This window comes from Mustela nivalis (genome assembly GCF_964662115.1).
Source record: "Mustela nivalis genome assembly, chromosome: 16".
In the NCBI taxonomy this organism is placed as follows: domain Eukaryota; kingdom Metazoa; phylum Chordata; class Mammalia; order Carnivora; family Mustelidae; genus Mustela; species Mustela nivalis.
Window position 1 is genome coordinate 26,899,067 of NC_139035.1, and position 143,112 is coordinate 27,042,178.

The following is a 143,112-nucleotide window of genomic DNA, read 5'->3' on the forward strand; positions in this document are numbered from 1 at the left end:
AACCTTGGAGACACTGAACAATCTCCCTGCCAAGGGTCCAGATGCTCCAAACTGGACCCACAGAAATCAGAATAAAAAGCGAATGGAGGGCGGCTGAGGAGAACGCGAAGGACCTCTGAGAACTTTCTGCAAGCAGTTTCCCCCTTGGTCTCTGCTCAGACAGTTCAGGTGGTACAGGGTTATCCTTTTTTTTCCTTAAGATTTTTATTTATTTATTTGACAGAGATCACAAGTAGGCAGAGAGGCAGGCAGAGAGAGGAAGGGAAGCAGGCTCCCTGCTGAGCAGAGAGCCCATGCGGGGCTCAATCCCAGCACCCGGGGATCATGACCTGAGCTGAAGGCAGACGCTTTAACCCACTGAGCCACCCAGGCGCAGGGTTATCCTTACCGCCTTCAGGGAGCAGCACCAAGGCTGTGTGCACACACACACACACACACACACACACCCCGCACCCAGCGGTTGACTGAGGCAGCTGGGTGTTTTCGTTCCTCCAGATAGGGCTTGGGAGCCGGCACTGAGCTGGCGCCCAGTCTGTCTCAGGGCCTCCCTCCCACATGCCTTCCACTCCCCCTGCCCAGAAGGCCGCTAAGACAACACTGGGTTGTCTTCCCCTAAGCAGAGTTGCCCCGGAATTGTCCCAGGTCCCTGGGAACTTGGTGCGTCTGTGAAATGGACTGAGGACAGGCGCCGCGGGCGAGGAGAGCGCGGGTCCCGCAGGAGGCGTGCTCCGGCGCTGGTGGGGCACCGGCCCGCGGTGGCTGGGCGGGGACGGAGGGGCGGGGGGGGGGGGGGAAGGGCGGCGGGGCGGCGGGAGTCCCGGAGGAGGGCGCGGCGGGGCGGGGGCGCCGAGTCCAAGGGCACCGGCGGTCTGTGGGCCCGGGAGGGGAGCTGGGGCCCAGCCCAGGCGGCGGGAGAGAGGGCGAGTCAGATTCAGGAAGTTGTGTCTCTGACATCAGGGGCAGGACGGAGTTGGAGTGAAACCTCAAAAAATGCGAGGCGTGGCCCGCGGGAGGGCAGAGAACGCCGAGGGTGCCGGGCCCCCGCTGACCCCTCCTCTCGGCACCTGGCTCCGCGCGGGGGGCGGCCTTCCTCACCCCGACCTTGACCTCACCCGGGACCCCGCCGCTGTCAGACGGGCCGCGCGCGCGGGAGACGGAGACCCCCTTCCTCCCGGGCGCCTGCAGGAAGCCCTCGGGTGGACTGAAAGGTGAGTCTCCAGACTGTGTGTGTGTTAACATAGCTCAGACTGTGTGCGCGAATACATTTTAACCTGCGTGTGTGTGTTTGACTACACTTTTAGCCTTGTGTGTTAATATAGCTTGAGCTTGTGTGCCTGTGTGTGGGTGTGGGTGTGTGTGGTTTAAGTTGCTCTCTGTTTGGAAGGGAACTTTCAGCTCACTTTCGTTCTTTATAAGGATTGACCAGCCCCAGAGGTAAGTGAGATCTAAGGAACGTTTCTAAATAGCCTCTTGGCCCTTCACGACTCTGGTTCTAGTTTGTTTCGCTTCTTTTCGAGGGTTCTCTGCAGGCTGACATCTGCTTCTGGACTGAGTCCACAGGGCTCGGGGGTGGAGGAGTTGGGGTGGGGTTCCCTTAGTCCAGTTGACAATATGGCCTGTAGGTGCTTTGGGACAGCGGGACATTCTATTTGCTACTGAAAAAGTCAAGGCCTGAGACCCACTAAAAAGCATCTCAGTCCTAGATGTTTCTAAATTATTCTAAGAGAAGCCAAATTTTCAACCCGGCTAAGAAACCAGCCGAAACGAAAATATGGCCTGGAGCCAGAGGTGGAATGGGAACCTGCCTACTAGCCTCTGAGCCTCTGGGGGATTTACTATGACACAGATTGCTTCCTAATTTCTTTGAATCTCTAGATGGTCCCACTCCCAGCACCCTGCCCCCCAGCTCAGGGGGGCCCAGACTGGCTTGTCTGAGAGTAGAATTGAGGACACAAAAAGACCTGTTTCCCTAGTATTTTTAAGAGCTTCACAGAATACATTGTGTAATAATCGAGTTAAATAAGCTATATACGTTAGCTAGCAGGAACACGTGTCCTGCCTGACTGAAAGGGAAACCAACCCCGAGGTGCACTGTCCTAATTTCACGGAGAGGAGACTGTGGGCAGCCCACATGCTAGCTACCTGGCAGGACTTCTCCACCGAGTCTGTTCAATGAGGAAGGGGGAAAGAGTGCACTTGAGAAGATCACTCTTTCCTCAGAAACCCCCTCCTTCAAAGCAGTTGCATTCCATTCACTCAACTAAAGTTTGTAAGAATCTGAAGCTAATTTTAAGGAACCCTCATCTGAAAGTCTGGATGAATGATGGGAGAGCCTCGCGCTATAAGGAACAGGTCTGAAAAAAACCACTGACGTGTCATTTGTCAAGTTAGCAAGGGTCTTACCATCATCCTCCTACTCTGATGTGCCTTCCTTTTGTCCAGTGCTGGGCTAGCCGGGCAACTGTGCAGGGAAATCTGATTGAATCCTTCATTTCCTCTGAAATTCTGGCTCCCCATTCCCACCCAAGATACAATCTAGGAAAGAAATACAGGACAAAACAAATGTTTCTCTGGCCTCTGTACTTGGTCAATATTTAGCCTGTAGAATAAAGAAAGAATGACTTCTGCCCTTTTCTATGAAAACTAAACTCTAGAGAATAATAAACACTCAATAAGTTAAGTCACTGACTTCATCCATTCATACAATAGTTACTATACCTACTGTGTGCTGGGCAGCATGCCAGGTCCTTGGACTCCAAAGATAATGAGATCATTTCTGCTTTTGAGGACCCACAATCTGATAAATGACACAAGATACAGAAACAGACTATAGTTCAGAATAATACACATTATAGTTGGAGCGCCTGGATGGCTCAGTGCATTAAGTGGCTGGCTCTTGATTTTGGCTCTGGTCATGATCTCAGGGTCCGGGGATCAATCTCCACGTTGGGCTCCATGCTCAGCATGGAGTCTGCTTCAGGATTCTCTCTCTCCCTCTGCCCCTCCCCTATTCTCTCTCTCTCTCTCTCTCTCTCTAAAATAAAGAAATAAATCTTTAAAAAAAAAAAAACACACAGAATACACATTATAGTTGCAGTAGTTATGGGACACTGAAGTGATCCAAAGGAGCGAGTGATAAACTCCCCCAGGAATTATCCGGAAGTCAACACTGCAGGAATGATGGATGAGTGAGATGTTGGAAATGATTAGGGAAAGGGCATTTCAGGCAGAGGAAAGAGTATATGCAAAGTCAAGGATACGGTGGGAGAACTGCAAGAAATTGTGGTCATAGTACTATACTAAGGAAATCATTTTGGGTGTTCAAGCAGAGAAATGGTGTGGTCAGGTTTGTGTTTAGAGAGAGAACTAATGGCCAGGATGGCAGCTGTCTTGGAGATATGAAAAGCAGAGATAAGGAGGACCTCAACTAAGATCATGACAGTGGGAATGAAGGAAAGGGAATAGATGTTAGTGGAGTTTAGGAAGTAGAGTCAAAGTACGCCTCATGACCAAGTCAACGTGGTTAGGGGGGAGTGAGCGGAACAGAGGATGATTATAAGGTGTGGAGCTGAGGGGGGGGGGGGGCGTGCACTGTGATGTCCAGAACGCAGATCGTATGAACTAAGGGAGCAGTGGCCTTGGGAAGTGGATTGTGGGCAAAGGCATCGATTAACACTTTACACACATTTAGGTTAGATGTGACCAGGAGAGGCCCAGGCGTAGACACATGGTAGGTGGTGGTCTACAGATACAGGTCTGGAGTTCAGGGAGAATGGAGGGGCCTCCCATTTAACTGCCCCAAATGATATGCATAAAAGCAGTGTGGAAGGTGGCCAAAGAGCCTGTTAATAACATTGCCAGTGAGACCATGTTAACACTGAAGAGGCTTGGATTTGGCCAATACTGATTGGCCTAGAGATATTATTTTCATAATATCTATATTTCATAATAATGAAAATAATTTTATTATTTTCATAATACCATAATATCAAGGCATTCCCAGGATGCCTTGAGGGTGATACGTAAAATGTTGGCAAGTGTCCTGCGTTAATGGCACTCAGGCAGTACGGATGCCTTTAACCAAACAAGTGAATCTCCAGGAATCACTTCACCCTATGAGAAATACATCCTTTAGTTCAACTTCAAGAGCTGCCAAGACCTCCCAGAACTCATACCCCAAGCCTAGTAATTGTATCTGTATAGGAGAGTCCTACCATCACAGGAACAAGAAGGATGACTTTCTCAGACGGATTCTAAACCCTCATAGAATAGTACTTAAGGCGTAGCTGCCATGACCCAGATCAGGAAATCATGTGACCCAGTGTGGAAGGGGGAAAAACCCTCAAACTGGGAACTAGACACGCATGGGTTACATTGGGGGCACCTGGGTGGCTCCGTCGGCTAAACATCTGCCTTGGGCTCAGGTCAAAATCTCAGGAGTCAAGCCTTGGGCTCCCTGCTCAGTGGTGAGCCTACTTCTCCCTCTTCCCCACCCTCCTGCTCATGCTCTCTCTAGATCTCTTTCTCCCAAATAAGTAAATAAAAATCCTTCTTTAAAAAATGGCGGTAATTGTTACTTTCCAGAGCAATAGTTAGAATCAGAACCAAACTGAAAAAGAAAGATACATGTAATGTATCTGCAAGTTTCTAAAAAATGTAAGTTGTTTTGTTATTATTACTAATCTTTCCTCTTGAAGCTGCCAGCTAGACGGACTGTGTACGTGTAGGATCTGGGGAGTATCATAGGCCCAGACGTGCAGCTTTTTAACTATATCGTAAAAGTCTCCTTCCGTCGTATCGATGACATGCATCTCTTCTGGCCGCTTCCTTTATTCCTGATCTCCAGTAGTCAGAGCCCAAGGACGTAACTGCTCTGTTTGTGCAGCTCTAGCACAGCACGAGGACTCCTGGGAGCTCGTGGTTGAAAGCAGCCAGGATTGCACCTGTCAGCCCGGGGACCCAACCGCAGTTGCACTGAGTGACCTCTCAGAGGGGGATGCTGTTTTCCTAATCATCAGCAAGGTGCCGGGTAAACCAGCACTGGCCCTGAATCTGAGCATGGGCTGATGACTTGAGTGGAGCTGTGGTCCTCTTCTGTCCCAACCAAGGAAGCCTGACCTAGTCCAACCCCCATGAAGCTCAAATTTGACGACGACACCCAAACTTTCGATACAGCCGACTTCTGATGAGGGCTGGCTGCTGATGAGCAAAAGGAAATAACCACAGGCTCAAAGACTTCAAGTGGAAAAACACTTAGAAATGAGCCAGCCCCGCCCCTCACTTCACAGATGAGCAAACTCAGGTTTGAGAGCTGAAGTGTGTCCCTGGCTCCGCAGCTGATGAAGGGGGGCAGGGCAGGGACCACAACCCAAGCTCCGTCTCTCTCCGCTCAGGAATAGCAGACACTCTCTAGGGTTTCTATCACCTGGACCTTGTGTACCTCATTCACGAGGACACACACTCAGACAGCTGGCAGAGATGCAACATGAAAAGACTCCACTTGAGGGCTGAGCTTTCCCCGAGTGGCCTCCAGGTAAAACCAGGAGCGGATCTTCCCGAGAAAGGGGCAGATCTCCTCTTTAAGGTAGTCTCCATACCACACAGATCCCTTCTGTTTCCTTAACTTCTGTCCTTAAACTTCTCAAAAATTTCCAAATACCGGGGCCCCCAGGTGGCTCAGTAGGTTAAACGTCTGACTCGGTTTCATTTCAGGTCCCAATCTCAGGGTCATGCGATCAAGCCCCAGAACCAGGCTCCGCGCTCAGCGTGGCATCTGCTAGACAGTCTCTCCCTTTCCGTCTCCCTCCTCCTCTGCCCCCTTCCTTCTCTCTCTCAAATCAATAGATAAAATCCTAAAAAAATAAAAATGCCCAAATACCCCTGAAAAAAGGAGATAGCACTGGGTGCCTTGATTAACCAAAACCCCTTTAATGTTTTATTAAACTTGTCAGGAAGAGGGTTTTGAGACGAGTGGACAGGTCATCATTAAATATCAAATCCTGACTCACACGTCCCCATTCCATGAGAAAGGCTCCAAGAGAGTCACAGGAGTTCAGGGATTCATCCCAGGCGCTGTAAGAGAGAGAAAACAGTGGCAGATAGACTTTTTTCCCCTCTCCAGGCAGCAAGAGGAAAATCAACAGCCAGTTCTTTGAAGGGCGATCCCCAGGGCCACAGACCAGCTCAGGTTTCTGACTTTTCCACCCGCACTGGCCTGAGCCATCTGAGCCGAACACCACCTGGGAACGTGAGCGGACCTCAACGTAGCTGAGTTCCAAAACGAACCTCACACAAACATAACATTTCTTTCTCGGGGCAACTCCCAAGAGGCCATGGCAGTGTCCAAACCAAATCCTGGCCCCTGGCAAGAGACTTACTCCAATGATCGTAAGCGAGCTGCCCCGTGGAGCTTGTTGCTAAGAAATGAAAGAAACCCTAATCATTGCTGTATTTCTTGGTCAAATGGTAGATTGTTTCTAAGCCATCGCAGGCTTGCCTTTGCTCTTAACCCTCTACAATGTCTTCCTCCTAGGATGTTTTTCAGTTGACTTTTATTCTCCTTAAACACACTCCTGATTTCAAAGCTGGTTAGGCTTAAGAAAAGTCCATCAGGAGCTTCTTTAGTTTTCCAAGCAAGTCTTAAAAGAAAATTGGCAGGAGAGAGGGAAAAAATGTAACAGCAATAAGGATGGTTGTGTGTTATAATACTTTCAGTCTTCAAATTGTCCTGAGAACACAGGACACGGGTTTCGAGGTCAGTGCAGAGGCTGTGGGTTAAAGTCAGTGGAAGAAGCCATGGAAACTGCGAAGTTTCATTAGCTGTCGTGTTATGGGCACAGGAGACACACAGTGGACATGCTGTATCTTAACCCGCATGACTTGTGACTCTGGCTGTCGTAAACAGAGAAGAGAATGGTTTAGTACAAGTCAGGAGCTTGCTTTTCTCTCCCCAACCCAAGTGAGGTCCTGAGTCTCTATCCTTCTGGTCCTGGTTTCCTAATTCTGGCACCTTCTGTAGCTCCACCAGGGGGACAAAATATGGTCTTTCAGAAGCCCTTCTGCTCGAAAAGCCCTGGCCATAGCCTGGAGGCTCCATCAGGCCACTCATGCACAGTGGCCTAAAATCCCCCAGGCACTCACAGTGGGCAAAGTCCCGTTGCCAGTGACGTGGGACTGGGAGAGAGAAAATATACAGGGAACCATTTGTTGGTTCCCTTACACTTTTCGTGTGCATGCTAGGCTCTCGAGAGCCGTTCGTTGAACAGTGGAGCTAAGAATTTGAGGCATGCAATCTGACAGCCCCCTCCCAACCAGGTTGCTTTATGAGCACGTCAAAATTGTTTATTCAACATTATGGGACAGAAAAGTGGCAAAGCTGAAAGGAAACCCACCACTTTGAAGGCCAGCCCTGCAGACTTACCCCATCTGTCAAGCCCATTTCTTGTAAATGACTGAGGTTTACACCCTCCCCTCTCTCTCTCTGCCTTCCACTCGAGACCTCAAACCTTCCCTCCCGCCCAAGGCCCGCCATCTGCTCGGCAGCGATGACCAGCACTGCACAGCAGAGCTCTACAGTATAAGCTCCAGCCTCATTGCCAGGATGACCCACACTATCCCATCACGAAACAGCCTCTGGGAAAGGGCAGCCCATTTGCACCCCACACCATCCAGACATGACCTGCTTCGAGCTCTCCTGGTTTCTGAAGGAGAAACTCGGTTCCTGTCCTGCGGGGATGTTTGCCCCAACACCTTCTCTGATTCAGAAAAGAGGCCACGATGTGCTGAGTGCCTCAGGATACTTGGTGATCTCCAACTATCATGCTCTTGGTAGATTAAAACGGGAATATTCTTGACATCTCTGAGGAAGAGCTGCTTTTTACTGCACTTGCACAGATTTTCACAGCTGGCCACGGAAAGACTATCTCACTTCCAGACGGAAACACTGCATTCCCCCCCTCCCCACTCTGTCTGGGATGAGGGAAAAGGACACAGTCACAGAGCACGTGCCGCATGGGGAAGGAGGTCTGATGTCCCTGACAGACATTTTCCAGGAATAAGTTTTCAGTGGTTTAAAAAATACAATTGCTTCAATAACAAATACTTAAATCATTGAGATATGTGGTCATTCAACATTTGGTATTGTAGTGAATGAATAAATACACACTAGAAAGAATCCATGCCCTTTTATACTTCTTAATTACTAATAAGAATACCACCATTTTTTCCCATTTATCGACTATTAGCTTTCAAGAAATTTTACATGATCTCTTCCCACAATTTTTTTTGGAAGGTGAAGTTCACATTACATAAACTTAACTTTCTTTTCTTTCTTTCTTTCTTTTTTTTCTCTTGAGAGCAAGAGAGCATGCACGGGAGGGCAGGGGCAGAGAGAGAGGGAGAATCTTAAGCAGACCCCACACTGGGAGCGTGGAGCCCGACGCTGGGGTCCATCTCAAGACCCTGAGATCATGACCTGAGCCGAAATCAAGAATCAGACACTTAACCTACTGAGCCACCCAGGTGCCCCAAACTTAACCATTTTAAAGTGAACAATTCAATGGCACTTAGTACACTCGCGATGTTATGTAACCACTGCCTCTGTCTAGTTCCAGAACATTCCCATCATTTCAAAATAAACCGCTGTCCCCATTCGACAGTTACTCCCCATGGCTCCCTCTTTCCAGTCCCTGGCAACCATGGGATTGCGGGATCTGAATCCCGTCTCTCTACAGCTATCGATTCTAGTTATTTCATATAAGTGAAATCCTACAGTATGTGGCCTTTTGCGTCTGGCTTCTTTCACTTAGCGTGTTTTCCAGATTCAGCCACACTGTAGCCTGTGTTGGTGTTCCATGCTTTTTCATGGATGAATAATATTCTATCGTGTGTACCCATCAGTTTGTCTAATCACCTGTTGAGAGACACTCAGCCGTTGTGAGCAAGCCCGGACGAGGATTTGTTTGAGCACCTGTTTTCGGTTGTTCGGGGTAACCTACCCGGGAGTGGAATTGGATCCTATGGTTTTTTTATGTTTAACGTTCTGAGGAACTTCCAAACTCTTTTTCCTCTTCCCGCATTTTTATCATCATCCTTCCTTGATGGCAACAAGCATCTTAAGTAAGCATACTTTCCCATCCTGAGCCTCTTAATTTGTGTCTTTTGATGTTGTGCTTCAGTGAGGGATTGCAAACCCTGCTCCTTGTTGTCCTAGAGATGGAGTTATTTGGAGCTTGAGAAAGAAAATATTTGGATAAACTATAAACTCTTCTTGGTGTGACTGAGGAGGAAGCGGAGCTGACAACCACACCGTCCCCGCAGCACGGTCTGTGGCATGGTGGGCATTGCAGTAGGACTCAGCCAACTTCCTCTCACTCAGTGCTCAGGACGGCTCCACTGTTAGGCCCATTTTGCAGATGAGAAAACTGAGTTGTCTCCCAAGAGCTAAGTGCTTTTCCTGTGGCTCCAGAGGATTATCCATTAGCCTCTCCTACAAAGAAACTCCACAGGTTTCCTGCCAGTAGTGAATCAGGAGCTCATGGTCTATCGTGACGGATGGATAAAGAGGCAATTAGAATACAGTGTAATAGATGCCGTGAGAGGTGTCACAATAGGGACTCCGGGACCAAAGGAGGATCATTCAGCCCAGCTCCGGGTGACAGACTTCCCAGAGGAGATAAAATCGAAGCGTATTACTTTATGTGGAAACATTTCTGACACTTGGTAAGGTTTGGATCTCCCCCATCTCCCTTCAGTGCCAGCATCTGGTGATTATGTTCCCAGGGCACAGGGCCTGGCACATGGTAGCTGCTCATTAAACACAGGCTAACAGACTCGAGTGCTTCTGCAGGAAGAGCTTCTAACCCCTGTCACACTGTTATGTGACTCCTATACCTTGGGCCTACATTTTGTCTCACAGGCTTTCTCAATTCAATATGGCCCGGGGATCAGGGGAAGAAGACAAAGAAAGGCCTAGAATGGCTTTTGTGGTTCTCTCTGCATCTGCACAGGCTCCGTGTCCACGCACGAGAAGACAGGAGAAGCGGGGGAAGAAGGCTGGGGAGAGGGGCAGGAGGTCGTGCAAAGGGCATCATGAAGAGATCCTGGCGTGCCCCGCTCAGGAGACTCCAGGGTTGTGTGGAATTCTGAGGAAGAAACTAAATGAACTGGTAAACCACTTCCTAAAAGTGTAATTTCTCTGTCCACCTCAAGATGGTATGGGTTGCTTCAGTGCCTCTTAGGTGATGGCTGTGTGGGGTCTGGGGGTTCACCTCAGGCAGCAGACACAAGAAGCAGCAGCTTCATGGGAAGGTCTGTCTCCCAGCGGGTAATTCTTGCCTGTCTGTACCAGAGATCATCCGTGCAATCTGGCCTGCCTTCGGTCAGTCACCTCCGGCTCCTGTTTGCAAAAGGAGAATTGTAAAAATTCTTAGGAGGCCTGGAGGCCTCGCTCTAGAAGGCAGAAGCTGCCCCAACGTGACTCCGGCTGCCTTTCCATACACATTTCTTAAAAACTTCATGTGTGCCTGGCATGACGCTAGACACCACGGGGAATTTAAAAACGAAACTAGAGAGCAGCTGGCACAGATCCCACCTTCCACCTGGGAGGCTGTACGCACCTGGGAGCGAAGCCGGGCCCTCGCATGCGTGGTTCTGAGCAACAGCCTCTTCCCCGGGGTGAGAGTCTTCTGGGATCTCAGCTCACAAGGGCCACCACCCAGATTTGGGACTGTGCCACTCTCAACATCCCCGATGCCTGTGTCCTCGGGCCGGCGGCCTCTCCAGGCTCTGACCCACTGGCCCAACCATAAACTGTTCCTCTGGGCTCCACCCCAAGTATGGAAGCGCGACCCACAGCAAGACCTTCTGCCCAGGGGTCCCGGATGCCTCCACCTGCTGCTGTAGCCTGACCTGTTACACCACCTGTGACCTGGCCTGGTAGAGGCCTCTAGAAAGCACATGTGAGATAGGCAGGCTCAGGGTTGAGCATTTACAATGTGTCAACAAGAAGCAAGGAAGATTCCTGGAGGAGAAGCTCTCCGGTAGCTTCCAGGCAAGTGGGACAGTAGGCGTGGCACAGCTTCTGTGCCTGACCTCCCTGGTAATCTCTCCCTCATTGGGGAGGGGAGGCAGGAGAGGGGGAATGAAATTTTCAGCTCTGGTAATCTCTCTATAAACCATGATTCCAGAGAAAGCCCCTAGGCCACCAAATCCTCCTCCTCTCACTCCCAGCCACCAAGGTCTGCACAAGGTCCATCCTTGCTGGGGTTCCACAAGCCAGAGCACTACTCAGCGGATGCCCCGGAGGCCTGGTGGACCTAACATTTATTGAACATCTACTTAGTGCCAGGCACGGTTTTGCCGCATTATACAGATTATTTAGCTCCTCTGATTTCCACAGCAGTCCTGTGATGCTAGGGCTCTCCTTACCCTCATTTTACCATTGGAGAAACAATTTCTGAGGTGAGGCAGCCATTGAATGGAGGAGGGGCCGGCTTCGACCCCCACTGGTGTCCCTAAAATAGTACTGCAGGAAGCGTGGGGGTATGGAGAGGATATGCTGTGGAACCAGAGAGCCACAGATCGAACACAATCTGGCCACTGGTCACCAGTCACGTCTACCTCATGGGTGTTCAGTTCTCAGCCTCTGATGTAGGTCTTGCCTCTCTTGGGTGGACATCTTGTTTGGTTTCCACAGACCTTGTGCTAAACGTTAGCAGTATTTTTCCATGGGTGGGCTAGCTACTGAGGGTGTGTGTGTGTGTGTGTGTGTGTTTGTGTGTCTGTGTGTGCACAGAGAGAGAGAAAGATGCCTTTGAACTTGTGCCAACTGGAAGCAGCTTTAGTTACACTTGTGACCCCAGATTTGAAATCGGGATTAGTACCACATTTAAGAATACAGAGAGGAATACAGTGTGGCTGGAGCCGGGAGAGAAGGGGGCCGAAACTCACTAGCCTCCTCAAGTTTCCTCACACAATAATCTGCCTTCAAGGTTGGCCACGGAAAACACCGTCTGAAGGGCCTTGGGCCCCATGCATCACCAACCACTCTCAGTCCTGACCTTGGGCCTTCAAGTCAGAAGAGGTGAGGTGGCCTGGGACAGGAGAGAAAGTTTCCCTGTAGCAGCCCTCCTTCTCGAGCCACAACCCGGAGGAACCTTGCCCTGTAGCCCTGGGCCCGGCCGCTCACTGGATTGGCAGCGCTAGAGTCGGGGGCTTGGAGACAGGCTAAGGGCGTGCCCGGCTGGAGTGAGGTGTTTGTGTGTTGCCATGGTAACAGTAGGAGGTTGGAAGGCACCGGATCTGGGCCACCTTGATTGGATTCTTTGTCTGAGCCAGCTGTGCTTTCTCGAGCTGCTGGAATGCCTTTATTCCCAGGCTCACTACATTTAATCATCCTACTCTCCGGGCAGATGCCAAGCCCAATCACACCTTCCTTGGAGCCTTGCCGGGATCTCTCATGGAATTGACAGCTTCCTCCTTGCTGCTGCTTCCATAACCACTTGTTTGCCTTTCCCTGCGGATCTTAACTCATCCTGCTTCGTGGTTCTTCTTCTATGCTCCTCTGTTTCCCCAACAAGAAGTAAATTCCTGAAGTCCATGGTCTACATCTTTAGTTCAGCTTGGAATTCCTTACCCAGGTAGTTAGCAGGTTTCTGCTTCTTAGGAGGCAGCATTGTCTGGAAAAGCCTAAAAAGGAGAGAAGGTCCTCGTGCACAGGGTAGCTACTGGACGTACGTGCGGTGAATTCAATTTGCTGCTCTACTCTGGAGAGTGGAGATGGCAGGTCTTGGCCCCTTCAGCCCCAATTGGGTCAACAATGCAGGCTCGGGGAAGGAAGGAAAGAGCTAGCAAGGGGAGTTGCTCCCTCTAGGAAGAAGCAGGGGGTGCCTTTTGCAGTAATCACAGAGATGTACATTAAGAGTGCTACACACAAGCATCCTCTCTCCTCCGTCGGCCTGGCAACCAGAAATTGCCAGATGAAATGTACAAGTCATGTACATCAAAGTGTGTCAGAAAGACATCTAACCAGGGCTTTTCAAGAACCTGGTGGTAGGTCGTAACATTCAATATGGTGAGGTCAAGTGCAATCTCCATTTGGGCCCACCGATCACTGCTGTCATCTTGTTTCTTGGTACTGATAGCCCAGCTGGATATTCAGAAATAGCCAGTCACCCAAAGAGGCCTGCAGAGCCTGCCGATACTCTAGAATGTCCAGAGCATCTGGCATGTAAGCATTCTGAGCTCCCATTGAAACCCTGTCCTAGACCCAGATTATCGAAGATCCAGTTGGTGGATTTTCTTCCGAGTATCTTCTTCCTTCTGACCACAGTGCTGTGTGTGAACTCAGAAACCAGCATGGCAGAGAGGAATGCGCACTGGATATTTGGGGGAAGAAGAATGACCACATCATCCTTGATCATCTATGACACCTTGAGTGTTTAATCCAGTGAGTCTGTTTTCTCACCTATAAAAATGTCCATTCATTAATTCAGCAAATATTTTCCAAGAGCAAACATGTCCTAGATGCCACAATAGAAATAGATTCTGTCTAGAAAGGAAGACAGATGATTAAATCTACTATTAGCCCAAAAGCAGGTATGGGCTATGGTTAGCAGTATGAGGACAGTTAGGGGTGCTGGGCAGGGGGCTCTCACCTGCATGAGGTCATGGAAGGCTTCCAAGGGTAACCCTATTTCTCTGAGACTCCAGTGAATAGAAGCCCGGAGATTTGGTGGTAATGGCTGGAGTGGGATTGGGGGAAGCTGGGGGTTCTAGAGGGAGAAGCTTTTTGAGGTCCCAAAGCTCAGGGAGTCAGAAAGTAAACTGAAAAGATGACACGTCATCATCGTTTGCCTCGCTCTCATGGCTTCGTGGGACTTAGTGCAGTGCAGACAACGTCACCCTGGGAAACCAGAAGACTGCAACCCTGTCTGCCCTTGGCCGCTAACCAGCTTTGCAATTTTCAACAAATTTTGAACAAATTTCTGCTCCTTGGTTCATTCATCTGTGAAATAGGGCAAGAAATTCCTCCTCTCCTTACATTACTGTAGGTTGAGTAAAGAAATGTTTGCAGAAGCCCTTAAGAAATTAAAACGAGTTCTAAGTGCAAGGTCTTTGACAGGACTTCCCCCAGTCATAAATAAACACAAGCCCATTGGGGCATCAGTTCTCAGACTCGAGAAGCGAGCCCATTGGGGTTTTATCCCCACCACCTGCATTCCCAAGGGATCACGAGATAAATTGTAGTTTCTTTCCGATGGGTTTGGTGATATTTCATTTCAGTTCATAATCAGATTTTGTGCAAGAAGGAAAGTAGGCTATTAATAAAACTTTGTTTTTAATTGTAATGTTAGTGATCACTGAGCCTGGCTGGAAAGGGCAGACTGCCCGTGAGCCCAGGAGTGGGGGCTGGCTCCTGCACTGTCCCCGACTCTGGCCACCGCACACTTCGGATGACCAGAGGGTTTGGGTTAAGAGTCCATGGCCTCTGAAACCCTAATTCTGCCGTGTCTCCCCAACTTTCAGGGCCTCCCTGGCACCCGTGACAGCGAAATTGGGTTCAGCTTCAAAGCCCTCTGCAGTTCCCCCAACCCTGCCTGAACCACCTCGTTCCCTCTCTTCCTCAGGGGGTTTCTGTGTGTGCGGGCCTCTCACCTGTACCCTTGCTCCCCCTCCCAGCCAGCTCACCCCAACTTCCCTTTCCCCACCCAATGGACCGACCTCCCTGTGACGAGGAGATCCCGTCCACACAGGAGTCAGAACAGCCTCCCACCCCAGGATGCAGGGGACCTCCCGCTTTCGACCCAAGCCAGCATTGATCCCTCTCCCTCCTAATGGTGTGTACACTTTGGCATTTTCTGATATTTACTTTAGTCTCTAACTGCCTTTATTATATTTGAGAATTAAAACTTGGAAGAGCATTTTCAGTTTATAAAAGAACTATGCATATTATTGTTTGACTTTCAGAGCGAGGCTGAGGGGGCAGGAGGTCAGTGTGATTATTACCTTCCCAACTGCAAAGAGGGTGCTCACGGTTGGGGGGGGGTGTGTGCAGGGACCTGCATGGTCTCTGTTTCCTGACCTCTCCCAGGGTCGGGACCTCCATACACCTCTGGGCTCCTCCAGCCCTGAGTGGATCACATAATAGTTTCTTAACTAATGTTTCTTGAAATGAAATCCACATGCAACTTCAGGAAGAGTAATTCAAATGGCAGATTTTATTGATGGAAATAGTTGCTGTAAGTTCTGCCGGCGTCTTCAGATACAAAGAACAAGACGCCTGCAACATTGCTGGTCTTATGGTGATCCCGTCAACAACCCAAAGGAGACTCGCACACATTCCATCCAAACCTCCCCCCACCCCACCCCGGGGTCAATCCAAGGGCAGGCACAGATGCAGGGAGCATTCCCTCTGCTCCCACCAAGCAGCCGGGGCCCCAAGGCCTCCTGGCAAAGGATGGAATGTGCTTGTCAGAACTTGCTTAGCAGGGAGCACATGCTCGGCTAGCCCTTGAAAACCAGGGGCCATTTGGGCAAAAAGAAGATCCAGGCTGCCCAGCACCTCTGCACAGCCAAGTGGGGTAGGGGTGAGGGTGGGGTCCGTCCATCCAAACTAGGGTGGAGACAGGAAGACCTCCCAGCATGAGAGCCAATGTTCCAAGAATTTCAGGCCTCTTTGGCAACCTGGAAAAATTGAGGTGTGGCCTTTTTTTGCCGTGTCCTAGCATCTGCCTGGAATGATACCGATTATGGCTCTGGGTATCTGTATAGTTCCTAACAGCCTGGGAGTGAGCTCACGTACACTGTCCACTTTGACCCAAGGACTCTGTGAGGCAGCTCACTATGACTTATTTGTTTCCCCAGGAGGTATGTCCGTGTGATGGGACCTTCAGAATCACACCAAAGGAATGAGACAAAGGCACTCACCCAGTCCTGTCCCCAGTATCCTTCCATTCAGACAAAACGTCTTAGCACTTTCTTATTTGTCCAAATTTTCCCCCATTTGAGATGGAGAAATTGAGGCCCAAAGCAACTAAATGACCTTCCCAAGGATGCACACTAAGTCATAAGTGAGAGTTTGAGCTGACTTCTCCCGCAGTCTCTGAGCTTCCCCTCCACTCATGGCTCTCAGTCTGTCTTTCAGCCAAGAATTCAGCTCTGATGAAAACCTACAGGAGCATAAACAAAGAAAACCAGACTAAAGCCAGAGTTGGAGCCCTAGAACCTCTCTCCTGACTGGCAGAACTGCCTCTCCTATAAGAACCCTACAAGGACGCCCCCTCCCTCTGTGGCTGCTGTAAGCTAGCCCCCAACACTGGGACACCGGCCCCTCCTTCTAACAGCAGAGGCACGGCCACACCTTCAGACCCTTTGCTCTATCAAACTGTTTCCATACAATGTCCTACTTCAAGACCCTGATACTGAGTTGGTCTGAGTTTTAAAAATAAATAAATAAATAATTCTTCTGGGCTGCTTATGGGAGATAAAACCAAAAAGCTGGTGTGGAGCCTGCCAACAGGCCAGCCCTGGGGCCACCCATGGAGAGCTGGAGCCAAGGTCTGAGTTCCCCAGCCCCGCCCACCCTCCCTGCACTCCCAGACGTCCCTTGTGCTTTCTAGAGGGTCTTCCATAAAGCTCTGAGGTCTCCAGGCAAGGATGGAGCAGAGGTGGTGGAGGAGGAGGAGTAGGGGCTGAGGGAAGGGTGTGTGTGTGTGTGTGTGTGTGTGTATGTGCACACTTGTGTAGTGCTATCTACCCACACCCCACCTTCCCAGGACAATCCCCAGCCTAAGCAGTTTCTTACACCCTCACTCCCAAATCACGTATTTGCAATACCTATAAGGCTCCTTTGAGAAGGGCATTTCAGGAGCCAAGAGGAACACACTCGGGGGCGCGGGGCAGAGGATTAGGGGTGGGGGCGAAGCCAAGGTCAATTCCACAATTTCTCTTAAACAGGAGTTTAGGAGGAGCAAGCTCTTTGCAGGAAGGCCCCTAAGCCTCGTTTGATGAGACTAAGACTGAGACAGTGTATCAAAGGAACAGGGCGCTGTCCCTAGACGGACTTGTATGTCCTCCACATTCACCATTATTTACCAAAACTGTTAAAAAAAAAAAAAAAGAAAGAAAGAAAGAAAAGAAAAGAAAAGAAAAGAAAAGAAAAGAAAAGAAAAGAAAAGAGGGGCGCCTGGGTGACTCAGTGGGTTAAGCCTCTGCTTTCGGCTCAGGTCATGATCTCAGGGTCCTGGGATCGAGTCCCGCATCAGGCTTTCTGCTCCGCCAGGAGCCTGCTTCCTCCTCTCTCTCTCTCTGCCTGCCTCTCTGCCTACTTATGAACTCTGTCTGTCAAATAAATAAATAAAATCTTTAAAAAAAAAAAAGAAAGAAAGAAAAAAGAAAAAATAAAGAAAAACCACAAAACTGTCCATATGACATTAGGGATGCAGATGGAAACCCATGCAGACAGGAAGTGAGAGGGTCCGTGGTCCTGGAGCTCGCAGTCCTCCTCACACGCACCCCTGCCCCCCAAACCGGCTGGAGCCTGGGGCCCAAAGCCTGGCGAGTCAGAGATATCCCACACCGTGCATTCCACAGGGGTGAGTTATGCCTGGAATGAGAGTATTTCTGCTTCCTCCCTCTACGATTTGGCCTTTATGTTTTCAGCCTTAATCTTATGGCAAGGTAGCTTTTCGCCTGTCATTGCCCTGAAATTTAGTGAACATCAAAGGAAAGGAGGAGATGGAAAAGAAGGGAAAATTGCATCGGTATTGCTTTGCAGTGGCATAATTGTATATCTGTGCCACCCCATTGGTTTTCAACTATTTCAGTCTGTAAACTTCTCTTCCACCACCACTGAGAAAAATCAATCAGTCAGTCACTGGGCCGTGGCTGCGAAATGTGAGAACGCGCAGTTCTCTAATATTAAGGAGAATTGCGCGACTTCCAGTTTAAGGCCTATTTTTTAATGACCCACCCGTGTGGGAGACCCTGAGTCACACAAGCGCTTGATTGTCTTCTTGCTTTTCCAGAAAACGCTCTTTCCCTCCGAGAAGAGGTGACGTTTGCGGACTTAAGTGTGCGTCCTGCGGGGTTAGCCACAGAACGCTCCCTTTATTTGGGGAACAGGGAAGGCACCGCCCGTCCCCACCGCCTCCCTACTTAAAGATGACCTCAGACCCCAAGCTCACACTTTCCAAAAATAAAGCGGCACCCAGGCGCTTCACCACACCCACAAAAACTGGCTCCGAAATGTTTGACCAATAGGTTGGAAAAGGGAAAATGAGAGCTGTTGTAAGCCAGGTAATTCACGGTAACCATGGCTACGGGGTTTATTAGCACTAATACCAGGATGTGGTCAGATCAGATATAGACGGCAGCAAACACGAATGTGAGTGCTGTCAGTGTGTGCGCTCAGAAATTCTCCAAACTGGAAACTGAGCCCCTAATGACTGTGATTCATAGAGGATAGGGTGGGGGATTTGGGGGTTCGGAGGGTGGAGGGCCCCATCCGTTCAAGAAGCTCGGGGTTCTAATTTTAGCTTTAATTCAGCTTTCCAGCGCAATCCTCTAACTCTACTACCTTGCATTTCGATCACAATTTTCCCTTCTGGGTGATCTTTCCTGTTGTTCCTTCACAACAATCTTGAGAGATATCTGGGGCAGCGAATGGCCTCTTTTCTCAGACCAGGAGAGGGTTCAGCCAGCTTGCCCGGTTTGCCCAAGGTCAGAGGGTTGGAGGACAACCAAGCAGGGACTGGAACTGGATCCTCTGACTCTAAATTCCATATTCTCTGTGCTGCACCCCTCTGCCAGCTTTTTGTATTGTACTCGGGACATTTTGATCCTCATTCATCTGTCTTGCAGACATCCCAGATCCTTACTATGTGTCTGATCAGCCAAAGATCAAGATTCTGGAGGTGGCTGGCGAGTTCGACTTGCCTTTTGATTTTTGTCCTCATTTCTCCTTTTCAAGCCCCTCAGAAGGAGGGCCTTGCTCTCCCCAACATACATTACAGCACAAAGAATAGGGAACGCAGTCCCGTACTGTCCATGGGCTGCGGGCTCTCAGTGTCTCCAGGTACCAGGTAGGGGACGAGACCGGGTGAGCCTGGCAGGGTGGGGACAGGGCGTGGGATGAGGGTTGAGGAGGGAATGCAGGCCCTCCTAAAGCCCCAGCAGACTGCAGGTTGGTGGCCAAATTTGGGGGCTAGCTAAAAATTAATAATTTTACATGAAGTTAGAGGAGGGGAAAAAATAACATAGTAAAATAAAATAAATAAAAGTGCCTATGGGTTGGAAATAGCTCTTGGACTGTCTGTGGGCACTCACAGGGACTTTCTGGGATTTCTGGGATTTTTTGGGATCTGTGACCTCTAGGATTTTCTGCCTCTGGGTTCCTGACACCTGCTGTCATATGTGATACTGTATTTCTTTTCTAACATTTGTGACCCTATTAAAACATCAGCTCCTTGAGGTCACAGAAGACACCTTCATCAGTCAAGAGGGTATCCTTAGGATGTGACTTTCAGATGTTTGGTGGGTGACGGATGCGGTCAACACCCACATCGTCTGAGAAGAGAGGGTCTGGAGATGGAGCACAGTTTCCTGAGCATGGCCGCTGGGTAACAAGCGTAGGGGTCACAGCAGAATCCTCCAACTCAGATCAGACGGCAGTCAAACCTCTTCTGACGTTAGTAGCTCTGCAGCGTCGGGCAAATTACTTAAATCTCCAATGGACTCAGTTTCCTCCTCTGTGTAGCGGGGATAAAAAAGACCCACCTCCTGAGCTGTTGAACCAGGCCACGTCTGTGAAGCCTTGACGCCACGCACAGAGCTGGGGCACTTAGAATGCAACAGATGGTGACTTTTTGATTCGGCAGATTATTCCCTGTGTCTGTGAAAGGTGATAAGACATTTTGCCAACCTTCTGTTTTGAGGCTTTGCCTCCTGAAGTATCTGTGTCAAAAGAGGCCAGTCAAAGAAAACAAGTGAGCATTCTAGCTGAATGGGGAGGAGAAAGGGGATCGTAGCAGACAAAACAAGGTACCCCTGAGAAACTAGATCCTGGAGGTCAGAAGGGCTGAAAGAGGGAGACACAGCTAGAAAGGAACAGAAATTAAGTTAGCAAGAAAGCAGGAGGAAGGCAAACGCGTTTGCCCTGATTCCTCAGGAGTTGGCTAACTAACTCACTTCTTAAACCAGTTCAGGGAAAAACTGATCAAAATCTGATTAAAACATGGATACCTGAGTGGCTCGGTCGATTAAGGGTCTGCCTTTGGCACAAGTCATGATCTCAGGGCCCTGGGATCGAGCCCTGAGTTGGGCTCTTTGCCCAGTGGGGAGTCTGGTTCTCCCTCTGCCTCTGCCCTTCCCCCTTCTCATGCTCTTTCTCTCCCTCTCTCTTGCTCTCTCAAATAAATAAAATCTTTAAGGTCCCCGCTGTGTGAAATACACGTAGGTCAGATGCTTGGCACACATTATTTCTTTTTGCTCCTAGCGATGCATTCATTCGCCCCTCCATCCACCCCACAAGTACTTCCTGTCGACCCGCCTTAGACAGGACACTGTACCAGGTACTGAGGAGAAAACAATGAGGTACAGTGGATAAAGACGCCTAACCCTCTGAGAAATGTGCTACTATCTCTGTTTACAGGAGAAAAATTCTAAACTCAGAATGTTTACGTGAACATTGCCCAGACTCCCCACCAGTGTGAGCAGAAGAGGCAGAGTTCTTCACTGGACGTTTTCTAGGTTAGGGGTAGGAACATCAGGAAATTTCCATGTGATCTCAAGGACGTGAACAGGAGGAATTTGTTCACCTGCTAACAGGTTGCAGGGGGGATATTCAGAGCACTGCTGGAATTTTCAGAGAATCAGAGAGACAGCATGTCTTATTCTAAAAGGTGACTGAGAAGGTTAATCATGAGTGTACAGCATGGAGCCTTTGGAGACAGTGTAATTAGGGATGAGACGAGACCAAAAGAGGGACGAGAAGGAGCAAAGGGGAAGGAAGGGGATAGCGATCCCAGGCGTCCCTCACAGAAAGCCAGAGAAAGCCCAAATGGAAACCTTTTTAAACTCTTTTCTTTGTTCTTAAATTATTTTCTAATTATTTCCCTGGGATCATCTTCGAGTAGAGCGAAGATGTCTTCCACCTCCCCTGTATTTCCTGGCATAGCTTAATTAATACTTGATTGATTGAAAGATTGACTCACTTGAACCTGGAGTGAAATGGAGCTTTTTAATTTTCTTTTCTGCTGAACCTGAAATAGAGCATATAGTAATTAGGAAAAGATCCCTTGTTATCAGAAAGTCCCAGCTACAATGGGCTCTTTATAACTGAGCAAAAGGAAGGTAGGTGATAATGTGGGCGTTGATAAAGCACACCCCCCACCCCCTACTGCTTTCAATGATATGGAATTTTCTTGATCATTATTTCCACCTGAAATGAGTGAGTTGGCTGGAGGACGTGGCTGGATCGTGGGCTAAATGACAGGTCATTGTCATCAAAGTCCGGCCACAGATGTGACTGATGGTCACGTTTTTGTGCTCTTCCTGGCCCCAGCTCTCTCTCCCTAATGACCTTGGCTGACTGATGCACATTTTTTCGAGATCTCTTCTCCTTCAGGACCCTCGGGTTAGGTGGCATGGCTTCCTTCATTGATCCAACTACAATGCAGACTCTGGACATCCAAATGGAATGAGACAGGTCAGGGCGGTGTTCTCCTGGAGCTCAGCTCCCATGCAGGAAGACAGTCAATACATGTGCAAACTGAAGTTACCAGAATATTCTGTTCGAGTGGGAAATGTAAGGGTGGAAAACACTACAAAGGTTAAGACAGGATGATGTGGGAGAGGTGGACTGGAGGCTGGGCTTCTCAGTTAAAAATGCTTCCTGGTAAGGTTCCATTTAGGTGGAAATGCATCTGAGCTGAGCCCTGACTGTTATGAAGTGGTCAGTCATGTAAAGACCTGAGAGTCAGCATATCAAAGAGGCACAGAAGGTCCCGAGGGGGTGGGCAGTCCTGAAGTCAGATGCATCCAGGACACAGAGAGTAAGAAAGGGGAGCAAGATGAGATTAGATGAAGGAGACACTTGTGGGATCTGGGAAGGGTTTTGACTTCACTCTACAGGTCTCAGGAAGCCATGGGGTAGTGGTGGGGCGTGGAGGGGTAGGGGTGGGGACAACATTGCCTAGCTTGTGCCGGGAGAACAGCCCATGGAGAGGGAAACAGAGAAGCAGATACTGGTTGGGAAGGTGTCTTGGTAATCCTAGCCTTGGAATGGAGAGGCATAGATTGGGGGTTTATTTTGGAGACAGAGTTTATAGAACCCACTGATGGGGTGGGGATGGGGGTGAAGCAAAAGGGATCTCCTAATTTCCTGGGGCTGCCATAGCCAAACACAAGCTCGGTGGCCTGAAGAGCCAAAATGGATCTGTCTCCCATTTTTCTGGAGGCTAGGAATCTGAAATCAAGGTCAGGTGCTTCTGAAGGCCATGAAGGAAGGATCTGTTCCAGGCCTCTCTCCTTGGCTTATAAAAGGCCATCCTCTCCTTCTGTCTCTTTCCATGGTCTTCCCTCTGTGCATGTCTATCTCAACGACCAAACCTCCCTTTCTATGAAAGACATTGGTCATACTAGATTACGGGCCCTCTTCACTCCAGCACGACCTCATCTGAACTAATCACATCTGCAACAACACTGTGTCCAAGTAAGGTCACATTCTGAGGTACTGGGGACTAGGACTTCAACATAAAAATGTGGGGGGAAGTGAGACCATTCCACCCTTAACTGGGGGAACCGAGGGTACAGTCAGTCTTCTGCTTGTTCTGAGACTGAAAGAAACCATCCCTTCATCAGCTATGAATTAGCACCTACTGGGGGACAGGCATTGAATGAAGGTGTCACATTGAACAGAAGAGTAGGAATCACTGGCATGTAGGATCTTGCAGCTGAGGGCAAGAGAAACAAGTCAGCAAGTCCTGTGTATATTAGTGTATGGAGAGAAAATATTCATGTAGATGACTTTTTGTACTTTTCTGTATTCTTATCATCTTTCAGAGAAAACACATCATTGTAATACAGTAAGATAAGGACTGTGGAAGGTTAGTGGCTCCGTGAGGTCTCCGAAGAGAAAGAAAACAATGTGGGGAAGCTTGGGTGTAGGGGGCGCTGAGAGTCCCAGAAGACCTCCCAGAGGAGGATGAGGGCCATGGTTCTCCGGTACATGGGCCGAGGGAAGAAGGCGAGAAGACATTCCAGGCAGATGGAACGGTGTGTGTCACCGCATGACAAAGGAAGAGAGCAGGAACGTTCTGGAGAATTCTGGAAGATGGGGTCATAAGGATGGTGGTGGGAGATGAGGCTGGGATGATAGGAGGGACCGGCTCATGAGGGATTTGTCCTCCTTGCTAAGGAGCTGTGATTATCAGGTAAGAGAGGAAGAGCTGAAGAGAGGCTGAGCCGGGACACGTGACCACTTGCAGACTTCAGAAAGGCGAATTGTAGGAAGGAGGAACCAGGAGCCAGTCTGAGAGTTTGGACAAATATGATCGCAATGGGGACAAAGAAAAGGGCCTCTGTACTTCCCAGACCCCTTTCTTTGCCTCTCCGACCACTCTCTGCCCTCTGTACTCACAGCCAGAGCTGCCCAGCTTAAACCACGCTTCACCTTGGACTCCTGGACCCGGGCTCACAGGCTCCCAGGCCCTGGCCACCTCCTCTCCTAGGGTCGGCATAGCTCCTTCCCCCTTCAGAGACTTTCCTTGATGTCCTGACCCCTGGAAGGCCCTCTGCAGACAGCTGGATCCCCGCCTTTCCTCGGACCTCCGTTCAAAGTCATGTCCACACGGGCCAACCAGTTCATTCCTTTAAGCACTAACAACACAGCTCGGTTTATTTGTTTGTGCCCTTGTTTGTTATCTACCTTCGCCCCGTAAGTAGTTTGACCACATCTATGTCATGCCTGACTGGGACTGTAGTGTCTAGGACAAGAACAATGCATGCTAGGAGCTCCCCAGTCCACTGGCAGAAGGAAAGAAAGAGTGAGGAGAAGCAGGATGGTGTAGTGTGGGGGGAGGAAGGAGGTCGCGCCCTGCTCTGCCCAGAGGACGGAGGGCAAAGAGACTGTATCCAAGTCCTCATAATGCTGCTTCTGATGGACCCCTGTATGTATTTTAATTCTGAAATGGTTGCTTTGAAAAAGAACGATAAGTGGAACAATTTAGAAGGAATCTTCTTACTATAAGAAAACTAGAGAAGGGGGGGTGGAGAAAATGCTTTTTAAAGGAGACCCATAGAGTCAAAGTCATGACTTCAGAACCATCCCAGTTCCAAAAAGACAAACAAAATCATTATGAGCTCAGGAGCTGAGGGATGCTCCTTCGGAACAGCCTGTTTGTTTGGAGTCAGATAATAAGGGCTCACAGGAAGGGCCAGGCTCAGCTCCAAGAAGCTCTACGTCTACTGTCTACTGACTCAGTTTTCACAACCGCCAACTATTATCAAGTCCACTCAACAGATGAGAAAACTGAGACCCAGGGAGCGAGGGGAAGTGACCTGCCCCGTGTGATACAATCAGTGAGTAGCAGAGTCGGGATTCCAACACAGGACATTTGGTCCCAGAGCCAGCACTTGGAAGCACTTGGCTAAACCCCTTTCAGGTCAGAGCTGCAAACTCTAGGAGAGTTGTTGGCCTCATTGCATGTGTGTGTTAATCTCTACCAACACTACCTCTTTGCTGCTTGTGTAAGTCAAGGATGGGCTAACTGCTTTAGCAAATAATCCTCGGAATCGGTGGCTTTACCCACCAAAGGCTTATTTCTCACTCACTCCTGTTCACTGTGGTCCAAAGGGGCGCCCTGCTGGCAGTCATTCACAAACACCTTCTTCTCGGCCCATCCCGGGGGCCTTGAAGTTCTCTGCCGGGTCCTCAGCGTCTGGCCAGCCAGGGAGGGTGGACGAACCTAGAGGATCTTGGGACAGATTTCAAGAGCCAGACCCACGTTCCTGTGGCCAGTACTCGGTCACGTGGCCCTACAAAGATTTAAGGGAACTGACGAGGACAGTCTAGCCTATGCCCATGATGAGGTTAAGGTGGGCATCTTGCCAAGAGCTGCCTCAGTGTTTTATTTTTAAAGACTTTCATAAGGGAGACCTCGGCAGGATGAGGTGCTGGGAGCCAGAAGACATTGGTTCTGGCCCTGACCCCACCAATGGTCAGCTGTGTGACCTCCAGCAAATCACAGCCTCTTTTGGTCCCAGATTCCTTATCAATAAAGTGAGGGTACCCACCGAAAGGACCCCTATCTGATTCTTCCCATTCAGAACGTCCATATGATAAAGCATGGTTTTCTTATTCTTAATAATCACGGTGCCTTAGTCATTTTTATATTGATGACCTCTGTGTGCCTTTGTTCAAAATTGCAACCATAATTATAACATTGATTCAGAGGGGTAAACCTATCTATTTTCCTCTAATCCTCAATATCTAGTTGCACACCATAAATGTATACACCGGAGGGGGAGAGAGCTTCCAACTTTGCATTGGAACTAGTTACTTGAAACAATTAATTACACCAGGGAAAATACAGGTATCTATTTCCTCATGCCTGGAACCACATTGAAGTTGTAAACACAGTTCTCCACAAGCAGATTATTGCTGTGATCTGACCATTTTTGTACAAAACAGTACTTACATCTATTAGAGGCATCTGAGCATGGCAGGTTAGCAAGCTGAGAACCGTCAAGAAAATATATATCCAGAATGGCAGAGTTAATGACTGCTGAATGAGAGTCCTCTCTGTGCCCCCACTTCCAGAGCGCCCTGGTTTCTGAAGTACCTGACATTATTGTCACCGCTGGGATTTTCCAAGGACCGCAGGGGCAGGGTTTGGGCAGACGGGGTTGGAGAAGCCTGGGGCTGAACAAGATATTCCAAACCTCCAGGAGAAATGGCAGGAAGTCAGGTAGAGGCTGATGAGATTCTTATCCTAGGAAAAATAAAATATGCCAGACTTGGAGACCTGACCAGGGACCAGGGTTGGAGGAAGAAGAGGGGAGCACAGCCAGGGACATGTCCTCACGGCCCTCTGCCCCAGAGCTCGCCCACCACACCTGCTGGAGAACCCGAGTCAGGCCACTTGTCCCACCCTCCATGCCCACCCTCATCCCTGCTGGCATTTTCCATTTTCCATGAATAACTGCAAGCCCACCTCCCACTCTCAGCCCCACCAACCTGACCTCCCTCACCTCCATGACACTCTTCTTTACAGAACACGGATCCATTCTGTCCCCTCGTTGCTGAAGCCCTATGGCTCCTACAGGACACACCAGCCACTAACATGGCTTACAAGCCCTGTGGGGGTGGGGCCACCTGCCCCGGGGGCCTCACGTCACCCCCGTCACCCCCATTCCCTGCCGCTGCGTTCAGCCACACTGTCCTCCACATCCTTTTCAGAAGCAGCAGTGGGTCCCACCGTTCATCTGAGAAAAGGCACAAAACACTTATTTCCCTGTGTTTCTAGAATTTGGGGGGACACTTCATAACGTATTAACCACTGAACGCATTGTTTCTGCTTTAGAGGCAATTCACTGAAAAGGTGAGCACTGAAGAAAAACCTAGCATACCTAGCATGTTGCCTGAAAATGCTTTAGATATGTTTATTCTGTGTTTTGAGACTTCTCAGACACCCTGAGCATGTCTTTGTCTCTGTACTGACCACGTTTTTGTAATTCAGATCTCAGTGAGGCCGTCCCCACTCACAGCCTGCCCATACCGCCGTGGTGGGCATTACTCCATCACTCAGTAACATCACGGGCTTCTCTTCTGGTCACGCTTTCCATATTATACTTTAGCACGTGTCTGTGGGATTCTCTGATGAGTCTTCTTCCCACACTAGACTTGAAGCACCAAAAAGGACTGGGACCCTGTCTGCTTGTTCCTGGATACCCAGGACCTGGCATGGTTCCCAGCCTCTCAGAGGTGCCCCATAAGGAGTCACTGAAGGAAGGACTGACCAGACACCTGTCCTGATTAGAATTTCCTTTTCATTTCTTCCCTGTGACTCTGCTCCAGGCCAAACTGCTTACTCATTCCCCTGGGCTGTTCTCATGTCCCTTCACGCAGAGTCTAGAATTACAGCCACAGACCCTCAGACCAGCCATAAGCAGCAAGGTTACCCGTGAAGTTCTTTTCATTTAAGTGGGCTGGGGGCCCATGATTCTTTGGTGGTGAGGACTGGCCTTGGAGGTAAGGGAGGGGAAAAGAAAGCTCAAGGCTAGAATTAGTCCATTGTCATCTGGAGATAACCCACTGTTTCTTCGATTGTTTTATAGTATTTTACACTTTACAAAATGCATTAACTATATTGAGCTCTTTTAATCCTCACAGCATCATTAAGAGGAACTCATTAACTTCATTTCGGAGCTGAGGTTCAGTAACTCACCAAGGTTACACAGATCGGCTCAAGGCTCAAACCCAGGTCTTCTGGCTCTGGGATCATTATGACCAATCAACACCTTACACACAGACAGACTGAAGCCTCTTGGAAGAAAGAAAGAATGAATGACTTTCTTCCCAGAGAGATACTACAGAGGATGTAAAGATAAGTCATTTCTGGTTATACAGAAAATGAACGTAATGTTCCTCCTCCCCTCTCTCCTCCCACCTGCCCCCCATAACAACGACGAACCAATCAATTTGGTTGGCTCCTATTTTTGGTTTTGGAGGAAGAGACTAATTATCTTTCAAACAGTGTCAGCAATACTTGAGATCCAGCAAAGCGATGGGGTCTCCCAAAGAGCATTCCCAAGACCCAAAGTATGGCTCCTTTTGCAAAACAGTCTGTGGAAGTTCTAACTTTTAATGCATACCACCAAGGAGATATTTGATTGTTTCCTGGAAATGCTCACAATGTGAGACTCATAAATACTAATGAAACGGTATAGATTAGCAGAGCTCAGCGAGTAACCTGGGGGGCCTGAAAGAGAATTCTTAGATTAAAAAAATGTAAAGAATACCTTCCTAATTGAATTTTCCCCAGACTGGGCTCCCAGATGTTAATGAATGCTCTCCTTGGCTATATGGAGAGTAGACTCAGATGAGTACCTTCAGGAATCCAAAAGTGAATTATCGACTTAGCTTTCGCTTGAAAAGAAATCTATTTACTCAAAGGCTATTTTGGGGTGCCATGGGATAGACGAGTTTGAGACAAAGGTTGGGAGGGGTAGGAGGGCCTGGGACACTGAGTTAAACACATATTTCAAATGCATGCTTCTATTTCGGCCAACTAAGCAACCGGAGTTGAAATTTGCTTAGTATATTTGGCTTTTACAGAATGATCCCTCAATAGTAATAACTCTCCTGGAAGAGGCTCTATGTCCTCATCCCTCATCACTGAATCCTAACAACTGACACAGGGCGTGGCACATGTTAGGTGCTTAATAACTGTTAGTTAATGCATGAAGAGCTCTCTTACTACATTTTCCAGAGCTGTTCTCATCCCTGGTCTCTCTTCTTGAAGGGCATCCTCCTATTACAAAGCCCCCAGATAAACACACATCCTATGGAGGCCCTCTCTACCCTGGCCACAGCCTACAGTCCTCCTCTTTCCTACCCTGAGCCCCAGGCTCACAAGGCATCCTGCTCTCCTGCCATGTTCTAGAAGTTTCTCTGCCTAGAATCTGTGCCCATTCTTTTACCCATGTTTCTCTGCCAAGGTTCTGCTGCTCTTTCCAGGTCCTCTTCAGATGGCTTTGCCTTCATGAAAACTGCCTTGATATTCTCCAAGGGCTCAAAACCTTTCCTCTCTCTCCCTGGCCAGACCCAAAAGTGGGCCCCTGATACGTGTCTTCTCCCTGCGGGGACCGGTGTGGTATCTGGCAAGAAGAGTTTGTCCATGAATGTGGTGGTGGTAGTGTCTAATTGGAGTCATAGAAATGCAGTCCAAGGAGACTTTGGTCCTGGGAACGTATACGTGCAGATCAAATTAGGGAGAAGTATCCAGAGCATTCCCTCAACAGGGCAGGACCATCCCTCCAGATGGGCCAGAAAACTCTGGGGCCAAACGAGGACTGGAGTAAAAGCTAAGGTGATGGCAAAGCAAGAAGGAAAAGCCAGAGAGACGAGTGGGTGGGAAAGAGCAAGGCAGCGGAGTGGTCTTGATGGCGGGTTTGAGGATGTCCAAGGGTGTTTTCTCAACAAAGAGGCTGTGGGCTTGAAGGTGTGTGGGCAGATCCGTGGCCTGTGATGTTCCCAGGGCCTTCAAGGAGCTCGGCAGAGCCTTGGGCAAGGGGATGTGACTTCTCAGAACGCTCTTCTTTGTCGCATGTTGAGTTTAAGTTCAAGCAATCAGAGGCTTCCTATAAACCTCCACTTGAGCAGGCCTGGATGTTTATTGTGTGTCTCTTCGTGCCTTTGTGAAGTAGGTAACAATGCAAGTAAATCACTCTGCGGCCTTTTTCCACAATGCACTGGGATAAACATCGAAGTCAATCCAGGGCCACACATCGTAAGAGTCTCTAAATCCTGGGCTACTTGCCAAAACGGGTTAATTCCACACAAAGGAGTAGGCGGCTCAGAGCAACTCCTGTGAGAGGCTCACCCCTCGGGGACCTGGAATCAAGTTTTCCGGAATCTGTAAGGTCAGCTCTGCCAGGCACTCGCCGTGTGACCTGTGCCTTGCGGGCTCACCTATAAGATGAGGGAAATAACCGTACCTGCTTCATTAGGTTGTGATGAAATGAACGGAGTCAGTTGGTAAGAAGTGCCTAGAACGGTGACAGGCATCTCAGGGCCGTCCCATGGCGCTACTTCTTTTTCACGGACCAGATGGCACGGGAGTAGGTGCCAATGTATACAACTGAATAATTTGTATGAATAACGTCTTAAGGGTGTGAGTCCACATGCCAGCAGAGTAGGACTGAGTTCAGATGGACTTTGGAAGAACAGACGGGTACATGGGACACATATAGAGTGCTATCCAAGGAATCAGACGTCTGAGGACAACCCCCAAGGATAACCCCGTACCCAAGAGGGGCTACTCATCTGTGTCCCAGTGCAACACAACAGAAGGAAGCCTGGACTTCATGCTGACTGTGAACCCAGGTCCCCCAGCCCTTTTCTCCATAGACAATGCACCATCCTGTTGCGCTCTTTAAAAATATAAATCATATGGAAATGATTGGAAAAGTATCAATTAAAATACAAATATAAAGTAATATCATCGTCCCGAACTCTGGGTGTTCATTGCATCTCTCTGTGGCCTCAGACATGTCGTCTCCCCCACACTGGGCCTCAGATTCTTAATCTTTAAGTGAGAGTTTTGGTTGGGATGATCCGTACGGTCTCCAGCCTGAAAATTGATGAATCTTTGATCTTTGGGTGCCAGGCCATGTCTGTACCGGAAGGTGTCATGGATTTCCTTGAAACATGCTGCCCTCCCAAGTCTTTAGACGTGGGAACCTGTGGATTCCAGAAGCAAAGGAGCCTTTAAGACCTCATACTCAAGAGCTGAGGCCTGAGATAGATCTAGAGAGGTGACAGGGGTACCAGTAGAAGAAGGGTCCCTCTGTACAAGCAACCAGAACAGCTGTAAGTTGAGCTCAGGAGGGCAGCTGGGACCCCATCCCAGTTTCCAAACACCATAGCTGAGCAGCCCATAAAACTCCCTATCCACTGCAAAGAACAGGACCAGGCAGAGAAGGAGACTGGGGAATGTTTGGTTGAGGGCCAGAAAGCAGACATGAGTGTGATGAGAGAGAAGAAGATAGAAACAGAGAGAACCAGCGAAGGGTCTCCCACTGCAAAGCTCAGCGAGTCCTCCTTGGGCACAGGAGTGGGATGTAAGGAGGGAGGAGACGGAGCAGAGAAGAGAGCATGAAGGCAGGGGTGAGACAGGACAAGGGCCACTGGCCTCTTGGCCTGGGGGAGGTCCAAGCCCCTTATGACAGGCAGCAAGATTTAGACATTTCCCCTTGTGCTTAAGCTTTAGTAACTATTGAAAACGGCAAGTTGTATTCAGAGGAAGTCACACGCAGCTGTGAGGAGTGTGTGTTCAGCACCTAGCCGGTGAGCTGCAGGGAGAGGAGGTGAGAACTGCTCTGGGAGAGGCACTGACCCCTGCCCAGAACACGGACTCTGCACGTGGTTCATTTATCCAACAAATGCTGAGCACCCACCATGTGCCAGGCCTGGTAAACTACTAGTTCTTGTACACGAAGTCCTGTATAGTGTGTATATGAATTAGTTAGTAGTTAAATGCATGCATTTATTTTGTTTATTGGGTTTCAACACCACTTCCGTGAACTCTGGAAATCTCCAAGTCCCTCCCTTCTCCTATGCCTAAAAAATATGATGTTGTTAAAAATCATAGACCATTCCCGCTGCATTTCTCCTGAATTATGTGTTTTGCTCTCTTCAGCTGCTGATGTTGGTATGCCCAAACCCAAAGCTGGAAGAGGAATAAGTGACAAGTGGACAAGGCTGTCTCCTCTTGAGCCCAGGACTTGCTAGGGAGCTGAGAGCTTCTGCTGGCCCCAGTCTAGCCAAGCACCATGGAGAAAATCAGCTCCTTCTTCAACATCATTTGGGACACCATTTTGACCAAACACCAAGAGGGCCTCTTCAACACCATCTGCCTGGGCATCCTTCTGGGGCTGCCACTGCTAGTGGTCATCACATTCCTCTTCATCTGTTGTCATTGCTGCTGGAGCCGGTCAGGCAAGAATGGCCTACAGCCAGACCGAAACAAGGGGAAAAAGAGGAAGAAGAAGAAGAAGAAGGCTGAAGAAGACCTCTGGATCTCTGCACAGCCCAAGCTTCTCCAGATGGAAAAGAGGCCATCACTGCCTGTCTAGTTAGGCAGGAAGCAGAGGCGTCCCCCTCGGGAACCAAGCCACCTGCTAACTACTACAGGCTAGAGAGCCCTGATGTGAGGCGCTCATGTCCACAGAGGAACTAACCAAGGGACAAAGCTGAGGCTGAGTGCCCTCACGGAGGACAGCCCGGAAAGAACTCCAGACAATCCTTGTGTACTGTCAAGGCAGCTACGCATCTAATAGTAATGCTCATTGCCACCGACTCAGGCATGCCTTCCACCTGTCTCCAGCAAGCTCCAGATGCTAAAGCACAAAGAATGTCCAGACATTTTGACGTGTCTCTGAAATGCGCACACATGCACACACATACACACATGCACGCACATTCCGGCAACGGGTACCTGGGCTAATGTATTCTGTTCATCAAATGGTCATTGAATATCTACTTGGTGCAAGTACATTATCTTCTCTCCCGGAAATGTCTCATGGGAAGGCCCAGCCAGATTCTAGCACACGTGCACAATTATATAACCAGGAAGGTACCTCTGCACTGCCTACCCATCTACCACTCAGGTCAAAGCTCTGTGCTTTCCTGTTTTTGTCCCTACATAACCTTTTACTGGAAATCCCTATCTTCGGACATTCCAGCAACCTGGTACAGCTCCCATCCCTGTATATTGATACAGACACACCCAGTTCCCATGTTTCCCATCTGGGAGGCAAAGTTCAAAGTGAGAAGGATCTAAATTCATTGAAAGCTCCATCTTGCAACCCATGACAAGGTTCCCATTTCCTTGTTGGGCATCTGATGTTGTCTAAGACCTCTCTTTGAGATGCTACCCCCAGAACCACTCAGCAAGCTACCCTTCTCCAAGCACCAACAAACAGCTCTTGGTAGTGACTTCTAGAATGCTCTGGAAACCAGGCATACTCCATCCACTTCAGTGAACTCCAGCGGTGGACCGGGGCAGTGTCTTTTTTACAGATGGGGAAGGAATGCTCCACCTGAGTTAGGGATCTCCTGTGTAACCAAAGCAGGGAAGAAATTAAGACAATTTCTGGTGCAGTCTCCCAGAAGGCACACTGCAATCATGTTTGTAAGGTTGTAATGGATGCGTGGTGTGCTGCCGAAGGGATACGGAAGTTACAGAGTGTCACTGAAGGTAGAATGAAGCTGTGTAAAGGTTTATGCTTATTTATCTCGAAGCTCAGGCACGTGCCTTGCACACAGTAGGTACTTAGAACTGTCTGTGGTTGCTGTTGGATATGCAATGATGTTAAGGGTAAACGCATAATGCCTTACCAATTCCCCCAAGTGACCTTCTTTTCTGAGCCCACTAATTGCTGCAAAAAACAGGAGGTGGGCATTGAATGCTCCCCAGAGGCCGCCTACAGAACCAACGGCCAGGTTGACGTGGGTGCCCTGAGCCCCATGATGACAGGTAGACGAGGTCCACAGGGAGTAGCAGGCTGAGGTTGGGAGGCCGAGTTAATTCACTCATAGGACAAACTGGTTGGTATTTTGATTGTACTGTGACCATATTACAAAGACAGAGACTTCCCAAATTGGGAGCAGGTTGTGCTCTGAAAGGTCACTTGCAAATCTGCTGGGTAGCTCTCTTGAAATATTTCCCCATGAAGGCTGTTCTGGGTGACAGTAAAATTGCAATTTAATGAACAATGTTAGCTAAACTTCGATAGCTGTTCTGCAAGATTGGGTTCGTGGACAAATGTGTGCTCTTGGCTCCCTGGGGCTCCCCGGTGCTCACGTGCCCTCCAGATAGACTTCAGGCCAGAAGAGGGCAGGTGTCTGGTGGTGACCGTTGCACCAAGGTCTTCTAACAAGCGACCCTGTGAGTCATAATTCTGGCCCTCATGTGTTTTAGAACCAGTCACATCCACCTTCCAGCACCAAGGGGTCCCAAATGCCCTGACTTCTTAACCCCTTTGAGCAGAGAAAGAAGCACTCTCTACTTCTCTGTCCCCTTGTACATGGGCATCCTGTCAGGGAGCATCTAGCTGTCCCCTTCCCATCATCCCTCACCAAATGTCTGTACCTCCCCATGCCGGCCACTGCTCACTGGGAGCAGCTGCCCTTCCTGCCTCCAACTCTCAAGCCCCATAAGATGGATGAGTTGGGGGAGATGCAGCACTGATGGCCAAGGCTGTGTGTCAGATGTGATCTAGGAGAGAGGATCGCTCCGATGGGAGGACCACACAAGGAACATGGTTGCCATGGCAACTAGCTGCTAGTTTGAATTAAGACGGCAGTCGGTTGTCATTGCCATGACAAGGCCTCTGTCTCCAGGTGCAGTGCCCTGCTGTTTCCTAATCAAATGGATTTGAACTACCTCCAGGCGCGAAACACCCAGAAACCGTCCTCTGTTGCTTCCATAGCCTCGGACTCAGGAGACCCAGATGCTGCTGAACGAGGCTTAGGTTTTCTCCTCCCCAGCCTCTCCTGACAACCTCCACCAGGGACCCTCCAACAATGCCGGGGTACCCTAGGCCCCCAAACTTCTTTTGAATGCATGGGTCCATGCAAGGAACCGAAGGCAGTCATCGGAGCCATTCCCCATTCTTCCCGCCCATCTTCGTCTTTCTCTCCTGTGTTTTCTTCTTCTCTCATTCCTGCTTCTCCCAGCACCCCCATCCCAGGTCCAGCCCTTTCTTTATTCCTCCTCACATTTACTCCTTCTCCCCAGCCTCTTCCCCAGAGCTGCCACTGGCAGCCAGGGGCACCTTGGGACCAGAGCCTGCTTGGCCCATCTCGGAGACTTTAAGCTAATGGAGGCAAAAAGCATGATAAAGAAGAGGCTTCCTAAACCACCACGGGCTCGGGGATCGGAACAGCTCCAGTGAAACTTGGCCACCACCATCAGAGGTGGTCTTCTCCCCCACTGCTCAATGTATTTGCTTTTTTATTTCTTGGGGGGAAGGGATGGGGGGAGGGGAAAATGTAGGAAAAGGGTAGTCACCTTTTCAAGAAGAGTATAAATGGTCCAAGCTGTATAGTATTTGTCAGTATTTTTTTTTCTGGAAAATTCAAACACATGCAAAAGAAAAATTTATTTAAATAAAAGACTTTGAAAATAAAAAGCTATGCCTGGCATCCTTACCGTTGGCATCAGTTACTTTCTTGACATCAGATACTGCCCTCTCCCAGACATCACTCCGAAATGACAGAGGCAGCGACTCCCACTAGGACACAGAAGACCCTGCTGTCCCAGGATTCCTGACAAAGGACAAAGGACCAGGACTAGGCTCTCACCCCACTGCCTGCAGGGCAGACAATTGGAGACCAGGCACCTGAGAGGTGCCAACTGTGGGAAAAACACTGATGCTGCCTGGCAACTCTTAGCATTCCCTTCAATGAGGTCAATTAATGTCTTCTTAAAAGAGAGAGAGGAAAATAGCAAAAACTAAGTAAAAAATCAACCTCTAAGTTAAACCCAGTGTTGGGAAGGGGAGAGCTCCAAAGTGTCTATTGTAGCTGCTGAGGAGATAGTACATGCTGAAGTAGACACACAGATAGAGACATAGATACATACACACACACACACACACACACACACACACACACACGTAGCTAGCCAACCAGCCAGGAAGACACACACACACCTATGTATAAACACCCATTTCATTTTCAAGTAGACCACTCCTTTGCACTGGTGGTGAAACGGAATGCTCCAGAGTCCTCCCTCGATGATACCAAGCCAGCCATTAAGCAGAAGCCCTCCAGACCAGTGCTGTCCAGTAGAAGTAGAGAAGATGGGAATGTCCTCTATCTACACTGTCCAATATGGTAGCATTTGCCACTGTCCAATACGGTAGTTATTTAAATTAATTAAAATTAAATTAAATTAACCGTCTAGTAGGTGAGTTATAACCACCACAGTTCAAGCGCTCAATGGCTATGTGCGGCTGCCATCTGCTGATTGCTTGGTGGGGACGAGGGTGGCAGAGTCAAGCAGGCTGGTAAAACTCTGTTTACTGCATTTCAACGAAGGGTCTAGGAAGATGGGCCTACGGCACCGGCTCCCCCTTGCTTTCTTTCCCCCTGGGCAGGCTGACATTTCCGTAGAGGTAGTTGATTCCTGGGCTCCCTTCCTCATTGCCACACACCCACGGCAGCCCAAGGAGAGTCTTCATCCAGCCCTCTGTTCTTTCCTCCAGGACTTCCAAACTTTCCAGTACAGAGCAGAGACCGTTGTCCAGAAACCAGCAGGAAGCAGCTGCTACACACCTGAGGGGACACCAGGGCTAAAGGCCACCAGCCCCACCCGCCCAGGCTTAGCCCTGCCCACAGCGTTGGGCGTGTGGATCTGGACAAGGCTTTGAGCATTCTCAACTCACCAGAACCTCTGCGCTGGCCCCTTGTCCTTTGATTTTAGTATTTCTCCCCAAATTCAAAGTCACAGGATTACATTGACTAAGGAAAAAGAGTTCCTTCAATATAGCTGTCTGTCCCCATCATGGGTTCAAAGGGATGTTTTCAGAAACCTGTGATCCTTCACTGGGGAATGGCCATGCGTGCGTGTATCTAACTCCCTCTTTGAGATGACTTACTCTGTTAGCATTTTGGGTTCTTTAGCAGATGCCAGCAACACAGAGTGTTTCTGGAGAGGCTCACAGCCCAGGTGGGGAGACAGACAAGCTAATAGACCATTACAGCCCAATGTGGTCACTGCTTCCACATTAGGCTAGGACTCAGGACTAAGGGTGTCCTGAATCTGATGCTGACTCCACCGTCCCCTGGTTATGGAATTTAGGCCATGACTTAATCTCTGTAAATTCAGAGTTAATGATAGTCCTCTCTCAAAGGGACAGGGACAAAGCAGCAAATAAGATAAAGCGTATAAAGCGTTCGACATAGAGCTCTGTAAACGTCAGCGGTTGTAATTAAGGGTAGAAGGAAGATAATGAGAGAGTTGTATCCTTGAAGCCAAAGGAGAAGAAACTTTTAAGAAAAAAGGGAGTCCCTAGAGTCAAATGATACAGACAGATCAAAGGAGATAGGGGCGTTTTTCTACTCCTCTTGGAGTGATAGGGTCCCTAATTTCACCACACATTGCACAGTGTACAGTAATACAGAGACTCCCAGTTTGCAATATGTCATGGGTAGAGTACCCACTCACCCTGGTCTCGGCCCCTTCTGCCAGCAACCAAGCCACCCTGTGTGACAGTGCCCCCTGTGGCCAGATTGAGAAATACTTCGGGTCAACATTTTCCACTTCCTGTGGCGTTTCCCTTAGAACATCCTTCCAGCTCCACCACTGGGCTTCAAACTAAATGGGCTAAAGACTTCTGGGTTTTATGGGATGCTCACAGATCCATCAGGATCAAGACTGCCATGCTCCCCTGACAGATGAGGGATTTTCATAACCCTGAGTCTTAATTGTCCTTACATATTTTTAGTGAGGTATTTCTAGTGTTCATCATTGCCTCCAGGAAAATGTCCCTAACCATGCAAGTCTTCTGGATGGCAAAACCAGACCATGCTAGGCTCCGTGTGTTCCTGTCCCTCCGTGCTCGCCTCCCAGCCCATCCTCATTAGAAGCAGCCTTTGTGAGGCCTGAAAAGTAACTCTCTTACTCACCGCCTTATTTCCAATGACTAGAACGGAGCTTCGTGCATACCATATGCTAAATAATGTATTGATGGGGGGGGGAGAGAAGAGTAAAGGGATCACTGGGGTGTTTCTTACATGTGCAGATTCTGCATCCCTCTGCCCTTTGGATAGATTTACTAAGTCTATAGTGGGTCCAGACCACCTGCTCTTCTTAAAGTTTTTTTTTTTTTTTTTTAAGATTTTATTTATTTGTCAGAGAGAGAGCGCGAGCGAAAGTGAGCACAGGCAGACAGAGTGGAAGGCAGAGTCAGAGGGAGAAGCAGGCTCCCTGCGGAGCAAGGAGCCCGATGTGGGACTCAATCCCAGGACGCTGGGATCATGACCTGAGCCGAAGGCAGCTGCTTAACCAACTGAGCCACCCAGGCGTCCCAGACCACCTGCTCTTCTAACAAGCACTCTGGGTAATTGCCAGTGATCCCTGAGCCACACCTTGAGAAATATTATCTACTCATAAAACAATAGCAAAAAAAAAAAAAATCTTATGGTCAAATACATTTACAAAATACTACATAACTACATGACTTCCCCTCTTCACCCCATGGGATCTGTGGGTGCCTCATATGATCTGTCATGCCTCATACCAAATGTTCTAATGGGTACTATAGTAAAGAAACTAGCATAACTCTTTTTAACTCAGAGTTTTCCCAGCTTTTTTGGCCATGAAAACTCTTTTTGTAGCAGACCTGGATGGGGCAAGGGTCCCGAGGAACACTATTGGGGACACGCTGCCATGGAGAGCTCCTGTACTGCTCAATTCGTATCATCTCCCAGGAACCCGTGCCTGATTCTTTCTCACCCTGCCTTTTCTCTTCCTTCCATCTGTGATCTGTGAAGATCCCATTGTGGGCTATCCGTGGCACAGACATCTTAGAGCTGGCTAGAGGTACACCGTTATCAAAGAAGAGAGAAGATCCAAACGTTTTGATTGCAGTTACAAGCACTAAAATCGAAGCCCTCTTACCATTCCAGGGTGCTATGTGTTACATAAGAGTGTTTTCAGGATCTTATTTGATTCTTACAGGGAGAACATCAGGGACTGAGGTCATTCCTGTTTTATAAATGAAGAACATGAGGTCTAGAGAAGATGGCAACTCGCCCAGACCTGGAATGGGAACCCAAGTCTCCAGGATCCCATCCTAGTGCCCCTTCCATACACGCCAGGCACCGTGACCCAGGCTTGTCTGCGGATTTGGGCGCCTCAAAGACCCGTTGGCTTGCCGTACCTCCTTTGAGTTGGAAAACTTTGGAATCACTCAAGGGCTCGGTCCATAGGCCTTCAGAGTACTCAGATGTCTCCTTCAGGTGGTCCATAGCAAGCCTCACCCGCCTCCTTCTCTGGTCTAATTAAATGTAATTTTCTTCACTTACCCAAGTAAAGAACCATTGCCACCCCATTTTGCTTTCTTCCTTTATTTAAATTACAATACTGCGATACCATCGTTTTGTTTCTGTCATTAAACGTGCACTGCAATTTATCGGCATTATAGAATAAACAAGCATGTTTGGCTCAGGTCATGATCCCAGGGTCCTGGGATCGAGCCCCACATAGGGCTCTCTGCTCAGCGAGGAGCCTGCTCCCCATTCCCCCTACTGCCTCTTTGCCTGCTTGTCATCTCTGTCTGTCAAATAAATTTTTAAAAAAAAAGAATAAACAGGCATGTATGGGCTAACCTGGGAACCTAACTTTCTTATAGAACATTGGAAGTGGGATTCTACCCATTCCCCATTTTCCCCATAGAAACAACCAACAGAAAAAAAAAAAAAAAAAAAAAAGAAAAGAAACAACCAACAGAAGGACTTTGGGAAGTGGATACATTTATACATTAGGAGCTGCCTAAAATCTCTTCCGAGGGTGCCCCTTTCACCTCTCATCAGGCCAGGGGACCCATCTCCTGTCTCAGCACCAGCCCAGGAGTTCTGCTCGCGGATTAGAGTCCAGATTTCACTAGCCAATCTCTTCAAGGTATTTCCCAGTTTCCTGATGTGTGCATTAGTCCAGCAGCAACGCTACCTGCACCATCACCAAGAATGGGCTGGACGCTGGGCCGTCACCCCTAAGCTGATTCTCCAGACCATGTTACTCAGGAAGGAAGAAAAGTGAGGACCCCCAGAACGCCTCTTAATAGAGGATTGGAAAGTGGCCTTGAAGGGAGATGCTCCTAATGGGACAACACTGCCATCTCCTGGCCTGTGTGGATACAGCATGTCTACTTCGGGGGTGTGCCCTTTGTGAGCAGAAACTCCTTCCTGTTCCTCTTCACTGCCCTGGTGGACAGCTTAAGGGAATGATTTGGAAATTTTGGAAAATTTTGGAATGATTTGGACTTGCTCCAGCAAACGACTATGTTTTGCCAAGAGCTTTTCATTGCTTGTGCCTGTTTTCCCTCCTGCCTGGCTGTAGGTCCGTTCGCATGTCTCCCCCTCCGTGTCTCCTCTCTTCCCACACCACACCTGGTGCTTGTGCTTCCTGACCTCCCCGTGCTCACCATCCCTTGAGTCCTTCTTAGTGTTTCTCCCTGGCTCATTCGGCGTATTCTGGCTTTAATGATCCTCGAATCCCTACGAATTCTCAGTTGAAAAGCTCAGAGCTTGTGATGTCATGAGATAAACATAAACTCGGGGGCCGATTCCCAGAGGACCTGCTGTCAGAAACCACCAGCTCTACACCGCGCCGTGAAAGGAGCGCTCCCTTTACCACCCAGGCCCCTCAGCTCCTGCTGATCCCTCCTCCTCAAAATCTCTTTAATCAGTGCCTTCTCCCCTTTCCCACCATTTCTGCCACAGACCCAAGAGCCATGGTCTACCACAAGAGCCCTTAACCTGCTTGGGCATCCCCACCCTCTCCCCAAAACTCCCCTGAGCAGCTTCAATCATTCTCCATCCTGCCACCAGACGGAGATTTCCAAAAAGCAATCCTGACCACCAGCACGACTGCAGCATTCAACACCCATGAATGCCCTCTGCTGCCCAGCTCGTTCGTCCCAGCAGAGGTCCTCAGGGCCTGTGGCATGATGGTTTTGGAAACCCTGGAGGCACAGGGCTCAGCTGAGACCCCTTGAGAAGAGTCTCTGGAGGAGAAGCAGGTTCCATATACCAAAGCCGAGCCGATTCGGATGCACGGTGCGAGCAGAGAGCGGCCCCTGCCCACCTCTCCGGCATGGCTTCCCACTGAGCACTCCTCATCCCACCAAGAAACCACGTTCCTCCCTCCTGCACACCACCCTCCACGCTTTCCCATCCCTGCCATCACGTTCCCTTCCCCCGAGGTGCCCTGCCTCCCAGACAAAAGCAGACTCTTCTTCCAGACCTAATGCTGACCATCATGTCCATGATACTTGCTCGCAGGGTCAGTCCACACGCCTGCTGACTCTATCCCCCCGACGTACTCCTGCTGCCGTGGTTTGTGCCCTCAGCTGTCCGTCCACGCCGCATCCGAGGCTACTAGAAGCAGGGCCTGGGCTCTGTCTGTGATGGCCAGACCAGCCAGTATCTTGCGTGGAACAGAGAATGGCTCAGAAACTCCAGCAGTTGCTTGTAATGATTCTGACCTTGCTCTGCCCCCTGCCTGACTCGCAGCCCATCCTTCTGGGACAGCTGTTGTTCTCTCCAGTCTGTCCTCACAGGGACGGATTGCCCCTGCACCTTCAAACCCCTGGGGGCTCATAATCGGACTCTGAGGTGCCCCTTTGAAAAGCAGGTTTGTCCAGACTCCCAGCCCAAGGACCTCCACTCTGTGTGTGACCCCAGCATGGGGCTGCTAGAGCTGGTCCCCTTACAGTGAATCCGGCACAGATATTTAGGACTGGAATGTTCTCCTCAGTCAGATAAATACCCTTTAAAAATGAACTTCTCTCGACTTCCTTCTCTGCCCCGTGATGGAGAAGCTTCCAGAGCAGCTGTTTTCTCTGCCAGTCCCTTCAGTCAGCAGGACTCCTGCTGGCAAAAGGAAACAAGACTCTACTCGTTTCCACCAGTTCTTATATTGGCTCCCGGTGGAAAAACACTGTGGCAGGTGAATGCAGGGGTGGGCGGCTGGCCTCACAGGCAGCTCCGAAACAGAGACGAGCTCCTCCAGGAGCGCCCTCCAACAGGGCAGAACCCCAGCTCAGACCTACCAAGGCCCAAGGCCTAACGAAGGGACCCCATGATCTTTGCTTGACCCAGCACGGTTAGCAAGCATGTCAGGAGTCAGAAAGCATGTCTACCGCATGGACATGTCCACCGGCCCTGAGTCATTCTGGGCCTTGATCCACTTTGCAAAGAAGCCCTTCTTTTCTAAAAAGCCTGCCTTTGCCAGGCCGAGCGCCAAGCTCCCGACCCATCACGGTGAGGACCTTCCTGGGCCTACAGGGGACACGAGGACTCGGAACCGGGAAGCCGGGCCGAGGGACCTTCAAGAGGACAAGGAAATCAGTTCCGCCCCAGCCCCGACAAAGCTGGATCGGGACCCCAGTAATGTGGCAGGTCTCGGCAAACGTCTCCTCCTTGGAGAGACCTGCGCTGTCCCCCGCTCCAAGGCCAAACTCCACCTCCTAATCTGAGCTTATTTTTCTGCCAGAGCTAGGCTCTCTGGACTGGTACATTTATGTGTTGGTTTCTCTGTCTCCACCGACAGAACTGAAGCACAAGGACAGGAATGGCACACTGTCTGCAGTTCTTTAGCACTGGGACTCGGAGAGGGCCCCGGCCCCTCATAGGGCCCCATCAGCATTTGCTGGAATGAGTAGTGACTGAAGGCTTGAATGGCAGGACCCACTCTGTTCGGCTCGCTCGCCTCTGCGATGGCACCTCTATCCCCTCCTCTGCGATGGCACCTCTATCCCCCCCCCCCCCCCCCCCCAGGGCAGGGCACGCTGCCTGGGACAAAACAGGCAGACACAAACTCCTCTTGACCTCTTGTTTGGACCATCCTCACCAGACCCAGCAGTTACTGTGGTACAGGCCGCAGAAGGGTGCTGAAAACTCACCGCCGCGACGTGAGCCGTTTCGAGAGTATGGCTTGGCCTTCAGCCAGAGGTTAAAGCCTAGAGAAGCCCAGGCAGGAAAGGATTCCTGGTCCTGGAACGGTGCTGTGGGCTTTAGGGCACGTGCCTCTCTTCCCACTTCCTCACCTCTCCTGGTTCCAAACCCCACTGTTTGCTGTCATCCAAGTGTGCAACCACAGGCCGACCAAATTCCTCCGTAATGCACAAACTGTACCTCTGCGTGCACTTAGGTTAAATTTAGAATTTGAGTGCACACATGTGAGTTCAATAACACAGGCACATTTTTTAAAAATCAGGTGGTTTATTATTCTTTCTTTCTTTCTTAAGTAGGAATTTAAGTTACTTTAATAATGATCATGGACTTCGCTACAGAAGAACCTTCCAGAGTCACAGGAAAATAAGCCCAAAGGATCCAACTGGCCAAGTGCCCGTTCAAACAGTACGCCTCTGTCTCAGAGAAGCTGCAGAGCACCTAAGGGTCTGACCATGTGGGGGGCCAGGGAAAGGAGGGGAGGCTGAGGACCGGAGGACATGAAAGGGAGTCACAGAAGAGTCTTTGGGAGGAATCAATCATCAAAAGAATCCAATTATTTAAAGTTGAAATGAGTGAGAATTTATTCACAACATATGCAGATCTATGCAAGTGATTATGCAAATAGGTGGGAAGGGGGCCTTCGAGAAGAGCAGTAACACAGAAGCTTGGTTTCCAGCATGCTGGACGCTGGTCACAACTTAGCTGGATAGGAATCCATGTTGGTCCTTGTGGTCCCTTTTTTCTTCCTCCTAACATCTTTTAAATGGGGAAAGATTTACAGCTTTTTTCTCAAAACCCAGTGACGATGGGAGGTAACAAGCATCAGGCCACTTTAGCCCCTTGGCCATCAAAAAGAACCCCTCCTTGGTGCTTCTTTCCAAGAAAAGGGCTTCTAGTAGCGGAATATATATATATACCAATTTCCAGAGATTTCCAATTGGTGAAGTGCAAGTTGATTTTTTGTTTCCTTTTCCCCACTAATCCCATATATTTGTTCCTGAATATAGACTGAAAAACCTTGCAGTCTGGTGTTGTCTTTCTCATATGTTACCACTGGTTGACCTTCAGGCCCCCAGTATAGAAGGGCAAAATGCAGGTGACAGGGAAGTGACTTGTATGGTCTGAAGCTTGGTCACGTGCTTTGTTCTGAAGGTTATCCAGCCATCTGAGAAACCAGAGTCCAGGAGCATCCCCCGAACGTCCATGAACCAGTCACTTCTACCCACCCTGCCCCAAGCCTACACAGCCCCAATCCCAGGCCAGTCTTGCCTCGTGCGATGACGGCTCCCATAGGCCATCAGAACGTTCTCGAATTTTCTCCTAGTGTCCGCTTCTTTCTGCCCAGGACTTGCTCCCCACTGTAGCCATGAGGGCGGATTTTCAACTCAACATAAGGAATGGAGAATTCATGTCCTTTCCATGGCTCCCAGTTTACCCCCTACAAAAAAAAAAAAAAAAGCCAGCATCAAGAAGAGGCAACTTGGGAGGAAGGAGGGGTGGGTTATGCTGGAAGGAATGCCTCTTTCCCGGGAAAACCCTCCGTCCCTGCTTAGGGGAGAGAAAAAGCGAGACAAGTGGTCACTGGGGTCCTTGTAGAAGTAGGGCTGAAACTAGAGACATGCGCCCTCTGCTGGGCAGCTGAGGTCTGACAGGCTGATGACTTGGAAGGCCCCAACCCCGCCCCAACCCCACCCCACCCCAGTAGTTGGAAGGATGGGGTGTGAGCCCAGGGCAATGGGGGAGACCACGGCAGCAGCAAAGCCAATACATGGTCAACCTGGACAGCAACACGCCCATTATCTTTGCCTCACACTTTTCCTTCCAAAAAATTAAAGGCAAAAATAAACATATTAATTGGTCAATCGTGTAAAATAATTTTCAATTTAGACTGTTTAGATACTAGCTCTGGGGTAACAAATAGCCTGCTGGAAACTAAATTTCATTTTATGTCTTTTGACTGGTGAGCACAATAATATTTAATTCACTTAATAACCTTGCAACCTGGCCAATAAAGAGCCCAAGTGACCAATTTTATGTATTTTAATTTGTGAGGTAAATAATAAACAAGAAGCTTAAATGCCTTGCAGACTGTGAAAAGCACATTAACCAGATGAATGTCTTTTATTAGCAAATGCAGGAATGGTTTAGGGCATGCTGGCTGCTCATTTCAAATATTTGATCTCTGATCACAGGCTTCCCTGGGTCAGCCCACATGCTGCCACCATGATTCATGGGCCCACCCTCCTCAGCCTTCCTGGGGGAATATCTCTTCTTCCCTTTGAAGAATCTTCGCACAAGGATTGGGAGTCCCTGCTGCCTGGTCGGGGCCAAAGTAATCAAACTGTACCCGGACTTGAGATGCACTAATACTTACGGTAATACCAGTCACAAGGTGACTTCTGGGGAAAGCTGATTCCTAAAAGCTAGAATGGACCCAGGGTGGGAAATCAGAAACCCAAGCTGGGGAGGGGCTCGGGGAGGGGATGGATTCATGAGGAGCGGGAACAAGGATGCCATTTTCAAGGAGCAGACAGGAGCTGTCCGACAGCTGGCAAGGAGTCAAGAGGATGCCCACAGCTCACAGAGGTCTGAGAAATCAATGGGAGGAACTTTTCAGAGCAAGGAAGGGGAGAGAAGCCGTGGAGAACGCTCAGATGGAGTTTAGCATAACACTCTCAGTAGACTCTGAGTGGCTTTGGAGGAAGTGGATCCAGAGGTGAGTCTACTCAAAAGTGGAAAAGACTTTATTTTCCTGGTGATCAAAGAATTTGAGAAAAATAGCTCAGGTTTCACTGGGAAAACAACTAGAAAGAATTACGAAGTGTCTGTTATGAACGGAATGCTTGTGTCCCGCCCCCAATGCCCCAATGCCCAATGCATATGTTGAAGTTAGATGAGTTGAGTTAGTTATGTTGAGTTAGATGAACTCAGGGAGGTGGTGCCCCAAGATGGGATTAGTGCCCTTTTTTTTTTTTTTTTTTAGATTTTATTTATGTATTTACTGAGAAAGAGAGAGAATGAACAGGAGGAAGAGCATGGGGGTGGGGGGGAGAGAACATCAAGCAGATTCCATGCTGAGTGCACACGGGGCTCAATCTCACAACTCTGAGATACAACCCGTGCTGAAACCAAGAATCAGACGCCCAACCAACTGAGCCACGAAGGTGCCCTGGGCTTAATACCATTATAAGAAAAGGAAGAAAGACCAGAGCTCTCTCTCCACTATATGAAGACACAGTGAAAAGGCCGTCATCCTTAAGACAGAGAGCTTTCCCCAGGAACTGAATCTACTGATAACGTGATCTTGGACTTCCTAGCCTCCAAAACTCTGAGAAATAAATGTATGTTGTTCAAGTCACCCAGCCTACCGTATTTTGTTACTAAAACAGTGTCCATGTGTGAACCAGTACATAGAGACGTGCATAATCCACGTTATCTGTCTTTGTCCAGCAGCGGACAGCCTGAGTTCCCACCCACCTATACTAAGTAAGCATGCAGCCCCGGTGGGAATGCGGTGGGGTGGGGGAAGAGCTTCTGCAGATGGGCAGGGAAGGCCTTGACCTCAAGGCCATGAAGCCTGGAGAAGAAGCCCTCCTGTCCTGAGTGGAGGCATCAGAAGGAGAGGACCAAACCAGCCTGGAGAGTGTCCCTGGGAACGGAAAGCTTTGAGCAGAGCATGGGACAAAAAAGTTCCTCTGTCACTTACCTCACTGTGTTTGGTCTCCCCGTATCTGCCATTGGGGTTGGCCAAGTGGCAGTTCTTGTACCACCAGCCACCATGATGGGTCAGGGCACAGTTGCTGAGGGCGATATCATTGTCTCTGTCGAAAGTTGTAAACTTCCATCCATTGTGGTAAGTCAGAGCATCCCCTGCGGGAGAGGACACATGAGAGGTGAGCGTTGAAGTTTGGCCACTGAGATGATGATCGTGCTCTGGACTCAGCAGGACAATCTTTGGGCACGAAAATGCCAGGGATCCAGCCAGTACGTCACAGGGAGTCACTCCTCTCTCAAAACAGCCGAGAGGAGAACATGATACAAACAGATTCTCCTAACTGGCCTGTCTCTCCAAAAGCCTGAAAAACATTCTCACTTGGAGGCCCCGCAGTCATGTGAAGTAACCAAACATCCAAAACCAAACCCATCGGCTCTCCTCACAGCACCTGATACCCCTTCCGCAAGGTGACCCTCGCCTGTCTTCCATGTTGTTGCTCAACCAGCCTCCCAGGCACCCGAACTTGAACCCCCAACCACATCGGACAAAACCCCTTTGTCAAGGCCTTCCTCCTGCAGATCACTCACAGATGCCCTCACCCCAGCCTCCTCAGGATGCACTTACCTCAACCCAACAGCCTCCCCAGCCTTCCCTGAAGCCCACACACCCACTTTCAGACCCTCAGACTTAATGTCCCCTTTCCCACCACCTGGAGGGAGCTGCTCCTTCCCCCCTGGCTCTGCAGGCCTGGAACTCAGCTGCAGCTTCCCAGTCTGGGAGCCCGCTGTCCCCATGGGCACGCGCCCCTTGAGCAGTCCATGGATCTGCCCCCATGCTTCTGCCCCCAGCCTCCCTCTGCCCTCCTCGGTCCACATCCTAACCATTCCTCAGAGGCCAGCTGGACCCCACACCCGAGGAAGCACCAGCCTCCTTAACAATCCTCGCACACCCGCTGCTCACACACCAGCTCCTCGCACATGCACTCCTCGCACACACACCTGAGTTTCCGGAGACTTCTTGGCGCATAGGCTCGGTTTAGAGCTTCATGACATCTGTCTGGAAATTCACTCACATCATCTGACTTGTATCTCTTACTATTTCCCCACCATCCTTGTCATCTTCTCATCAGTCTGCTTTTTAATTCAGCTCATAAGAGGCGATAAGGGCCTGTATCAATCCCAAGCTAAATCAAGTCATGTTCCTACAGTAACACTCGGTTTTCATCAGGTCTCTGAGCCACGGACTCTCTTTACATAAGTACCCTCCTCTGATCCCCTCAGGGTAGCCTACGAGGTGGGGCAGCAGCTCTTAGTCCCAGGAGGAAATGGACTCACAGTTCTGGGGACTTGGCAAGGCCCCACAGTCCACAAAGAGCTGTTGGGGGAGGTCAGGACTCAAACCTCAGGCCTCAGATTCCAAGCCCAGGGTTCTTAGTTTGGCGGCTTCCTCCTTTCCGCAGGGACCTGTAGCTATGCTAACAAGAGCCAGCCCGCAGCAGCCACCACCCCTGAACTGGCGAGAAATGCGCATTCTCAGGCCCACCCCAGATCTACAGAACTGAAACCAGGAAGGTAGAGCCCATCTGCAGTCCGTGTTTTCATAAGCCCCTGGAGTGCAAGTTGACGTCAGAGACCTGCAGATTGTATGTAGTCTGCAACTTCATTTATTCAGGGACACCCCCCCACACACACCCTCCCCCATCCCCGCCAGGACTCAGCACCATGCCAGGCTCTGGGAACACAGACAAGGGGGCCTGCTCTCAAGGATGTCACTGGGGCTGGCAAGGGGCAGATCTCTGGGAAGAGTGAACAACACACCAGGAAAAGAGAAGGTCCCAGATTGTCCCTCTGGCTTGGCAGCTCAAAGAGTGGGTCCTGCCACCCCTTACCCAGCAAAAAGGGCTGGGGGAGCAGGGACAGGGCCGCAGAGGCCCCTCCTGCTAAGTCAGCTGAAGGGCTCTGCCCCCTTCACTTCCTCCAGGTGAGGAAAGGCATGCTGTCGCTCCCCCTCGCGCTCGCATCTCCTCTCCCCTTCAGCTTTCTGGCAGACAGTTAACTACAGCTTAAAATAACACACGATGGCTCCCTTGGTGACACTTTTAATGAGCACAGCTTACCTAGCTTGCATCTCAAGTTCCTAGAGCTGTTTTCAAAGAGTCTGTGCAAAGGCTATTTCTTAACGATTTGTTTGTGGTTCTCTGACCTTGGGCGCTGGGATCATGAAAAGTGAAGCAGGTTTCTGGCTAAGTGTGGCAGTTTATTCCACAGACAGATTTTCTCGCTTCCCGAAACTGAAAGCGTGCTGACATTCGGAGCACAGACAACGACTGTACCCATGAATCAAAAAATCACTTTTCTCTGGCTGTCAGGCCCCCCAGCCAAAACCATGTTCTGACTGATTAAGCTTATCTCCCTAAGTAAGACAGAGTAGAAAAGCCAGTGGTGGTCAGACCCTCTCCCATCTCTCAGGGTTTTCGGAGAACACCGGATGAGAAATAAGCACCCCTAACTTGTGCTACCCACTTGGGGTGGACAGCTGGCTCTCCTTGGGTGGTGGGTTGGCAGCAGGCTCAAAAAAGCCCAGGGTGGAGCCACTGAGTTGGTCATCTCCCATCTCATCTAACATAGCTCCACCATCACCTCCTGAGGCAGGAAGGAAGGCCAAGGCAGCTGGGCCACCTCAGACCCAAGGAAGCCACCCACAGCATATCCCCTTGGAGTCCCACAGGACCATGTGTCTGGACTCTCAACCCTGGAACCAAGAAAGGGCCAATAAAGAACAATGTGTGCCATTTTTGGCTTTCCCTTCTTGTCCACAGACCTAACAATTTTCCCCCTTCCTTTTAAGCACCAGTGTGCAAAAATCCATTTCAAAGCGAGGAAGGCACTTTTGCATAGAGCTGTTCTTCACAGTGGACCTCTGGCATCCCTGGCCCTAGCCCAGCAAACACCAGTGGAGTTCTTCAGTCTCATATCCAAGTGCTCCCAGGGTGTGGACGCGTCCCTGGGTGGGCATCACTGAGTATCCTGGAGGTGGGATGTGAGACCAGCTGCAAATGGTGGGTTAGCCCTTAGAAGTCACTCTGCACCACTCCAAAACATCTGTTTTCATGATAATTTCTCAGGAGATGACTAGCATCCTAAATGTAGCGCTCATTGGATGTCCTCCCTGCCCCACTCCAAGAGTCAGAACCAGAAACGAAATTTAGCCAGCACTGTCTTGCTGGAGTTTCCTTGTGGAGGAATCAGGGGCTCTCTGATGGGGACTTCAGTGAAAGCCGAAGCTGAGGGCCCAGCAGGACAGCGGGAGTGATGGCGATCCTTCTAGGTGTGTTTAATCCCCAGGCATGAACCCCCGATTCTAAGCAGAGCTCTAATCGGGGGGGAGCTGGTACGTGCAGAGAGACATCAAACCATTCACTTTCTCTTTGAACGCCACCTCCTCTAAACACGACCTCATCGTTTAGGACATGAGCAGCCAGAAGCTTCCTAAATTTCAAAACCCTCCTGGGGACCAATCAGCATGTATAAGGAAAGCTAAAATACCAGGAAGCCCACCATGCAATTTCAGAGTTTCCAAGTAGGAACGGAGGCACATCAGGGAGACCAGGTCGCTGGCTAAACGCCATGTGATCTGAAAGTCTCCCGAGGCTTCCTGTGGAAAAACACATCCACCACTGACCAGCACTTTGGGCCTGAACAATCTCAGAATGGGAAGTATCCCGTAATCACAGTTAAAATGCAAATAGAGTCCCTGGGAGGAGAATCCCATTAATTCGTGAATATATTGACTCCTTTTCACTCATTTTCCCATTAGCATCAGTTCGTTTCCTGGCTATTTTAAGACAAGCCTCAGAACAGGTATGTGCACATGAGAGAAGAGAGGAGAACAGGTAGCCCCAGAGGGTTCCCAGCCAGCAGGGAGGGAAGTCATTGGGCTTCGGGGAGAGATGCGGGATAGGGTGCCGTCTCTTGTCCCCATGTCACCAAGCTCATGCCTTCACTGACCCCAAGGCAAGATACCGGGTCTCAGGGACTATCCTTCCCAATAAAAATCATCTGTAGGACTGCATGGAGAGCTCTGGCTAGCAACATCCCGCTTCAAGCTCACCTGCTCTGCACCGGGTTCCATGCTAAGCACTGGGAAACAAGAGGAAGTGCAGAATCCATGTAATATTTTTAAAAACAATTAAATTATAAAACCTACAAGAAACTGCCTTAGCAGTTGGCCACTTTGGCTCGTGGCCCCAGATACTAAGAGGCATCTGTTCACAGTCCTCCACCACTAGGGGCTTCTAGAGTGGCCTGACTTCACGAGCACACCCCGTTTGCCTGGACTCTGCTCGGTCCTTGCTCACCATGGACGCCCCCAGGCCTGGGGACCCCTTCCCTGTTTCCCACCTAAGTCCCACCTTTCAGACCCAGCCCCAGACCACTGTCCGGTGGGGGACTTCCTTCAGTGATGCCTCGAGACTCAGTGCCCGCCTCTTCTCACACCCTGTAGCCCCTGTTCTCCTCACCACTTACGTGGCTCTTGGCAGAAGTTCTTTTCTGTTGTGACTTAGCTGCTTTCAGGACAGTCTCAGGGGAGAGACGACGGCCCATACAGCCCGCGGATCCGGCTGGTACCACATCCCTACGTAGTCACCCCCGAGTCAAAACCATGCAGGCTCAAACAGTGCACTTACTTGTTAGCATTTAAAAACTATAAATCCAGACGGAAGATAGGACATTAAAACAGTAACCACCCCGTCCCTCTGAAACGGAATATTCAATGATATCACCCCAGGGTTTCGGTCACATCGCTGGATGTGGTTCTCTTCCTTCACAACTGGACAGACATGCCACCAGCCCGAGGTGAGACAAACCTCTGCAGGGTTCATCCCCTCTCCCCCCACCACTCCCTGAACCGTGGCACGCGGCAGTCTGATCGGGAGACACACCGGGAGCCAGGGACCCCAGCCCGGGGGGAGAGGTGCGCTCCCACCTGCTGTGCCTCTGTATTTCCCAACGGAGAGCCGGTACCGCTCCTTGCTGGAGGCCACCTGGAAGGCATCGTACACGGCATAGGCAGACTCGTTGGCGGTCTGGAGGTCCACTCTCACCTCGTAGCGAGTAGGGGTGCCAGTGGTGAGATTGTGTAGCTTGTCGAGTCCTGAAAGCAAAGGAGGGGGTCCCAGTGACCGATCAGCCGGTGTGCGCTGGCACGCGCCTGCGAGCGTCTGCGACTGCCAGCACCGAGAATCACCGTGGCCTTTCCCTCCTCTGCTCACTCTGTCTCTGCTGGGGGGGCCTGTTTGCTCCTCCTGTTCTCTCTTCGGCACAGCTGTGTTTATGAGTGGGGAAAGCGTGTCCTCTGGGAAGGAGCCGTGGGGAGCAACCGGGTGGGGAACCTGCCCCCGACTCCTTGTCTCTAAAGCAGAAGCACTTCCCCCTCTCATCCCCGCATCTCGCCACGTGGACAAGGAGGTCAGCCACCACCCTGAGGTCTCTGAAGGAATTCCTGGCCGAGCTGACCATGACCATGACCTACCCTCTCAGACACAGAGTCTCCAGATTACGATCTCTTTAATTCTTCCTTTCCCTGTGGATGTTTGTGGCTGTTTCACTCCCCATGAGTATCTGCTGCACGTTCGAGCAGGAGGAGAAAAGAGAACGCCATCCCCACACTGACTGGCAGGCCTGAAGAGCCACAGGGACTCCAGCCATGACCCTCTAGGAACAGCCCCGAATCCCAGTGGGCCAACTTTTCTAAGACGTGAAGGCCCCGGGGAGGGTCCTGAGTTGCTGACACACAGCATGAAGACCCCCTGGGATGCGCCCACCCCGTCACGAGCCCAGCACAAGACAGCCTTCCCAGCAACATGGCCCGATCGACACCCTGGTGGGCAGACTCCTCAAGTGTCCTGTCCCTGTCCCTGGGACGTCTTCCTGAACGTGGGGGGCCTTCTAGAGCTGCCCGCACAGCCTTTAAGGGGGAAACAACCCCTCCCCCACAGCCCTCCCGGAATCCCCAAGATGATACCAAGCCAGAACTCCTTCATGGGGTCCCCAAAGCCTTCCACGTAGGTCCGCCAGCGCTTGAAGAAATCCAGCTGCCCCGTGTTGCGCCTCTGGAAGACCTGCCAAGGGAAGACGGGCCTGTCACTCCAACACACGTGAACAGCCATGGCTGAGTGAACGAGGACAGCAGCTCGGACTGGGGGCTGCCCTGAGGTTAGACAGCAGCAGAGGGAAGGTCAGATGGACCGACATGGCGACTGAAAGTGGGACAGAAAGAGAGGGCAAGGGAGCCTTTCCTGTGCTTTGGGCTTGTGGCGCTGGGTGGCCGTTCACTTGGCTCTTGGCTGAGATAGGGGTTCTGAGAGAAGACAGGGCTGTCGGTGCGCGCTCACCTGGCATGAGGGAAGTGCGAGGCACTCCTGAGGTCCCCTGGCCACTGAAGATGCCACAGGAGCAGCAGAGCTAAGGGTTAGGGTTCTGAAGAGAGATCTGGGCCAGACTTGCAAAGGTGCAGGTGTGTCTGAGACGCTGCTCAGTGTTCGCCCATCTCAGTGTCCTGTCCCCAGGAACACAAGCGGGAAGTGCTTCTCTTTTAGGTCCCTGGCCAGTCAAGTGGGAGGCACGTGACTCATTCTAGCCAAAGGGCTTTAGTGGGAGCACAGAAGGGTGGGGAGGGGTTTCTCTCTCTCCATGCCCTGTCTTCTACTGCCTGTGCCTCGGGGCCTCCGTGAAGGCCACGTGTCCACAGGGCAGAGCCATGAGGAGGAAATCAGCCTGAATCCCTGAGTCACCGCCGACAAGTGACTGCCAAACCCACAGAAGGCTTTGCACACACGAGAAGAAACTTCTCCGGTCCTCAATCACTGGGATTTGGTGTTGGCGTGTTAACTACCGCACAGCCCACTCTAGCCTAGTGAACACAGAAAGCCCCGGGGACACAGAGAGGAAGGCGAAACCGCTGGAGAGGATGCGACCACCTGGGAAGAAAAGTGGGAACTAAAAAGAGAAAATGGCCCAGAATCCAGACTCAGGGGCCTGCACTACGCAGCAGCCGGTGCACAGGAGGAAGGATGCGCTCTTGAAGGGGGCGGGGGGAGGGCCCGGGCGTGCCGAAGGACAACCAGGAGAACGTGGAACCACAAAGACCACCAGGAGAAAGATACGGCTGATGGTGTCAAAGGCAGGTCAGTGCCAAGGAACACGAGAACTAAGGAGCATGTCCATAGAATTTAGGGACACAGAAGTCAGGAGTGACTCTAACAAAGGCTGCATTGCAGAGAGACGAGGGCAGAAGCGAACGTGGAAATGGCCTGAGGAGTGAGCGGGCAGTGAGAGCACAGACACAGACTTGGGTCTTGGGTCCCGCTATTTCTTAAAAGTATGTGCGGCCTGCTTTTCCAAACTCCTTGTTCGGGGGAAGGAAGGCAGTGCCTGTCAGGGTAAACTAGATTCTTTTATATTAAGCAAGCCTGAGGAGTGCCTACAAGCTAGTCACACCTGTGCGCACTACTGGAATGGGTAGTAATGGTCGTGGTCCTCGTAACCTTGAAAGCCACGCTCAACACCATCCTCACTAATCACAGAAACGACTCTGGGATTCTGGAAGCCTGGGTGGCGTCTCTGTCTCCACCCACTTCCCTTCGCACCCGTTCAAACGCAGAAGCCCCAGAACGAAGACCCGTCTTGCTCCTTTCCACCATGCTTCACCGCAGGTGCCTTGAAATAAAACACGGAACCTCAAACTTGGTACAGTAAACTTCTCGATATTTGTGCGTTCTTTCTGTTTTTTCTTTTTTCTGGGAGACACAGGGAGGGAGGAGAGAAGAGGTGGCCTACAGCAATGCTGACAGCTCCACGTGGAGCTCACCGGTAACTCCTTTCGAAGCCCCAGCCCACCTTTGCTGGCCCAGAAAGCACTGGACTAGGGCATCTCTCTACAGTGGGCAGGGAGAGCCCGGGGCTCTAACGCAGACCAGGGCCACTGCCTGGCCAGCGGCTGGTGAGCCGGTCATCCCTGTTACTGAGCCTCAGTCGGCTGTGGGACAAACAGGGTTAGAAGCGGGCAGGGAGCATCCGTCTCAGAGGTGTGAGGAGAAGTCAAGGAGACGGTAAGGGTAGAAATGTTCTCCAAAGCTCCCGAGCTGCTGAGCAGAACTGAGGGGATGATCGGGCAAATCATTCCAGACTGCACTAACATTGTGGTTTCTCTCCCCTTTGTCCTTCATTCCAGAGACGCTCGTTCCCCTCTGGGCTGCTTCATTTCTTCATTGGCTCATCCGCTCAAGTAACCGCCATTACGGAGCAGCGTGTTCAGTGCTGGCTGCAGGGCGAGGACCTATGATGCCATTTTCCAGACGGGAACGTTCAGGACGGCGATTAGCCACATTAAGTTATAATCGGCTGATCATCTAGTGGCAGATGCAAGGATAGAACAGGGATCTCTCCATCTTTTCATCAGAACGTTTGAAAATACCAGCTTCACTGAGCTCACGTTCCAAAACTCATTTCTTAAGATCCTGGGGCTGTTTATTTCCTAGCATGCTGCCCATTCTGGTCCCTTTCCCGGGACTCTTCCTGTGCTGCAGACAGTGGGATCCCAGGGCAGACGCTGTGCCGATGTTCCTTCTACGTCAAGTCCGGTTACATTTCCACTAGCATAACTAGTTACGGTACAAGGTCAGGCTCAATAGTGACGCTGCCCACCTGAGACAGGTGCCTCACAAAGGCATTCTCCAATCAAGGAACAGCGCTTGGGCATGAGAGGGGTTTGTCCACCTAATTTAAGGATTTATTTATTTTAGAGAGAGTGCATGAGCAGGGCGAGGGGCAGAAGGAGAGGGAGAGAGAGACAGAGAAGCAGACTCCCCACTGAGCACAGAGCCGAACATGGGGCTCAACCCCAGGACCCCGAGATCATGACCCGAGCCAAAACCCAGAGTCAGAAGCTTAACTGACTAGGTCACCCAGGTGCCCCTCCCTGATTTTTTTTTTAATAATGCTTCAGTTCAGCTAGAACGTTCTTTTTGACGTTCGTTTTGACGTTCTTTCCATCACTACGGAGACGCAGCTCCGCACTTACTAGCTTTGTCCTTGGGCAAGTTGGTTAACCTTGACAAGCCTTGCTTTTCTAAACGATGAGATCAAGATGTTAATAGCCCACTTGTCATGCTCTTAAATTGAGGCTTTAGCAAGATCATTAATCATAATAAATCATGAAAGTGTGAAGGCCAGAGACTGGCACATACACATATAATAAGTTATTATTAAATCTCAATAAAGGAGAGTTTGCCTTTTACTGTGTCAGATTCCAAGTGAATTGACCCACTGTGATCACCTGCCTGTACCTCTTGATCAGGGAGCCTGATTTGACTCGCTCAGAATCTAACCCATTCCCATTCTATGGGGAGAAAACCTTATAGCGAACTGTTTGCGGGTAAAAGAAGCCCCTTAGCAGGTCTGTCTCAAGGCGGGCAGAATTCTACACTCCAGAGCTGTCATGGCACTCTAGAACTTAATGTCCTGACTGATTCCCTGGGAAGAAAAAAACAAAATGTCATTTAAATGCCTGTGGAAAGAACTTCTAATGTAGTCCTTAAGACTTGCAAGACAGAAGACAAAGACGGAAATATTCCAGGCACTTAAGTGTTTCCGTCTGGTCCTCAACCCAGCTCGCCTCCTGTGACACCAATTACCTCGGGGTAGGGTTTTTCTGGCCTCTTAATCACATTGGGTTCCTGCCACCCCATGGACAAAAATTCCCTTAAAAGGATTTTGGAAGCTCCTGGGTGACTCAGTTAAGCATCTGACTCTTGGTTTCAGCTCAGGTCATGGTCTCAGGGGGGTGAGGTGGAGCCTCTCGTGAGAGTCTGCTTGACATTCTCTCCCGCTCCCTCCTCCCACTCACGCTCGCTCTCTCTCTCTTTAAATAAATAAATAAAATCTTATTGGAAAATAACAGAGCAATGCACTAAGGTCATCTCTCAGTGACAAAAGATCCTTGAGCCCCAAACGGTGGAAACTGTCAGTAAAAGACCTGGCAGAGAAGGTTCCAGGACTCAAGTGTTTTCAAGACTGTGGCAGCTCTGAGCAGAACCCTACAGAATCTCACTCAGTTTGTGTATTCCCTTCAGGAGCCTGGGTCAGAAAACGAGTCTTGGGAGGGGGTGAGGGACTGGTGATGGTTAGAACGCAGGGTGATTTTTTCTGGAACTGACCTCAGCGACTGGGTCAGGGTCACTCACATGAGCTGGTTGTAGAAGGCAAGCTCCTTGAGGGCAGGCCTTTGGGTCTGTCTGGTTCACGGCTGGTTCTTGAGTACATAAAACAGCGCTTGACACGCAGCAGGCACCCAGTAAATACTTGTGGGAAATAATCTGGGGTATTCCCAGGCAGAGAGACTGGCAGATATCTTTCTAGAGGTTGCCCTGGACAAACGTCTCCTTCCCTAGGGAAGGCTGGCTTTCAAAAAGGCCACCTGAGACAACACAAACATTCTGCCATGTGTCAGTTACGGGCACGAGGCAGGAAACTGGCTTCCAGCCTGAAGAGACTGAGCGCTTACCACAGAGCTGCTGAAAGCAGCAGGAACCGCCCTACGGGTTTCTCAGGGGCAAGACCCTCCCAGGTTCCATTCTGTTTTTATAAATCAGTTAGGAATCTCCCTCCATCCGCTCCAGTTACTGCCTTCCAGCCACCAGATACAGCGGCGCGGATGTAAGTTTCCTTCAGTGCTGCTTCTCAGATGGGATCGTCTCATTCGTGGCTGCTCAAGTGTCTTTGCTTTTTCCCGACCCCGGAGCGGACGTGTCAGTGAACGTGGTCTGAGCACTAGGGGCTCCTGCTTCCTCCTTGTGACAGCAGGTGAGGCCGCACACTGGTTTGGGGTGGTGAGAGCCTCTGTCTGTTCAGGCGTGGGGAGAAGGGGGCAGGGGGAGGCAGAGGGATCAGAGGGCAACCCTCAAAGGCAGCTCATCTTATAATTGGATCAGGCTGCAGCAATCGAAGCAGGTGCCACAAGGAGGGGTAAGCAGACCATAGCCCCCGGGGAATAAAACCCCTACACAGAAGAGGGACCCCCGAGACCCTGCCAACCTTCCCTCTTTCAGACTTCAGCCCTTCAAACCCGAGTTTGGCTTCTTAACCGCAAAGCAGGAGGCAGAACTTAGACAAAGAGCTTCAGTTCAGAGGCTGGAGGCCCAAAAAGATCATGCATTTCCCTCTTGGATGGCCTGAGAGGACCCAAAGGGAAAACCAATGATCTGGGAGGCTCCTGATTGGGGGTGAGGGGGTGGTCCTGAAATCTGGTTCCAATTTTTGTCATTAACTCTTGTAAAGCACCAAGGCTCTTCTCCCCGTGGGCCTCCATTGACCTATCTATGAAAGAGAAATGGTAACCTCTGTCACTTATGCGAAAGCTTCTGCGGGAGAGTCATGTTGATGACAGGGCTTGCAAGAGAAGAAAATGGAGGTGACACATCCACAGAGGGCATCATGAGAGGCTGATCAACCACAGCCTCCACAGCCATTAACCATTAGCCTTCATTCCACAAAGCCAGCTCTATCCCAGGTGTGAAGTACTTCCGGTGGGGTTGGGGGTAGGGGTGGGGGTTAAGTCGGGATCCGTCTGAACGCCGGCATGAGCTGCCAACGAACGCTCCCCTCTCCCGCGGAGAAGCACTCACGATCCAGCCGCCTCCGTCCGTGTCCATGTCACAGTATACCCGCAGGGGCCGCCTGGAGTCTCCGTGCAGGTAGATGGTGTACATACCACTGGCAACATTGCTGTTCTGCTGAACTTGACTGCAGTCCGCAGGATGTGGGAAACGCGCACCAACTAGGAGACAAGCAGAGAGATGGTGGTGTTAGGGGAAGGGCAAGGAAGGAGGAGGAGGTCTATGCCCCTCATGCACCCACATCACTTCCTCCCCTAACTCCCACAAAATAATATTCTGTTCTGCTCTGCTCTTTAGACTTTCTACCATGAGATGGATTTCATCTGAACCCGTAACCCTATTTCTATTGCGCCATTTCCAGAGAAATCCACCACTCTGTCCACTCACTCCTCCTTGGATACCTCTTCTGGGCTCTCCGACGCCCACCCTTGACCATGTCCCCATTCAGAGTGTGGGAGTCAACGTTACCTGTGGAAAGGCTGGTGGATACACTCCTGCTCCGTCGATCACCCTTAAAGGCGACCAAGGAGACAGGGTAGGTGATGCCCTGCTCAAGGCCTTGCAACTCAAGCCTCTCGTCCCCTCTTCCCAGCTGTACCTCCTACCAAACAAAAGAGACAGGAGACAGTATGTCAACAGTGCCCAAGGTGTCAACAGCATTCCCTGGGGCTAATGACAGGAGTTCTCTGAGAGGAGAGTGTTGGTTTCTTTGAGGGCTTCATGGCTCCCAGATTCCCAGTGGGTCCCATCAGCTTCCCTGGAGGGTAGTGCCATGGAGACTCATGGGAGCATGAGCTGAGAGCGAACAGCCAGGTCCTGCCCCCTGGGGGAGCAGTCCCCAGGTCTCCTGGGAACCTCGGCCTCCAGAAGCATGCTGGGATGCCGACTACAGCCACCAAGGCTGGTGACACTGGGCTGACAAGCTAATAAGGGGACTAAAAGTGACCACTGATATCTGGGAGGCAGGGGCATAGTTGGCCTTTCAATTCTTCCTTCTGAACCAATCTGACTTCCTCTATGAACACGGGGCTAACTTTCCCTGAAGGGCTGCCGTAAGTCATCACTGAGGTCATGAGCAAATCCACATGCCCTTCCTTTTCCCCTTCCTCCCGTCTTTCTCGCCGAGAAGAAAGACGAAAAATCTTGCATCAGAACAAGCTCCCAAATTTGCTGGTCTTCAGATTCCAGGTGGGAGGCATTACTCTTGAAATCCGGGTTAATCGATTCATTCAACAAACATTTACTGAGCGCCTCTTGTGGGCCTGGTTCCAAGGACTGCAGATACAGTGATGGATATGACACGGACAAAAAGTCCTTGTGTTCATAGGGCTAACGTGAATTGGGAAAGACCAACAATAAACGCAAGACCATGGACAGATGTGTGGCCCGTGAATATGCTACCATCGGCTAGGGGCAGGCACACACGTGAATCCTGTGAAATGAGGCCACACGGAGGATGTCAACAAATAACAGGGGCTAGCACCTTCCCTTCCCACAGCAGAGGATCACTAAGGACCGACTCATTTCTCAACTCATTACCATCACCATGACCCTAGCAATCAAGCTGGTGGCCCAAGTCAGGGGCGGCATGTGGTTGGGGGACATGGGCACCCAGAGGAGAAATGGGAAGTTTCCAGTACCTTAACGGTGCCATCTGGGAACTGGTAAGTGAGAATGTAGCCATCGATCTGAGCAGAGGGGGCTGTCCAGGTCAGCACCCCTCCAGACTGGGTGACAGCCGACCGACGAAGGTTTCTGGGAGGGTCGATGTCTGTACATAAAGCCAATGAATTACGCTTACTAAGTATTATTACAACTGGGGCAAGACAATGTTTGATGTGTCGACCTAGTTCTCCCTGCTTCTCCCGTTTCTTTTCCTCCCTTCCAGCAGGGAGTCGTCTCTGCTCTTCCTTGCCACCAGCCCCTTGCAGCCTCCGACTCCAAAAGCACACAAGTGGATTAAGAAAGTGGGGGTTAGGTGGGTAGCAGACCGAGTGAATCCGTGCTCCCGTGCCTCCCCCTCCCCAAACCACAGACTCTCCAAGAGTGGCGTGTGGGAGCAATCTAGGTGAGCGGATGGGTTCTCAGTGACCGCAGGGCTCCCAACGTGGCGCGGGAAGCTGAGAGAGTGCAGATCCGAGAAGGCCCTATGTGCAGAAACTGGGCAAACTCAGCAAACACCTACCTGGAAAGATGACCAAACCCCTCGATGCCCACCTCCCCGGGCCCGGCGCTGGGAAACGACCCAAGCGTGACCCTAAATTTACTGAGATTCTGACCACATAGCACAGAAATACAAAGTTCTGTCTCCTGCCTAATTAAATGTGCGGCCTTAGATGCCTCACCCTGTACAAGCCCGGGGAAGCAGGGGCATGCTTGTGTGAAGGAGAGAAGGAAATGGAAGAAGAGGGGAAGCTCTGCCTCTGAACACGGGGATGCGTGCGTGCACCCTGTGGACCAGGGAAACTCAGGCTCAGCAAAAATTCTAGTCAACACCATATTAATTGGTCAGATGGCTCATTTTTTTTAACCAAATAAGATATTGAATGAAAATTTCCATCATCACAGAAGATGATTTTAATTTAGAGGTTCCCAAAAAAGACGTCTCCAGGCTATTTTCTCTCCAGTAGCATTTCAGCTGAGAACGGAATTGTAATATTTTAATAGAAATCAGGCAGCTGTTGTTTTGAATTAGGATGTTTTGACAAATTTTGAGTTTTAGTAACATTAGCTTGGTCTGACTTTCTAGAGCATAACATCTGGTACGGATTTTATTCTTTCCATCTCCTGCAAAACTGAGTTTCCTGCGTTGAGAAATTAAAGCAAAAACCTTAACTATTTAAATATCTTAAGCTGGCCTCTGTTAGTGCTCTGACTGCCCACCCATCTGCCGGTTACAGGCTTGAAAGGTCTGCCTTGGTTATTTCCATGTTTCTCTGAAGCAGAAAGATGGTGATATTGTTGCCTTTAAAAATGGCAAGTGTGAAAAAAAGGGAAGATAATGAAAGGGACAAGGAAGACAAGGGACAAAAGAGACAAGGGAGGCAGACAGACAGACAGAGGGAGAAAGCGACGAATTACCCTGGAGACCTGCACTGGGCATTAGGGTTTCTATACGCTTTAGTTTGAAAATGTTTACCATCAGTATACTTTACTTTCTTTTATTTAAAAACCCGTGCTCATTGTAACTGATAAAGAAATTCAAGACATCCTAGAACTCCAGTGGCCACACAGAGTGTACCCCGCCAAAGGGGGGACGGCCAGGCCTTGCCCAGACCGTCCCCAGAGGCCCGAGGCCGTCAGGGAAGGCCCCGTGAGCTTCCCAGGTCCCAGTGAGGGGGATGAAAAGAGAAGGGCTTCCCAGCCTCCCTCTTCTCCAAACTGGGGCTGAGGCCCAGCGGGTCTGAAAGCAAGCCCAGGAAGAGAGCCTGGGAGCTGGGCGGGGGGCAGGGAATGCGAGGGAGGCTACGTTTGCACAAGCATCTGGAAGAGCCGCACGGGCTGCCTTTCACACTCTCTTCTCTACACCTTCCTAATCAGAGCCGTCAGGGCCGCAGAGTACCTCAGAGCGGGGAAGAGGGAACCCCTCTGAGGAATGCCTCAGCTGAAGCCGCTGCCCGCCCCTGTTCCCCTCCGCACCCCCAGGTACGGAGGAAGACTGTCCTGATGGACGTGCATGGTTCCCTGTCCCAGGTCCTCACAGTACCTGTCAGGGCCGCGGTGTCGGCCTTCTTGCTCTCCCGGTCCCCCTTCTGGGCCCACACCTGGACCGTGTACTCCACACCCGGCCTCAGGCCGGTCAGGATGGTGCTGCTCTGCTCCTTCCCCACAGCCACCTCCCGGGTGTCCCCATCGGCCGAGGTGTAGCGCACCATATACTTGTCGATGACGGCTTGCACTGGGTCCCAGGAGATGGTGGCCGTGTCCTCTGTCACCCGGTCGGTCACCAGGTTTTGGGGGCTGTCAATTTCTTTTTAAAAAGGAAAGTCCGAATTTTAGAGCCTAAGGGAGGCCATCCCACCACCCCATCGCCAGGAGCCCTCCCTTCAAATTATCTTTAATAATGATACAATTCCATTGAAAACAGGTGTGAAAGGCCCCTAGTTTCCATTTTCCAAGGAAACCAACCCCTGGATATTACAACTGGGAGGAATTAGATCTTCAGCAAGTTCATCAGTACAGAAATTTCCTGTCTCTCTCGTTTCTACAGAAGTAACCCAAAAAAGTCTCCTGAGCCACAAGAGAAGAGGCCCAAACGGCGGCTGAAACCGCCTCTTCGTTACCTCCGTGGGATCTGGTTATTCGGTTTCACAGACTCTCAGAGCTGAGAAATCAGATCTTCCAACCTTCCTTGTCTTTGATCGAAGGGGAGCATGGAGGCCCAGAGAAATGAAAAGACTTGCCCCAGGTCCTGCTGTCTTCTTGTGATAAAACCCCGACAAGCCCCTCTTTGCTCCGACTCGTGACCTCCCACCTTCTGAAGGACTTTTCTCCTTTGTGTCTGTGCTCGCGCCGGCACCCCGGTCTCTCCTCGATCGCCGTTCCCACACCACAGGCTCTAGGACCTCCTGCCCCTCTGACCCCCTAACTGGCAGATTTCTCACGAGAATGGGGTTCACCTTCACTTCGCTCCTCCTCTCCCGTTCGACCCTCGATCAATGAAGTCTGGCACTCTTCCCCAGCACACCACTAGAATGCTAGAATTCGTCACCCCCAGCTTCCCGCTGCCAAATCCGATCGACGCTCGCCATCCTCACCTCACTAGCCCTCTGAGCAGCATCTAACAGGGCAGATCCACTCTGTCTGTCTGAAAACACTCTCAGCTCTTGACTTCCATGACCACACCCTTCCCTGGTTTTCTCCCAACTGTCTGACCCTTCCTGGGTCTTCTTCATTAGTGACCTGGCTGACCACCTCTCTACACTTCTCCCTAAGAGACCTCAACCATGGCCATGACTTTGCATACCAACCAATGCCCTCAGCTCCCTGATCCGTGACCCCCCAGCTTGCACCTACAACCGTATTTCTACCATGGCGCCTCATATGGACTGGATCCGTGACTGGTATTTGTGGAGTCGATAAGAAAGTCACTCACTCAACCAAGGAATCTCACCACCTTCTCCAGTTTAAACCTGAAAGTCTTCCCATTCCTCCCCGAGCCTACTTACCTCTCAGGCTCCCCTCAAAAAAATGTTGCCCCAGCCTTCCTTGTTGTTTAGGCCAGAAACACGGGTCATATCTGTTCAATTTCTTCCCTCCCCACATCTCGTCCATCAACAAATACTGGCATTATGCCTCCAAAATGTGTACCCAGATAGCCCCCTCTCCTCTTTCACAATGGCTGTCGTCCCCTCTCACCCGGATTTTACACTAGACTCTTCACTAACTTTCCTGATGTTACTCCTTTCCTGTCCTCCATGGATTCCCCTCACTGTGGCCCGAATAAACTTTTTTTTTTTTTTAAGATTTTATTTATTTATTCGACAGAGAGAGATCACAAGTAGGCAGAGAGGAAGGAGAGAGAGAGGAGGAAGCAAGCTCCCTGCTGAGCAGAGAGCCCGATGCGGGACTCAATCCCAGGACCCTGAGATCATGACCTGAGCCGAAGGCAGAGGCTCAACCCACTGAGCCACCCAGGCGCCCTAAACTTTTTTAAACAAATGCTACATCAAGCTGCTCTTCTTCTGATGAACACGACATGTTCCCTGCTGCAGGGACCGTGCGGTCCTGTGTGAGTGACCCCGCCTCCTCCCCCCTCACCGCACACCACTTCCCCTCTCACCCTCCCTGCTCCGGGCCCCCCAGCCCCTCTCAGTTCTACAACCATCTTAGCTGCTCCAGCTCAAGGCCATCACACACACCCTTCTCCGTGCCAGAAATGGCGAGTTCTCCCACCATCCATTCTCCCCTTCCTCCATGAGCATCCGTCCAATGGACCTCTGTGTAATGATGGAACTACCCTGCACTGTCCAATTCAGCGGCCATTAACCGATGTGGTTACTGACCACTTGACATGTGGCTAGTACCACTCTGCAAATCATTTAATTACTTCTCATTAGTTAACATGTAAGGAGGCCCATGCAGCCAGCGGCTACTGTGTTGGATGGGGCAGCAGAACAGAAGTGGAGGCTGGACACATGACCATCCAGTTGAAGACTTCACTCCCCAGCCTTTCCGGGAGGGAGGTCTGGCGCTGGGGCTTGGATCTGGCCAACGGAATGGGAGAAAAGTGAAGAATGTGGGCAATGTTCCGGCCCTCCCTTCCCTTTCCACTGCTGGAATGAGGGGAGGAGGGTGGAGGTGATGCCCCACGGATGAATGAACGGCAATACAGGAGGAGTCGGGCTCTCCCGTGCCAGGCACCTACCATACCAGCCTGGCCCACTTACCCTCTAACTATTCCACAAGAATAAACTTCTCTCTTGTTTAAGCAAATGCTCTTTGGATGTTCCTGTCCATGTGGATCTTAACTATTACCCATCCCATCCCTTCTAAGAAGCATGCCTGCCCTGTAATTCTTTGTACCTGCACTGTGTTCACCTCTTTCAAAGAGCTGACCGTAGTTTATGGTTATAAGTTTCTTTGCTTGGTGATCACCTCTCTTTCCCAATGGACTTTAAGAGAGTAGGAGTACTTGTTTTGTTGGCTGCTATATCCCAGGCATGCTATGAGAAGATGCTCTTTGAAACTTGAAATGAACGCAGAGCTCCAACCTCCCAAGGTCACACTTGCTCCTCTAAGCTACGCACCATTCATCAAGTTGGACCTATGCAAAACATCTTGTCACAGAACAATTCTCTAACCCACGGTTTTGAGGAGCACAGGCTTGGGGAAGAGTTTTAAGACCTTCACAGGCCTGCTCAGTACTGAGTCTGTGACTATACTTTGATTTTTCTTTAGGTGAGTGAGGTTTTCTACGGCAAACTTGCCTAAAACCATCCTTGAGTCACAGACCCCAAAACCAGAAGTGACATCATTCGGCAGCAATAGAGCAGCCCACGGAGAGGACCTGAGTCTCTTTTCTCCTCCCTCCTGTTACCTGTCAGGGCCTTGGTGTCGGCCTTCTTACTCTCCCGGTCCCCCTTCTGGGCCCACACCTGGACCGTGTACTCCACACCCGGCCTCAGGCCCGTCAGGACGGTGCTGCTCTGCTCCTTCCCCACAGACACCTCCCTGGTGTCACCATCGGCCGAGGTGTAGTGCACCATATACTTGTCGATGACGGCTCGCACTGGGTCCCAGGAGATGGTGGCCGTGTCCTCTGTCACCTTGTTGGTCACAAGGTTTTTGGGACTGTCAATGTCTAAAAGGAAAAGTACCGATCAACATGCACTATTAATAGTACAGTGGAGTATAGTACAGAACCTCGGGGTAATTTTTCTTGGGGTGATACTCTTCTGTGTCTTGTGATATCCCCATTACCTATGCCCTGACTATTTCAGTGAGATGTCCTCTCCCCAGACAGACTTTGACTCCCCAAGAAGAAAGCACAGTAAGCCACAATTTACAGATCTACACTATCACCTCCACTAAGAATTTAATAAAACAAATTTCCTTATTTACTTAGTAAGCAAATGTCCAGTTCCCACTAGGTACACAGTGTGGTGTTACGTAGTACACAGGGCCCAGTGGAAGAAGATACAGCCCATGCTCACAAGCAGTAAAAATTTTGTTTCTAAAATCATATCAACAAAGACCTCTGATTCCATACAAGATGATTCTAATAGCCAGAAGCACATGTCAACTCCTAGAGGCAGAGGGCCACCTCCTATTCTGCTCAGGGTTCCCACAGCCTCATAGAGAACAAAGCACAAGGTAAATGCACAACATCCCTTCTTAAATGAATCAGCCAATTAAAAACCAGTTTTAATATGCTTTACATATTGTGGATACACATGTAATGCTGGTTAGCTGGTTAAATCACTAGAGAAATATGGCCTCACATTCTTTCACAATCCATTCAGAATAGAACACAGATGTTGCCTTTATCCTTTAAACCAGAATTACCACGACTCATTCATGCCAAAGCACACCACACATATCTACTTGTGCTGCTAGATGTAAAGTCTATTTCTCAAAGTTGAATTTTCCTAATGTTATTATTAACATTTGATTTTCATCTTCTGTTCTCACTAAAACACAATGAGAGACCCTTAATACTGTGTACAATGAAATATTCATTTACTCAGAGAAGGAGTCGCGGGGCAAGACCATCCAATCGTGGCAAAACTGGAGCTTGAAACTCCCGCTTGGATCTGACTTGTAAGGAAATGAGTTAAAGGAAGATAAGGGAGGGTGTGTGCATTCTCTTATGAAGGGACATGATGCTCCGTAATCCTGCTCCTCCATAAATCATCTAGTCTGCCTGTGTCAAAGCAAGAAAACAAATTGGACCAGCCATAGGCTTAGTCCTCCATTCTTGATGCTCCATTACCTGTGGGAGCCTTGGTGTTGGCCTTCTTACTCTCCCGGTCCCCCTTCTGGGCCCACACCTGGACCGTGTACTCCACACCCGGCCTCAGGCCCGTTAGGACGGTGCTGCTCTGCTCCTTCCCCACAGCCACCTCCCGGGTGTCCCCATTGGCCGAGGTGTAGCGCACCATATACTTGTCGATGACAGCTCGCACTGGGTCCCAGGAGATGGTGGCTGTGTCCTCTGTCACCCTGTCGGTCATCAGGTGTTGGGGGCTGTCAATTTCTTAAGAATAAAAAATATATATATATTTGGAAAGGCCTAAGCTTGGAAGCCATGGAAGAGATACCCATAGCCCATCACTGCCATTTTCATATAGGACTCTCTTCCCACAAGGCAACTGTATCCCCATCTGGAGTCGGCTGGGAGGCAAGGGAGAAAGTAACCCCTGGCTCCCAATTTCAGAAGACTATGCATTGCAAACTTTACATATTTTCTCTTGGCTTTCCACTCCCCAAAATGTGGAAGGAATGACATCTTCTTAGCAACACGATGGCACATCAAAACCACAATTAAACATCTGCCATGATGTTCAGGGAACCCAATGTATCGTTTTCTCAAGGGCTACTTCAGAGCCAGTCACTCTAAAAACATTATCACATGCCCTACAGTGGTCAAGGCCTATAACATCTTTGCTGAGTCTGCTGAGCACAGGGCCACCACGCAACTTCGCCTCTCCCTTCAGTGGGTTTAGTGGCTCCGTGAGCAGATCACTACCAGGCAGACTGATGGCTACCAGCTCTCAGCGCACTGAGATCACCACGCGAGCTCGCTGTCCTTGTTGATCTTTAGGACTCTCTTTGCAAAGTCCCTTATCTCAGGGCACATCTTTCTTTGGTACTATGCACACTCACATCCACAGGCTCAAAATTCAACTGCGATTGACCACCTTTCTCTTGTTACCTGTTGGGGCCTTGGTGTCAGCCTTCTTGCTCTCCCGGTCCCCCTTCTGGGCCCACACCTGGACCGTGTACTCCACACCCGGCCTCAGACCCGTCAGGACGGTGCTGCTCTGCTCCTTCCCCACAGACACCTCCCTGGTGTCACCATCGGCCGAGGTGTAGCGCACCATATACTTGTCAATGAGGGCTTGCACTGGGTCCCAGGAGATAGTGGCTGTGTCCTCTGTCACCCGGTCAGTCACCAGGTTTTTTGGGCTGTCAATGTCTGAAAGGAAAGTTAAAGTGAACTATTAACAAGCACCAAAGAGTGAGACCATATTCCTTGCAGGGAGGTAGTTTCCTGTTCTTGTGTTTTTCCCATCTCCTATGTCAGTTTTCAGTTGTTTCATGGAGGTAGACCTTCTCTCCATAGTTAGACTCTTGGATCCTCCAGGAGGCAGCACATGACAAGAGAATGAGCACTAGATCCAATGTCAGAAGAGTGAGGTTCTCTTCCAGCCCAGAGAGCAGAGCACAGGGACAGGAAAAGCCCAGAGCAGAGCCAACAGACCAGGGATCTAGGCCCAGCCCTGTCATCTGCCAGCTGTGGCCCTGGACAGCTAGCTCTGAGCCTCAGCTCCTTCTTTGTAAAATGTGGGCCTTACTATCTAGATATTAAGTTACCATAATATTCCATGAATATTCCATAAATCTGACTCATGAGTCATCCGCTAATTTCATGATGTATAAAAATTATTCATTTCTATGTATTGGAGGTTTCTGACCTGTAACATGGGGATATTGATCTCTGAGATACCCATCTCACCAAAAGCCTCAGAGGACCAAGCAAATGAGGAAGACAACCATTCTTCGTTGCTGGTGGGTATGTAAAATAGTGCCAGCATCCTGGAAGGAAACATTTTAGCCATTCCTCAAAAGGTTAAATATTGAGTCACCATGTGACCCAGCAATTCCACTCCTACAACTGAAACACGTCCTCACAAAAATCTGTACGCAAATGCTCATAGTACCCCTATTCACCACAGCCAAAAAGCAGGAACAACCCAAATGCTTATCAGTGACAAACAGATAAACACAACATGTTACTGCCATCCAGTTGAATTTTATCTGGCAAAAAAAAAAAAATAAAGTGGTGACATGCTACAACGTGGATGAACCTTGAAAATATTACGTGTAGTGAATAAAGCCAGTCATAAAAAGTCACAGGTTGTATGGATTCATTTGTATGAAATGTCCAGAATGAGGAACTCTACAGACAGAATGTAGTAGTTTCCTAGGCTGGGGGCAATTGGGGTGGGACTGCTAATGAAAGGAACTTCTTTCCAGAGTAATGAAAATCTTCTGAATTAGATACTAGTGATAGCTATATAACTGTAAATATACCAAAAACCACTTAATTCTATGCTTTAGAAGATGACATTTTATGGAAAATAAATTGTATCTCAATAAATGTATTATTTTTTAAAAAATGAGAAGGGGCATCTGAGTGGCTCAGTCAGTTAAGTGTCCAACTCCCTATTTCAGCTCAGGTCCTAACTGCAGGATCACGAGATAGAGCCCCGCATCAGGCTCCATGCTGAGTGTGGAGTCTACTTGGGATTCTCTCCCTGTCCCTCTGCTCCTCCCCCTGCCATCTCTCTCTCTAAGATAATTAATAAAATCTTCTTTAAAAATGAGCAAAGTGAGATGAAAGAGCTTTACAAATTATAAATGAACACAGTGTCTAAGTGCAACCTCAGGATCCCCAGAACAGAGCACACCATCCTCCAGAGAGGATTTACCTGCTAAGAAAACAATAACCCTTCCTTGTCCCAAAGAGATCAGAGCAAAAACCATTTCCCTAAAGTACTAGGCTCACAGATCTTAATATACATGTTTTTTTCCTATCTTTTCCCTTTCAAGTAGAAACATTTCAATGATTGAACACAAATCAGAGGAATGGTGAGTAGATAGGACCAATCACCATTTATCTTTCTAAGACCAAAGTATGAGGCCACAAATAAGCTCCTGAGTTTGAGATGATGTGTAATAGGAAGAAGAAGGATGGTGTCTGCTGTCTCTTATGAAGGGACACCATCCTGCCCTTTCATAAACCATCTAGTCTGTTGGTGTCAAAGCAAGAACACAAAACTTGACCATCCATAGGCTTAAGCTTTACATTCTCAAAGAACAATGCTCCGTTACCTGTCGGGGCCTTGGTGTCAGCCTTCTTGCTCTCCTGAGCCCCCTTCTGAGCCCACACCTGGACCGTGTACTCCACACCCGGCCTCAGACCCGTCAGGACGGTGCTGCTCTGCTCCTTCCCCACAGACACCTCCCTGGTGTTTCCATCAGCCGAGGTGTAGCGCACCATATACTTGTCGATGACAGCCTGCACCGGGTCCCAGGAAATGGTGGCTGTGTTCTCTGTCACCCGGTCAGTCACCAGGTTTTTTGGGCTGTCAATGTCTGAAAGGAAAGTTAAAGTGAACTATTAACAAGCACCAAAGAGTGAGACCATGTTCCTTGCAGGGAGGCAGTTTCCTGTTCTTGTGTTTTTCCCATCTCCTATGTTAGTTTTCAGTTGTTTCATGGACATTGACCTTCTCTCCATGGTTGGATTCTTGGATCCTCAAGGAGGCAGCACAAGACAGTAGAATGAGCACCAGATCCAGAGTCAGAAAATCTATGACCCTGCACATCCAAGCTGCCTCTGGCTGGGCCTCAGCCTTATCACCTATAAATCTGGGGTTGAGGTTGGATAGACTTTAAAGTTCCTTTGAGCATTAATGTTCCATACATACATCTAATTTCATAAATTACTAATTTGTTTCATGACCCTGGATAAGTCACCTCACTTCTCTACATTTATAAAATACGATTATAGCACTGTACATATCTTGCTGGATGGCTCTGAAAACCAAGACGAAAAATATCATGTAAAAGGAGGATTTGAAAATATTGAATATTAGTGTCTATAGGAAAAAAAGGCAGAGAAAGATAATGTTAGTGTGTATCCTGGAGACTTGTTGTATTAAATGAGGTAATAATAATCTGCCCTTTATGACAATTCTTGGTGCAGACTAGATGCCCACTGACCATTAGCTATTATTAATGATCTCACCTTGTTGATAGTTTATGAATGAAAAAGATTATGCTACCCCACACCATGCACACAAGAAGGTATTCAAAAATGGAGTCACCAAGAAAATAACAGCATGTCTTTGTTCCGAAAGTTCATTGCAAAAGTAATTTCCCTAAAGTCCTTGCTTCTAGATAGGTCCTGTCACAGATGTGCAGTGGTATAATCAAGCAGGTCTCTTACCCTGGCTTGGGATGTGACCCCAAGAAAAGTGGAATCTATATTCCAACCTGACAGCCCACTGTCATGGCAGGACCAACAGTCTTGTGACCCATGGCTGACCAACCATCTCCAGACTATGAAAGAAGTTGGAGGGACGCCTGGGTGGCTCAATTGGTTTAGCATCTCCCTTTGACACAGGTCATGATACCGAGGTCCTGGGATGGAGTCCCACATTGGACTCCTTGCTTACTGGGGACTCTGTTTCTCCCTCTGCCTGCCACTCCCCCTGCTTGTGTTCGTTCCCCCCAGCCGATAAATAATTAAAATCTTAAAAAAAGAGAGAGAGGTTGGAGAGGCCAAAGAGATGGGACTTTGAGAGTGGACTTCTTTGGGTGGAATTAAACTGTGAGCTTCATGGGTGAGACCCAAACCTCGAATAACCATTTGCAATGGGATTCCTTACAGAGCTGGTAATGCATGTCCTAGAGCAAGTATTCTCAACCAGGAACCACCGGCAAGGTCTTGAGACTGACTTGGTCACAGTTCAGTTTGGGATGGGAAGCTCCTGGTGTCTAATGGGTAGAGGCAGCCTACGGAGGACAAGACGGACCCCAGCAACAAAGAATTATCGAGCCAAAAATTTCAGCAGTGTCCAGGTTGAGAAAGTCTGCCCACAGCTTGGGGAACACCATGGGCTGGTGTCTGACAAGGGCCTAAAATATCTAAGAGGAGAGAGAATGGCTGTTTGCTCTGGCGCAGAGTGATAGAAAGCTGTTGCAAAAGGGTGGTACATCCAGGTGAATGGGAAAAGGGTGATGCACGTTCCCCGTGGACCTGACATTAGCCAAGGAAAGAAGGGCCCATCGGGGATGGTTTTAGAAGCTGTCCAAGAGGCTCAGGCAGATGGAGAAGGTGACGCTGCCCCCCCGAAAGGCACTGGAGTGCACCCCCATGTGTGCAGGTGGAAGAAAGGGAGCAGGTGACTGGCAGGAGAGACGCATCTGCAGACAGGATCACTAGGACCAAACACTGGAGTGGAGGAGGGCAGCTAAAGAACACGCAGAAATGCTCCATGAGGGAAAGCGTTAGCTTTAACACTCATCAGGCCCCATGACAGGCCCGGGGCAACCGTGACCATCATAGTCAAGTAAGACAACTTACCTCTCCTCCTCCTGAGCCCTGATCTCTCTCCAAGCTGTGCCAAACATACATGGGTCAGAAATCACAGTTAGTGTGCTGGAAGGGGGGCCTGAAGTAGCAGAAGGGAAATACAAGAGAAGCTGAGAGCACCCCCTTCCCAGGGCAGGCAGCTAGCTTGCCAATGGCCCAAGCAGATGGTGGGAAGAATCTTTAAATTTAAATGAAGTATGGGGGGGCGTCTGGGTGGCTCAGTCATTAAGCGTCTGCCTTCGGCTCAGGTCAACAGTCCCAGGGTCCTGGCAAGCCCCGCATTGGGCTCCCTGCTTAGCAGGAGGCCTGCTTCTCCCTCTCCCACTCCCTCTGCTGTGTTCCCTCTCTTGCTGTGTCTCTCTCTGTCAAATAAATAGATAAATTTTTTAAAAAATTAAAATTAAAAAAATAAATAATTGAAGTATGGATAATTACTAAAAGTGATCGGATATTTGCTTATGTTTAGCCAATAAAACATGGCTATTATTTTTGCCTAAAACACTCATCCAAAGGCAGAAACGGAGAACAAGTGCCACAGAAAGAGTTTCAATAAGTAAGGAGGGAAAACAAAGCAGGCTTGGGCTCACAGTCAGTCTCCCTCCACAGCACGGGCACGTGGGCTTTCCATCATATTTCTTCCTTTTCAGGAAAGCATTCACTGTGTTCAGAACACAGAAGATGCACAAGCAGAGAACAAAAGACTATGAGTAATCATATCAGTCTTTAAAGACCAAAATTTGAAGAGAAGATGAGCTATGCATTCTTTTTTTTTTTAAGATTTTATTTATTTATTTAACAGAGAGAGAGAGATCACAAGCAGGCAGAGAGGCAGGCAGAGAGAGAAGCGGGAAGCAGGCTCCCTGCTGAGCAGAGAGCCCAATGCCGGGCTCGATCCCAGGACCCTGAGATCATGACCTGAGCCAAAGGCAGAGGCTTAACCCATTGAGCCACCCAGGCACCCCATGAGCTACACATTCTAAGAGAAACCATGAAATTGAAGTAAGGGGTACATGTGGACTCTGTAAAGACACCAGAACCTCACTTTCTGCCAAAGTCACAGAAGGAAAACCAACTGACACAGACGATGACTTACACATCGTGTAAGTGATGTGTGTGATGATGTGTGCTCCCTTACCTGTGGGGGCCGTGGTGTCGGCCTTCTTGCTCTCCCGGTCCCCCTTCTGGGCCCACACCTGGACCGTGTACTCCACACCCGGCTTCAGACCTGTCAGGATGGTGCTGCTCTGCTCCTTCCCCACAGACACCTCCCTGGTGTCCCCATTGGCCGAGGTGTAGCGCACCATATACTTGTCGATGACAGCTTGCACTGGGTCCCAGGAGATGGTGGCCGTGTCCTCTGTCACCCGGTCAGTCATCAGGTTTTGGGGGCTGTCAATTTCTTAAAAATAAAATATATATATATATATATTTGGAAAAGCCTAAGCTTGGAAGCCATGGAAGAGATACCCATAGCCCATCACTGCCATTTTCATCTTCTAGGACTCTTCCCACGAGGCAACGGTATCCCCATCCGGAGTCGGCTGAGAGTCAAGGGAGAAAGTAACCCCTGGCTCCCAATTTCAGAAGACTATGCATTGCAAACCTTACATATTTTCTCTTGGCTTTCCACTCCCCAAAATGTGGAAGGAATGACATCTTCTTAGCAACACGATGGCACATCAAAACCACAATTAAACATCTGCCATGATGTTCAGGGAACCCAATGTATCGTTTTCTCAAGGGCTACTTCAGAGCCAGTCACTCTAAAAACATTATCACATGCCCTACAGTGGTCAAGGCCTATAACATCTTTGCTGAGTCTGCTGAGCACAGGGCCACCACGCAACTTCGCCTCTCCCTTCAGTGGGTTTAGTGGCTCCGTGAGCAGATCACTACCAGGCAGACTGATGGCTACCAGCTCTCAGTGCACTGAGATCACCACGCGAGCTCGCTGTCCTTGTTGATCTTTAGGACTCTCTTTGCAAAGTCCCTCATCTCAGGGCACATCTTTCTTTGGTACTATGCACACTCACATCCACAGGCTCAAAATTCAACTGCGATTGACCACCTTTCTCTTGTTACCTGTTGGGGCCTTGGTGTCAGCCTTCTTGCTCTCCCGGTCCCCCTTCTGGGCCCACACCTGGACCGTGTACTCCACACCCGGCCTCAGACCCGTCAGGACGGTGCTGCTCTGCTCCTTCCCCACAGACACCTCCCTGGTGTCACCATCGGCCGAGGTGTAGCGCACCATATACTTGTCAATGAGGGCTTGCACTGGGTCCCAGGAGACGGTGGCTGTGTCCTCTGTCACCCGGTCGGTGGCCAGATTTGTGGGGCTGTCAATTTCTTGAAGAGAGATGAAAGAATGTAGAATTTACCAACTCTCTAGTTCCTATGAGGCCAACATATACACCGACAAAATGATGATCTCGACAAATTTCAGAGTCTGTTCTATGCCAGTGATTGGGATAACTTAAGGGTTTAATTAAGCAAGTGGTCTGAAATTCCAATAGCACTTAATGAAATGTGGCGTTTTCAGACAAAGCCAAAATAGACTCAGCTCTATAAACTCTACCCATAAGTAGCCTTTGGATTTAAAAAAAAAAAATGGTCTTCATATACAAATTTCTCCTTTACCCTGGATTTTTATAATACACTCTTTCAGTTCCTGACTCCTTCTACCCTAAAGCAATTATATTTCAGTAAATCTCTGCATCAGCTCTAATATTTTCTTTGGGAAGAAAAATATCCTGGAAGTAGGAGCTGTCAGTTCTTTCCACATAAAACATTATGTCTGAGGCCAGAGAACCAGAAGACTTAAATTGATGGGATTTGAGGTCTGGGAGGATAAAAATAATCCTACTTGCAGAATTTGTCTGGGCTTCTATGCAGTTAAACTGGGTTGGAATCCGGGCTCCAGTGTTTCCTAGCTGCTAACCTCAGCAGACTATAAACCTTACCTCTGGGTCCCCTCACCTCCAGGAAGGAGGAAAGAACAGTATGTACTTCACAGCTTATGGCAAATCACAAGTGAGCTATTCACATGGTAAATGCTTAAATATAGGCTCTTTGTTATTGCAAGTGCCATTGAAGCCTGAAATACCCCTTTCTCCTTAAAATGTGAACCCCTGGAGGTGGAAATCCAAGCAGAAGTGGGTGATTAGTATGCCTTTATAGTCCTGTTTCAAAAACCACCACCTCAGGGGCACTTGGGTGGCTCTGTTGAGCAGTTAAGTATCTGCCTTCAGCTCAGGTCATAATCCCAGGGGCCTGGATATGGAGCACCCCTTGGGGCACCCTGCTCACCCAGGAGCCTGCTTCTCCCTCTGCTACTCCCCCTGCTTGTATTCTCTGTCTCGCTGACTCTGTCAAAGAAATAAATAACAATCTTTTAAAAAATAAAAAAAAATAGTATTAAAAAGAGCCACCTCCTCACATGGCTGAGCTCTCCATGACAGCAACCACATTTCCAGCCTATGCACCATCGCTGGGTGTGTGCAGCTTGGTGGGGGGGGGGGGTGTCGGGGGAGGCACACCCAAGGGAGGCAGCTCACCTCAGGGAGCAGAGTTCGGAAAGTGCTAGGGATAGGGGACAGGGAGGAGTTTCGCTCTGGTTTCTCATCCTTCACTACTCCACCCTCATGGACCTGGCCACTGTCAACACCACTTAATGATTATTAAGGTAATTCCATATTAAGAGAAGAGAAAAAAACAAACCCTGTCCTATTCTTATACTCTAAGCTTTTGCGTATGCTGCTCCACTGCTGACGCCCGTCCATCTACCTAGACTCTGCTCAGGTGTCTCTGCCTCCTCCAGCCAGCCATGACCCCCTCTCCCATCCCAGTCTCTGCTAAGTACCCTTCTTCCTGGCTCCCATAGCTCCAGGGATGTTTGTGGGCTCTAGAAAGACAGAACTCGTGGCTCTTGATAAAGAGCTTGTCTTCTCTACCTGGACGGCTGTGAATGCCATGAGCGTGAACTGGGTCTTTCATATCTGCATCCCAAGAGCCCGACTCTGTGCCCGACAGTGCCAGCAATGCCCCATCCCAGGGGCTCCCCATAATCTGGAGTGCTAGCTGACACCACCCCCACGAGAGAGGGGAAGCTTCTTCTCCATTCAAACTTCTACCATCTTAAGAAGACTGACCCTTCCTTTTCACAACACTCAAAATCCTACCAAAGGGAAAGCCTTTGTAACAGAAACCAGGAGGTGGCCATCTACAACCCATGGGCCGAATCTGACCCACAGCCTTCTCTTAGGAAGTTTTACTGAACACAGTCTTACAGGTTCATTTACATATTATTTGTGGCTGTTTTCCCATCTTAATGGCAGAACTGAAAATATGGCCTCTCTGGCCACTCACAGAAAGGGCTGACCCTGCCTTTAAACCTACCTAGGCCTCACCATCCTTACCAGCAGCTTCTCCTTCCCCTGGAGAAGATAAGGCCTACCCCGGCCCAGGAGGCTCCATGCCACCAAATGCTTTGAGGGCTGAATGCCGATTAACATTTGCTATGCACTGAATGACTGTGTGCCCCCCAACTCCTATGTTGAAGCCCTAACTCCCAATTTGCTGGTGTTTGGAGGTGAGACATGGGAGATAATTAGGTTTGATGAGGTCATGAGGGTAAGTCTCTCCATGATGGCATCAATGCCTGATAGGAAGAGACCTGAGCTTCTTTCCACCACATAACAGTGCAGGAAGAAGATGGCCACCTAAAAGCCAACAAGAGGGCTCTCACCAGGAACCGAATCAGCCAGCACCCTGATCATAGGGCTTTCTGGCCTCCAGAATTGTGGGAACTAAATTGCTATGGCCGAAGCCCCTGGTCTGTGGTATTCCGTTAGAACAGCCAGAGCTGACAGAGAGGACTCGTAAGAAATAATCACTACTGTCACTCACATAGCATGGGGCTATGTGTCAGACGCTTCCTTGAATTAACTCATGGAACCCTCCCAATAACCTTATGAGGTAAAAGCCAACGTGCCCTCTTTTATAGACAAGAATCTGAGAAACAGAGGTGAAGGGACTTGCCCAAAGCCACTCAACTAGCAAATGGCAGAGCTGGGATTAAAATGTGGACAGTCAAGCTTCTGAGACCACATTCCTTACGAATTATCGGCTTCTCTGAGTGTCTCTATACTAACTGATTGTCTGGAACAGAGCCCAGTTGATAAGTTACTCCTTTTCTATGATTTCCTGTCAAATGTCCAGAACCTCAAGCGGCCTCCAGGATGAGAGTGCTCTGAATTCAGAGACAGGAGCAAAGAAGGCTTTAAGCAGAAACGTCTGGGACGTGTCCCCCACTGCCGCCTCAAGATATCTATAAGCCCAAGTTGAGTGGGACAGCTAGGTGAGGTCTGGGGATGGACCCTTCTGGTTTCTGGAAGCTTCAAGGCAGAATCAGTACATTTGGTGACTGTTGACTCAGGATGCAAACCATTTCCATGGTCTGACAGAGAGTTCCAGATCATAAGCAAATGCCTGTATGGCCTCTGCAAACAGAGATAAGCATTCAAATTCACTGTCAGCCAAATGTTCTGAGTTTTAACATCCAAAAAATGCAAATTAGGAAGTGTTACTCTGCACTGAGAGAGTTGCACATGGAATTCTAACCCAAATAAGCATGACCTGCTATGTAAAATAAAATGGCTGGTTTCTCTTGTTCGAGGATGAAATGGGAAAAATCATAATTGTGAAATTTTAAAATGCTTTTGCAACCCCCTTCCCCATCCCTGTAAGCAAAAGAGATAATGTTAGGGGGACATGGCCTCCTGAGTCACGAATCAGCCTTCTCCCCGCCGTGAGGAAACCTCTTTAGGCTCCTGTCCCTCTGTTACCTGTGAGGGCATTTGTGTCGGCCTTCTTGCTCTCCTGGTTGCCTCTCTCAGCCCACACGTAGACTTTGTACGCCTCTCCTGGCTTCAAGCCTGTCAGAATGGTGCTGCTCTGCTCCCTCGGGACGGCCGTGTCCTTCGTGTCCCCATCGGCAGAAGTATAGCGTACCACGTACTTATCTATGACAGCCTGGACGGGGACCCAGGAGACCACCGCTGTGTCTTCTGTCACCCGATCAGTGACCACATTGGTTGGGCTATCAATTTCTTCATGAAAATATGAGAAAGAAAAATTAGAAAAAGACATGTGGTTGGTCAAGGTCATGGTGGCTTCAAGCTCTAGTTCATCCGGGTGACCTAGTTCTATAGTCCACACTATAAGAACATCTCTCTGTCCTCTGTGACAGCTGGACAACTGGCCTCGGCTTGAAACCCCGCTGAGAAAGGGCTCCCTGAGGAACCAACAGTCCCTTCCATTTTGAGATCACTGAGCACATTACACGTCAGCTCCCACAAATGTAGCCACCAGAAGTGGAACTCCTTCCAGAGGTACACGGAACACACCTCATGCTCTTCTGGGAGACCCTCCAGCAGGTATTCAAGAATAGTTACCACTCTCCCTCCTAATTCTCCTCTTATCAAAACACTTGCACCGCTTCATTGTATGCATTTGTATGTTACTAGCTTTTACAGCGGTATACCATATCATGCCATACCATACCGTATCATATCATATCAAACTTCTAAATTACAGTTTCTAGACCTGGCCTATCTAGACTGACCTCTTTCATTCCCTTATCAGGGAAAAAGCCCCAAAACTCAGTCCAATCGTTCAACAATTCACTGAGCATCCATTCCACGCCAGGGAACGTAAGGGCACTCAGGAGTTACCAATGAAGACAATGAGCAGAAATCCCTGGCTATACAAAATTGATGTTCTAGAAGGACCGACCCAGAACAGCATGTCCTCCGTGTCCTGAACACCTCACTCCTCAACAACCTATCCCCAGCCCACAGCCTTGGGAAATCCCTATGCTTTTTCACACGTGCCCCTGCTAACCCAGGGATTCTCGACCTTTGTCAACACTGGGTACCTACTAAGTACCAACTCCAGAGAGTTCATTTTAGAAGGTCTCAGCTATGTGCTGGCATCTCTGCCGAAAAAGAAACAAATATGCAAAACTCAGCAGGTGATTCTGATGTATATCAAAGGTTGAGAATCCTCATGTTCAGCCTCCTCAGCCCCTTTCTGCATTTAAAATACATTTCCCGAACCCAATATTTATTCTTGTTATAGTTTATCTTGCCGACTTCATTCATAATTTAGTCTTTCACTTAACATGCTGATTTTCCTTTCTGGCTTATCATTTACAAACCTAATAAGTAAGTCAGCTGAGAGAAGCGGCCATCAAGGTCACAGATAAAACTCCCTCACAGAACAAAGGTGAGGCGTGCCCCAAGAACCCTGCTCACATGCAGAGCTGTATCCGTTTGAGTAAAGACACACAAAACAGCTTCTTACTCCCAGAAATTCAAGCAGTTTTGTTTCCTCCCATCCCACTCTAGTTCTCCTGGCTCAGGATTCCCCAGCAGAGAAGTTACAACTTTTTCACGTTGACTAGAATTACCTTCCTCGAGCACAATGGCGGTGTCTTACTTGTGTGCAAGTTCCATCACTAGAGGCAATGCATATCTTGTTTAATAAATCAGCTGTCACTGATTGAGCATATACTAAATGCAAGGTGCTTTCCACATATCACTTTATCAAACCTCATAGTAATAATTCAAGGCATTATCAGATGCCCCATGTACTAGTTTGGAAAATTAATAATAGTGATAAGTTTTAGGCACTAACTGTCTACCAGGCTCAGAAAGGTTAGATGACTAGCCCAAGGTCACTGGGCTAGTAAATGAAGTCACTTACACATTCTATACACATTCCTCAAATGCCTAGTTGAAGCTGGGAATTCAATTTAAATCAGTTATAAATTAAAGTGTGTTCCCCTCCCTACCCCGCAAATAAATAAATAAATAAATAATAAAAAAATCTGTCAAAATGTGACCTTATTTGGAAATAAGTTCTTTCTAGAGATGAGCAGTTTAAAATATGGTCATTAGGGACACCTGGGTGGCTCAGTGGGTTAAGCCTCTGCCTTCAGCTCAGGTCATGATCTCAGGGTCCTGGGATTGATTCCTGCATCAGGCTGTCTGCTCAGCGGGGAGCCTGCTTTCCCCACTTCTCTCTCTCTGCCTGCCTCTCTACTTGTGATCTCTGTCTGTCCAAAAAAAAGAAAGAAAGAAAGAAAGAAAGAAACCTGCTTTTAAAAAGGGGGGTGGTGCCTGGGTGGCTCAGTGGGTTAAATCCTCTGCCTTTGGCTCAGGTCATGATCCCAGGGTCCTGGGATCGAGCCCCACATTGGGCTCTCTGCTCAGCAGGGAGCCTGCTTCCTCCTCTCTCTCTGCCTGCTTCTCTGCCTACTTGTGATCTCTGTCAAATAAATAAATAAAATCTTAAAAAATAATAATAATAAAATGAGGTCATTAGAGTAAGTCTAATCCAATATGCCAGGTGTCCTGTAAGAAGAGGGAGTTCAGACACAGAGCCAGATGCATACACACAGGGAAGACGATATGAGGACGCATGGGGAGAAGCCAGCCATGTGGCAGGAACACTGCATCTATAGGGCAAGGAAGGCCAAGGACTGCCAACAAACAGCAGAAGCTAGAAGAGGAGAGGAATGATTTTCCCCTAAAACTGTCAGACCACATGCCGCTGCAGACACCTCGATTTCAGACCTCCAGCTTCCACAACTGGGAGACAATAAATTTCTATTGTTTTAAACCACCCAGTTTTTGCTCCTTTGCTACAGCAGCCCTAGGATACCAATAGAGCTGACCCCTGAACAATGCAGGAATTAAGTCCCTCAATTCTTCTGCTCAGTCCAAAAGCCACCTGTAACTTCTGACTCGCTAAAAATGTGACTCATAACCAAACACTGACCAGAAGCCTCACCGACAATATTCGAGTGACACATATCTTGTATGTTAGATGTGCCGTAGACTGTATTCTTACAATAATACCTCCTTTTTCTTAGTTTTCTCAGGATTTCTAGACTACTTGGTTTGTCTGGGGGTTTTTCCCAATTGTCACAAATCTCAAAAAAATTTCCCATATATTTATTGAAAACAATCTGCACACAAGTGGGGACCCGGCCGTTCCAATCCATGTTGTTTAAGGATCAACTGTATAAGCAATGAACAGAATAAAGACTCCCTCCTATGGGATTTACATTTTCCTGAAGGAGATGGACGATAAACAAGCGGTGATGGTATTAGGAAGCCCAATAAGGCAAGATATAGGAATAGAAATGTTGAACAAAAGATATCTATGAGTTTAGATAAGGAGGTCAGGAAAGAGCTGGCTTGCTGGGAAGGGAACGTCTGAACAGAGACTGAGATGAAGTGAGGCAGTGGGCTAGGAACCTCATTCTAGGCAAAAGGAGCAGCAGGTGCAAAGGCCCTACTCCACACATAAAGGGAACAGCAAGAGGTCAGAACATCTGGACAGAGTCAGTGATGGGGCTGAGTGGCTGCAGGGCAGGCCTGGAAGGTGAGGGCTGAGTGGACTGTGGACAGCCTTCAAAGACTGTGGCTTTTGCATTGAATGAGATAAGAAACTTCTGGGGGTTCACACAAAAGAATGGCATGATCTGACCTGCATTATCAAAGGATCCCTCTGGCTGCCGGATAGAGTAGGGGTCTAGTGGGTTGACAGTAGAAGTCACCTGGGAGGCCACCCCAACAGCAGGAGAAAACAGGAATGTGGACCAATGTGTCAGAGATGAAAGCCATGAGAAAGTTTGGATCGGAGAGATTTCAAACATACACTTGTCAGAATCTGCTGACGTTACTGATGTGGGACACAAATCCATCCTTCCATCATTCCACGTTATTTTGAGGCCTGAGCGATTTGCAGACGGGGCTGACCCTTTACAGAGATGGAGGGCTTGCGGCGGGGGGGGGGGGGGGGTGTTGAAGAAGAAGGTGAGGAGAATGGGACCAAGAATTTGCAACTGGACGCCTAAAGTGCCAATATGTGAACCGTTCCTCTCTGTGGACGACTGCGGAAGCGGAAGGCATCTCCACTTTCTATGTCCCATGCAGCACTACCACCAGCCTTTTCTTACAGAAATAAGAACAATCCATAAATAAAATCAAGTGTGATCTGAAAGGTTCCTGCAATCCGAATCCAGCTGCAGCCGGGGACCGAAGCTCACAGTGACAGCTGGAACAGGGAAATAGTCTTACACTCAGGCTTTGGGGAGAGCCACTGGGCAGAGCAGGCGGTGCCGCAAACAACAGGGCCACATCGCAGGCCTCTGGAGGTTCAAGCAAGCTCTCAGAGGATGCTCGGGGGACAGGGTGCACGAGAGAGAGAACTCCTTTCCCACCCTGTTCCCCTTTCTATGCAAAGCATGATTCCGCACAGGACAGGGAGAGAATGAAGAGAGCCTCCAAAGGTAACATGTGAATCTGGGAAACCAGAGCTGACTTGGGAACGGGGACATTTAGAATGGGAAGTGAGGACGGGGACAAAGAGGACAAGAACACCCTATATCCTGCCTCTTAAAGTCCCTGGTCCTCATAGTCTCCAAAAGGACCTGTAGCTGTACACCCCCATGGTCCCAGGAGTGCCCCCACTAGCCCTCCCTGGCCCAGAGCAGTGCTCAGTACCATAGCTGCGGGACCCACAGCACAGACCTCTGCCTTGCGAGGTCAGGGACCTGTGTGTGCGGCCCTCTCAAGAGCCACTGTACCCAAGTGAGCATAACCAGCCCTGATACACCCTGTTCCCTCAATAGTCCCAGAGCACTCGAGGAATGGAGGGCCAGGAAAGGCATCTTGGCGATGAAGAATAAGAGGGATAAGAATAAGAATCCTCCCATGCCAGGGTTCCAGAGACCCAGCCCAGAGAGGACATCCATGACCTTGACTTCTTCAAGGTCATAAAGCCAGTTAGAGTCCCGGCCAGCCTGGAACTCAGGACCCTGTCCTTTCTTTCAATCTCTTAACAGGGACACCCTGAGCCAGAAGGAGAGTCCTCATGGAACTGTTCCCTAAGGATGGGAACCAGACACTGAGATGCAGAAGCCAGAGGACAGCCTCAGTGATGGGACCCTGATGGTGGGCCACATGGCGGGAAGAAGCCAGCTGAGCGGGCCAAATCCTTCCCGTCTGCCAAGAAGGGATGTGGGATCAGAAACAGTTTTTCCATGGAACAAAGCCTCCCAGTAGCTGCAGACAGACGGCTGAATCACAGATGAGTCACAGCAGAAACCTCGATGAGGAGACAGGCTCTCCTTCCCAGGTCTCAACTTCCTTCCCACCTGCTGGACCCTAGGCTGCCCTGATGAGACCTTTGTCAGGGCCATGGAAGGTCAGAAATGCATAAGACAAGACTTGGGAGGTAGACCTTTACACGGCATGTGTTAGAATAAAGGGCATCCCCTGTTCAGAAGATCTAATTGACAAAACTGAGCGGACAGAGGAGACTAATGGAGAGCTCTAGGCACACCGGGAAAGTCTAGTCCCCTTTTTAATGAGATTTGCCACTAGGCTGGGGAGGGCACGGCTGTCCTCAGTCTGTGCTGGAACACCAGCCTCGCATGTCCCTGCTTTAGCCCATGGCCACAGGCCTTCAGAATAGCTTTCTCCATTCCCAGTGGCTACTTCTGAATCACCCAGTTGGCATAGTGGAAAATGGCACAGCCAGGATCTAAAATCTACAGGGATACGGGCTTGGGGGCAAAGACAGGGGATAGGGCTTTATGCCCCTATTTTGAAAGTGAGTTTCTGGAAAGTGAGGCCTTCCTTTGGACTGCAGTAGCCATGTGTCCCATCACCTTGCTTTCTCAGCCTCTTCCCCCATTGCTTTCACTGTGGCAATAAAATTATCCTGAAGGCCTTATTGGTAGAGAATGTGTTCAGAGATCAACCTCTCTTCCTGCTCTCCTCTAGCTTTGCTTCTGGAAAGCTTGTGATCTGACCTCAAGCAAACACATTCAAATGCTATTCACTGGTTCACCCTGACTCTCCTAAACTTTGTGGGCTTCCACTTTTCCCATGTAAAATGGGAATAATAATGTGTGGAATGCTATTGTAAGGACCAAAGATAATGTGTATGGAGCCCTGAGCACCTAGAAAACAGCGGGTACTCAATTGATGAAGATCATGGTTGTTTTTTCAGCCACTGGGAGCACGTGGGTGACTGTGTATGAGGCAGGAACTCTGGATGTTGACAGGTTCATCTTGCAATATAAAGGAGCTGAAGAGGGAAAGTTTTAGGGCCTGGACCACTTCAAATGCAGCAGTGTGTCTAGAAGGTGGTAAAAAGTGGAAAAGATCCAGAGGGAGGCAAAATTGCTATTTCACAGCACCGTCAAAAGAAACGTTCTACGAAAATTGTTTACACGTGAGTATGCAAGGATGTTCCGCTGTGCATGGGAGCTGGTGGGATTCTAACAAAGCAAGCAGTCCTTTGTTCCGGACTCACCACAGAAAAGCATGAATCGTGGAAGTTAAGAAAGCACTAACAATAATGTAAAAAAAAAAAAGGAGGGACTTTAAGCTCGTTTAGTCCAACCTCTCCTTTTACAGATGGAGAAACTGAGGACAAAGGGGTAGCATCACCTCTTAGTTGCCTTCCCTTCCTGTCGTTGGAGGTGGGATGGCTGGGAGTGTCTGGAGATGAAGTTCAAGGTCATTCCCCTGAAGACAATGGGCTGGTTGATGCTTGCTACTCTGAAGCTGACCTGTTTCGGAAGCCTTGCCTTTCCAGAAGATGCTTCCGTGCCCTCTGAGGGCCTTAACAGGGTGAGGATTTTCAATTGACCCCTTCCCTTTTGAGGATTAGTTCCCTGAGTGACTTGTTCAATGGAAAATAACTGAACTGTGTCCTTTCTTTCCTGCACATGGTTATGCTGTTCTTAGATTATGGTGTCTTGGGACGCCTGGGTGGCTCAGTTGGTTAAGCAGCTGCCTTCGGCTCAGGTCATGATCCCAGCGTCCTGGGATGGAGTCCCGCATCGGGCTCCTTGCTTGGCGGGGAGCCTGCTTCTCCCTCTGCCTCTGTCTGCCTGTACTCGCTCGCTCTCTCTCTCTCTCTCTCTCTCTGATAAATAAATAAAATCTTTAAAAAAAAAAAAAGATTATGGTGTCTTTTTCCATCTCGGGCAATGCAAAATATTTGGAGAAAAGAGAGATTCTTTTTTTTTTTCCCCCGTTAAAGGAATGAACAGTCTAGCCAGGTTTGAAAGTGTTTCCTGACCTCAGAAATGCTTGTGTCTTTTTTTTTTTATGTTCATTGGACACATGACACAAATTTATTTGCTATCCAATAAAATATCCCATCCTGCTTCGAGAATGTAATTGACAATAAAAACACTCCTTGAGTGCTCACATTCTAGTTGGGATAACATACTTGAAAGGTTAACTAGCAATTCAAGGCCATGTGTGATTAAATGCTCTAAAAACTCAGAGGCAAAAACAGTTGCTATTTAATGTGGTCCCACATGGCTTCAGTGGAGAGGCTAAGGTTGGAGCTGAGCCTGGAAGGATGAGTGATCTTATTGCTATGAGCCCCTGAAAGGCGAGGACCAGGACTTTTCATCTTTGGAAGAATCTAGAGGGACCATGTCTCTAGTGCCTAGCAGGACTCTGCAATTTATTTTTGTTGAATTAATTGATAGCTTGAATTAACTGAATTCCCGACTGAATTAATGGATAGCTAGAGGTAACTGTGGAGGGTTTCCTAGGCTGGTGGAACAGGAAGGAACCCATAATGCAGACATGAGCCTTCTGTGTTAAGAAACCCCAGCAACAGGGACACGTGGGTGGCTCAGTTGGTTAAACATCCGACTCTTGATCTCAGCTCAGGTCTTGATCTCAGGGTTGTGAGTTCAAACCCTGTGTTGGGCTTCATGCTGGGTATGGAGTCTACTTTAATAAAAAAAAAAAAAAGGAAAAGAAAAGAAAAGAAACTCCAAGAAAAGTCCAACAGCAAGAAGGTTTTCCACTGGAAAAAGGAGGAGTAAAGAGAACAACAGCCCAGATGATCACAACCACTGAGGCCAAGATACAGGGGTTCCTCACTGTCCTAAATCAACGAGAAATCGAAGACATTTTTCTAGTTAGGAGGTAAACAGTAGGAGAATTAGCCAGAAACAATGGGTGAAAAGGTAAAAGTAGAAGGCACTTTAGTTTTGTGATCACTGAAGTGGATATCCTAGGTTCAAATCCCAGCTCTGTCATTCCTTGGCTAGGCGATCCTGAGTTTAACTTCCCAGGTGTTGTTGTTTTTTAATATGTGACTTAGAAATAATAGTAGGACCTACCACACAGTTACGGAAAGAACTAAATGGGCTCCATTATGAGAAGTCTTTCATTCGCATAATGCCTGATGCCTAGGACATTCTCAGTGAATTCACAGCTAGCAAGGAAGCCCTTGCCATTTTCCAGCCCACTCGAAGTCTTCACCCGTCCACTGCTCAGGCAGGCTGCACAGTCTGTATTGTCTCATTCCTAAACGAAGTTACAGCTTAGCTTTCACAACTGTCTGGCTGACTCTAGCTTTCACACTACAGATACGCGATCTGTTAGGCAACCCGAAATAGCGAATTCCATTCCTGCACCGTCTCACCACCCTGGCCAGCTCCTGACAAGAGGGAATCGAAAAGAACTAAAATGCGTTTCAAGAAAGTCTCAAAATTATTGGTCGGCTTCGAGGACTAGCCTCCCCTGGGTGGCATTCTCGTCTAGCTCACCAGTTCCCTCCCACCTTGGGGTGGCAAGAGCTTCGCATTGCAGGAGACACACCATTCCACACGGACTCAAGCATTGGCTCAAAACTCAGAGCTACGTGGATTTTGGTGGCATATATGACTACAGAGATTTCGAATTCTTTTCCGACTCAGAAATGACAAATCTATCATCAAATGTTACTGATTTATAACGTCTGTCACTATTGATGTTTTCGCAATCCACAGATGTTAAATATACCACTGCTCCCACGTGAGAGTCTTTAAAATCTTCTGACTTTTTAAACCAGAGTGTTTGCATGTGATCATCAGGAAAAAAAAAAAAAAAACCACAGGAATAAAGAGAAAAAAAATTACAGATCACCTGTATTAGGTAATAGGGATCTGTGTGCCTTGGTCCAAGATACTGAGTAAAAATATTCCAGGGGTAAAAGCTAATAAAACAAGCAGAAAGGTGTCAGAAATGGTCTTTCCCCTTGACTCCAAGATCCTGGGGGAGATTTTCAATGGTAAGACACATTTCAAATAGGAAAAGTTCCCTTCCCCTCCCCAGCCCCACAAAACCGAAGTCAGTACATACAAATCCCAGTGTTCTTATCCAGAGAGGAGTCAGCCAAAAAAAATATCAGAAAGAGAACTTGAGAAGTGGGCACAGTGCTTCTACATTGCTTCTACCTGTCCTGCCGTTCAGGAGAATCGGCTTGCCCTCCAGTTCTCCTTTCATGGGAACAACGGTGATCTTGTATTCTGTCCCGGGCTGCAGACCTGCCAACAAGTAGCTTGGTGAGTTTGGGCCCCCAGACCCTTGCCCCTAACCTGCTCTCCCCAAGGAGTTCCCTCGTGGGAGGAGGGGTGCTTCTCACGCCAAGAGGAATCTAAGGCAGAGAAAGAGTGCTGGGGCCAGGAGTATGAGGCACCATCAAGGCGCTTCAGGGGGTGCGGGGGGCCAGAGTAGATGAGGTGAACATAAGGGAACTCCTTTGTTGGGCCGCCAAGCACTGCTTTCCCAATTTTATTTACAGCCCAACTGGCTTTCTGCCCCCCAACAATCCTTCTCCCTCAAAAGTTTCTTTCTGCCTCATTGTAATAATTAGCCTAATCGTATCCCATGATTTTCTTCTCTGCATTGCCTTTTCTTGTCTGTTTCTCTGTCGCCGTGGTTGGAATTACTGCTCTAGGTGGCCCAGACAGAGCAGTATGTGGGAGGCACGCACGCTGCTCTCCGCTCTGCAGACACTGGGAAGCCCAAGATGTCCTTTCAAGATGGAGGGCACAGAGCGGACAGCAGAGGAGGACGAAACCGTGGAGCTAGTAAGCTCAGGGCCCCCTCCCTTGCATGGGCTACCTCCAAGGGTAGCTCTTTAGGTATTCATGATAGTGTATTATATTCCTTAAAGAGAGCCCTGAAAATTCTCCAAGCTTTGGGAGTCACAAAATGTGAGCCAGCCCTGCAGGGCCCTGTTTCGCTAGCGGCCATCGGATTTTCAGCTCTCAGTAGATTGACTTGGTCAAATGGGACAAGGATCTCCCCACCCAGGCCGCCCAGCATCACTCTTCCATGCACCATGCCAAATAAACCAGTCTCTCTTTCTCTCTCTCTCTCTCTCTCTCTCTCTCTCTCTCACACACACACACACACACACACACACACAGAGTTCTTTCAAAAGGAATGTCTACATCGACATATCCACCCTGAGACACAGACACGGTTTTTAAGAGGACATTGGGCTGTCCTCTGTCAGCCAGCTGCTCTGAGATTCCAGAGTCAGCTCTGGGATGCTAGAGCCCATTCTGCAGGTCAACCAACTGGGCACTTGTCTGGGAGTTTCCAGAGTCAAGAGTTCAAGGGATTCCTAGGACCCCAGGACCTTCTGTGCCCACTGTCCCCACCTCAGCGTCCATGGCAAACATCCCAACATTCCCAGTGTTGGCTCTTACCGGTGATGTCATAGCGACTCTTGGGGTCACTGCTCTTGGGCACAGTGACCTCGGCCACCTCCTGCCCTGTGAGGGGGCCGTATTGCAGCTTGTAGTAGTCCACCTCAGTTGGGGGGTTCTCCCACTCCACATCAAGCGAGTTCTCTGTCTCATCCGTCACCCACGCAGTGCCAAGAGCAGCAAGATCTAGGTCAGGTGTTAGAGAAGGTGGGAGAAAGCAGTGAAGGGAAGAGCTCAGGCATGTCTGGAGCTGTCATTGGCCTAGTAAGGTCAGTGGCCTTTCCAGACACACTGAGAACATGCTTCACCCCAGCACACATATCCTTAACAGGCGTCTTAAAACTACCAAAATAGCAAATAAATTGTTGGCTCTCACATTATCCACGGAGGACAGACTATCTTCTGAGAAAGCCTCCTACCTCCCACCCCATCCCATCAGATGCCATGCTGACCTCCCTGTCAAAGCTGCCATGGGCCAAGCCCTGGACCGCACGTCTCTAGCCAGCCATGCAAACTTCCAGACCCAGGGGTCAGGCCACTCTGAATGAAACACACCCTTTAGCTGCAGCACCGTGCCCTCAAAGACAATCCCAGGAGAAGCTCAGCTTCTCCCATGTAAAGTATGGGAATGCTTTTGAAATTATCTCGAGTATAATACTGATAATACAACCAGTCTCTTCCTCCATCTCCCAAATTACAGCCCCTTCTTTGCCTCTCACATTCACCTGTAAAGACTAATATAAGGGGTGGGGGGAGGGCGGCACCTGGGTGGCTCAGTGGGTTAAAGCCTCTGCCTTCGGCTCAGGTCATGATCCCACAGTCTTGGGACTGAACCCCATATCAGGCTCTCTGCTCAGCGGGGAGCCTGCTTCCTCCTCTCCCTCTTCCTACATCTCTGCCTACTTGTGATTTCTGTCTGTTAAATAAATTTAAAATAAAAAAGACTAACATGAGGGAAAACTGTAAAATAGGTGAATTTTAGCTTGGTCCTCCTGAGTATCTTCGCTGTGCCTTCTACCAGAGTTTAGACCTGGTGACCTCAGCTGCCCAACCTGTCCAGCCTGCAGAGGAGAGTTATTGGAGTTACTGTACTTATTTATTCATAGTCAAGTATTAATGGCTAAATGTTTACCCTGCCACTTGTAAAAAAAAAAAAATGAAATTATAATGATTCATGCAAAGGAATGGATCACTGATGTGGTTCCAAGAGAAGAACTTTTGGGCAGTGGCTGGGGAGGGGACTGGGTCTTTGAGAGCGGTGGGTTCCAATGGCCGTATCCAATGGCCATATTCAACAGCCATATCCAATGGATGTCACCTGACATGAAGTTTGAAGCCCCTAAGCTCTCAGCCTTGCCCCTTCCTTGCTCACGTACCCATTTTCACTGCCCTGGTGGTGCTCCCTTGTCAAGGACATGGGACAGAGAATTTGTCAAGGACATGGGACACAGAATTTGTGCATCAGGCAGGGGGTGAACTTGGTGCTCTTGAGGTCCCTTGGGTCTGAATGTTTCTGATTCACTCTGCTATGAACAAGAATCTCACAGAGCCTTTTCTCTGAAGAATTTCCTCCAACCTACTGGCTTCCATCTCCCAGCCTCCAGCTTCTTCCTTCAAAGATAGAAATTCCTTAAAGGAACAGGTCAAGAGGTCAGTAATAAAAGTGACTCAAGGATCACAGAAGGGACCTATACAGCTCACAAACGAAAAAGCAGAGACTTAATGAAAATATTCAAGATTATTATGGAGATAGGTGCCTTTCAGACTGGGGTTTCCCTGAGGAGGAAGCAGAAAGGGTTTAACATGGATCAGATTAGAAAGAAAGACAAGCTTCACAGCTGCAAGAGTTCACAAGTCCCTAGTGTAGAAGCCAAGAGGGGTTACTAAGACTTTCAGAACAGCTGTCTCTGCTCTTCATTGGGAGCTGGCCTGGTTCTCCCAGGTTAGCTTGGGTGCACTCCCACTGAGCATAAATGATTTCACAGAACATCAGCATCAGAAAGGCCACTGTGTGGTCATGATAGCTGAAGACAAAAGAAAGCCATTCCGTAATCATGGCTGAATACAGGCAAAAGCAGGAACACTGTCCAAACCACAAAAAAAACCAACATTCTCTCCCCTGACTAATACGAGTGACTACCCTTCTTCTCTGATGATGGTTTTAGCCTCCCTGTAGTTGGCTTTTTCTAGAAAAGGTTCACTAAGTTACCAGTCATGGAGTTTACTCCCCTTGACGAAGGCATGCAAGCCAAAGCAAACCCCTACTGCCTTCAACTTCCCCCCAATCACCCAACACAAGCCCCAATCCTTTTCTAGTCCTTTCTAATGCCCTTCTTGAGACATACAAGACCCTGTGGTGTGTTGTCCCACACCAACAGTCAATAAACCCAACCTGCTTGACTCCAGGGGTGTCCCAAGGGGCCTCTGGCCGGAGGGGGTCGACAAAGGCAATCACAGATTATACCCCCAGGATGACAGGTCCTTCACGGCCCTTTCCAACATGGAGCCATCCCTATCCCCACCACCGAACAGGATAGGCAGCTTGATGCTTCTGCAGAGAAAACGATGGGCCCAAAAGCCCAACCACCTGGGTCTCCCAGAACTTTCCCCGGGAGTTTAGTGAAAGGTAGAGGCAGCTGATTTTTATCAGCATCTAAAACAGTGGCTGGTACAAAGTAGATGTTCAGTAAAATAAGGTGAGTGAATGAAGGGATCAGAATCACTCAGATTAACTGGGTTTCTCCAAATTCCTGAAGATCTAAGCTGCTTTAAGAACTTTCATGAGAAAACAAGAATCTCTAAACAGTAAGCTATGAGGCTTGTCTTTACAAACACTTTGGTAGTATTTGGTGGTGCACTGGAGACTCTGTCCCGCCAAATCCATCTTCTGTCCTCCTGTGTATCCCAGATGATGACTGCTATGAATTGGGTTGGTCAATCCCCTTGCCCTCTGGCTTCTTGTTACGTTCAACCAGTGAGTTACCAGGAGCTCAGAAGGCAGGATAGAGAGTTCCTGATCTCCTTCCCTCCCTTCTGGTAAGGCCATGAGAGATGGCCTGCATCCCTACCCAAATGGCTTCCTCAGACAGCCCTCTCCTATAGCTCTTTTTGGGTCTCACTACCAATTTCCATCCCTACTCCTTCAGATTGGGGTGGACCCCCACTGATGCTAGATCTAGAGTGTTCTACCAGCCAAATCCTATCCATCCATGCCTCTTCCCTAAACTGTCTTCAATTACTATTTTCCCTCTCTCTTTCCTGCTAAGATGACTCTGATACAGGTGGCTTCAGTAAACCTTCACCCATCCCAACTCCAGTTTGCTGAATGGCCTTAAAGCCTCCTTGGCTCAGGGGCAGAGAAGACTGCTTGGGACTGCTTGGGCCCCAGGCCAGCAGGCTCTATCCCTGCCTTGGCAGAACTGAGAGAAGGGAGCCAAGAAAAGCTGAGAGATTTTTCTCCAGAAAGCAGGACTGCAGCAGGCATGTTTTTCAACCCCAAACGAGGGCAATGTTCTGAGTATTAGGTATTTGTGGGGACGATGGGAGAAATATTTAAAATGGGGCCTTCCCTGGGAAACCTGAGGCATCCCTCACCTGTCATGGCAAGCAGATGCTGTGGGCTGCTGGAAACTTCTTTCTTCACGTTGCGCAGGGTAACTATGTACTTGGTTCCAGGCTGCAAACCAGTGATCTCGTAGGTGTGCTGCTCCTTGGGCACTTGGATCTGCTTCCCAGAGAGCTCCTGCCCCAGAGGGTAGTAGCTGAGGAGGTAGTGGTCCACCTCGCTGGAGGGCTCCCAGCTCACCAGCAGGGAATCCTCCGTGCTCCTGAGCAGCTGCAGGCCCTGGGGAGCCACCACTGTATGCAGAACACCAGAGATGTGGGGAGGGGAGGAAACAGGGGCGAAAAGGCACAACCAATGTCACCGAGCACCCACTATATACTTAACTCTGGTGGCAGGTACGAATCTGGACCACCCACCACACCCTTGCCCCCCCCCTCCAACCCGTCTTGCCAGAAGCTAAGTGGTTGGGAGTTGACGCCCACTCAATCAGCCCTAGACGCGCGCGCGCGCGCGCGCGCGCGCGCACTCACACACACACACACCACCATCAGGTCACAAAAGAAGGATGGTTCTCAGACCAGTAGCACCAACAGCCGCTGGAACCGGTTATTAATGCAGATCCTCGGGCCCCACCCCAGGCCCCCTGCATTGGAATCTCCGGCCAACCCAGCAATCCGTGTTTTACAAGCCCCCTACCCCCACCCCGGGGCTTCCGAGGTGGACCAGAGGCCACTTCCCTGCGCGGCCCGGGTGTCCCGACGGCTAAAGGCGGGGACAGGAGAGAGTCGGGCCTCGCGGTCGGCTCACCCTGGGCGCAGTCGAGGCCTCTGAAGCCCTCCTCGCAGTAACACTCGCCCGTGTCGCAGAAGCCGTGGCCGCTGCAGTCGCCGGGGCAGCGGCGCTCGCTGCAGTCCTCGGCTGTGAAGTCGTCATGGCACTGGCAGACCCCGCGCACGCACGCGCCGTGGCCGCTGCAGTCGTCCGGGCAGGCGGGGTAGGCGCAGTCGGCGCCCGCATAGGGCGGCTCGCACTCGCAGCGGCCGGCGGCGCAGTGCCCGTGACCGCTGCACGCCCCGGGGCAGGCGGGCCGCTCGCACGCCGCGCCCTCCCAGCCCTGCTCGCAGCGGCAGGTGCAGGTGTCCGGCGAGAAGGTTCCGTGGCCGCTGCAGTCGTGGCTCCCACCTGTGGGCGAGAGGAGAGCAGGCTGGGGGTTAGGGCGGCCAAGTGCGCCGAGGGCCGAGGCCCTCTCGCCACCTCCTTCCTAGGAGGCCAGGGCCTGGGATTAAGACAGGGGTCTGCCCTTTTTAACCTGGGCCAGACTCCAACCTGCGGCAGCTACAGACGTGTTCTTTCACTCCCCAAACGCCACGTGAAGTCCCATCCCTTTCCCTTCTCATCCAAGTGCTCAGGTGAGTTCTGGTTCTCTCTGCTCTAAATGGAGGTAAGTATTGAGGACCTAACCGTGAAGGCGCGAGCACTGCTCCAGCCTGGGCATCAGCGGGCCCGCTTGTGCTGAGGGGCAGGCTTCCGGGGGGACAGGCAGGAGAGATCCAGGATGCCTGGGAGCAGGCTGGACCTTAGCAAGGCTGGCTCCTTGGAAAATTAGCCCACACTGAAGCCTGGAAAAGTGGGCTGCAGAAGCTCCCCCAATAGGCCATTCACACTCTGGGCCTGAGGAGTGGAAAAAGGGATTCCCCCAGGCTCCCCTCTCTAGGCACAGGCAGCAAGAGGCAGTTGGAGGCCCTGGCCGGTCAGCAGCCCAGCTCCTGCTTCTCAGAACACCCTCTTTCCGTCCTAGACATTTTTGTCAGGGAGTTTCCGCCACTGCCGTGCATGCTGTATCACTGTGGTGGTGGCCCTGGGACCCAGGTGTCTGTCTGGTATATAGATGTTCTCAACCATGGCTTTTCCCCCAGCATAGAAAGGGATGTCAACATACCACCCGTTATGATTTGGATCTGCTTTGCTAAATATCTACTACGGGCCAGGAAACTTCTGTACAGTGTCTGCAGTTCTGAGAACTGGACTAGGTGATAGAATTATCCTAATTGGACAGTTTTGAAAACTTCAGGACTTTACTCAGAGTTACGCCACTAAATAGTGACAAGACTGGATTTGTACCAGGTCCCGTCTAGCTCCAGAGCCGACCAGCTTTCCTCTCTTTCCCACTGCTCCCCCTTCCTGTGGATACTGGACCCACAAAGGGCACCTATAAGCCTAAACCCAGGAGTCCAGACTCACTTTAAGAGTTGCTGGTCCCTGCCTACTGAGGCTTACGGATACTGCCTGGGGCTAGTTGGAAAGACAAGACAACCCCCCCCACACCCTGCCCGCCTGCCAGACTCACAGAGAGCACCTGGCACATAACAGGTGCCCAGTGAGGGTTTGTTGAATGAATACCAGGTGGCGAGCTCACCAGCAGCGCCTTGGCAGCAGTGTTGGACATTGCACTTCGCCCTCATCTCCGCCATCTCCTCCTCCAACTTCATCACCCGGGCCAGGAGGTCTCGTACGCTGCCTGCCAGCTCACAGTCCTTCTGTGGCGTCTGCAGGCGGATGTTGTGCCTGAAGATGATGTTCTGTTCCTCAGCCTCCCCTGGGGCCAGGAGTGAGGCCCCATCATCGCTGAGGGGCTGAGGGTCAGTCTCCACCTGGACCAGTGCAGACTTGGGCACGTCAATCTTGTAGGTATGGCTGACGGTGACCTGTTGCTCCTTGTCGCTGCAGCCGTGAGGTTCGAGAGTGGCTGGGGCTGATGCCACCAAAAGCACAGAGCCAACGAGGAGCCCCAGGGGGAAGCAGAATGTCCCCTGGAGACCCATCCTCCGAGAGACAGGGAGCAGACCCTCTAGGAGACCTGTACCCAGGAAAGATGTAAAAGACAAGCCATGGGGATTTGCTGATGGAATCTGGACTTTTGAATGACTTCTAGGAGACCACAAGGCTGAGAAGCCAGCAGGCATATTTCATCCTGTAGGTCCTGAGGCTCCAAACCAAACTTTTTGTCCTTTCTCACACATTGTCCATTCCCGCCTCCTGACTTTGCTTACACCGCTCAGTACCGGGAGACCCGCCTCTTCACTCTAATTCTATACTCATCTGATTAATAATAACAAGGATAGCAACTGTCTCCTATAAAGGGCCTACTGTGACCAGCTGCCCCCAACCCTAATCTATACCACACTCCTAGTATTACCCGCCCCGTCAACACCACCTACAGAACACCTGCACTTAGAAAGAATGCTGTGTACCAATTCAATCCTCACAACAATCCTTCGTGGAGTATATTATTTGTACTCCATTTTACAGATGTAAAATCTGAGACTTGGTCAGCCTAAAATGACTTGCCCACAGGCAAGCAGCCAAGAGCGGCAGAATTTCCATGCAGGCAGTCCAGCTCCAGCGTCCATGCTCATCATCCCATGTCACACGTGAGAAAACCATGGCTCAAGGGATGGAGCTCGTGGGCCCAGGTTCCACATCCAGGAAGGGAAGAGCCTGTACTCAGATGCTGGGCCAGGGTTCTCACCACCTCTGCCTTCAAGCCAGTAAAAGACCAGAATTTCCAACGCAAATGCCTTCTCCATGAAGCCTTCTCTCCTGCCACCGCCCCCCCCCCATCTCACTCCCAGTGGAAACTAGCTCTCCTTATGCTGAGCATTCTGAGAAATGTGTCGGTTCCTCTGGGGGCCTCCTGATGGTTTACTGTGTTATAGTTACTCTTGTACACAGTTTGTCTCCCCGTGAGGCTGTCAGCCTCCTAAGGAAAGGACCCAAGGCCAATTCCTTGGAGCCCTCCCAAAGCAGGAGCACAGAATCACACAAGCCAAGGGGCTCAGTCACCCTCAAAGCCATCCATGCCCAGCTGGCCCGCTTTGTCAGTCAGTCCAGGTCACGGGGGCAGGAACAGGCTGCTGGGTTTCACCTCTAGTCTGGCCCCAGGAAGTGTGAGCCTTCAGCTCCATCCGTGTGTAACAGGATGCCTCCCCAGCCCTTCTCCAGAATGACACATCCTTCACCACTATCAGACCAAGGCCAAGAAGACCCCAGGAGACCAAGCCAGGGCCTTGGCCTCGCATTTACTGAGGGGCACGCATTCACCAGAACACCTCTTAGCTGGGCTGTTGTGGCACAGCCCTCAGCTAGAAAGTGAGCCGCAGGGCATCTGTGACCAACTCAAGACTCTCAAGTATTGGTACAGACACTGACAACATGGGGGACCTGGATGGAAGATAGAGGCTTTCCTATTGGGAGGGACCCCCTCTTCACAAGAGGGTGCTCTTCCGATACCCAAAGTAATCAGGCAGCTCTGGAATCCGCTTGGGACTTTTGTCAGAGGAGAAGGAGGTTGGGGAGGGCCAGTAGAGTGAGTTGGAAGGCAGGTATAGGGTAGAAATAACCATATTTCACCATTGCTGTCCTCCGAAGTTCATCCCCATGATAACACAGTCACACATAGAGCTCTGTTCCTTCCCCAAGGCAGGGACTGAGAGTCAGGGGTGTGAAGCAGTGTGCCCTTGATTATGCAGCGAAAGTACAAGGCTGCAAACTCGGTCTACACAGTGTCCACTAACTGAGCCCTTAACCACCCCCCCAAGACTTCCATCTCCTCCAATAGCCGCACATGCTAATCTCAAAGGCAAACTCTTAGTATGGAGTTTTCCCTCCCAAATCCCCTTCCTAGGCAGCAGTGGAGCCAGAAAGCAGGCTCGGACTTCTCTGCCCACTCCTGCCATCCCGACCCCACCCCCACCCTATGGCTCCATCTCTTCTGAGACGCAAATGGAGTACAGATGGCTTTTTGAAGAAGTTCTGCACGAATGCAAAATAGCCACAGACTCCTGCCCTAAACCGCAGCAAGGCTGTGCGCAGCCCAGTCTCCCAGTGTTTGTTTTTGGAATTCTGGAATATGAGAAACCCCAGAAGCCCTCGCAGGAGCCTTCAGTGTCGCCGGCCCTTCTGCCGCCTGTCGCTTGTAACAAGATGTCTTTGCTAATTGCAGCCTCTTGGATTCCCCGAGTTGAGCTTAGATTTCCCTGGGCAGGGTGATTGCTCAAAAGAGGAAGGGAAGGAGGGATCCTCAACCTAGCACTTTTGTCAAGTGTAATGAGCGAGAGGAGAAGCCTGCTGGCTTTCCTTCCAACACGTGGCAGGAGACTCGCCTGGGGTAGGAGCATAGGGATGGGATGACCTCACCAGCGCTGTCCCTATGCAGATGTCTGACCAGAGACAGAGCTCCATCAGAGTGGGGGTGGTGGGGGTGGACAGGGCAGCAAATGTCATCCAGGGAAATGCAGGATAACTTTCCGAATGAACATGTTTTCGGGGTGAGGAATCACTTAGTAAACGCTGTAGGAATGTGTGAGACAAAGGGTGTTTACAGCCACGGAAAGTGCCTATGGGAATCCACAGGAAACCAGGTGTCCCCAGAATCAGACTCATTGACTCCCATCTTGTCTTTAATTCTGACTGTCAGAGGGATGGTAGGGAACATGGGGAGGTGGGGGGTAGAGGCATATTAAAACTCAGAACAAAGACGGCCTTGGCATTGGTTTTCCAGAAGGGCTCTCTGAAGTATGTGCTGCCAATGGCCAGCTGGATGGCTGGTCCTCCTGGTTCTGCCCTGGGAGACACACACGTCCGGTGCTCTATTCATTCTCCCTTGGTGGCCACACCCACCCCTGCGGCTCCAATTTCTGGCCACACGCCGATGGCTCCAGATTCTGTATGTATGTTCCTCACCCAGACATCCCTGTCATCCCAGGCATGGCCATGGTCATGAATATGTCCATCCCTTCTGTGTCTCTGGTCTCATTACACAATCCTAGCCAAGGTCATATTTTGGGTACTAAGTAATAATAGCACCTAGGTTTTTCACGTATGTATTTATTAGATGAGGTGGACTGTGCTGGGCACTTTATAAATGTTATTCTCACTCAAAATCCTGGGAGTCCCTTGATATCATTCATTGTTACAGGTATTCAGAGAGGTTAAGTACCTTGCCCAAGGTCACACAGCTAGTAAGCAGCAGAGCTGACATCAAATACCAGATCTGTCCATTCTCCTTATCAGTGTTCTTCATCTCTCTGCTGTATGTACTGCCCCAGATTTAAAAAAAAAAAAAAACAAAACAGTGAGAAGATCACTCCATGTGAAAAAGAAACCAACGTCCTCTTGCATATCATATTAAGAGAGGGGTCTTCGGAAAATAAAAGAAACTCAAGGCTTACTGGATGCTCAATTCAAAATTAATTGCTCTGTAACTAAACCCTGTACCTGCACTTCCTCTGAGCAGTGCCAAGGATGATCTCCTAGAAAGATAATTAGTTTTTCCCCCAATAAAATGGTTAAATCCTGCTCGCTTCTTATAAGATGTGGAGAAGTGTCTTCCTAAGAGACACAAAGCAGACCAGGACTTGTGTCTGTAGGGAGAGATGTCAACTAAGGCTGGGCCAGAGGAGAAGAATGGACCCCGGGTCCCAGATAGCCGTGTCCTATCCTAGGACATCACCTCATTTTCCACAAAGAAAGATGCACACCCTGGTCAGAAGTAAAAAACACTACGTACAGCAAAGAGAGTGGCAGCCAATTTCTAGCCACCATGACAGACCTTTCTACTTAAGTTTGGTTCCCTTATTACCTCATCCAGCCTTTCTTTGGTTCCCTTATTACCTCATCCTGCCTTTACAGTTAACCACAAGCAAATGAGAGCACTGATTTGGGTTTTAGAAAAATTGTATCATCTATTTCCAGTAGAGTTAAAAAGATATTTTTTAATATTCTGCCCTCAAATGACAGGGTGGACATTACTGAACTATGAAGGAAAGTGGGGCAGATGTTGGCTTGGGAAGCCCTGATATCACACATGTCACCTGGAAAACTTGTCACTCCTTCCCCAAACTCTCTTGGGCATATTCTGCCAGTGACCCCCAGCACAGGCCCTGCATGACCCCAAGGTCTTTTGACCCAAGTACTTGGCCCAGGAGAGAACGTGTACCTGGCTCACCTCATCCCGGGCTGGACAACTCAACCTACTGATATCGCCTCTGGATCTCTTTCTCTTGTAGTAACGCAAGTACGGGAGATGCACAAGCCCCTTGTCTTTGAACTAAGTCAAACCTAGGAACTAGGACAAACCAAATACATAGGAACACTTTTATTTCTGGTCCCTGCAACACTGCAACACTGAACTCTCCACCCAGGCATACCATACAGAATAGGAGACACCAAGTGTGGATGTGAATGAAAAACTGGCTTTGTGTGATAAGGCTTAATACGGGAGCATTCCAGGCTCCTGGGTGGCTCAGTGGGTTAAGCCTCTGCCTTCAGCTCAGGTCATGATCTCAGGGTCCTGGGATCGAACTCCGCATCAGGCTCTCTGCTCAGCGGGGAGTCTGCTTCCCTTCCTCTCTCTCTGCCTGCCTGGTCTGCCTACTTGTGACCTCTGTTAAATAGATAAATAAAATATTAAAAAAAAAATACAGGAGCATTCCAGGCATCATTCAGTCCCCCAGTCCCCTCCTCTTCTAGGTCTAGCAGACCACACCCAGTGAGTGCCCAAGAAGTCCTTGTAGATGACTCACACCGCCATGCAAGACCCCTTTTCCTGAAGAGCTCTTTCCACCACATCCGCCCACGAACCACAAGCTAGAAAAGCTAACACATGGGGTCTCTGATCCAGCCTCCGCACTCGTTCACCTTTTCGTGGTGGTCAGAAGCTAGTGTGGTGGATTTGCTCCATCAACCAAATACTGATTTACCTTATGAGGACTCAAATGGGTGATGACAGTGGTAGTTCCCATTGCCTCAGCTCTTACGATGTGTCAGGCTCTGTGCTAAGCTCTTTTAAAGCTTTTCCTGAGCATCAAGCAAAGGCATCCATTTACACCACAGCAATGAAGCCCCTTCTCACAAAAAGCCCTTCCTTTCCCTTTCACTGAAATACGTGGGCTCCTGCACAGTGAGAAGATAAGATAGGCACAAGGGCGTAAATTCAGGACCTGCCTCCCCCACATTTAACCACACACCCAACCCCCAGAAGGACTTTAAAGCATCACTTTAGACACACAGGTGTGGGGGGCTTCTGATGACACACTGTTTCAGCTGAATGATAATGAAGGGAGGCATATGAAAATGCTGCGTTTCCTTTTCTTCATTTAATATGTGGTTTTCCATGTATTTAAATAATTTAAAGTTCCAGCCTTCTTCCAAAGAGGCTGAGTCCCATCCACACTCTCTGGGTCTCTTCCTGAGACCAACAGCATGTACACAGACTGTGGCTGGTTGACATTAGCGGTGGGTCTACTGTGGTGAGACCCTACAGAGTCCCTGCCCAATCAAGGACCAGGCTTGAGATCTCAGCATCCCGTCACCTCAGAGACTGGTACCTCCAGATGCTGCTCCAGAACCTAAACCATGATCTCACATCTGTATCCAGACTTTATGGAATGAGCGGTGGATAGACAAGAGTTTCCACTGGCATGATTTCTATAGGCATCTTCTCAGGAGCAGACCTCAGTCTGTCCTACATTCCAAACCACAGAATGGTGCTGGAATAGAAACCAAAACCCACAAGATGATCTGAAGTCATCCTGTTCAATTTTCCCTCCTTGAAGACTCAGCTATAGCCACGAACTTGGGGACATAGCAGGACTCAAAGTTGGATGAAAGAATGTCTGGTTTGGGGAGTGGGGGAGTTCCCTCCTCCCGAGAAAAATGGTAACTGATGTTAATACTTTCTATTCCCTCCAGAGTCGGTCTCCCAGCATCACCACCTTGACCCTGAGTCTCCAACAAACACCTAAATGCCAAAAAACACCAATTCTTCCCAGGGAGATCCTGTGCTCAGCCAGCCACCAGTCTGTAGTCCTGGCTGAGCAGGTTTCCTTGAAGAGGACATTGGGCATTGAGCATGGACATTGGGCATTGCAGCTAACCCAGTTTGTTATTTTCACATTAGGATTTGGTCTCTCTCTTTTTTTTAATGCTTATATCAGCAACTCCAGTTTTGTGTTTTTAGGTGACTATTTTCACTCATTCTTTCTCTCTCCATTCCCTCAGCTCTCTCCCGACCACAAAAATAAATAGATAAATAAATAAAAAGACACCCAATAGCTCGTCCACATCGTTTCTTGAAATGTTTCCCAATGGGTGTTCTTGCGGCATCACAAGGGTGATGGCATGGGAGTTTAGGAGAAAGAAGCTGTTCTCTTACAAATCAAAAACAAAACCTATAAAATTAAATGTTTGGAAAAAACTTCAAAGCTCTTTAAGTACATTTGCAAACATCATTTGACTTGGCATACACAAAATCCAGAAAAGGGGAACGTTAGAATCGGTTCTTGATCACATCTAAAATCAAAGCTTCATTTTAGAATTTTTTTAAAAAGTGAGATGTAAGAAAAATTACCCCAAAGAAGAGGACTCTGACATTGTAATAATAATTTTAAAAAGCCGACAAAGAAATAGTGCTGAGAAGGACATGCCAAACTTAAAGGAAACATCATAGGTAGAAATCTGTTATTACTCCAGGCAGAAATTTCCTATGACACAGACTGAGTGTGGCCAGGTAAGAAGACGATTGTGCTCAGTTCCGTCAGGGTATCGAGTATAGTGCTGGCTAAGGACATGTTACTTGGGTCCTGGGAAGTATTTCCTAATTAGGTGTTCCCTCCCCCTGGAGGTGATCAGACACTGATTACGTTGCCTGGATTTTCAGGCTCAGGAGCTTGTTCCCACCTGGCCACCCTCCTCCCTGTCACAGGTAAAGCCTTCAGAGACTGGTGCTCTTACCTCAGAGGCTGCAGGGCTCAACTTCCAGCACTTCGTCTCCCAGGAACTGGGGCCCTTGGGCTACAGAACTCAGTGCTGACCTGTCCCGCCTTCTCTCCCCTCCTCAGCTTCCCTCCCTGGGTTTAAATCCCATCCAGGCAAGAGGAGGAGCCAATGGGGATCCTGGGGTGTTTCCCTCTTCCCAGCAGAGACCCAGTGAAGAGATCATGAGCAATTCCTTCTTATTCTAACCAGGGAAGGAAACCCGTACACATTTCTCCCTTCTTTTTTACATCCATTACGCAGTAACTAAAAATACCGGAGACGGTTTCCATTTAAGTGGATCCAGAATAAGGTTATTAAAAGAGTTTGCCTGTCTCCTGGCCAGGAGCTGGGTCTTCGGGTTTGAAAGAGATTTTATAAAGTCTGTTTCTCTTTTTTTCTGTCTGAGGCACCCTGGGGCTTCATTGTGTACCATTTTTTAAATCGGAGAAAACCTTTGGCACAGAAAGAAACGAGCAGAAGCCCTCAGGGACGGAAGCTCCCGCAGCCTCCCATCTCCTCCTTCCATCAGTTCACAGCTCTGACAGGCAGGCTCTGAGGACTCGGGGAGCAAGAACAGTAAGTCCAGGGCATTGAACACCACTCACTGCCGGCTCTGGCCTACCCCTTTCCAGAAGCCTCCCCAATACCAGCCACGGAAGAGCTACGTCCCTAGGTAGGCGCTGTGGTGGTCCTTTCCTGCCGCCCCTTCCTTTTCTGCCATCAGGTGGAGAGACCTTAATCCTTCCTGTGATCCAGAGCTATTCCAGTGGGTCACGGCTGACACTCACTGTCCTTTCTACCCTCTACCCCACTTCTGCCCTGCCTGAAGTAGGTTCTAGAAGGCAGGTCTACAACACAGTGAAAGGAGCTGATATGTTTCAGCTTGCCTGTATGGGCGCTGATGTTGTTGGAGGGGAAGGAAGAGGAGGGGAGAGACAGGGGATGGAGGAGCGGCCCCGGAAGTGTGAAGGTGCACCCAGAGTCAGGGTTCCTGTATCTGAAGTTTGTGTTGTTGGGTCCCCCAATAAAGGATCCGTGATTAAAGGAGCAAGACTGATACAAAGCGAAGGTCAAGCAAAGCTTGGTTTCCCGCCAAGCATCGAGAATCAAACCAACCGGCCGGGGCCACGCCTCTTACAGAGAGCGTGACCCCACCCTGCCTCACAGACTAACTTTTATAGAGCAAAGGCCATGTGGTTGGGCCTGGCCACACACAGGTGGTGAATGAGATTGCAACACGCAGAGAAAGCTGCACAGTCATGCTAGGTCACACACGGGTGGCCAGTTGAACTACAATTGACCCCCATAGTAGACATTTGCAGTAGCCTATCACCTTGATCAGAATTGGCACCCAAAAGGCGGGGCCCACACTCCTTGGTAGCTAGGGAAACGGTATGCGCGCTCTACTTATTGGACTTCTCCACCTGACCGGACTCATCCCTGCATTCAGGCTGTTATCTCCACCTGACCTGACCCACTCTTGTATCTGGGCTTTGTTACCTGGGACTAGTTTCCTGGACTTGCTTTTAAATAAGTTCCCCTGCGTGGGGGGGGGGGGGGGGGGCGGGGTCAATATAAGTTTTACTGCATAAACAACAAAATGGCTGTTCAACCGAGGTGGGACCACCCTGGCTAAATAGGCCCTTACAGTGTCTGCTACTTGCAAGTGATCTTTGACTTAACCTATTCCTGCCTCAGTTTACTCATCTCTAAAAGAAGAATAATATGGTTATGACGAAGATTAAAGAAGCAAATATGTGTAAAGAATTTTGACGAAGGCCCAGGGACACAAGGAGGACTCAGTAAATGTTAGCTGTCATTATTGCTCTCATTATTATTATTGTAAAGATTCTTCTTGCGTACCTCACTTAGTAGTCTTTAATAATCCCCACCTCAGCTTACATGGGTTCAGAATTCTCTGCCCTTCTTTACTCAAAACCACAAGGAGGCCTACTTTCCCCCCCGGGCCCCCAGAATCGAGACCAGCAATACACAGAGGTAGTATATTCATTGTGCTGTGAATTAGGGGGTCACCAGAAAATCCCCTTTGCCCCCAAACATTTCTCTTCTCCCCTGGATAATTTTTTCCTCTGTTTCTTAAATAGCAAAGTGTCCCCTAGAGGCTCCTAGGACTCTGTTGTCCACTCACATTGCTCTCTTGTTCTTAATTTCCTTTTGTTAATTCTTTTCAAATGGGTGATCTTCACCAACTCTCTCCATTGTCCCATCTTCCGTGCCTTATATAGGAATAACTAAACCAATGCAACAGGCTCCTACGAGACCACCTTCCTCCAGCCTTTCCCTCCTCCAGCCTGTATGAGTTAGATACAGGACACGTAGCTATAACACAGAGCTCTCCCACCCAATGCTAATAGCTCAACAAGATGGAAAATGATTTCCCTCTCACATAACAGAGGCCATGCTGGCTGCTGGTAGGGCAGCACCAGCATCCCCAGTGCAGGCCACCTCTCTCCAGAACTATCTCCCAGCCAGAGGGAAGAGTAAAGAAATGAGGGCAGAGGAAGTGCATGTCCATTCCTTTAAAACAAAACCTTTTTATTCTATAGTTGTTCCAGACTTGCTCAAAAATTGCAAAAACATTACAAAGAATCTGCAATAAGCCTTCACCTACATTTTCTAAATGTTAACATTTAACCATATTGGCTTTATTATTCATTCTTCATATATATATGTATTTTTTTTCTAAAACATTTGAGAGTCAAAGACATGATTTACCTCCTTACCCTTTACCCCTTCCCCCCATGTCTCCCCTAACTTCATATTTCCCCCAAACTGGGATGTATTCTTACATAACCTCAATACAATGATCAAAATAAGGAAATTAACATTGGTATAATACTACTGTCTAATTTATGGGCTATATTCACAGTCCATTTGTCTCTCTAATGTCATTTATGAGAAAATAAAAATTGTTTTCTTGGTCCAGGATCCAATCCAGTATAATCATTGCATCTAATTATCCTGCCTTTTGAGTCTGTTTCAACCTGGGACCTTTCTTCAGTCTTTGTCTTTTATGACCCTGACATTTTTGAAGCATGAAGGTCAGTTATTTCATAGAACATTCTCAGTTTAGGTTTGGGTTTGTCTGATGCTTCTAAACAACTAGATTTAGGTTATGCATTTGGGGCAGGACTATAGAAGAAGTGATGTGTCCTCATCACATCTTTTCAGGAGGCACTTGATATTCAACCATCCCAATGTCAGTGATATGACCTTGGATCATTTGATTAAGGTGGGGTCTGGCAGGTTTCTCCACTAAAATAGGTGTCCCCTTTGTAATTGATAGGTATTTTGTGGGAAGATGTTTTGAGACCATGTAAATGACCTGCTTGGTTCTCTACGGTCACCCGCTAGTTGAGCACCCATTTTTGAATCTTGCCTGAAACACTACGATAGTAGCTCTCAAATGGTGATTTCTCTAATTCCATCACTCCTTCCATGTTGATAGATGGAATTCTACTGTAAAGTAGATTTTCCTTTTCCTCCTCCCATTTTATTATTTTATTTCTCTATATTGAAACTGATTCATGTATTCTTACATTTTATTCTATGTGTTATGTTTCCTTTGCTCTCATTATTTATTTCTCTCAAATTATCCTACATTTGGCCAGGGAGATCCCTTCCAGCTCATTGCTGTGTCCTTTTAACATACCCCTACCACCTTAGAGCATTTCCTTACTTTGTGGATAACAAATGATCAGGCTCATCTTGCACTTCTCCTACCCAAACCCTAGAATCAGTTATTTTCCAAAAAGCCCTGTTACCTTTTACTGGAGAATGATATACATTTTTGGATAAGGACACAGCCTGAAAGAGCACACATTTTTTTCATAGCATCCCTTTGGGGATAATTTGGTCACGTGATCACACACAGCTGCCAGAGAGCCTGGCATATCTTCAGGTAAGTGGTCATGTGTCCGATGAAAGCTCAGAAGCAGCATTCATTTAACAAGAGAGAATGGACATTGATGGACAACTTGATTTCTGCCACAAAACCCACCCAAGCACCATCGGTAAATGCTCTCTCTGAGCCATAAGCTCTCATGTTACTCATCTGCCCAGATCTTTCAGAAGCTCTCATTACCTACAGACCCAAGCTTCTGAAGCTCTCTGTAATGGCCTCATCACATCCTCACTGGCAAACTCATCTCCTACTGTTTGCAAATACAAATGGTTAGCTTCAACCACTCAGCCCTCCCCAGTTCTGGTACACATGGTGCTCCTCTCAACTGTGGCCCTTTTCTTGAGCTCAAGCTCATCTCAACTCTATGAATCTTCTCTGATTACCCTACTGTAATTGCCTGAATCAAAGTAAAACCTTTACTTTTCTAACAGCTGGCCCCAGAGTTTCTCTTAGGGAGAGAACTCTCTTCATGTAGGACAATACTTGGGATCCTAAGGGCAGGCTTACAATGAATCTAAGAAACAAACCAATAAAGGCCAAACTTCTCTGCATGGGATGAATAGGTATTGGTAAGGAAAGGAAACAGAAAAGATAATGGCAGTGGTGAGGCATGATGGAAGAGGCTGGGGCCTAGGGAAGACTGGGGCTAGTGAGATAATCCTTAGCAGATGAATTACTTTTTTTTTTAACTTTTTTTTTTTAGGATTTTTATTTATTTATTTGACAGAGAGAGATCACAAGTAGGCAGAGAGGCAGGCAGAGAGAGAGGAAGGGAAGCAGGCTCCCCGCCGAGCAGAGAGCCTGATGTGGGGCTTGATTCCAGGACCCTGAGATCATGCCCTGAGCCGAAGGCAGAGGCTTTAACCCACTGAGCCACCCAGGTTCCCAGATGAATTACTTTTAAGAACAAGAATGTCTTTTCAGTATTAAAGTGTTTGCTTTGCCTTATATCAACCTCCCTCCCTTCATGGCCCCCTAGGATTCAATCTATGGTTCAGTCTTAAACTAAATGTTGAGTCTTATATACACAGAGATGCTTTTTTTTTTTTTTAAACTAGCTTGAAATGTGAGAAGAAAAATCAAAGAAAAGGACTGGGTCACACATCTGGGTCAGTGTTGCATAAAAGGAAAGAGCCAAAGGATTAAGACATCATGTAACAGAGTTCAGAGTTCAGAGGAAGCAAGAATCCAGAGTCAGACATGTCCATAAACTGTAAGCCCTTGTACCCTGTCCAGAACAAAATTCACAGAAATTGATGATGGGAATAAGAGTGCTTTTGATCTTCCACAAGTTGGAGGTTAGAGATTGGACCTGATTATGTTTAACTCCTTAAGAAAGGTGACTTCACTTGGCACCTGAGTTACAGAATGTCTTCCCTGTACCTCTCATTTCAAGACCGGTAGTGCTGGTTGGCTATTCTATGTATCCACACAGAGGCTCCATTTTTTTTTTTTTTAAAGATCTATTTATTTATTTGAGAGAGAGAGAGAGCAAATAGGAGGGAGAGGAGAGAGAATCTCAAGCAGATTTCCTGCTGAGTGCAGAGCGCAGCATGGGGCTCAATCTCACAACCCTGAGATCATGACTCAAGTTGAAACCAAGAGTTGGTCACTCAGCCAACTGTGCCACCCGAGTATTCCCCACACAGAGACTCCTTAAGTTCAGTATGAACTCCTGGAGAATGAGGACTTTGTTTTCTTTTTTTCCCCCTCACCACCTATATTATTGCAAAGTATATAATACATTACCTGAAATTCCATCATGAAAGATTTATTCCTCAAAATGCCCAAGAACAAAGCAAATTCCCCAAACACATCAGGCCTACTCTATGCTGGCAGGTACTGTTCTGTCTGCCTGCCAACAACCTCATCCTTCCTCTTTCCCAAGAGAACCCAGATTTTATTTAGATATGACATTAGGCTTCAGGGAAATCTAGGCCCATTCCCTGCTCCATGAGGTGGGTTCTGATGGATCTAAGCCAACCCAGGTAATCCCATTGCCACTGACTGATCTGGACAAGGTCATGCAATACATTTGGTGTCAGTAAGATGTAGGGAAAGCCTGATGACAGGGCTTCAAAGAAAGTTTCCTTCACTCAAAAGATAAATAAATGACCCAAAGAAGAGACAGACATTGTCACATCTTTCTATAAGGGGTGAAACTGTGTCAGACACCTTGGAAGCAAACATAAGGAATACTAGCCAAAGATGAAACCTATCAAGGATGTCAGGATGGAAAGATGGGAGGAATCTGGAGTTTTTCACAACACTGCTAAGCCGATGAATTAATGACCACTTGAGTTTTACTACTTTGGAATTTTCCTGAGTCAGGGCTTTATTTCTTTGAGCTAAAAGAATCTAAGGAAGTCAACATTGCTCAATTAATGTCTTAATCACCAAGTAACTTACTGACATTCTGTTGAGAACAGAGAAAGTGGAATGTAGGGAACTCCCATTGGGAAATAGTCACAGCTGGCACAGGCCATGGCCTGGAGATTTGGCAATCCGTTTATAAGGCTTTCAGTTGTATTAGCTCTTTTGTACTTGTTGCCTTTTAGATGCGAGTTTGTGGTAGACTTATAATAGCTACAGATTCTTTGCAGCTCTTCCGCACAAGAGGTTGAGTCTATTTCCCTATTACTTGAACCTGGCCTCCCTTTGTGAATTCTTTAGCCCAACAGAATGTAGCTAAGTGACATTATGATTCTGAGCTTGGGCCTCAAGTGGCCTTATGGTTTCTGCTATCACTCTCTTGGAATACAAGTGGCTTCTGGAGGATAAAAAAGCACAAGCAGAAAGAGACCTGGCCATCCTAGCTGAGGCCCCAGACATATGAATGAGTGCAGCCAGTATTATATGAGACACCCCAGCACAGTCTAGTCCAAACTACCATCCCACAAAATTATGAGTGAATAACTAATTGTCTTAAGTCACTATATTTTGGAGAAGTTTGCTATGCAACATTGGAAAAATGATACAGAACCGATTCCCAAACTAGGGGAATAATTTAACTTGAAACTCATTTCAACTCATTATTTTGTCCAAATACTATAACACATTCCAGAACAACCTGGAAAAAAACAAAGTTGCTGGTTCAAATGATGGTTCAACCAACATGTTATTATATCATCTTCTTTTATTTAAGAAAAATGTAGGAAAAAAATTCCAACTCCCATCATCTCCAATTTTATTTGTCCTAAGAAATCACCCAAAACCCAATACACTGGCTCTGAGGGAGCCTGAATCAGTTGTGCCTCGTTAGGAGATCTGGAGCTGGCCTCAGATGGTTTGAGTCTGTTGGAGCTGGTTGGAAGATAATGTCTTAGTATTTTTCATTAGAATTCTGCTGAATCCAAAGGAACTGAAACCAAACCTGAGCAGACCTCCCCTGCCACCATCTTGTTTCAGCTCGCTCACTCACTCTGCTATAAACTGTACGTATTTTGTAACCACAGGGTCCTCTTCCCCTTACAGTAGATTCTGCAGTACATTCTCTGTTGGTGCTCAGAAGAATGTGCCATATTTGACTTTAAATATACAAGTGGCTGCAAAAATAGAGAACAGAACACAGCATTTAGCAAAAGGCTTTCAGCACAAGAAAAATTATTACTTCCTTTAAGGCATTGAAAGACCTTGATTCTTCTTCCATCAATATTTTCTTCTCTTGGGTCAATATTTTTTGATATCCATCTCAGTAGAAGCCAATATCTTCTTATTAATCTCTTGGGGCGGTACGAGTTGCTATGAGTGAGTGACCTGAAGTGTGTGTGGGATGGGAAAGTTGGATTTTGCTGTAAGGGACCTAGAACATGGTAGAAAGTGACAGTTCGGTTTTTAGGAGACTTCATTCATCACTTGGCCATAGATCACTGTTTTATAGATAATCATTAATATTTCCATTTTAAAGGCCACATATTATTATAGACTAACTGCACCATGCAGAAAAATATAAAGAATAAAGTAACATTTCCTGGAATTCTCACAACCAGAGATGACCACTGATTTTTTCCTACAAATTTATACATATATGGAGAGATGTATGTAGCTGTGCACATGGATTTAAAAAAAGATTAAACAATTAGGATCTTATTACTTAGAGATTTTTCTCTTGCTCTTTGCTCTTAATTTTACATAGAATTTTTTTCTCCATTTTCTTATAAATTCTTTCAAGGACAAGCTTTTTAATGTTTTATAGTATTCTAATAATTGCATTCAATACACAGGGGAAGGGATTCCTTACAAAAGGACACAAAGGCATTGCAAGAGTAATGGAAAGGTTCTTTTTTCTGGATTGTCATAAGGTCACAGAACCGTATACATTTGTCAAAATTCATTGAACTTTTAATTTAATGGGGTAAATCTTAACGTACACAAATTATAATCTCAATAAACCTGACTAGAGGGGGGAAAACACTTAGCTAAAGAATCCCCTCGTAACATGACCCAGTGCTGCCCACATCTTGGTCTACTACTAATTTCTCAGGCTTGACAGCACATGGAAATCACCTGGACATGTTTAATAAAATAAGATGCCAGGGTTGAGGAGAGGGCACCCAGAGACTCTGATTTAATTGGCCCTGGGATCAGGCCAAGGCATCATATCTCCTAAAAACTCCCATGGTGATTCTAAAATGTGCAGCCAGGGTTGAGAACCACTGATTTTCACAATAAGTCATTTGGACCAAGGAGATAAGAGCTGATAAAATGGGATATGTATATTTCAGAATCATAAAAGAGTTTTTATAAATTTTGCAAACTAAACATTTATTAGCCCACTGATTTTTGTCCTGTTTCCCCCTTTGAGATAGTTCTATGAGATAGTCATATAAATATTGTTATTGCAACATAATTCACATAACATAGAACTCATCCTTTTAAAGTCTACAATTCATTGGTTTTTAATGTATTCACAAGCTTCTACAGCTATCACTATTATTTACTTTGAGAACATGTTTTTTCAACCTAAGAACAAACCCCACATCTGTTAATAGTCGCTTCTGATTTCCCCCTCTCCCAAACTGTGAAAAACACTGATCTACTTGCTATCTGGATGAATTTGCCCATTCTGGACATTTCATGTAACTTGTATACATTGTATGGAATCATACAATATAGGACCTTTCATTACTGGCTTCTTTCACTTAACATGGTGTTTTTAACAACCCTCCATGTTGTAACATGTATCAGTACTTCCTTCCTTTTCATGGCTAAATAATGTTTTATCACATCATAATGTTTTATCATATTTATCATCCATTCATCCACTGTTGGAAACTTGGTTGTTCCACCTTTTGTCCATTGTAAATGTTGCTGCTATGAGCATTTGTGTACAAGTTTTTCTGTGGATTTATCTTTTCATTTCTCTTGTTATTCACCTAGGAATGGAATTGGTTGCTGGGCCATGTTTCTGTTTAGCTATTTTTCCTTCAACAATGTAGAAGTGATCTGGTTCCTCCATGTCTTCTCCAACACTAGTTATCGTCTGACTTTTTTGTCATAGTCATCCCAGTGGGTGTGAAGTAGTAATCTTGAGATTTTGATTTGTACACCATTAATGATTAATGATGTTGAGCATCTTTTCATGTGCTTATTGGCCATTTATATATCTTCTTTGGAAAAATGTCTATCCAAATCCTTTGCTCTTTTTAATTGGATTGTTCGCATTTTTATTGTTGAGTTGTAAGTGTTCTTTTATACTCTGGATATTAAACTCTTAATAAACATGTGATTTGCGGGCACCTGGGTGGCTCAGTTGTTAAGCGGTTGCCTTCGGCTCGGGTCATGGTCCCAGGGTCCTGGGATCGGTGCCCACATTGGGCTCCCTGCTCAAAGGGAAGCCTGCTTCTCCCTCTCCTGCTCCCCCGCTTGTGTTCCCTCTCTCTCTGTGTCTCTCTCTGTCAAATAAATAAGTAAAATCTTTAAAATAACAAAAATAAACATGTGATTTGCAAATAGCTTTCCCAATTTTTGGATTTTCTTTTACTTTTTTGAAAGCATCCTGTGAAGCACGAAATTTTTAATTTTGATAAAATCAAATTTATTTTTGCTCTTTTGCTGCTTATGCTTTAGGTGTCATATATAAGAAACCATTGACTAATCCAAGGTCACAAGGTCTACAAGTTTCTTTCTAAGTTTTTTATAGTTTTAGAGCTTACATTTAGGTCAAAAACCCATTTTGAGTTTATCTTGGTAAGTGGTGTGAGGTAGGGGTTCAACTCCATTCTTGTGCATGTGAATATCCAGTTGTCCTGCTACCATTTATTAGAAAGACAATTCTTTCTCCCACTGAGTGGTCTTGGCACTCTTGCTGGAAATCATAGGTATTTTAAAAAATATATTTATCTATGCTCAGCTGGAAGAAATTTTTGCCCAGCTGATTAGGAGCTCTAAGTCCAATTGGCCCTCTCTACACATCAGTAGGTCCAGTGACTAATAGCTATGACTTTAATAATTGTGACTTTAAGGATCTACTTTAAATTGTGACTTCTAATAGTTGTGACTTTTAAGGACCTACTACTAGTTCTTAAAAGATACTTTTTGATGAGTTAATCTTGAGGTTAATCCATTTAGTAAACATAGCATAATTGGTTTCTAATCAAATTGATTGGTCTGATTCAAGTAGATCTCACTGATGGGCTTAAAGGACCAAACTGGCCTGTACAAGTCAATAGTCAGAAGAGTGGAAGAATCCTTGGGTTGACAGTTGCCTACTGACCAAGACCACAATTCTATCTGGGTGTTTACCTCTCCCCTTTGTGACTCACAGTTAAATCATGATTTATTCTAAACTAATCATGATAATTCCAGTCTCTTCAATATGGTCTGATTTAGGAAAGGATATTTGAGATTTTTGTCAAATGTGGTTTTTGGAAAAGCTTTCTTATATCAGAAGAGTTGGTGCTTCTCCTTCTGATAGCTATTTCCATGCCTGCCTGAAATATGATGGCCATATTACAATCATGAGGGGAGCTAAACAGGACAAAAGATGACAGAGCAGAAATATGGGAGGATTCTGGGTCCTTAATGACATTCTTGAATCCCTGAATTAACTAACTAATTAACTAATCCAGTCAGGTTACAGTGCTTTGTTACTTGCACTCATATTATCCTAAACAATATAGGCCTCCTGACTTTTCTCAGAAAATGCCCTTCAGACTGAAATATGTTAAGTGGACTGTAAGACTGAGCACAGTAACCCAGAGAACTGAAACTCTTCAAGAGGATTTTCCAAACTTAGCCCCAGATGAAGCTTCCCTGAGATCTATAAGGAGACCTGCCCTTGAGGCTGATCGTGATGGAAAAGGTATGATACCTAGGTTGACCTCCATCACCAACACTAAGTCCCTGCTTCTTCAAAGAGGACAAATCATTTGTATTATTTTTCTAAAAAAGGAATCAGGTTTTGTATATTCTTATCCTCTAGAAATATTTGGCTATGAAGAAAGTGCTCTACATTCTAAGTGGAATGATGTAATCTCAACATCTTTGGGTTGAGAGGGAGCCAGAGAGGCTGCAGATGTAGGAGTCTTCTCCCTGACACTGGTCACCCTCCCTGTGGCTGAGATCTCCAGCCAGCATTGCTCACCACCCTGGTGGGAGGGACATTTCAGTTGCATGTTGAAGCCAGCATGTATGGGTTTCTGAGAGCCAAGTGTGTGCATCTCTCCTAACTTCCCAGCCCCACGCTCAGTGATGTCACATGGGTAGCTAACAAATCAGTCACTGTGAGTGTAGAAGTCAGGGAATCAGGAAAGAGCTTTTTCTCTCTGAAGGGCCAGCTATTAATGTTACTGGGGATCCCTCTTTTGGTCATTCTTATACAACCGAGGTATCATGACATCTCCCGGATTTGATGGCTGTAAGTCAAATAGAAGAAAGACCCCACTGTGCTTCCCTAAAGTCAAATAGAAGAAAGACCCCACTGTGCTTCACTAATTGCTAAAAACTGATAGGAAAATAACAATCCTTTTCTTTACAAAGTGAGTCACAACCTCCCATCTCAAATTTTTCTCCTAAAACCAGCTTTTTTTTTTTGTTTTGTTTAAAAAAACACAACAAAACAACTTTGATTCTCTCTAATAACCTAACTACCAACATTTTGGGGTTTTGTGGTTGCTTTTGGTTGGTTGTTGTTTTTTTTTTTTTTAATTATTGTTTTCTCAGAGTGTTGGATTACAGCAAGGCTGCTGCATGGTAAACCTTCCATTGCATGCAAAGGCAAGGGCACGGTAATGACAAGGTCTTACTGTGGAACTGCTGAGGTCGCCTGTTTGAGGCCAACTGTGGTATCTGGGAGATGAGTCTATGGGTGGCTCCCTGAGGGACTGAGGAGCAGGGCTTCCATGACATACCACTGCAGACTGCTGTCCTTCTGTTCCTCTGTCCTTCCATTTCCTTTCACCTCTATATCCCATATCCCATAGTCCATAGTCAGCCTGGCTTTAGAGGTTCTTTCTTCCACTCCCTCTTGCCAATTGCAGGTCTGGGAAAAATTATGGAACATTTCAGATATACAAAAAGGCACAGAGAAGAGTATTATAAACACTCTTGAATTTCTACCCAGCTTAGTAAATAAAACATTATTAACACTATTAACAACCCTGCATATGCTTCTCTGATCTTCTTCCCCTTTCTTCAAAAGAGAAACACTTTCCTGAAATTGAGATTATCATTCCAGTGCCAGTCTTTACACTTTCACTGCATATGTCTATACATAAGCTTCTGAAGCATAAAGAATTGGTTTGAAGGCTTTTGAGCTTTATGTAGTTGGTGTATATATTGTATGTCTCTTGATCCACCTTGCTTCATTTCTAACAATGTTGTGGTTTTTATTAATGTATGTATTAGTGTTCTAGCACCACTTAACAACCACAAATGCAGTGGTTTAAAATGACATACATTTATTATCTCACAATTTCTGTGGATCAGGAGTCCAGGTATGATTTAACTGGATCTTTTGTCCAGGGTCTCACTGGCCACAACTGAAGTTTTGGCTGGACCGCATTCTCATCTGGAGGCCTGACTGGGGAAGGATCTGCTTTCAGGCTCATTCAGGCTATTGGCATAATTCATTTCCTTTAGTTTGTATGGCTGAGAGCCCTGACCTCTGGAGGACACCCACTTCCCTGCCCTGTGGCCCTCTCCCTATGCAGTTCACAGCATAGCAGCTTGCTTTTGTAAGACCAGCAGAATCCCTCATTCCAATCACTAAAATGAGGTTATATGATATATAAGGATGTTGAGGGCCCCTGCAGTCAAGGGAGAGAATTTCACAAATGTTCAGACACCAGGAGTTGGGAATTATTGGGATTTGTTGGTTGGCCTGGGATCTCTCTACCACAATGTTGATACATGTTACTCTAGTCCATTTATTTCTGTTGTTATGTACTATTACATTGTATAAAGTACCACAAAATCTACCCATTTTGCTACTATGTTAGTATGATTCCAATTTTTCCTATTATAAACGTCATGTTTGATAGTTTTTTCAGATCTTATCTGTACATGTGAGGAAGTTACTAGGTCCTAAAGCATACCAAAAGTCTTCAGCTTCACTAGATATGGTTAAATTACTCTCCAGAGCAGTTATGGCCTATTCCCATTTCTACAAGTGTGTGACTTCCTCTTGATTCCACATAGTCTTCTACTCTTGAAATTGACAGAATTATTTTAATATTTTTATATTATGGGCAAGTGGAGAGCTGTGAAATGGTATCTCCTGGTTCTAATTTTTATTTCCAGAATTACTAATGAGGTTGGGAAAAGGTAATGAGTATCTTCTCATATGTTATTTTTGTTCTTTTCTGGGAACTGCCTGGACTGTTTATATTTTTCTTTTTGTTTGTCTATATTTTTCTTATCTGTTTATAGTTTTTTATGTGTCCTGGTTCCTAATTCTTTGTACTATTGCATAACAGATTATTTCTTCTTCTGTTTCTCTGTTAACCCTCTTTCTGACATTTTTATATGTGGAACTTTTAAATTTTAATTTGGTCAAATTTAGCAGTCTTTCCCTTTATGATTTATTTCTCTTATAACTTATTTAGGAAATGTTTTTCTATCTTGCAGCCCAAAAGATGGTCACCTATATGTTCCTATAGAGCTTTTAAAATGTTGCTTAACACATTTAGTTTTTAGTATACCTGGCACTTATTTTTGTCCACAGTATAAACAAAGCATCCGATTTGATTTTATATTTCTGTATGGATATCGAGTTTTTTAGCACCACCTATTGAACAAACCGTGCTTACCCCTCTAATATGCCATATCATCTCTCTTTTATCAAGTTTTCATATATGTGTGGTTTTGCTTCTAGAGTTTCTATTCTGTCCCCTTGATGTATTTGGTTATTCCTATACCAAGACACTCTGCCTTAATTATTACAACTTTACAATAAGTTTTAATATACAAACAGGCTGACCCTACCATATCATTCTTTTCTCAAAAATGTTTAGTTTATATTTGACTTTTGCTCTTTTATATAAACTTCAGATTCAGATTATTGAATTCCATGAACGGCTTTCCTGGGAATTGATGGGGGTAGTTCTTTCCCTAAATTATAGATTAATTTAGGGAAAGTTATGAGCTGAATAGTGTACACTCCAGATTTAAATGTTGAAATGCTTATACCCAGTACCACAGAATCTCCAAGGGGGTGCTTCTACTGTTTCAAGGACATACATGTTTCTTAGGGTTTTGCCACCTGGCTTTCTGTTCTGAGCCCTGTGTCTTGAAAATAAAGTGAATTGGGGCACGTGGGTGCCCCAGTCAGTTAAACATCTGCCTTTAGCTCAGGTCATGATCCCAGGGTCCTGGAACTGAGCCCCATATCGGGCTCCCTGCTCAGAGGGAAGCCTGCTTCTCCCCCCTCTCCCTCTGCCATTCCCCCTGCTTGTGTGTTCTCTCCCTCAAATAAATAAACAAAATCTTAAGGAAAAAAAAGAAAGAAGGAAGGGGAAAAAAAGAGAGAGAGAAAGAAAATTAAGTGAATTAATGTGGCAATTTACCCTATGATGCTGAGGGCTGATCGGTGATCAGATGGCACATTCACATGTTAGGACAAAAGTCTGGCCCAAAGGAATAAATGTGACTGTTGGGGCTCCAGTATGAACATCTCCTCACATCCCAATAGTAATGGAAAAAATCCACAGACCTCCTTTGCAGCTCCCTCTTAAAAATAGCTTTCCTGGCACTTGCTATCTGAGTGTTCAGATCAGACTAGCTCAGATGGAACCAGGAGCAATTCCAAAGGATGGACACCCTTAATTTCATCAAACCAGCTAGGTTCATACCCCAGTTTCACCACATATTTCTAAGGCCTGGGCCAAGGTGCTTCCACTCTTCTGCCTCAGTAGCTTGACCTGTCCAATAAGGACTGTAGTACCACCTACTCATGAGTGGGGTTAAGTGAGTCATTCCTATAACTCATTGGGACCCATGCCTGGCACATAATAAACACTCGATAAACATTCATTAAGCCCATGGGATGGCCCTCTTGGCACTACCTTTCAGTTAGTAAGAGGATTTTTATATTTCCTTTATTTTTCCTTAAAGTCCCAGAATATGCTATTTAAATGTTACTCTACCCCCCATATGCTCCACCTGGCGGCCTGGCACAGAATAACACTCTCATTCATTTCTACAAGTTTTTTCAACCCTGCCTGTTGACAATCACCTGACTATTCACCTTGCTTTTTTTTCTAGTGTTTAGGGTTGGATGCCACTGGTTTCCAGGCCAGCTTTCTGCAATGAATGGCATGCTGAGAAAGAAGGAAGCAATCCTGAATCTGGCCACAGATACTCCAGCATGCTGGTGGAGTCCATGGTTTGCTGCCCCATCTCTAAAAAGTCCAATGCTGTCCTAGGGGCTCAGTAGGCCCGGTGAGCTTGAAGACATTCATGCCAGAGTCATAGGGAGTAAGGTGGAAAGAGTGAATGACTGGCCTCATTTCTTCTCAGGAATGCCCATCAAGCAATGAGATTGCGAGGTTGTGATCTGTGGGAGGGCAGAGAGCTGCTGTTCCTGTTCAACATGTAATCCCAACACCCAGCACCATGCCTGGCCCAGACTAGGCAATCGACAAATAGACACGAGTTTAGGGTAGTTTTCCCTGGTACCCAGCCCCAGTAACGCCTCATGCAGGCTCTGGACACACAATAGATAATTAATGAATATTGACGGGTATCCTGGTCATCGTGGTCATTAGGCTGCCACATCAGTGTTGGCCTCAGTGCACTGAGTCCCCGTCTTATCATACTCTTCTGTTACATTTGTTCAAGTGCACACGTCTGCAATAAGCTGCTGCAGAGGAGAAATCATTAAACAAACACAGCTCTGTCTATTAAATGAGATGTTTTGTCTATAGGGACAAAGTATTGGGCACTACTGTTGTACTAGGCAGCAGCAAACACATATTAAGGAATTCACCCAGGCAAGGTTCTGGGCAGGTCAGAAGGTACAAAGAGCCACAAGCCACCAGCCTTGCCCGTGGGGGAATTTGCTAAGGCCTTGGTCAGGAGACTAGAAGCACCAACACAGAAGGTGACAAGGCGGGACAGTAGAGCAAAGACTGGCTCTCAGGGTCCCTCTACCTTTTAGGGAATCAGAAGCTTCCAGAGCTGCCATAAACCACTCCCGATGATCCCAACTGCTTCTAGTGCCCAGGAAAGAAGTTCTCAGAGGACTGACACTCCTGCCTCTCTTTCTCCTTCTGTATTTCAGGCAAATGCCTTTCTTCGGTGGACTCTAGCTGGGAATGCTGCCAGCAAAGCAAAGAATGCTGGGAAGTGCTGTTCTCAGGTTTCCAGCCCCTGCCTAAAGGTGGAATATGGAAGGGATAGAATGATGTTCAGTTATCAAGAGACAGTTCAGCATGAAAAGCTTCGAAGTGCAAATTTAGAAAAACAACATTCCAAGGCAGTTAACCTTTGCTAAGCATCTGAGAAGCAACACAATCTGTGCTTGAAGAGAAGCATTGCGGTGAGAGCTGGAGCCTTCGAAGAAGGCTTTGGATGGAGTCATACCCTAGGACAAGACTCTGTCAAACAGATCATGGAAAAGAGGAGGTGGGTGCACGTACATTTATTGGCTCACTCATGTGTTTAGTCAACCATTCGACAAACATTTATTGCTAAGCAGCAAGCTAGGCACTTGAGCTCCCAGACTGGGAGAACCTACCAGTTGTTTTTCAGAAGGGAAACAATAATATGATGAGATTTTTAGTGAGGGGAGATCACTTCGGAAATGCCCGTGTGCGTAGACAGAGGGAAAGGACATACGCCTTAGTGTGAGCAGTGCTTATCTCTGGCTGGTGAGACTGTGAATAAAGGTTATTTTTTGTTCTAAATCTTTCCGTAGTTCCAAATACCCTGCAATGAATGTGTATTAATTTTTATCGGGAAAAAAAAGTTTTAAGAAAGAAAATAGATTAAACAGGTAACTGTGGAGGAAATTCATGACACATTTGTCATGTGATGTTCTTCCGAGTGGGCTATCCATCCTCTCCCCTCACCTTCTTCCCTTCTCTTAGTTGTCTCCTGTCCATTCCTCGGTTTTCAGTTGAAAGTTTTCTTCACTGAGAAGACTTGCTGGTGCCCTAAGTTTAGGTTAGGTCTCTATGTTCTGCATTCTCAGCCACTAGGGTTGTCCCACCACGGGTCATACCTGCAAGTAGGGGTTCAATGTCTGTCTTCCCCACCAGAATGTAAGGCCCATAGGGCAGGTATCATGTCTGCTTTACTTGCACTTGTCTCCCAAGCACATTGGTCATTCTGTAAATCCTGTTGGAATGAATCAACCATGGCTTTAAAAGATGTAAGTGTGAAGACAAGCAGACTAATTAGGAGTGAATTATGATAGTCTGGACAAAGGAGGGGGAGTACTGCAGAAAAGGGCAAAGTGCTGAAGGGAAGATGTTGTGGTATCAAATCTACAGAACCTAATGACTTCTTGAATACATTCAACGAGAAGCAGAGGTTGAGGGGATATTTTGGAAGTAGGACCAATAGGACTTGCTGATGGATGAAATGTAGGAATGATGGAAAGAGAGCTGTCAAGAAGGCCTTGAGAGTTTTTATCTTGAGCAGGTGGATACTTAATGATACAATTTCCTGAGATGGAGGAGGTATTTGTTGGGGTGGGATCAAGAGTTCTAATTTGGGGTGAGAAACAAGGATGAGGGTGAAATATAGGGTGATTCCCAGATTTCAGCCTGGGGGGGGGGGAGTCATTGTCTTAGGCATGAAATACAGAAGGTGAACCGAGCTTAAGAAGAAATATGAATTCAGTTTTAGACATGTTAAGTTTGAGGTGCCAACTGAGATAGCCAAGTTATTCAGTGAGATTATGGGGGCCTAGAGTTCTTGAGAAATTTCTGAACAGAGACAGAGATGTGAAATTAGTGGGGGTAGTTGAAGCCTTCAGGAGGTGAATGAGACCATGTGTAAATGAGAAAGGCAGAAAGACACCAACATCAAAACCTTTGGGAAAACTCTCCACATTTATGGAGGAAGAAAGGCCCTAAAAAGGAGATTGAGAGGGAACTGTCAAAGGAGTAAGAATATCAGATTATATGAACTAAGGAATGCCACTGTGACCAAAGCAAGAGCTCAAAGAAGGGCATACTACTCTGAAGTAGTAAGAAGAAGCCAGATTGCAGAAGTCCCTGAATGTAAGGCAAAGAAATTGACACTTGATCCTTGGCCTTCATGATTAGCTGTGATGACAAATATATATGTACTGACCGTACTTGGCTGAGCTTCCCAGCCTTGTAGAGGAATTGAGAAACACTGTGAGTCAAGGGTCCAAGTCATGATCCCCATGATCAAGATTTGGAGATGGAAAGTATAGAATGGCCTGTGAAGAATACATTTTTCGGGGCGCCTGGGTGGCTCAGTGGGTTAAGCTTCTGCCTTTGGCTCAGGTCATGATCCCAGGGTCCTGGGATCAAACCCCGTATCAGGCTCTCTGCTCAGCAGGGAGCCTGATTCCCCCCCACCCCGCACCGCCTCTCTGCTTGCCTCTCTGCCCACTTGTGATCTCTGTCTGTGAAATAAATAAAAATCTTGAAAAAAAAGTACATTTCTCATCAAAAAATATGTTGTCTAACCCAAGTCACTACTGACTTAAGGGAGCTGGAGAGTAAAATCCAGAGTTTCAGAAACCATTATTCTTTGTGCTTGGTTCTTAGAGTCAGCCCCTCGGCAGTAACAAAGGACCAAAAAAAAAAAAAAAAAAAAAAATCCCCCCAGAAATCTTCCTGGTTTAGCCAACTCCAAAACCAACTGCAGCTCCTCCATTAGCCTCTCTGATGAGCCTCAGTTGAAGAGCTTTGGCGCCACATAGACTATGTGTTAGCTTATGTTCCAGAAGGAGCCATCAGACAAGTACAGAAAAAATGTCTGTCCTCCTTTCCATTACAGTGTTCCAGAAGAAGATGAAAGTGGCCTGAGGCAAGGGGAAGACAGACTGTGTGACTCTTCCAAAGTCTGGCAGCCTTACCTTCCACCATACCACTGTGGTTTTGAAGAGAAGTTTAAAGCTAAGCTTCAAAAAAAATTACAAATGAAGACTCTGGCTAAACATGACCACAGAGGGAGATGGAGATGAGCTGGGTCTTTGCAGAAGGCATCAGGGTACACAGTGAGTTTGTGAATCTGAATGTCCAGTAAGCCGCTTCAGCAGATATCTGGGTGGGTGGCATGTATTGGGGACATGTGTGTCCCAGGAGGATGAGCCTCTCTGGGTAGACTGGAAAGATGAACAGCCATTCAGTCTGTTGAAAAGAGTACCAGGAATGGGGGACCTGCCTGGGTCCGTCTGTGGAATGCACTACTCTCAATCCTGAGGTTATATGTTCAAGCTCCACGTTGGGTGTAGAGATGACCTTAAAAAAAAATAAAAATCTTAAAAAGAAAGAGAGAGAAAGAGAATATCAGGGATGGTTGATAACTGGCAGCATGTTTACAGATGTCTGCATGAGACTACACTTAGCATAAACAATTTGCAGATCCACATTGTGTGATTACTTTCAGAAAGCCCTAAGCTTCCAGCCATTGACAGAAGCCAGAAGCTGCAGAGACTCCCCTGGGAGATGAGCTGGACTGGTCTGCTGCCCTGGGAGGGGAAGGCACAGGGGTGGGAGGGGCGGGGTATGGGCTGGCCCTGAGACCTCTGTGCCCGGGGAGCCTGGTTGCGAAGAAGAGGGAAGGAAAGCGCAAGGTAAACCCAGTTGGATGTAAGGATCTTTGGTCTAAGTATTGGCCAACCCTACCCTCAGGTTCCAGTTTTACTCCATGCCAGGCTTCTCTTCTAGTGAAAGGGGAGTGTCTACACCAAGAGATGCTGCCTCTGGGAGATGCAAAAGCCAGAACTTAAGTAGCTGATACCCGGAAGCAAAAGAAGCCTGTGGTTGATCCCTCTCACTTTACTCAAGAAACACCTTGTTGAATAAGACAGACCCCTTCTTTCTCCTGGCTCGGCGGTAAGAGATTCCAGTGTGCCCAGCGGAATCAAGGAGGCAAAAAAGCCAGAGGTAAAGTCACAGGCACAGGAGGACCAAGAAGAGGTCAATGATGACAACTGGGCTTAAAAGGGAGGTCTAACGCTAAGGTATGCCATCCATGATAGGGGGAGGGGAGGCAGCCTCTGCCCATCCCATCCAGTCCTGTTCAGTCCAACAAGACACTCAGCACCAAACACCCTGCTCCGTGCTACACATGCCAAACAAGACAAGTTTCCTGCACTCAGGAAGCACACAGTTTTCCAGACAGGCAGGCCATTCAAAGTCTGTTAATATGAGAGTGCAGTTAACATGTCTGCTAACATACACAGTGCAGAGGAACAGCCCTAGCCCTGCCTGGGGTCCCTTCAGGGAAAGCCTCTTGAGAAAGGGGGTTATAAATGCTCTGAGGGCAGAAACAATATTGTGTGTGTGTGTGTGTGTGTGTGTGTGTGCACGTGCGTGCACGCGTGCGTTTACCATATGTCCCCCAGAGTTCTAGATGGTATTTTGAATGTGGCAGATACATAATAAAGATTGTTGAGTGAATACAAGAATTAATCAGTTTTTCTATTTTCATCTCTCTAACCATTCCTTTGCTTTCTTCCTAAATCTTACTCTATTACTTTCCCTTTGCTAGAAAGGCCCAGAAGAGTTTCATTCTGGGGTGAGGTCCAGCAAACTGGATGCCAATTAGATCTAGAAATTGCATTTCATGCCATAAGCCAATAAATATTGGGGGAAAGGGTCCCTGTGGCCTACAGTTAGAAGAAAAATCACTGTTATCTTAATCATCAGAGAGCATTTATTGAACACACGCCATGTGTCAATTGCTGTTTTAGGGGTTGTAAGTACGGAATGTGTTAAATCATTTTATCCTCCCAATCACCCAATGAGGTGGTATTATTACAAGTGAGAAGTTCAGCTGATGCACAGAGACGTCATGTAACTTGCTCAAATTTCCAGAGCCAGTACACAATGGAGCCAATACTGTCTGGTTCCAGAGCCCACAACTCCTACTGCATCCCCCCCTTGGGACTGAACACTGAGGGCAAAAGCATCTTGGGCTTATACCCCAGTGTCCAGGCCAGAAACCACTAATTACTTCAAAATTTTTTAGTTATATAATATTCACTAGCTCATTTTCCCCTACTGCCCTCTGTTTCCCTGTAGGGATCTACAGATCCTAAGTTCAAAGGGCTTTATAGATGACAACTTGTGTCTGGGCTTTTATTCCAGTAGTAATAAACATAAGCCATAAAAAAACGTGATAATGTTGGAAATCATGGAGCACATCATTCTCTCCATCCGACAGTAGCAACAAGTCAAGGTCTTACTGTTTTCTGGCAATCCGAGACCAGGGTGGAAGACAGCCATGGCAGGACCAGCATGTTTGGTCTTAGACCAACGTCCATACTTTGGTCTCACCATCCAAAAAATGGAGCAGACAATCTCTGGGCCTCGGGAGAGTACTGAAAGAAGAACAAACTCATGTCTGTAGAGGTCCATGTCTTCTCAGGGGAAACGAATGATCACCAAGATTGATGATTCCAAATAATAACATCACAAAGGACCTTTTTTTTTTTTTTGCCAATCTTCTCTGATTCTTCCCCAGTATCAAAATGAACATTAGTCAGAATTCAACCTATTACCATAGAAGGGTGAAGAATAACCAAATGAAGCTGAAGGGAGGAAGAATCCTGTCAAAGACCTCTGTGATCACTATGGACATCCCACACAGACCAATGTACTCTGCCGTGAAGGATGGGCATGTGGGGACCCATTCTCTTGTCTTCATTACATCAGCTTTTCCAACCAGCTTGCCATTCTCCTTCCTTACTGCAAACACTCCTCACCTTCCAGAAGTGGACCATCATGGTTATTGAAGGCACCAGACTAAGGTTTTTCACATAATCCCAGATCCACTCAGAGTGGGAGACACTTGGCCTGACATCAAACCTCAAGGACAGACTTCAAATGTTATGAAAGGGCGTGTCTACTCTCTACTTGGCAGATTACCATAATCTGTAAGGTTATACCAAATATAACCTGAACTCCATTCATTCAAATGCTTCTTGAACATCTACGACGTGCCTGACACTACTCTGTGAGATGGACATATGGAACTGAGCAATACATACTAATGACCACTGGCATCATCATTGCTGCCCTCCTAGGGTTTACATTTCTAGAGGGAAAAACAGACTAGCATTTCCTGTAGTAGAAGGGAACTACTATTAATGAAGTATCGCCCTGTAGTTCCTCCAAAGAAGTAAATGAACTAGTGGTAGTTGTATTTTTCATGTATCTTTCAGGGGATACACAGATCTCCCCTGCTGTTCAGGATACTAACAACCTTATAGTGGGCATTCTATGGCAATGACTTTCTTCTTCCTTGAGCAGAGAAGTCGAGGGTGCTTGTTCCCTGTGAATTAGATCCCAGGAAGGAAAAAAAAAAAAAACACAAAACCCCACATGGATCCCTGAAACCAGATGTCCAGCAATTCAGACTCAATCCAGTAACTTAATTACTTGATGAGAAGATGTTTACTGAGGACTGAATGCCCCCTGTGTGCAGTACATTACAAGAAGTCCAAGAAAGTGCTGTGACCTGAGTCCTACCCTCAGATACAGGATGCGAAACAATTAGTGAACAACACAAAAGAGTGTGTTAGCTATTTATGATAGCAAAGAGCAGAGGACAGAAAAAAAAAATCTAGGAACACAATTTTAATTTCCTTTTCTGCAATAAATCACGACAAAATTCGAATTCACCTGGTTTGACTGACAACTAATAAACTCAGTAGGAGACAAGGCACATCCAGGAACATTTTTCTTTCACATAAAGTAGCCTGGCCGTTGGCAGCTGGCAGCTGGTGGCAGGGGGGTCAGGTGGAAGGGGCCTGATGAGGTAGAACTTAAGGATCCTTGTGTTTCTGGGAGGAAGCCATTGAGAACAGTCTTGGACAGACATGGAATGTAAAGTGAGTGTGCTTTCCTCTTGCTTCTCCCCATCCCCAGCATGGACTATGGACAGAAGGACAGGTACACATTTCTGCTGTCTCAGAACTGCTTGGTGGCCTGCGGGGTCACCTGACCATGTGCCTTCCCCAGAAAAGCCCGATTCTGCCTTGTGCTGGAACCATGAGGACTCGCCCTGCGGCTTTGTAGACATTTTCTACCCATGAATCCCATTAACTTCTGGCTCTTTGATATTTTCATCCCATAGCACTAAAGGCCACGTACTTCCATGAGATGCTAACATTTTGCCTTTTTGTCAGGGCTTGGAATTTAGAAAAACTAGGAGGAGGAGAAAAAAGAAAGAAAAAGGAGAAATGATGTCAAAGAAATAAGATGCTGCTTTCCTATTAACTGTTTACTGTGCCCCCCACCCCACCCCACCCCACCCCCCAGTGAAAATCTGTTAAGGACATTGCAACAGAAAACGGGTGTGATCTCATCCCTTAAACCACACAAAACATTTTGTCTCAGCCTGGGCCACAAGCAGCTGGAGGAGAGCGTCTGCGACAGCTCTGATTCGGATCCAAACCCTCAGAGTAAGTGTAGACTTCCCTCTGGTATGGGGAGAGGGAGGCACCCAGACAGCTGCAGAGGCAGAGGAGCAAGCAAGAGAATCAGCTTGACAGCCCAGGGGACTGTGGCCTTGGGCACAGAGGCCTCGTGCAGAGAGCGCTGGGGCTCTCCTGGCACTCCGCTGAGGCTGGTGGTGAACCCAGGTAGACCAGGTAGCCCTGGGGTGGGGGGTGTCTCTCCAGGGAGCAGGCAAGGCTCTCTTGCGCATTTGAGGGGAGAGCTGAGTGACCATATCCACTTGAGTTTCAGCCAGATGAGTAAGTATTGCCATGATCCTCCAGGGTCTGCTGGGTCTGGCTCTGTGCAGGGCAGCATACTTGATCCTGGGAATACAGAGGCCGAACCTCCTCTCTGTCCTCATGGACTTCACTTTCCTTCCTGGAGTCCACAACACATGTTTCAGAGAGGCCCCTGGAGCCCTTCACTCCCTCAGCATCTTCTCGAGGCCACTCTGAGATCTCTCCTCAGGAAAAGACGAGATTGCTTTGATTATTCCCACCAGCATCGCGAGTGTGGTCTCTGTCGTGCCTGGGGGGCCAGTGGTCACTAGGAGAGGGGGAGACAGAAGAGTGTGTTCCCTTCTAAAACACTAGGCCAGCAGGTTGTATCCAGAGAGGCTGGACTTGAAAGAAAAGCCCATGAGCGATGAGGAGAGAATTCTGTGCTAATCTGTGTCCTCTCCTGTTCAGATTGGCTAAAGGTGAAATAAGTCCATCAGAGCAAGAAAAACCACATGATCTCCCTGATATGAGGAATTTGAGAGGCAGAGTCAGGGGTTTGGGGGGTAGGAAAGGAAAAAATGAAACAAGATGGGATCAGGAGGGAGACAAACCATAAGAGGCTCTTAATCTCACAAAACAAACTGAGGGTTGCCAGGGGGATTTAGGGAGAGGGTGGTGGGGTTATGGACATTGGGGAGGGTATGTGCTATGGTGAGTGCTGTGAAGTGTGTAAACCTGCGATTCACAGACCTGTACCCCTGGCGCTAAATACATTTTATGTTAATAAAAAAATAAAAAAATTAAAAAACATGGCTAAAGGCAAAAGTCTGAATTATTGTAATCCAATAAATATGTATGCTTCTAGACACACCAATCACTCTGCTAAGAACTTGGGTATGAAGTTGAAATCAACACATGGCTTTAAGGAACTTTCAAATGAGTTGAGAAAACTAATACAAATAATATACATATATATGATAATACACACTTATAATAATAAATATAATATATACAATATGTAATAATATAAATATATAACTATGTATTTTTTTGACAGCTTGGGGAACATGTAAAACAAGTACAACAGGAAAGAATCTAGCTAAGGGATGCCTGAGTGGCTCAGTCAGTTAAGAGTCTGCCTTCAGCTCAGGTCATGGTCTCGGGGTCCCGGGATCAAGACCTGCATTGGGCCCCCTGCTATGCGGGGAGCCTGCTTCTCCCTCTCCCTCTACTTACCACGCCCCCTGCTTGTGCTCTGTCTCTGTCAAACAAATAAACAAACAAATAATCAGTCTCGGGAGAGGGGAGGTATCGGTGAATATTTCAGTCCCACCCTCCCTGACTTTCTCTATGAGGATTCTAATAAAAATGTACTGGCCTTTGTAGATCTCTTTAGAAAGTGGAGGGGTGAGTCCTGAGCGCACATGTTAGGAGTCACTGCTAACGGAGTCAAGGAGGGAAGAGGAAAAAGCAGGTGAAGACGCAGAGGCGCTGGCATCACTGTCTCAGTGAAGCGAAAGCAGATGGACGCAGAGGGTTGCCTGGAGTTTCCCCCAAATTCATGTCCTCCCACGGCCTCAGAGCGCGCCTGTGTTTGAAAGCGGAGTGTTTGCAGATGCCACGAAGGTGAGGACTGAGATGAAATCATCGTGACTTGGGAACGGCCTAAATGCAAATGAGAGTGTTCTTAGAAGGGTCAGAACACCAAGACACAGGCCGGGAAGAAGGCCAGGGAAAGAGGAAAGGCAGAGATTGGAATGTGCCGCCTCAAGAAGCCGAGGAGCGCCAGGAGCCCGCAGAAGCTGGAAGAGGCCAGGAAGAATTCTGCCCCGGAGCCTCCGGAGGGAGTGTGACCGTGCTGACACCTTGACCTTGGATTGCTGGCCTCCAGACATGTAAGAGGACACACTTCTGACGTTTTAAGTCACCTGTTGCAGCAGCCACAGGTAATGAATACAATGCAAACAAGGCAAACAGCCTTGGTGAAAGGAGCAGGTAGACCAGATGGAAGGAGGAGTGGACAGGGTGAGCTTCTGCAGGCAGGTCCTGTTACAGACCAGTGAGGCCCCTCCCCTTGGTGAGTTACAGACAGACTACAAGCAGGAGGAGCGGCCTCACAATTGGCCTCCTTATTTGCTGCAAACAAGAACAACCTGGGAATAACCTCCCAAGCTGACGCCCCACCCCGCGAAAAGGGGGGAGTGGGCCTCCATCTGTGAGAGTTTCAGATGAATATTCAGAGGAGGAGCCCTCATAATGGCCTGGGAGGTACAGGCACGAAATTGCACCTGCACACTCAGAAACGGGCTGAAATCTACTTCGTATGTTATGCCCATGCGGCTTACGTCCCCTACCAAGCTGGGCAGAGATTCACACATTTTAATGAGGCTTAAGGAACCCTCAGGCACAATATGATTCCTCAAGGCATCCTCCTAGGGGTCCTACTCTAAATGTTTCTTTTTCTGCCCCAACAATTCATTTGTTAGTTTCTAAATGATAAAATTGATAGTTAGGCAGAGGCTTCTAGAAGTTTCCCGAGTTCAGAGGGTCAGACCGATGACAATCCCAAGGCCACGTCTGAGATGATGAACCCTGGGAGCTGGATAGAAGGGTTGGGAATTTTCTGCAGAGCTGTGCCTCATTGATAAATAAGAGTATCCTAAACCATTTGTATCTCAACCTCCAATTACTTGACCTCTCCGAATCATAGGACAGCAGTGCAGCTGTGAGCCAGGAAGCCAGGTCTGGCAGAACGAGGGGTCCACCCCCTGCTGCTCACCCCCTTGCCTGGTGGAAATGACCGTGTGCCTGGTGTTCACATTTGCTGAATGAAACGGAACTGAATGGAGAGGTTGTCTGAAATCAAGGCTTCACAAGGAAGAACCACCAAAGGGAACCTTGTAAGACAGGGAATCCAGCGTGGCCAGAGGAGATGGGCGCGGATGGGAAATGGTGCTGCGAAGGTCTGGTACAGTCATGCATATCGAGATAAGGGGTTTGGACTTTATCCTGCAGATAATGGGGGGCTACCAAGAAGAAGGAGTTGCAGTGTTTTAGAAAGTTCACTCTGGCCACAGGAAACGGGATGTTTTTGTGAGGAAAGTGATAAGCTATGTAAAAAAAGAGGGGGGAGTAGGAAGAGGTGCCTCGCTGGATCAGTTGGAAGAACATTGACTCTTGAACTCAGGGTTGTGAGTTCAAACCTTACGGTGGGTGTAGAGATCACTAAGTAAATAAATACAAGGAGAGTAGGAAAAAGACCAGTTAGGAATCCAGCTGATACTAACTCAAGCAAGAGATACAGAGGGTCTGACCTAGAGGAGCCAGAGTGGGAGTGGAGAAGATTAAACAAGATTTGGTTGACCTGTTTGGATGGGATGTTACTGTCTTAGCCTGAACTTGCCTACTACTCTCCCATCACCCCAAAAAGCAGAATCCCGAAGACAGAGGTTTATGTGCAAGTAGTAGAAGTAGGCAGCCAGTGCGGGGAGCAGGAGTGAGGGATCAGAGCAGTAGAATGAGCAAAGACGGAAAGACAATGCCAGGAGGAGTCGTTACTTCATGGCTGGAGCTCCACATGGCTGAGCGTGGGGAGTCATGGGACAAGCCGTCACAGGAGACATTTCCTCCATAGGCTTCCATCCCCCATTGGTTCTGGATGCCCCCACAGATCCACAGCCCTACACTCGGTAGCCATGTCTGTGTGAGTCAGAAGCAGGCCCCAGGTTCCTTAGGTACTGCGTGTTGACCCCAGAGAAGCTAGAAGCAATCAGCAAGACATTCCTGAGGTAAGCTTGAGGTACTCTCTCTGAGCCTGAGCTCAGTCTTAGATTTTATGACCTTTTTTTTTTCTTAAAGATTTTATTTATTTTTTTTTACACAGAGAGAGACACACACACACAGTGAGAAGAGGGAACACAAGCAGGGGGAGTGGGAGAGGAAGAGCCAGGCTTCCCATTGAGCAGAGAGCCCAATGCGGGACTCAATCCCAGGACCCTGGAATCATGACCTGAGCTGAAGGCAGCCGTTTAACAACTGAGCCACCCAGGTGCCCCTATTTTACAACCTTTAACAGCACCTTTTCCCTGCCTTTTAGAACAAAGAGCCCTATGTTTTCATTTCACACTTAGCCCTACCAATCATGTAGGCTTTTTCTGTGATGCCTACAAAAGAGGCAAACTCAATGGAAAACACAGGTCCTGGGAGGTGACTGGGGGATGGGATAACTGGGTGATGGGCATAAAGGAGGACACTGGATGTAATGAACACTGGGTGTTATATGGAACTGATGAGTCACTAATCCTACTCCTGAAATTATTTTAATTGATTTTAAACAAAATTTAAAAGAAAACACAGATCCTAACTGGACATATTATGTCATCATTTTATTTGGAGGACAGGTGCGTCCCTGTGTGCATGTGTGTGTGTGTGTGTGTGTGTGTGTGTGTGTGTGTGTGTGGTGTGGTATGTCTGTGTGTGTGTGTGTCCGTGTGTGTCTGCTCCTGGTTTCCTGTCTGCATCAAACCTGGTACATGGGAACAGGGTGAGGAGGGCCCCGCCGGCATGGGAACGCAGATGTGGTAATACTGCCACCCTGTGTTCAATCCATGCACAGCATGTAGCTCCCTCCAAGGCAAGGGCTACTACTGCTGCTTCCACAGGTTAAGGGCTAAGGCCACCCACACTCCAGGTCCAAGCTGGTACACCAGTAAGGTTACAGTTCAGCGGATGGTGCTTAATGAACCGGATTGCCCACACACACCATTTCAGAGCCAGGGTTGAAAAAGCTCGTGCATGTGCGTCCCTGTGCCTTTCTCTACACGATCTTTTCTTCGCTCCTATTTTCCTCTTCTTTTCCCCCTTATAGCTGTCCCCACACACAACCACTGAAAGCCCAGAAGTCTGGTTCTTTTGAGCTAAACCACATCCAGCTTTCCATATGTAGGCACCCTGACCGTCTAAGTCCCTCCTGGAGAACGCCAGGGGCCAGCAGCACTGCAGGGGTGAAGCAGGAAGAGTGTTCAGGTCCTAGAAAGTTGCTGAGTTGACTTCATGAGTCAGCGTGGACTCCTAGGCCAGACAGGGTCTCTAGGGATAGACACACGCCAAGTAGATATTCTTCCTTTGTGATTCCAATGAAAATAAATAATTAATCCTCCCCCAAAACAGCAAGGTTAAGGAAGTGATCAATTATGTATTAGTTACAGACTAGACACTAAAGGAACTGCCACTTTGATGGCAGGCACAGAGAGGCCAGAGAAACAAAGCCCAAAGGGACAGTGAATGACTTAGCACTAAGCCTCTGATTTCTTCATATCCTCCTGCTTTGTCCAGTGTCCTGACTGTACATGTGCCCAAGGATTAGCAGAGGAGGTTGACTGGGACCAGACCATGACTCCCTCCTTCATGTCCTTGGAGAAACACATGTTTCAGATATCTTGGGTGAAATAATAGAGGCTTAAAAGGAAAAGTACAGATTAATATTTTTAAATCAATGTCAACATTTCTGAGAGCTAAAAGTAAAACATAAATTATAGGGAAATTGAAAAAAATTTTACAAACATAAATATCATCCATAATTTAGTCATTTAGCTATTACTCAGTATTTATTTCCTTCCTAATCTTTTATTTTTTAAGATTTTATTTTATTTATTTATTTGAGGGAGAGAGAGAACACAAGCAGGGAAAGGGGAAGAGGGAGAGGAAAAAGTAGACTCCTGACTGAGGGGCTCCATCCCAGGACCCCAGGATCATGACCTGAGCTGAAGGCAGACGCTTAACCTAATGAGCCATGCAGGTGCCCCCTTCTTAATCTTTTTCTATCTGTCTGTCTATCTACCTACCTGTATATCTATCCTTTCCTGTAACTATGCCTGTATCTTTAAATATATATTTTTCCGAATTTGGAAACCGTCAGATTTTGTAAACTAGAATTACATGTTATTTCTCAATTCATTTAATTCTCCATCTCCATTTGTTCTTATTCTAAATAATCCCATGGCACATGTGCTTATAAATAAATTTTAGAATTTCTCAGCATTCTCTTGGAACAGATTCCTAAAAGTAGCATAACTGGGTCAACAGATAAAAATTTTGAAAACACTCTTGCCAAATTGTTTCATAGACAAGTTATGCCAATTTATACTGCTACTCCTAGGATAGGAAATTACCTGTTTCCCCACACCCACAATAACACTGAACTTTCTTTAAATCCTTGTTAATTTGTTAGATTAAATTGTCATTGTTTTAAGTTGCATTCTCTTGGAAACTAGTGAGATTGAATATTTGTCATATTATTAGACATCCTGAGGATTGTCTATTGGGATTTAAATTTAAAAAGATATTCATCTGTATTTTCTTCTGTAAGCTTTGTCAACATTTAACTGGTAAGAGGTCAAGATATAACTAAAGAGTGCTTTCCTGGGGCACCTGGCTGGCTCAGTAAGTGGAGCATATGACTCTTGATCTTGGGTTTGTGGGTTCAAACCCCACACTAGGTGTAGAGATTACTTTAAAAAGATAGAATCTTTAAAGAAGCAATCTTTTTTTCCTGAATCCTTAACTAGTTGTTCTAGGACCAATTTGTTTGTTTGTTTTTAATTTTACTTATTTGTCAGAGAGGGAGCAAGCGAGGGAGAGAGCACAACCAGGGGGAGCAGCAGGCAGAGGGAGAAGCAGGCTTCCCGCTGAGATAAGAGCCCAACATAGGACTCCATCCCAGGACCACCTGAGCCAAAGGTAGCCATTTAACCAACTGAGCCACCCAAGTGTCCCTGTTATGCTTCCTTTAACATATAACCAATTGTAGTTACATGGGGATTTCTTTTTGGCCTACCTGCTTAGTTCCTTTACCTGTCTGTTGATTTTGGCTCCAGTACCACACAAGTTTCAGCACTCTGGCTTTATAATATATGGCATTGTAACGTCCTGCAGAGAAAATCTATTTGTTATTTTTCCTTTTCAAAAATTGCATTCCTATCCGAGTTATTCTTTTCCATATATTTTAGAATTACTTTGTTAGGAAAAAAAATCCATTGGAAGTTGGTTTTCCCTCCATTGGAAGTTTTGATTGAAATGGCATGAAATCCGGACATTAACAAATTTGGTATGTTTTGTAAGCAAGGACTCTGTAACAGCAGTCCGGCCTTTAACCTTGATGAGCTGCTCTTCCAAAGGACAGTGTGGCGTGAGGCTGAGGAACATGGGCCTGGGTCTGGGGCCTTGCCCTGTGAGCCTGGCAAGTCACCCAACCTCTCTTTGCCTTTCACCATCCATACAATGGTTCTTGTTTCATCAGGTCCAGAATCAACGTGGTGACTAGAATACTTTCTCTCTTTTTTTTTTTTTTTTTAAAGATTTTATTTACTTATCTGACACAGAGAGAGAGACCACAAGTAGGCAGAGAGGCAGGCAGAGAGAGAGGGGGAAGCCGCGGAGCAGAGAGCCCGATGCGGGGCTGGATCCCAAGACCCTGAGATCATGACCCGAGCGGAAGGCAGAGGCTTTATTCATCCTATAAATACATATGAAGGATCTATTATGTATAACCCTATTATGGATGTGTGTGTGTGTGTGTGTGTGTGTGTGTGGTGGGCTAACAGAAGAGAATCTCTGAGCTTCTGATACTTATATTCAACTGGAGATTACAGATTTAGAGCCACTGAGCCACCCAGGCGCCCCTAGAATACTTTCTCACAATCTAACCTCAAAATATTTAACAAATTATCCACCCATGGGCGCCTGGGTGGCTCAGTGGGTTAAAGCCTCTGCCTTTGGCTCAGGTCATGGTCCCAGGGTCTTGGGATCCAGCCCCGCATCGGGCTCTCTGCTCAGTAGGGAGCCTGCTTCCCTTCTCTCTCTCTGCCTGCCTCTCTGCCTACTTGTGATCTCTATCTGTCAAACAAATAAATAAAATCTTTAAAAAAACAAACAAACAAAAAAAAAAAAAACCAATTATCCACCCAAGTAGTACCTTCTAGCTTCTAAAGGAAAGACTAGACAGAAAAAGCAAAGGCAATATACCTGACAATGGTGATTATCTCCACCCACATGGTGGGAAATTTTCTGATTCTACCATGACAGGGGCTTCTTTGCTGACAACTGGCTGGCCTCAGACAGTTCCTCCCCTGTCCATTAGGTATGCTCCAGTAAACTTGGAAATTTAAAGAAAGGAGTCTGCATTTCAGCTTCCTTCCCAGAAGATGTAAATAGCATAGGCGCAGCTCCTCGCTTCATCCATCAACATATCTAAGACACGGGTTTGTGCCAAGCTAATACATACTCCTCCATACTTTTCTAACCAGAACTACCACGGTGGGTTGGTGGTACTAGCCTTACATCAAAGGAAAGGGGCCTCTCAAAGTGTTCATTCCAGACCAAGGACATCTGCTATGAAGATGACCTAAAAGTTCCCTGTACTACAGACTGAAAATAGCAGTTTTTAAAATTTTTTTATTTACGTAATCTCTACACCAAACGTGGGGCTCAAACTCATGGCCGGGAGATCAGAATTCCCATGTTCTTCCAACTGAGTCAACCAGGCCCCCTTGAAAAAGGTTGTTGCTGTTGTTTTTAATCTTTTAAAGAGTTTATTTATTTTTTTACTTAACAGGGAGACAGAGAAGAGAGGGAACATAAACAGGCAGAGTGAGAGAGGGAGAAGTAGGCTTCCCGCTGAGCAGGGAGCCCAATGCCGGGCTCGGTGGGAGGACCTTGGGATCACGACGTGAGTGGAAGGTGGACTCTTAATGACTGAGCCACCCAGGGGCTGGGGTGGGGGAGCAGATTTTAAATGATAGTGTTCCTACCCCCCAACCCCAAATGTTTTAATGTATATAAGACTCCTAGACACATAAACAGAAATCATCAATATGATAATTATCGCCATAAGAGTGGACAGGAAAGATCTACAAAAATCTACAAGGGGAATTACAGAGGAGGGGCCGGCAATAATTGTAGGTTTATGGCAAACAGCATCCTAAAACTAGATGGAGGACCTAGCAGGAGCAGCAGGTTGAGCAAGACCGGGAAGACAAACTGGCGACGGGGAGCTGGTAGCTCCGGGGAACCGCAGGAAAGGTGAGTAGGGACAAAAGCAAACAGAACCAAGGGCAGCAAGAAGAGAGGAGCGCTCCACGGCGTGAAATACCGCGAGAACGCAAAGCCAATAAGAAAAGCCCTCCAGCTGTAAGCTAAAGTCCCGCCCTCCGTCCCGCCCCCTACGCCTCGGGCCCCGCCCCTCGCGTCCGCGCCGTTTTCGGCCCTCAATAAAATTGCCGCAGTTCAGCGTTTGCGGCGGACAATATGGCGGCGTCCATGTCCATGCTGGGCTCTCTGCTGCGGACCGTTCGTCAGGTCAGGCCCTTAGTCCCACGCCTAGTCCTCTCCACTGAACTCCCAAACCCACGGGTCCCCTGCTACTCTGGCACCTGGAGCGGCCAGTGCCGACCCGTCCCAGGGGAGGTCAGATGTAAATTTGATGTTCGTAAGCCTATAACTGACAGGCATTGGAAGCTGCAGATTGCCGCCCATTTACAAGTGAGTGCAGGTGGAGAAGAGAAGGGGTCGGTGTATCGAAGCCCCAGGGACTCCAGCGTTAAGCGAGGAGAGCCGGACTTAGGAGACTTGACCGGAGTTGAGCAAGGGAGAGGGAAAGAAAGCCCTGAGAGTGTGGTGGCCCGGAAGCGGGCGACGGCAGCGTTTCAGGGAGCAGGGGGTGGTCCGCTGTGCTCAGTTGACAGGCCAGTTAAAGGGCCGAGAATTGGCTATTGGTTTTCAGCAGCGTGTTGTTGGGGTCTTCGTCATAGCAGTTTCAGTGGCGCGGTGGGAGCCAAAGCGTTCGAGGGAGAACGCGAGGAAAGAAACTGAGGACTGAGTATAGACCTTTGTTTTGAAGTTCTGCTACAAGGGGAGCAGAAAAATGGGTTGGTAGCTGCTGGAAGGAGAGGTGGGTTAAGAGTGGGTGTTTTGTGTCCTTGTTTTTTCACGCGACAGAAGTAACTTTCTGTGTTAACGGGAAGATCTTGTAGCGTGGGAAAAACTTAAGAGGGAAGAATTGTGCAGTTGTACTTTTGAGTAGGTAAAGGTGATGGGTCACCTATTCCATTGTTTAGTCTTAGGAATATGGACAGTTCATCGTCAGTGGTAGTGTTATCCAATAGAAATATAATCCCAACTGCATTATGTAATTTAAAATATTCTAGGGCTACCTGGATGGCTCAGTTGGTTAAGCGTCTGCCTTGGGCTGGGTCATGATCCCAGAGTCCTGGGATAGGGTTCCACGTTGGGCTCCCTGATCAGAAGGCAGTCTGCTTGTCCCCCTCCCTCTGCCCCAGTTTGTGCTCTTTCTAGTTCTCTCTCAAATTAAATCTTTAAAAAAGATAAAGTATTCTAATACCCCTGTTAAAAAAGTAAAAAGAAACATGGAATTAATTATAATTAAATATTTGAAGCCTGCATTTCCAAAATATTAACTTCAATATATAATCTGTGATGACGACTTATGAGAAATTTGCATTCTATTTTCATACTAGGTCTTCAGAATCCAGTTTGAATTTTGTTTACAGCACATCTCAGTTTGGATGCCACATTTTCCACCATTAAAATGGAAAATGTCCTACAAAAATAATAAAGTGGTTTAATATTTACAGCTGCTTCAGTTTAAATTTTTAATGAATTAAAATGAAATAACCTTAGGAATTACATTCCCCAGTTGCACTAGTTACATTTCAAGTGTTCATTAGCAATGTGCAGTTAGCTATATTATGCTGCTAACTATATTAGACTGGATATTTAATAACAGGAGAGAATGTATAATATGTGATCACAGATACTAGGAAGGGGGTAGTTGTAATGGGTGTTTATGGAAATTCTTTCCCAGTTGCTTATAATCTTATAATTAAAGAGAAGTCATCAGTGGAGTGTGGGAGTTTGAAGCAGGTGTTAGGGATTTAGGTGTTAGGGTGAAATAGGAGCAGACAGGAAAACTAGTGACAAGAATTAGAGCAAGTACAGTAATGTGACAGAGGGACCAGGGAGCGGAGATTGGATGGAACACCATAATATGCTTATGCATGTGGAATTCAGGCTGGGTAAGGGGGAGACAGGAAATCAAAAGCCGAGTGTAAAAAGGTGGTAGGATCGATGAACTAAAAACCTAACAAGGGTTGTTGTTGGGGTGTTTGAAGATCAAGCCAGAAAGAAGTGATAGAGAATAAGGGGCACCTGAGTGGCTCAGTGGGTTAAGCCTCTGCATTCCGCTCAGGTCATGATCTCAGGGTCCTGGGATGGAGCCCCACATTGGGCTCTCTCTCAGCAGGGAGCCTGCTTCCCCCTCTCTCTGCCTGCTTCTCTGCCTACTTGTGGTCTCTCTCTGTCAAATAAATAAATAAAATCTTTAAAAAAAAAAAGTGATAGAAAATGAGACACATAACACTGAGATAACAAAGCTTGCACCTACTGGTAATAAAAGACCTAGGGCATGGAAGGGAGTACAGAAAATCACTGGAGGGGGAGGGGTTCAAGGAACAGAGAGATCAGGAGATAATTCATGTATGTTGAGATCACCAGGAATTAGGACAAGAATATTGGAAAGTGACAGTGTGCCAGGATCTAGATTCCGTGAAAAATGAAAGGGAGGGTCTGTGGTAGACAAGGGCAGGAGTGAGGGGTGGTGGGAGGGAGAGTCAAAGCTTCCTTTCAGGAAGGAAGGTTTGGGAGCTGCCCTGAAGACCAAGAAATACACTTCCCACACCTCCATTCCCAGTCATGGGAAAAGAAAAAAAAAAAAACAAAACGGAGGAAGCCATCAAGAGGGATTCAGGATTCAGCTAGCGGAAAAATCTGAAGATTTTAGAGGAGGATTTAGAAGACTGTATGACTGTAGGGCTTATGTTGAAGAGGGCCCCCAAAAGCATTTTGGGAGGTAAAGACAGGTGGGGGGGGGGGCAGAAATAGGATGTGTACAGAGCAGAATGCGATCTTAATGTATATAGCACTGTTAGAAACTGATAAAATATTGACCGTATAAATGTAGGCAAGAGACAGAACATTCACAGAAGAAATATTGTAATAAAGCAATAAATGCTTTAAGAGTATATATTTCTCCTCTAGTCAGAAAAAGTTATGCAAAAAATTAAAGATGTTAAAAAATAAATAGAAGCCCGTTAGATGATAGAGAAGAAGTTGATTAGGGATAGCTTGGATAAGGATCGAAGGGAAATGTTTAATTTTGTTTCCTAAGTCTCCTTGACTTTCATTTTCATACGTAAAAGTGCACCTTGGGTTGCCAATCAACACACATTGTTTCTTGCAGCCAGAATGTTCTCTCCTGTTCTTATGAATCTTATGTCACTCATTTTCTTGTTTGCTTTGAACTAACCATCTTCTGTCCCTTCCCCTGCCCCTAGCTGTATCAAAATCCTGACAGTCTCTTCAAAACTTTGCTGAAGCCCTCTGTAACATGACATTTGTTTCCAGCCCCAGAGACCATGTTACTCATTTGACTCAGTCCTGTGACAGATCATTATTGAAATTCCATTTGTGCTTGTCTTATTTCCAAGGGTGATTGTAGAATTGTCTTCCCCCACGAGGCTTTTAGCATTGAATGTGTTCAGTTTCTCTTTTTCAATTTATCAAAAAAAATGTTGGCATTCTTGTAATCTCATTTCCATAGCTGAAAATTTTTTTCAAGATTTCTTTATTTTAGAAAGAGAGTGAGTGAGTGAGGTGGGGAGGGGTAGAGGGAAACAGAATCCCAAGCATACCGCCCACACTGAGCAGAGAGCCCCGTCTCACCACCCTGAGATCAAACCTGAGCCCAAACCAAGGATTGGATGCTTAACCAACTGTGCCATGCAGGTTTCCCTCTGTAGCTGAAATTTAATTAATTAACATGTAATGTGTGCTCTGGTTTGGGAGAGACTTGAGTTTTAGTGGCCTATACAGTCTGTGCCTTTACTATATTGAGAAACAAAACCGAGCTGTGTGTATTTGAAGATCTAATTGGCTTTATTAAATGATTCTGGAATGAGGAACCATCCCATCTAGAAAATGGAGGGGAACTCTCAGAAACTGTACAAAATGAAGGTTTTTATAGGAAAGAAGTAGGGCAGGAGAGTTATTAGCAAAAGAAAAGGATTGTTCCAGGGCGCCTGGGTGTCTCAGTGGGTTAAAGCCTCTGCCTTGGCTCAGGTCATGATCCCAGAGTCCTGGGATGGAGCCCCGCATAGGGCTCTCTGCTCAGCAGGGAACCTGCTTCCTCCTCTCTCTCTCTCTGCCTGCCTCCCTGCCTACTTGTGGTCCATGTGTCAAATAAATAAATAAATAGAATCTTTTAAAAAAAAGGATTGTTCCAGGCAAGGTCACTCTCCCTTAGGGGGATGAGCAGTGGGTCTTATTATGCTGGTTACGTCCTCTTCTTTGGGTGATGAAGGGCCCTTGTGGCACTTACTGGTCCCATCAGAAAATTCCTGACTGACCAGTTAAGATTACTCTTGTTGGGGAAGTTCAAATTGTGAATGGACTTGGCCTAAGTAATGTCATTTTGGGCTTTTGGTTTTCTGTTTTAATTAATTGTCCTTTTAGTCAGACTCAAAGCTTAACAGAAATGTGATCAGAATTGAAGGCATTAGCGCCACTCAGTGACCTCAAGTTCTAGCAGTTTTTATTATTCCTTTGTGTGGTATCCATAGGTCCTGACATTTTGGCTTACCCTCTGGAATATTCACAGGTCATGGCTTCAGGTTCAGTTTTTTAAGTTGGTCATTTTCTTTGTTCCTTAGATGTTTCAAGTCTCTTTTCTTAATTATTAAAAATTTTTTAAAAGTAATCTCTGTGACCAGTGTGGGGCTTAGACTCATAACCCCAAAATCAAGAGTCACACGCTGTACTGAGCCAAGCAGGCATCCCCAGATGTTTCAAGTCTTAGATCATTTGCTTAATGGTTAGCAGCTGTGAACATGCATTTAAAACTTCTGAGAGAATACAGGGCACCAGGGAAGTTATTATGATTAATATAAGCAAGATAATTCCCAGTATATAGAGTGTGCTATAGAGCTATAGTCCCCAAGACCCAAGCTAATAAAAGATCAATCAAAGAAGGACCCCATGGAAGGAGAGCTTTTTAAGCCATGTGACTTGTTACTGTGATTTATGTAATTGAGTTTCCATTTTCTCAGAAGTGTTAACCCAGGCACAGCAGGTGGTGGCCATAAGGACAGACACCTTGCTCAGATAAAAGATAATTAAGAGCTATTTTCTTATCAACAACTTTGGCTAGAGAGTCTAAGGATCTTTGTTGGGCTGCTATTGTTTAGCAACAGATGTTGCAACGATTTTAAGAATTAAGGAGCCATTCTTGATCATTTATGTTTATCCCCAACCAGAGAAATACAGACCTGTCAAAAGGAATAAATGAAAGCCTCCTGGTAGGTCCTTTTTAACAATGTGAATTCAGGGGAATCGACCAATAAGATGTCTTATTTTGCTTGTGGAAAATTAAGAGCACAGCTAGCTTTTCTCCTCGCCTGAAATAAGAGGTTACACCCTCTGAGCAAGGGCCTGAGGATGTTAATCTTTCCAGGGAGTGCGGATTAAAGGACAAGAAAAGGTGAATGGGTTTTATGTTTATAGCATGGAGTCTTGATCTGTCATCTTCGGTGAAAGTAGTCTACCTCAGTGTCAGTTACTTCTCTTCCTTGCCAGTTTGACTTCTAGGTCTGCAGCATCTGTGTGGACCAGGTGTCAGGTCAATTGTTTTTTTTAGCTTGCATACTCAAGACTTAATACCTATTAGTTTTGCAGCAGCTCTTGGTAAGGTCTTTTCCAGTGGGGCTCAAGAGCTGTTCTTCTCTGGTGATGTTTCCAAAATGCCCAGACTTCAGGCTCCAGACCATAACCAATAGGATCCTTTGAACTGGGGTTGAGTGGAAGCTTTATTTACCTGTTGATGATAGGGTTTATCTTAAGGTACTAAAGATTTACAGTAGCTAGTCATACTAGCATGAGACTATAAGAGATCAGCAGAATATCATATACTGATAGAATCCCAAAGGTTTGCAAGGTTTTTGTTAATGTTTGTATGATTTACCCAGTGAAGTGGGTGCTGTGGTCTCTGGAGATCATGGAAAATATACTCCAGGTGGGAAACACAGTTCCTAACTATTTCTTTGCTGTTGTGGGGACATCATCCTTGCAGCAGGGGGGAAAGCTTCAGCCCATTCAGAAAACACACAAATAAGAACAAGAAGGTATTGATCACCTGTGCTAAGTGGCAGTTAAGTGAAGTCCAGCTGCAGGTGCCTGAAGGGTCCCCAAGGAGGTCTGAAGCCTCTGGGAGCACAAACCATTTTTCCAGGATTATGGCCCAAACAGAAGAGACATTGCTGGTAGACTGTTTTTGAAGGCAGATGCTTAACTGGCTGAGCTACCCAGGCTCTCCTATTTGGTCACTTGAGAGAGAGAGAGAGAGATTGATTGATTGAATGGGGGAGGCAGAGGGAGAGAGACCATCTTAAACAGACTCCCTGCTGAGCACGAATCCCACACAGGGCTCAATCTCAGGACCCTGAGATCATAACCTGAACTGAAATCAAGAGTCTGATGCTTAACCAGCTGAACCACCCAAGCGCTCTGGTACCAACTTTTGATATTAAAGCTTTTTTTTTTTTTAAGTGGGCCTAATTGGGCCCAGCATTGGGCATGGAGCCCAATGTGAGGCTTGAACTCAGGACTCTGATGTCCAGACCTGAGCTGATACCAAGAGTTGGATGCTTAACCAGCTGAGCCACCAAGGCATTCCTCTTTTTCCTTTTCTTCCCACCCCCCACCTTTTTTTAAAGAAGCTCTGTACCTAATGGCTTGAACTCAGTACTCTGAGATCAAGAGTCACATGCTCTACAGACTGAGCCAGCCAGATGCCCCTTAAAACTTTTTTTTCCCAAGATTTCATTTATTTAGCAGTGACTGGGTGGCTCAGTCAATTGAGGATCTTTTAAAAAAAAAAATGTGTTTATTTTAGAGAGAGAGGATGAGAGCACAGAGGGGAGGGGCAGAGGGAGAGGGAGAAAGAGTCTTAAGCAGACTCCAGGCTGAGCAGGCAGCCTAGCATAGGACTTGATCTTAGAACCCTGAGATCACAACCTGAACCAAACCAAGGGTCAGATGCTCAACTAACTGTCCCACCCAATCACCCCAAAACTCATTTTTAAAAATAAATTCCTTGTGGGGCGCCTGGGTGGCTCAGTGGGTTAAAGTCTCTGCCTTCGGCTTGAGTCATGATCCCAGGGTCCTGGGATTGAGCCCTGCATCGGGCTCTCTGCTCATCGGGGAGCCTGCTTCCCTTCCCCCCTCTCTCTGCCTGCCTCTCTGTCTACTTGTGATCTCTTTCCATCAAATAAATAAATCTTTAAGAAAATAAATAAGTAAAATAAAATAAAATTCCTTGTAATCTTAGCCAGCTTGACCACATATTCCTTTTTAAAATTCCTTTTCAAAGATTCCTTTTCCACAAAACTTCTATAACTCTTTTTTCCCCCTACATTTCATTTTTGTCCTGTGTATCTTTAAACAACCAGCCTAATTTTAGGACAAAATTAATTTTTTTCCCTTTAACAAAAAATTCATCTCTATTTCTCACTTTTTTTTTTTAATTGAAAACATCCTACCTTCTTGGCATATGGAGATGTTTCCCTTATTTTTAGTAGCTTTAATTACATATATGCAAATTTTTAACTTTAAAAACTTTAATTTGTAGGGGAAACTAAGACGTAAGTGTGAATGGTCTGTTAACCAGCATTCCTTAAATCTGTGAATTTATGCATACATTTCATTTTATGTAGAAGCACACATATGCCTTTTAAAATTTTTTCACGTACCATTAACACATCTAAGTATCTTTTTGAGTATCTGTAATAAGAATCCAAAAGTAGATGAACCTATTTTTAGTAATTAATGTTTTAGTATTTTGTCTTATTTGGAAATGACCTAGATATTTAATAAATTTAACTCATCATTTAATCAAAACTTTAAGGTTTCAAGTACCAAAAAGACTTGGGGACACTATTTTAAAAAGGTCCCTAAAACTTTGTATTTATTTAATCTATTTGTTAAATAAGTTTAGATTATTTACCAGTACGTTATAGGACTTGATACCTTGAAAGGCTTAAGTTAGTTTTCATTTCAAGTATTTTTTTCATATCCCATGAAATTGAAA

General features: G+C 47.6%; 3 protein-coding genes across 7 annotated transcripts in view; 2 read left to right on the forward strand and 1 right to left on the reverse strand.

Moving 5' to 3' along the window:
• The first annotated feature begins 238 nt into the window (after positions 1-238).
• KIAA0040 lies at positions 239-34,917 on the forward strand. 3 transcript variants are annotated; one of them, XM_082704449.1, is made up of 4 exons: positions 239-737; positions 958-1,208; positions 9,917-10,166; positions 17,437-22,136. In XM_082704449.1, the coding sequence occupies exons 2-4, from the start codon at positions 991-993 to the stop codon at positions 17,596-17,598; spliced, it is 630 nt and encodes a 209-aa protein (XP_082560575.1). In that variant the 5' UTR covers positions 239-737; positions 958-990; the 3' UTR covers positions 17,599-22,136. The 3 variants fall into 3 exon arrangements, 2 of the variants coding, with proteins under 2 accessions (XP_082560575.1, XP_082560576.1); XR_014304251.1 differs by lacking the exons at positions 9,917-10,166; positions 17,437-22,136 and adding an exon at positions 31,422-34,917; XM_082704450.1 differs by lacking the exons at positions 239-737; positions 9,917-10,166; positions 17,437-22,136 and adding an exon at positions 31,422-34,917 and having other exon boundaries at positions 806-1,208.
• An 8,108-nt stretch (positions 34,918-43,025) lies between these two features.
• TNN (tenascin N) lies at positions 43,026-94,697 on the reverse strand. Of its 2 annotated transcripts, XM_082704385.1 has the most exons (20): positions 94,262-94,697; positions 92,653-93,027; positions 91,875-92,138; positions 88,281-88,466; positions 87,018-87,107; positions 77,530-77,793; positions 73,769-74,032; positions 72,822-73,085; positions 69,418-69,681; positions 67,235-67,498; positions 66,293-66,556; positions 64,898-65,161; positions 61,565-61,828; positions 59,499-59,629; positions 58,327-58,459; positions 57,868-58,019; positions 52,209-52,305; positions 51,171-51,338; positions 46,176-46,339; positions 43,026-43,907 (listed from the first exon to the last, which is right to left on the reverse strand). In XM_082704385.1, the coding sequence occupies exons 1-20, from the start codon at positions 94,665-94,667 to the stop codon at positions 43,767-43,769; spliced, it is 4,419 nt and encodes a 1,472-aa protein (XP_082560511.1). In that variant the 5' UTR covers positions 94,668-94,697; the 3' UTR covers positions 43,026-43,766. The 2 variants fall into 2 exon arrangements, with proteins under 2 accessions (XP_082560511.1, XP_082560510.1); XM_082704384.1 differs by lacking the exon at positions 66,293-66,556 and having other exon boundaries at positions 94,262-94,688.
• Positions 94,698-135,117: 40,420 nt separating this feature from the next.
• MRPS14 (mitochondrial ribosomal protein S14) overlaps positions 135,118-143,112 on the forward strand; it is a 28,448-nt gene continuing 20,453 nt past the window's right edge. The window contains exon 1 of one of the 2 annotated variants that reach the window (XM_082704452.1): positions 135,118-135,254. In XM_082704452.1, coding sequence (XP_082560578.1) covers positions 135,204-135,254 — 51 coding nt within the window. In that variant the 5' untranslated portion in view covers positions 135,118-135,203. Of the gene's footprint in view, positions 135,438-143,112 lie in introns of both variants that reach the window. The other variant, XM_082704451.1, reaches the window with a different exon arrangement.

Excerpts from the sequence above, each read along its gene's own strand:
- TNN (XM_082704385.1), bottom strand. The coding sequence starts at position 94,667 with ATGGGTCTCCAGGGGACATTCTGCTTCCCCCTGGGGCTCCTCGTTGGC. Across the intron at positions 59,630-61,564 it reads CGACACCGCGGCCCTGACAG|ACATCGACCCTCCCAGAAAC; the intron begins GTACTGTGAGGA and ends CTTTATGTACAG. Across the intron at positions 58,460-59,498 it reads TCCCAGATGGCACCGTTAAG|GAGGTACAGCTGGGAAGAGG; the intron begins GTACTGGAAACT and ends TTTGTTTGGTAG.
- KIAA0040 (XM_082704449.1), top strand. The coding sequence starts at position 991 with ATGCGAGGCGTGGCCCGCGGGAGGGCAGAGAACGCCGAGGGTGCCGGG. Across the intron at positions 1,209-9,916 it reads GCCCTCGGGTGGACTGAAAG|GCTTTCTCAATTCAATATGG; the intron begins GTGAGTCTCCAG and ends TTTGTCTCACAG. Across the intron at positions 10,167-17,436 it reads GGAAGAAACTAAATGAACTG|GGATGCAGATGGAAACCCAT; the intron begins GTAAACCACTTC and ends ATATGACATTAG.